The sequence below is a fragment of the Cervus canadensis genome, chromosome 9, assembly GCF_019320065.1.
Source record: "Cervus canadensis isolate Bull #8, Minnesota chromosome 9, ASM1932006v1, whole genome shotgun sequence".
NCBI lineage: Eukaryota > Metazoa > Chordata > Mammalia > Artiodactyla > Cervidae > Cervus > Cervus canadensis.
This window is the reverse complement of record NC_057394.1, coordinates 26625291-26739330: the sequence shown is the minus strand read 5'-3', so window position 1 is coordinate 26739330 and position 114040 is coordinate 26625291. Positions and strand designations below refer to the sequence as shown.

The following is a 114040-nucleotide window of genomic DNA, read 5'->3' as shown; positions in this document are numbered from 1 at the left end:
AACAAAATAAAGCATCCTATAAGTGCATCTATATATTGTGGGCAAATTAGATTACTTATTATCTCTGTTTAATTTTTCTTATTACTCTTGTCATTTTTTATGCTGTTTCTATCAAAATTGAGCATTTCCAAATAGTACACAATCTCACATCATGTCTTAGGGTTTCCACCTCCTTTTTAAAGTAAAAACTGTTTTTCAAATGGGTTTTAATGATAAAATCCTTCATTTTTTAATATGACATTTTAAAATGTTTTATATCAGGCATCACAAATTATGACGGAATAGAATTAAAAATGATACAAAATTATAGAATGTTTTCCCTTACTTTTCATCTGCCGATCCCTTGCATTACTATACCTCTCTCTCTTTTTGATCTGAAAGTCTCTTTTCATAACAAAACACAAACTACACTAAGTCAGACAACGAAACACAGATATTCATCAACATACTTGACTTTTTTTTTTCCAGTTATTTGAAATGCTCTATTGGGGAAGTATAAATTAAAAAAAACAAAGTAGAGGAAGATATCAAGCTCAGCTCTGTCACTATGCATTAGCAAAGGTCAAATTTCCACATATGAGATATTTTAAAGCAAAGAATCAAGGTAGATTTTTAATGAAATTGTTTAATATTCCTTTTATCAATCAAAAGGAATGAAGATAATTTTATCTTTAGTTCATCAGTGATAAGTACTCCCACACACTTCCACAGTTGTAATATAATTCATGACATGCTTTTATTCTAAATACTTGTCAGAGTCTATTAAACATCATTTCTTTCAACTTTACTTTTCAACTAGACATGAACAAATAACTTTTGAATATTTAGCAGTTTCTATTTTCCAAAAGATCCTCGTTAATCCATGTTTAGCTAAAGCTCTTCATGCAATGAATGTCTGTCATTCAGAACTATACGCCCAGCAACAGAATGCTCCATTAATTTCTTGTATTTTTTTCTTCAATAAGCAAATTTTAGCAAAGTTCGTAGCGTTCTAAAATTCTTTAAAATAAAATCTTAAACAATTCATTGTTCACAATAATTTTCATGAGTTATTTTTCACTTACTTTCTTATCTGTATTAATTTATACTTAGATAAGGGCTTCCCTGGTGGCTCAGTTGCTTAGAATGTGCCTGCAGTGCAGGAGATCTAGGTTTGATCTTTGGGTTGGGAGATCCCCTGGAGAAGGAAATGGCAACCCACTCCAGTATTCTGGCCTGGAAATTACATGGACAGAGGAGTCTGGAGGGCTACAGTCCTTGGGATTACAAGTGTCAGACACAACAGAGTGATTTAACATATCTAGATACACTCACATGCAAATAAGATATTATTTATTTTTCAGTATGGTAGAAAAATGACAATATCAAAATCATTAGTATAATTAGAATCAGTTCAGTACTGGATGTTATTGTACTCTATTTTGTTTCTTTTCTTTTGATATTTTTGAAGTAGACAATAACTAAATCTACCCCACATTTCATAGTACATCATTGTCTTTGGTCTGTGAAAGCCTAATCTTTGCTTTGTTGGAGAAGTATGTGTCAGTGGTACTGGGGATAATGTTGGGAACAAAACCTTCATATTCCCTGGCCACACTCTAATGGTGGAGGCAGAAGAATGAAGATAGGTTTTTAATCTGTGTCAGTAATAGGTGCTACAGAGAAAAATAAACAAGATAGGTGATAAAAAATGCTGGAATAGGGCAAAAGTGGACTGTTGTCTGAAAATGATTCCCTGATAAATTAATACATGTAAGAAGAGTGGACAACTCATGAGGATATAAGCATTAAAAATAAGTAATAATAATAATATCAATAGTTTTAAAAAGGAGAAACTGATGTCTAGGAATGATTCCAGTGCAGCTGATGCATTAATGATAGAGTGTTAGAAGATGAAACCATAGAAATGTGGGTGGGAAAATCATATTGAAATATTAGACCAGTTAAGTACTTTGGCTTTCTCTCTCTTTGAAATGGGAAAGCTTGCATGCATTCAAGCAGAGAAGAGACATGAACTGACCTTAGTCTTTCAGTAGATTATTGTGGTTGCATTGCGAAAAACAGACTAAAGGGAGGGAAGGACAGAAACAAGGACACCATTTGGATGCATTTACTAAATTCCAGGTGTTGTATTGTGAAATCTGAACCAGGATTATAGGAATAGAGGAGAAGTTTGGGAGTTATTAAATACATGGATCCTGGCCTCAGAGGACCTGGGTTCTAAACCCAATTTATAAACACAGAGTTAATATATTGTAAAAGTTACAGTCTCTCCTAGTTTCAGGATCCTCATCTATAAATTAAGTTTATATATATAAAAATAAGTTATAGATGTAAAGTATAATACTCAATAGAATTAAGGTAAATAATGTATTACATTTTTTAATAGTCGATATGGATAGGAGACAGGATGGAAAGAATGAGAAAATGAACTATGGTGGATATACTTAAAAGCACTGATTTGTACACTTTTAAATGAATGAATTTTACAGCATGTGAATTATGACTTGATAATAAAATAATAGAAAATAAATGATAATGGTTTTATGAATATATATATTTATATATACAGATCTTTTAGAATCATATTCATGTTTCACATATTGAAAAAAAAAAACCAAAAAGGAAAAGAAAACTAAAAATTGAACTCAAATAGAAGTAAATGAATCATTCAATTATAAGTAAATAACATAACCATAACACATATAAACAGAAAGAGAGACAAACTTAATTAAGTATGGAATAGATCATTCTGATCATCTATGTGAAGCTGAAGCCAGAAAGAACAGTATGCAATTATTGTACTTCCATTAGTATATCTGTTACTCATAACTTGATTTAAGAATTGAAATTATTTTATGTATATTCTGCTGCTGCTGCTGCTGCTGCTAAGTCGCTTCAGTCGTGTCCGACTCTGTGCGACCCCATTGACGGCAGCCCACCAGGCTCTGCCGTCCCTGGGATTCTCCAGGCAAGAACACTGGAGTGGGCTGCCATTTCCTTCTCCATTATATATATTCTAGGGTTTAGCAAATAAGTAAATATATTGTTTCTAAATATTTATCAAATACATTAGAGATATCAGCATGAACTCCTGTTTATACAGCTTTATATATAAAGACAGACAGCCCATGGGGTCACAGAGTCAGACACAACTTAGCCACTGAACAACAACAGAGTGAAAGAGAGGTAGATTTCCGGATGTATGTTAAGAAGATTTTTAAATTAAGTAATAAATATTATTTTATATACACCATTATAATAAAAATATAGTATAATGAGAATATACTCACTAGAGGGGTAGCTCAAATGGTACAGAATCTGCCTGAAATGCAGGAGACCTGGGTTCAATCCCTGCATTGGGAAGATTCCCTGGAGAAGGATATGGCAACCACTCCAGTATTCTTGCCTGGAGAATTCCATATACAGAGGAGCCTGGTGGACCCCAGTCCGTGGGGATGCAATGAGTCGGACACGACTAAGCAACTAACATTCTCACACTTTCATAGCAAATATGAAGTAGATGTTATCTTTATATACAATTTGCAACATCAATAAATTATTATTTTGATGGCCAACAAACATGAAAAAATGTTCAACATCACTCATTATTAGAGAAATATATATCAAAACTACAGTGAGGCATCACCTCACACCAGTCAGAATGGCCATCAAAAGATCTACAAACAATAAATACTGGAGATGATGTGGAGAAAAGAGAACAGTTTTACGCAGTTACTGGAAATGTTAATTGATACAACCACTATGGAATACAATATGGAGATTTCTTTAAAATCTAGGAATAAAACCAGCAATTCCACTACTGGGCATATACCCTGCATGCGTTGAGTGCTAAGTCACTTCAGTCATGTCCAACTCTGTGTGACTCTATGGACTGTAGCCCACCAGGCTTCTCTGTGCTTGGGATTCTCCAGGCAAGAATCCTGGAGTGGATTGCTGTGCCCTCTTCCAGGGGATCTTCCCGGCCCAGGGATCAAATACGAGTCTCTTGTATCTCCTGCATTGGCAAGCAGGTTCTTTACCACCAGCATTACCTGGAAAGCCCACATGCCCTGAGAAAACCATAAATCAAAAAGACACATACACCCCAATGTTCATGGCATCACTATTCACAATAAATAGGACATAGGAGCAACCTAGATGTCCACTGACAGATGAGTGGATAAAGAAGTGTGGTACATTTATACAATGGAATATTACTCAGCCATAAAAAGGAGTGGGTTGGGGTCAGTTCTACTGAGGTGGATGAACCTAGAGCCTGTTATACAGAGTGAAGTAAGTCACAAAGAGAAAAAATATATCGTATAATAACACACATACATGTATATGGAATCTAGTAAAATGACACTGATGAGTCTATCTGCAGGGCAGAAATAGAGAAACAGACACAGAGAGCAGACTTGTGGACACAGTGGGAGGAGAGGGTGGGGTGAATGGAGAGAGTAGCCCTGAAAAATGTCTATTTCCATATGTAAATTAGATAGCTCTTGGGAAGCTGCTGTGCTCAACCCAATACTCTGTTAACAACCTAGAGGGGTGGGATGGGGTGAAAGGGGTGGAAGGGAGATTCAAGAGGGAGGGAGCATATGTATACTTACACTGCTGTATGGCAGAAACTAACACAACCTTGTAAAGCAATTTTCCTCCAATTAATTATGATCTAATGAAAAGCCACAAAATGTTTTCAAAGTAATGTCTATAGAATAGCATTTATTTTTATGGATATGTGGAGATCCAACCAGTCCATCCTAAAGGAAATCAGTCCTGAATATTCATTGGAAGGACTGATACTGAAGCTGAAACTCCAATACTTTGGCCACCTGAGGCAGAGAACTGACTCATTTGAAAAGACCCTGATGCTGGGAAAGATTGAAGGCAGGAGGAGAAGGGGACAACAGAGGATGAGATGGTTGGATGGCATCACAGACTCAATGGACATGAGTTTGAGAAAACTCCGGGAGTTGGTGATGGACAGGGAAGCCTGGTGTGCTGCAATCCATGGGGTTGCAAAGAGTCAGACACAACTGAGCAACTGAACTGAAGTGACTGGAAGAAAAGTGAAAGTGAAAATCACTCAGTTGTGTCCGACTCTTTGCGACCCCATGGACTATGGAGTCCATGGAATTCTCCAGGCCAGATTACTGGAGTGGGTAGCCATTCCCTTCTCCAGGGGATCTTCCCAACCCAGGGATCGAACCCAGGACTCCTCCATTACAGGCAGATTCTTTACCAGCTGAGCCATAAGTGAAGCCCATGAATACTGGAGTGGGTAGCCTATCCCTTCTCCAGAGGATCTTCCCAACCCAGGAATCAAATCAGGGTCTCCTGCATTGCAGGCGGATTCTTAACCAACTGAGCTATCAGGGAAGTCCCTATGTTGACATTGGTTGAAAATATGTTCTTTCCAGTTATTATTTAATTTTTATTACTTTTAAATATTATATAGTCAAATTTAGAATTTTAATTTTTTCCCACTGACTTTAGTTTTAAAGAATCTTCATATATAAAACTTAGAGAAAACTTTGCTTGTTTGTTTCCCTCTAGGACTTGTATAGTTTCATTTTTATATTGGATACTGAGATCTTATTACATTATTACTAATAATTCAGACCTCATGCCATTGGTGATGAGATACTAAATAAATGGAAAAAAGCACAAGGAAAGAAACTGTTAATATCTGAGATCTACAATTGAGCTAAAGGTGTTGTGAAAATGGATGAAGAAAAGTCAAGTGGATAATGTGAGAAGAATTGATATTATTTATTAACCTGAAGCAGGAGAGTATCTGCCTATAAAACTTTTTTCCTTTACTACCATCTATTGAAAGTTATTTTAATCACTGATTTTCTCCAAATTTTTCTTCATTCAGTCTACTCATTCCCACTTGATAGCTGATTTTTCTCTAGAACTTTGAACCATTTGGAGGATAAAAACTTATTTGTTAAACAACCACTTTCTGTACATAAAGTTTAATAGAAAGCAGACTTGTATTATAAGAAAGATGTTTTAAATACTTTGCAATTAGCTATCATATAATCATGGGGAAAAAAGACTATTACTCCAGCTATGATTGAACTCTCTGAAGTTTCAACAAACTATGGCCATTGTGCCAATATTTGTGGTTCTCTTTGAATATATGCAATTACTGGTTTGTTTGATTTTTTTTTTTTTTCAGAAGAGGCTAGTCTTGTTCCCTTAGTCAATGGTTTTCTGGAATGTTTATAGTCCCTTACATTAAATCCAATTACTCCACAATTGTCCTAGTGTTACCAGTGCTAAAAATAATAAAAAAACAAAATAATTACGCAATATGTTCTAAGAAGAATACACTATATTTTATGTATTATGTATTTTATGCTGACCACTGTGCTTCTAATAATTTAGACTAGGAACACATGAGCTATTTGGTGCTTGCATCAAAATATTAGGTCATTTGAGATTTGTGTCAACTAAACTCCCTAAGAATTTTTGATACAATCCGCTTCTTTGGCCATATGATACTTTGAAATCAATTTCATGGTTTTCATTTGCAGTTATTAAAGGTCACTTGTCAATGTGGTCACTGTTCTAGTCTGTCAAAAGCATTTTTGTAACCCAGCTTTGCAGTGTTTCATGTTAACAACAGCAAAAGGTTACAGTATCTAATATGCTATTAGTATGCTAAATCTAAGCCAGTGATTAAAACATTCAGTACACTAAGATCAAGTTTAAAAGTCTAATCAATTTTGACTGCCTTTACAGTTTGAAAATTATCCTCATACTTCTTTTTGATTGCATTACTGCAGACAAAACACCAGGATCACCAGGATGAATTAGGCAACATATCATTGATTTCTCATAAAGTTAAATACTCATTGAGAAAAAAAATATATATATATATATGTTTATACTTTTATGTATAGTTGTTGTTCTATTATCATTTATTGAAATAAATGTATTTTTCTGTATTGCCCCAATATGGTCACAAAACATTACTGGTTTTATTCCATTAATTTCATGGTGGTTGTGATGGTTTAGTTTGCTAAATCGTGTCTGACTCTTGCGACCCCACGGATTGTAGCCCGCCAGACTTTTCTGTACATGGGATTTCCCAGGCAAGAATACTGGAGTGGGTTGCCATTTCCTTTCTCCAGGGGATGTTGGTGACCCAAGGATTGAACACAAGACCCTTGCATCACAGGTGAATTCTTTACCTTTACCAACTGAGCCAGCAGGGAAGACACACTGTTATTACAGTAACTCAAAACCTCATGAAGGTGAATAAAAAGACAGAAAAATTCTACCTAACTAAAATTAAAAACAATACACAAACCAATCAGGAAAGAGAAAGAAATAACCTATGAAAGATAAATTGATATTGAAGATCTTAGATATCCAAATATGTCCATCAGAAATCATAACAGGTAGCAATGTAAAACTGGACACCCTTTCTATATTATATATAATGTATTATTTCATGGATGTTGAAAGCATAACTTTTAAAAAAATAAGTAGCATAATCAACTCAAAAACATAAATTTTGTTGATTATTTTAGTTCATAAATAATACTTTGTACTCAGTCACATCCAACTCTTTGTCACCATATGGACAGTAGCCCGCCAGGCTCCTCTGTCCATGGGATTTTCCCAGCAAGAACACTGGAGTGGGTTACCATGCCCTCCTCCTCCAGGGGATCTTTCCCACCCAGGGATTGAACTCGAGTCTCATGCATTGCAGGCAGAATCTTTACCACTGAACCACTGGGGAAACCCAAAATACTTTATCAGTTCTTTAAAATAACAGTAAAATCAGAAGATGATACATGCAACATAAGTGCATTACAGTTGTGGTAAATCACACTGTGACCAATTTATATGTAATTTGATATGCTGAATCATATAACACCAAGTTAGAACCAACACAGAGAACTAAGATCAAGTATAATAGTTAATAATAAGATAAAATAATAAACCACCAAAAACTGACAAAAATTTCTATAGTGAAACTATAAAATCCAAATACATAGTGTACTTTTATTTTGTGGAAAATAAAATTGTTTTATTTGTGGAAAAAAATCAATAAAGTAGTAATTTCAGTATTAATGTGAACAAAAAGATAATTCAAAGGAGAAGATTTAAATGGAATTATGAGAGTTATAGTGAAGGGCAAAATTTACAATGAATATATGAATTCTAAGCTTTTGTAAATTTGAACAGATGGATCAAAATATATTCAATAAAATATAAATTCTAGGAATAAAGTAAATAAAATGCTAAATCTTTCCTAGATCATTTTAAAAACACAGAACATGATAAAGTTTGAATAATATATTTTAAAACATTGGTTTCATGTATATTATGTAAAATTACACATTTATACATGAACTATATAAAATGTATATATGTAGGGGGGTTGAGGTAGAAATATTGCATTATCTAATTACAATGCAATATTATTAACTAACAACAAAAAAATCAAAATCATCCCCCTAAAATAATACAACTGTACAAGCATTACCTTAAATAACTCTTGCATTAATCAAGAGCCATAGATCCAAAAAAGCAAACAGAATGTTCACAAAGCAGTATTCAGAGGAAAGTGTTTCTCATAAATTATTATTAAATAGAAAGTAAATTTAAATAAGTCTTGAACTATTGAAACATAGTATAACTAATATTAGTTCTTTAGGAAGCAGATACTATATATATAAAGAATAAATTAAGTAAAAATCAGGACGAGCAAAGTAAATTTTAAAATCTAAGAAGTAATTCTATTAAAGTACTTTTATTCTTTTCTTCTTAATTGAAATACAGGTGTTTTCCAACATTATATTTGCTTCAGGCATACAACGTAGTAAGGAAAAAATATACTTCTGATAAGACTGAGCAACGGAAACTAGAGAAATGACAAAACTATCAATATTAGGGACAGAAAATCAGTATAATAAAGTATATTCAAAGAGCAAAATACTGTGTACATCAATATGCCATTATGTGTAGAACCTATACAGCCAGACATACTTTGTAAATAAGTAAATATGTAAGATAAGTAAATAAATCTGCACCAGAGAGATTTAAAACAACTCAAGTTATTACCTCTTGAAAAACCATCCTCTTTTTATTACTTGTTATTACCCCACTACTACATTATATGCCTGAAAGTTAATATTGCCCTCAGAATTTTACTTGCTTCTGCTTTTCTTAGTCACTTTTTCTCATTTTATGTCACAGTCTATACAAATGTTAAGCTTCCTGTTTATTAGTATCAATCCTCTTAGGCTTAGGGATATTCTCTCTGAATCTTTTGTCATATATGATACATTTTATTAATGCCTATTCTATAATGCCTGACAGGTTGCATCCATACTTAATGCATTTTGTAGGTTCTATTTATATTTGAAATCTGATGGAATATCCATCATATATACCAGCACATCTTATGAATTTCATCTATTTGAAAGACTATTTTATCTTCTTCTATAGTATAATTAAACATACTCAAATAACTTAAGTCCACATTACAATGATGGTGAATTAAAATGAGTCATGTTGTATAAGAATGGAAACAGGATGATAGGTGCAAATATATTTAATAATGTAGATTTGATAAATAATATAGTTCTTATAAAATCACTATTCAAAATTGGTGACTGACTATAGACCTTTTTTTTGGGGGGTGGGAAAGTCATCACTTCTAACTAGTGTTTCACGGGAAAATTTTTCATGTATTAAAGATCAGGTTATATAAAAAGAATAAAAATCACCAAGCACACATGACTTTGTTATATTGTGGTTGGAAAAATTAAAACATCCTTTCTTTTCATTTAAAAAATGCTTTGCTAAGACAGTTTGATGACTGTTAAATAAAATTTGAGATTTTTGTTTATAAGCTAAAGTTAGTTAATTGCATTTATCATACTGTTTACAATTCTACTCAAGATATTGAAAAATGTTTGACTAATATGCATTGTAAAAAATGACCTCAGCTAAAGTCAGTCATCCAATTGAGACATTTTTTTCTTGAAATATATATGTACTATTTTATGATCATCACATAAGCAAGCTGGCTGTTTTATCTTCCATAACAGCTTCATTTTGCCCTAGGGAATCCAGCTGCCAGAAAATATGTTATCATTACATGCATGTCAAAAAAGATAGTACACACTTCACTAAAATACACTCATTCAACACATTCATTTGGCAACCTCCAGCTGCTACATATTTAACACAAACTTGAAATTATCTGCTATACTGGGAATTGATAGCAAGATTTACTTCAGTGGAAATACAAAATAATTGGATAACATAGTTTGTAGCTTATTCCTTTAAACTCCTGTAAAAGTAACCCAATTTTCAATGGCTAAATTTTTTTTTTAATGAATTTACGGTACCCAATCAGAATGCTATACTATAACTATAGTGATTTAAAGGCATGTGTAATTGGATTAGGAATAATACAAAAAATATTGATCCTTTCAGTGATACTTTAGGCATGGATTTAGGGGAACTTTTTTCATGTAGAACCAATTTCCTTTTTATTGGTTCTGCTGGCATTCGTAATTCACTCATTTTGACAAAATACTTCTTTGTGAACCTGCTCTAGAAAGCTTTTCCTTTTGTCAAGACATATTCAATTAATTCTGGAAATTATCCTCTAGCCATGAAAATTTCAAGTCCAGTATATCAATAAAATTATATCAACAATAAAATTATATCAACATACTTCTAAGTTCTCCTTGCTGGTCTTAACTTCAAAATAACACTACACATACCTAAAAATCTACCTGAATGGCTGCTTTGTCATAAAATGGACCCTTTACAAATATGAGTGCTTTTTTAATAAAGACTTTACATATATAATATGAACATATACATGTATAAAAACTGTCTTTTATTTTAAAGCTGTTCAAACTATATATATATATGTATAATGTTATAATATTTTTCTAAAAAGATAGTTTTAATTTTAAAAGATTTTAATTTCAAAAGATAACTTTCAATATTGTTTGATCTAGAAATCATCTGAACTCTATTCAGTCAAACTCTATAAATACCTCTAATGTCCAAAAACAATATATGGTTTTAGACCTTGTAGCATGCACATTCAGTTGCTCAGCTGTTTCCATCTCTTTGCAACCCTATGGACAGTAGCCTGCCATGGGATTCTCCAGGCAAGATACTAGAGTGGGTTGCTATTTCCTCCTCCAGGAGATCTTCCTGACCCAGGAACTGAACCCAAATCTGTGTCTCCTTGCCCTGGCAGGTGGATTCCTTACCACTGAGCCACCTTAGAATGTACAAAGAACTTTCATCTTTTTAGGATTTTAACTTTCACAAATATTAGTTACTAGAAACCAAACAACAATTTGGGCTTGCCAGTGGTGCAGTGGTAAAGAATCCTCTTGTCAATACAGGAAACACAAGAGACACAGGTTCCATCCCGGAGTTGAGAAGATCCCCTGGGAGTCTACAAATAAAAACTTACAAAGACTCAAAAGGGAGAAGTTATTTTTCTCCAAAACTGTAACTTCCCAAAAATTAAACAAAGTAGAGAAATATACACAAACAAAAACTTAAAAAGACTCAAAAGGGAGAAGTTATTGTTCTCCAAAAGTGTAACTCCCTGAAAATTAAACAAAGTAGAGAAATATACATATAATCTGAATTTTTCTCTTTACAATCAATATGTACATGATACTACAAATTGCCAATGACCTTGATGTTTTGGTTCAGGCACTCTGGGAGTCATCTTGTGAAATCAGTCTTTATATTCAGAGCACATCACAATATTTGTTAAATAATCTATGTGAACAGATAAGATTATGCATACTCAAAGGCTTTACATCATTTATATACTGCTTTCGTGTTTTTAAAGGCATTAATGCCCGTCCTTTGTTAAGTAAATATATTCATTTATGGTACATCTAAAAATGGGAATTGGACTAAGGAGATAAACTTAACTTGCAATATTTCTAGGTAAACTCAGAAAGGAACGCTATGTATGTTCCTTGGCAATTCTGCTTCCTGGCCCAGCTGATAAAATCCCTCCAGACTACTCTGCAGTGGATGGCTAAGGCTGAAATACTTTTATAGTACCAAACACTGGAAAGGCAGAGGTAAATCTTCATTATGGTAGAACTGAAAACTGAAACAATTTTGGAAAGTCATTTTTCTGTAGGACAGGACGATGATGTAGAAGATCATCACATATGAAGGGTCTCCCCAACATGATGTTCTGAGAAATATCCTAATTGACATTAGTCTCCCTGAGGCAGGAGGTAGATGCCCCACCACACCTGCGGGGTAATATGATTGGAGATTCATTTCCTATGGACCAGACTTCAACAGGAGACTAGCAGGACAATGGAGGAATATATTTCTTATTCTCAAAGTCAGGAGATCTCTCTAAGCACATATACACAGAAAAACTCCTTGGAGGTCAAAGGGGAGTGATGTTAACTAATGCCAGGCTCCCCACAGACTTCTTCAGTAAAATCTATCTTGGCTAAGAGAGGTGTTTGCACACACGGGAGGATCCTGAGATATATCAAATATAGACCATGAACCAAGCAAATGATTGGCTGAAGGAAACACAGAAGAAGTGTCCCATAAAAGTAATTCAAATTGCCATGAGGGAGAGACTCAGCTACTCTGAGTCTGCCTGTGTTTCTATCCACAGGTGCATGCTCAATCACTTCAGTCATGTCCAACTCTTTGTGACCATATGAACTCTAGCCCACCAGGCTCCTCTGTTCATGGAATTTTCCCAGCAGGAATACTGAAGTGGGTTGCCAATTCCTATTCCAGGGGATCTTCCCCACCAGGGATCTAAGACACATCTACTGTGTCTTCGGCATTGCAGGCAGATACTCTTTATACTCTTAATAAATACTTTATTTGCTTCACTACTTTCCATGTTCATGGAAGTTTTTTTCTGCAAAGCTGAAGGGCCAGGGCCATTGTCACTGACCACTGGCCTAGCGGCTAGGATCTGGTGCTTTAACCACTGCAACCTGGCCTTAATCTCTGGCTGGGAACCTAAGACACACTTCAAGCAATTGCAGGCCAAGTCCACCTAAGATGATCCCAGGCATCATTATCCAGCTGTGTGTAAAAACAACGGCAAGATTCACTTTTCAAAGAAGATATACTTGGAACATGTATTTAAAGTGAAAAGAAGAAATATGGAAAATGTAAATTATATTAATTAGATACATTGATAGTACAAAACTTGTGTCTCCTCAGTCAACAGGAAATATTTTCAAGCAAAGTATAAATGAAGTCATATGTTCTTTACTTAATCTATTATTGCAATGACTAGATATCTTGCTACTACTAAAATAATATGGCAATTTATAATACAATGGTGCAATTTGAACTGATGACATTTTTAACATCCTGGAATCACAAATATATACTCACTAAACACTGATACATGATGTTGGACATTACTGGGTGTAAATTAAAAACATCCTCACTACACATTGTTCAAACTTCATTACTTCTACATAAGAGTGGTAATATGGTATATTCATTTTTTTCTGATTTTTAAGCTTTCTACTACCCATGGAATTTAGATAATACAATAAAATCCAAAACACTATAATGTATGTTAATATTTTCTATTATTTTCGCTTCACTGATACTGTCAGTATTGTATAAGCAATTTTCTAAGAAATGATAGGATAAAGTCTCTGTTGTGCTCTGTGGTGCTCAGTCGTGTATGACTCTTTGTGACCCTATGGACTATACCCCACCAGGCTCCTCTGTATATGGGATTCTCCAGGCCAGAATACTGGAGTCGGTTGTTGCTATTTCCTCCTCCAGGGGATCTTCCCAACCAAGGGATCAAACTCGTTTCCTGCATTGGCAGGCAGATTCTTTACCACTAGTGCCTAAAGTCTCACTACAAGTTTCTTAAGTGCTTTCAGAATGGATGAATAAAAAATTTCACTGGGAAATATACTGCATTTATATATTTTTAAAAAATGATAGTGTAAAAGTGAACTTTATGATTTTAAACAGTTTAAATTTAGAAAAGGTAACAATTGCAAAAATTTTATTAAATCCAGTTTTAAATGATGATTTGTCTCATTGAAAAAAATGCACAGCCTAAAAGTTGAGATTTACCTTTCATTTGGCAGATAAAACTGAGGACTTAAGCTGGGACACAACCTCCCAGTTAGCTCTGAGAGACTGGTCTGAAGGGAGGAGCCAGGATAGACAGGAGCTTTTGCAACAAAGACCAGGTAGTTGAAACTTCAAAAGATTACCCTTAAAGAAAGCCAGATTTGTCATGTTAATGAATTTAGCATTTTTGTATGTACCGGAGGATGAAAACGTCTGGGCTCACTGACATCATTCCTTTGATGTGCACCTTCACTATCTGGGGCCCCTCTGGGTGGACAGTCTGGGTTGGCTGCTATGGCTGAGGGCTTGGCTGAGGGCAGCTCTTTTGTCTCCATCCTGAATTCCCTCAGGGCTCACCACGGGGAGTGGGGGAGGGCTGTAGGGACTTGATGGCTGCAGCATCCTTTTTGTTTACTGATAGAGTGCACAACATTTTTCATTCACAGTAGCCTATGACACTAACTAGAACATAATCATTTTTGCATTAACATTTCTTCATGTTATAAAATGTTCTTCACTAAACAATAAAACATATAATTAAGATTTCTCTACATAGAAAGAATAATTTTAAATTGAGCTAGTAATAATTAAGACACTCAAGGACATTTTTCTTTTCTTTTTTCAAAAAGGTAAATTTTGTTCTTCTCTCCCTATCCAGATGTAACCACATCCTCAGGCAGGTATGTTTCTGTATACTAATTAGTTGCCCCAAGGTCTCTGTGAGACTTTTGACTCTATCTGCAGAGCTCTCAGACAAATTAACAACTGGGATTGCATTTTACATATAAAGGGCTGTAACCTACTTTTAAAAACTTAAGCATTCTGGTATTAATGCTGATGAACTACTTTAAAAATAATTTGTAGAAGTATCATTTACTGAAGAAACTTTCAGTTAGCTACTATGTAAAGATTTAAACACACTGGTCTGCATTTTGTTGTTATAAGGACAGTGCAAGCCATTTGGTGAATATGTACATTTATTCTGTACAATCTTCTTTAAATATGCCTGATATTATTATATTTTATATTGATGAATTAGCAGATACAGATGTTTTAAAGAATCAGTTTCCTGGAACAGCATTATGAAGTGGTATAACTGGATGAAATCATTTTATATGGATCTTTACCTTGTCCTAGAATGTTATTAATCCATACTCTGTAAAGGATTCAAATATATTATGTGTAACATTACATAATCCAGGCATTGTAACATACCTTCAGTGTGTGTCCATAATATCTATAACGAAATATTTTGTGAAGCTTTAAAAATTTAACGATTTAGGATTTCCTATACTTTAAAATGTACATTAAATAATTTGAAAAACGTAATTTGGCTCAGAGGGGAGAATCAGTAGTTCTTTATAAAAGTAAATATGTATAGTATAAACAAAAGTACTATGAAGAAAAAGCAGATGTGCACTGCATATTAGACACTATATAAACCTATTTAATGAAAAATTATTTTAGCAGAAATAGTGTTGGAGGTAAAAAAATAGGGCAATAAAAATCAAATAGGATAAACTACATGCTATTGAATTAAGAGTTGGAATCATTACTATATTTGGTTATATTTACTATAAATAAACTATAAATAGTTATATATTTGTTTTCCCCCACTGTCCTAAAAAATCTGTGCTTTGCCTATTTATTCCTCCTTCTCCTCTAACTCCTGAAAACTAATAATCTTTTTTACTGTCTCCATAATTGTGCCTATTTTAGAATACTATATTGGAATACTGTTTGGAATCATACACTGTCTGGCATCAATTTGGGAAGGTTCTCTATCTTTACTGCTTCCATTTTTTTTTTTTTTTTCTGTTTCTCTTTTCCTTCCTGTTGTCTAGTTTCCCATTTTGTGTATGTTACACCTTATTTGGGCTTCCCTGAGAGCTCAGTTGGTAAAGAATCTGCCTGCAATGCAGGAGACCCCATTTCGATTCCTGGGTCGGGAAGATCTGTTGGAGAAGAGATAGGCTGCCCACTCCAGTAGTCTTGGGCTTCCCTTGTGGCCCAGCTGGTAAAGAATCCACTTGCAATGTAGGAGACCTGGATTCGATCCCTGGGTTGGGAAGATCCCCTGGAGAAGGAAAAGGCTACCCACTCCAGTATTCTGGCTTGGAGAATTCCATGGACTATACAGTCCATGGGGTTGCAAAGAATTGGATAGGACTGAGTGAATTTCACTTTCACTTTACACCTTATTTAGGTTTCTCATAGTTCTTTGTTATTCTGTTTTTTTCCAGTCTTTTTTTCTCTTTGCCTTTCATTTTGAAAGTTTCTTTTGCCATATCTTCAAGTCAGTTATTCTTTCTTCAGTCTTGTGGAGTCCCCTAATGAGCACATCAAAGGTATTATTCTGGAGATTCCCTGGTGTTTCAGTGGTTGAGAAACAGGACACAGGTTTGATCCCTGGTCTGGGACGATCTCACATGCGTTGGAGCAACTAACCCCATGCTCTACAACTGAAGAGCCAATGCTCTAGAGCCCACAAGCTCCAACTACATAGCCCACGTACTGCACTACTGAAGTCCATGCACCCTAGCGCCCATGCTCTGCGGCAAGAGAAGCAACCAAAATGAGAAGCCCAGGCACCACAACTACAGAGTAGCCCCACAAGACAGAAACTAGAGAAAGCACATATGCAGCAACAAAGACCAGTACAGCTAAAAATAAATGAATAAATCTTTTTTTAAAAGTATCATTCATATCTCTTGCAGAGATTTTGATTTCAGACATTTATTTTTGATTCTTTTGAAAAAATTTAATCACTTTTTTTACACTGATCATTTGTTCCTACATGCTGTCTGTTTTATCTATTAGACCTGTTACCATATTAATCATATATATTTTAAATTCTGAATCTCTCTTCAAACTGTGTGTTATTGCCTTTTAGTATTGTTGTTCAGTCATTAAGTCCTGTCTGACTCTTTGCAACCCCATGGGCTATAACAGGATAGGCTTTCCTGTCCTTCACTATCTCCCAGAGTTTGCTCAAACTCATGTCCATTGAATCAGTGATGCCATCTAACTGTCTTATCCTCTGCCACCCCCTTTTCCTCCTGTCTTCAATCTTTCCCAGCATCAGGGTCTTTTCCAATGAGTTGGCTCTTCATATCAAGTGGCCAAATTATTGGAGCTTCAGCTTTAGCATCAGTCCTTCTAGTGAATATTCAGGGTTGATTTTCTTGAGGATTGACTGGTTTGATCTCCTTGCTGTCCAAGGGACTCTCAAGAGTCTTCTCCAACATGACATTTCAAAACCATTAATTTTTGGGCACTCAGCTTTCTTTATGCTCCAACTATCACATTCGTAGTTGACTACTAAAAAAACCATAGTTTTGACTATATATACCTTTGTTGACCAAGTGATATCTCTGCTTTTTAATATGCTGTCTAGGTTTATCATAGCTTTTCTTTCTAGGTACAAGTGTCTTTTTTAATTTCATGGATTCAGTCACTGTCTTCAGTGATTTTGGAGTTCAAGAAAATAAAATATACCATTGTTTCCTCTTTTCCCCTATCTATTTGCCATGAAATGATGGGTCAGGATGCCATGATCTTCGTTTTTTGATGTTGAATTTTAAGCCAGCTTTTTCACTCTTCTCTTTCACCCTAATCAAGAGCTTCTTTAGTTCCTCTTCACTTGTTGCCATTTGGAGTGGTATCAACTGCGTATCTGAGGTTGTTGATTTTTTCTCCCAGCAATCTTGATTCCAGTTTGTGATTCATTCAGCCCAGCATTTCACATGATGTACTCTGAATATAAGTTAAATAAGCAGGGTGATGATATATAGCCTTGACATACTTCTTTCCCAATTTTGAACCAGTTTTTTGTTCCAGGTCCAGTTCTAACTGTTGCTTCTTGACCTGCATACAAGTTTCTGAGGAGGCAGGTAAGGTGTTCTGGTAATCCCATCTTGAAGAATTTTCCCCAGTATGTTATGATCCACACAGTCAAAGGCTTTAACGTAGTCAATGAAGTAGATATTTTTCTGGAATGTCCTTGCTTTTTCTATGATCCAGTGGATGTCGACAGTTTGAGCTCTGGTTCCTCTGCCGCTTCTAAATCCAGCTTGTGCATCTACTAGTTGTCTGTTCACATGTTATTAAAGGAGCAGCTTGAAGGGCTGAGCACTACCCAGCCAGCATGTGATATGAGCACAACTGTATGTCTGAACATTCTTCGACATTGCCTTTCCTTGTGATCGGAATGAAAGTTACGTTTTTCCAATCCCATGGCCATTGCTGAGTTTTCCAAATTTACTGTCATACTGCATGCAGCATTTTACCACCATCATCTTTTAGTTTTTGAAATAGGTCAGCTGGAATTCCATCACCTTCACTAGCTTTATTAATAGCAATGCTTCCCAAGGCCCACTTGACTTCACACTCCAGCATGTCTGCTCTAGGTGAGAGACAGGCCATCATGATTATCCAAGTCATTAAGACCTTTTCTGTATAGTTCTTCTGTGTATTCTTGCACTTCTTCTTAATCTCTTCTGTTTCTGTTAAGACCTTGTAGTTTTTGTACTTTATTGTGCCCATCTTTGCATGAAATGTTTCCTTGATATCTCCACTTTTTTTGAAGAGATCGCTAGTCTTTCCCAATCTGTTGTTTTACTCTACTTCTTTGCATTTTTCACTTAAGAAGGCTTTCTTATCTCTCCTTGCTATTCTCTGGAACTCTGTATTCAGTTGAGTATAACTTTCCCTTTCTCATTTGTCTTTTTTTCTCCTATTTTCTCAGCTATTTGTAAGGCCTCCTCTGAAAACCACTTTGCCTTCTTGCATTTACTTTTATTTGGGATAGTTTTTGTCCCTGTCTTCTGTACAATGTTATGAACCTCTGTCCACTGTTCTTCAGGTATCTGCCTATCAGATCTAATCCTTTGAATCTATTTGTCACTTTCACTGTATAATCATAAGTGACTTGATTTTGGTCATACCTGAATGGCCTAGTGGTTTTCCTACTATCTTTAATACCAGAATTGAATTTTGCAATAAGGTGTTAATGATCTAAGTCACATCCAGCTCCATCCAGATCTTGTTTTTACTGACTGTATAGAGCTTCTCTATCTTTGGCTGAAAAAAAATATAATCAATCTGATTTTGGTATTGACCATCTGGTGTCCATGTATAAAGTCATCTCTTGTGTTGTTGGAAGAGGGTATTTGCTATGACCAGTGTATTCTCTTGGCAAAACTCTGTTAGCCTCTGTCCTGCTTCATTTTGTACTCCAAGGCCAAACTTGCCTCTTACTCCAGATAGCTTCTGACTTCCTACTTTTGATTTCCAATCTCCTATGATGAAAATGACATCTTTTTTTGGTGTTCTAGAAGATCTTGCAGGTATTCATAAAACTGTTTGACTTCAGCTTCTTCAGCATTAGTGGTGGGGCACAGACCTGGATTACTGTAATGACAAATAGTTTGCCTTGGAAATGAACCAAGAATGATCTTGGTTCATTTTTGATGTTGTACCCAAATACTTACAGTATTTTGGACTCTTGCTTACTATAAGGGCTACTCCAGTTCTTCTAAGGGATTCTTGCCCACGATAGTAGATATGATGATCATCTGAATTGAATTCACCCATTCATGTCCATTTTAGTTCATTGATTTCTAAGATGTTGATGTTCCCTCTTGCCATCTCCTGCTTGGCCACATCCAATTTACTTTGATTCATGGACCTAACATTCCAGGTTCCTTTGCAGTATTGTTCTTTACAGCATCGGACTTTACTTTCACCACCAGACACATCAATACCTGAGCAAATCATTTCTGCTTTGGCACATCCTCTTCATTCTTTCCGGAGTTATTTCTCCACTCTTCCCCAGTAGCATATTGAACACCTACCAACTTGTTGGTGTCATCTTCCAGTACTGTATCTTTTTGCCTTTTCATACTGTTCATAGGGTTTTGAGGCAAAAATAATGGAGTGGTTTGCCACTCCCTTCTTCAGTGGACAACGTTTTGTTAGAACTTTCCACCATGACCATCTATCTTGAGTGGCCCTGCATGGCATGGCTCATAGTCTCATTGAATTACACAAAGCTGTTATCCATGTGATCACTTTGGTTAGCTTCCTATGATTGTGGTTTTCATTCTGGAGGTTGTGGGATTGTAGTTCTTGCTTCTTCCATCTGCTCTCTGAGGAATAAGAATAAGAGGCTTGTGCAAGCTTTCTGATGGGAGAGACTAGCTGTGGGGAAAACTGGGTCTTGCTCTGGTGGGCAGGGCCATGATCATTAAATCTTTAACCCAACTGTCTGCTGACAGGTGGGGCTGTGCTCCCTTTTTGTTAGTTGTTTGGCCTGAGGCAGCCCACTCATGAAGTGCACAGGCTTTATGGTAGGGCTAAAGGCAACCTCCAAGAGGATGTATGCCAACATGCCCCTCCCAGGACTGCTGTCTCCAGTGACCCTCTTCCTGCATGCAGGCCATTGCTGACCATGCCTCCACATGAGACCCTAAAATACTCACAGGCAGGTCTGGCTCAGGCTCTTGTGAGGTCACTGCTCCTTTTCCCTGGGAACCAGTGCACACAAGGTTTTATCTGTGCCCTCCATTAGTCTCTGTTTCCCCTAGTCTGTGGAAGTGCTACAATCAAATCCCACTTAATTTCAAAGTCAGATTCCCTGGGAATTCCCAGTCCTTTTGCAGGATCCCCAGGTTGGGAAGTCTGATGTGGGGCCTAGAACCTTTGCAAAAGTGTGAGACCTTCTTTGGTGTTACTGTTCTCCAGTTTTTCAGTTAATACCTGGACAGTATGGCATTTTTATCTTAACATGATTGCACCACTCCAGTATTCTTGCCTGGAGAATCCCCATGGACAGAGATGCCTGGCAGGCTATAGCCCATGGGGTCACAAAGAGTCGGACATGACTGAGTGGTTAAGTACGTGCACACATACACCCCTCCTACTGTCTCCTTGTGGCTTCTCCTTTGTCCTTGAATGTGAGATATCTTTTTTATTTTTATTTTTTTCTGATGTTTTCCAACATCCTCCTGTCAATGATTGTTCAGCAGCTAGATGCAATTTTGGTGTTTTAGCAGAAGATGAGCACACTTCCTTCTACTCCACCATCTTGATTTCATCTATAACTGTTCCTCTTTCAATTTGGAAACCCTGGAACTTTGACTCAACTACTCTTAAAATACTGCCAAAATCTTTTCATAATATTCAACTTTAGTCTAACATTATTTTAAAAGCTCTCAGAAAAAACAGTTTGTAATGATTGTAATATATTATAAAATAGCAATTTCTAATTTTAAGATATGCTATTATTTTAGTATTATAGTATTATACTTTCAATTATAAACTGTAATGTGTAGAAATCATGCACCTCTCACAAAAGCTATTTATCTACATAACACATAATTGTGATGTCTTTATTGCCACCATCTCTGTAAAATTTTGAGGTGACTTTGAGTGAATATTTGTAGTTGTACCATCTAAACACATAGCAGTGGAAAATGATTATACAATTAATCTTGGCTTTTGTTGCTAAATGTTTAAGTACCTCATTAAATTCTAAGCTCAAATGAGTCATGAACAAAACAAAAATGTGCTAGAATGTATGCATATCATTAATATGATAGTATTATTTTATCAAGAAATTAACCCCATTTTTCTGAGAATTTATGTGTGTTTCACACATTCTACAACAAAAAAGTTAAATACAATTGACTGAGTTTTTATAACTTGATAGTATAAAATATACTGAAGCATTCAACTTGAGAGTATTTCATAGATCCTTGAGAAAAAGGCAAAGACATTTTATGGAAAAAAAGCTAGTCGTCACTCCTTAGGTACCTATACTGACAATCGGGAATATTATCTTCATAGTGGTAGGAAAAAGATAGCAATGGTAAAAGAAATTAGTGATTAATATTTTGCAGCATGGCTATGTCTACAGTTATTTATAAGATTTTATTTTAAACACTACACATTTATTTTATGATGACAGCATTAAATGTGGCAGCAGAATGCTGGAGCCTACTTTTCATTCCACTTGAACATTGATCTGTGAAAAAGCTGTAGCAGCAATGTTAATCAATGCATAAAGCTAGGACTACCATTCCATAATTCACCAGGATAGAGACAAGAAGTGGTGGACCCAGCGTTAATATGTGGCTGCACTCATCCAGATTGCAGTCAGTTTAATTTAAGCAGAAGCTGAGTAGATCATTTATCAGGATTGAATGTATTACTGTAATTCATTGCTGTGATTGTAGGGAAACAGCAGTAGTATAGATGTGTGGCTGTAACTCATTGTGACACAACCTGGCTGGCTGCTTTCCATAGTTCTACTTTCAGCTAGAGCAGTCTTTCTCTTAAAATTTTCAGTGTACCATTGACTTATTAAAAAAAAAAAAGGTCAGATAAACAAATCAGCATCTTTCAGAACATACTGAGAAGAACGAAAGTCTGTCAATTCCGATGAAAACAAAAAAATCACTTATGAAGTAAATATATTATGCTGATCACCAGTTACCCTCTTTCTTCATAAACCATTGCCATTTTCATTTTAGGATAAAAAATACAAAACAAACTCTGCTCTCATGCGTTCTTTGATATTCCATAGCTTCATGAAAAATTTAAACACTAATCCAGGTGTGCCCATGGTATTTAATACTGAAATCCTGAACTCTAAGAGTTATTTTGCTTACATCACACTGAGTTCCTTCCATTAGTTAAGTGGAAGTGGTTCAAAATTATCAAATGTATATTTTCCTTCTATGCTTACTTGCTTAAATAGAATTAAAACAATGATATGATTTTGAATTGTGGGAGCTAATTTCAGAAACTCATTAGTACTGAATTAGTACATAAATACCCCCTTAAGATCACTATTTTTTAAATCACCTTGGTAATCATATAAATAATAAATACAGGTACTTTGCTAGTTTAACATGCTTTGTATGTTTTTCATATTCTGACTCATATATTCATAAAAGGGCTTATTAAGTTTCTCTCTGCAACCATAATTTTTAACTTGTATTTTAACACAAAATATAAAAATTAGAATCTTAATCATTCTAAGTGTCCAGTATCATTAGTGCAGTCACAGTCTTGTGTAATGGGATGCACATCTGAAAAGATTAAAATCATTTTCAAATCCATTTCATCTTTCTCAGACATTTTAACTATTATCTTCTACATATGGACCCATAACTTTCTATCTCACTGGTCCAGATCCCGAGTCACTGTTAACTTGGATATTTATAATAGATTTCTTACAGTTTCCTCTGATTATAGCTTCACTACTCTTCAGTTCTTCCTGTCAACAGAATATTTTTTTAAAAGAAAATCCAAGCACATACCAATTCTATTTTAAGCTCTCCATCGATAGTTTTACTCTCCACAACCTAGAACATCTGAATTTCACCATGCTGTCTGCCTTTAGAATTCTGAATGATTTTGCAGGCTCATTTCCAACCCTCTCCCATTCACATTTCACTTTCACCCTCACTGGTCTACCTGAGTTAGTGTGCCTTACTGTTTACAATAGTTGTCCTTAAATTTGTACAAGACTTTCACTCTGCTGGAATAGTTATTTACCCTCATTAAAACTATAATGGTTCTCCTAACCTTTTTTTTTTTTTTGAACACTTGACAAATCCTTCTCTCACTTAAGTACAATTTTAATTTTAGGTTATACAAACACATACTAGTGTATCTGCCATGTAAAATATTTGCAATTATGTCTTAGTATGACTTTGGATAGACAATTTTTTTCTCTCATTCATTGGAAAAATACTTATTAGAAACCAGGTCCTGAGAATTCAGTTGTGCACACATTCTACTCATGCAGAGAGTTATTAAATAAACAATGACAAGACAATGACAAATATTCTAATAGAACTTTAGGACAAACCCTGTAAAGATATTGAGGGAGGAAGTAGGTCTCTATGAGACATGTTAGATAATTTCACAGGAAAAGCAATTATATCAGTTAGAAAGATAAGTAAAAACTACGTTGTTGGACAGAAAGGGTGAAAGGAAAAAATGAGTACATTTATAGAAGGTTAAACATATGGGCTTATTTGGGCATATTTGTAAATCTATAGAATGCCTGTTAATTTTGTACTCTACCCTACAAGATGGATTTTGCCATGCATACTCTTCAGAGAAAACCAGAAGTACAAGGACCATGTGAAGCTCCAGGCTCTTTTTAAGTTCAAGCTTATTGTTTCTTTGGACTGTTACTACTATCTGAAAACTTTATTAAGCTTCTTGTATTTGATTTGGTTGCTGTTAATTCCATGTAAAAACAACTGCGTATTTGTCTTGAAGGACTTCTCAGATAGAAACAGGAGGGAAAGGGGCAGGGCACAACCTTTAAAACAATGACACAGACCTTGAGGACACAACATAAAACTGGTTAGAACCAACTAAGCCCAAGATGGCAAAAGATTCCACTTCCAGTAGATTGAGCCTCACTATACTATACTCATTGTAACACAGTAGCATGCTAAATAGCATGTCTACCAGCACCATGACGGTTCCCAGGCTGACTATAAAAGGTCAAAGAGTGGGCAGTGACCCAATTCCTAGAAATCTCCTCCCTGTCTCTAAAACAATTGGAATAATCCTCCCACTCATTAACCTATGAAATTACTCACCCCATAGAAACTAACCACTTCATATTGTGGGGCCACTCACCTTCTGAGATGGCCCATACTCTCTCTGTGAAGTGTGTTCTCCCTTCACGGCTCTTGCCTTTTGAGACATTGCATTCTCTCTATGGAATGCGTATTTAAATAAACTTACTTCTTACCTGTCATTTTTGTCTCTCACTGAATTATTTCTGTGATGAGACAAAAATAATCTGAGTGAGCTTCATTAAATCTTGAGACCAGGTGTGTGATCCCAATGAACAGATAGTGGGTTCAAGTCCTAGTCTGGGTTCTGGCTGGGTTTAAGTCCTGGCCCATGGGAAGTCCCATCTGAGTGTGTAGTTTCAAGATCTGTTATATATTGTTCCTTTGACTCTTTTGAAAATATCTTTAAAATGAATATACATATATTCATTTGAAATGAATATGTGCATATGCTATATATAGAGGATATATGCATATATCCTCTCTCTCTCTCTCTCTCTCTATATATATATATAGGATATGTATCATGATTCTAATTATAACTAACCCTAACTCATATGGACTAGCTTTACAAAAGGAATTCAATAAATGAGAATTTTTAGAGTAGCTGCTTCATCTAAAGAAAAAAGTACTTTTCAAAGTATGTAACCTTAATCTTTTAATAGCTGAAATGTAACTGCTGATTCACATATTGATTCAAAACTGTAATAAATTGTATCAAGTGAAATAATCTAACAGAGACGCAATACACAGATCCTATTCTATTTGTCAGCCTGATGTACTAAATAATACTGAAATTTCAGATAGTGCAGGGAAATTCTATAAATGTGGATATACAGTCATTTTAAATGGAAGCATAAAATGACTATTTGGTGAGACTGAGGGGTTATAGAAGAAGTGTGTGGTAGTCGCTCAGTCATGTCTGACTCTTTGCAAACCCATGGACTGTAGCCCACCAGGCTCGTCAGTCTACAGAATTCTCCAGGCAAGAATACTGAAGTCGGTTGCCATCTCCTTCTCCAGGAGTTGTTCCTGACCCAGGGATCAAACCTGGGTCTCCCACATTGCAGGCAGATTCTTTTATCACCTGAGCCACCAGGCACTATAAAATAATACTGAATGAGAAGAGAAATTAAAAAAAAAAAAAATAACAAAGTGAATGATAAGAACCAGTGATAAATTGAAAGGCATAAATTCTCTCAGACATTAATGCTGGAGGATCAGCATTAATGCTGAGTCCTTGTTTACCAAAGAAACCAAAGCACTGAAAAAGTCTATTTTGTATATTATGAAATGTATAACCAAAAAAAAAAAAAAAGGAAATTGACATCAACTTAATGCCTACTATGTGCCTAAAATGTATGATTTGAAAGAAAGTACTGTAATATATTTGCATGAAACTAAAAAAATTGTAGCATCTTGAAAGAAGATTCTAAAAGATTCTGTAAAACGTGTTTATAATACTTTGCCTCTAAATGAAATCATGAATGGAGCAAAAATGAAAGAAACTCTATATCTGCCACTTTAAATTTATCACTCCAAAATCTGATCATATACAAATTAATGTTTCTAATTACTTTCAAGCCCAGTTGAACTTGAAATATGCTTTTAACAAATTTATTAATCTGCTGAGACCAACTAAAATTCTTTATTGCCTTTACTTCTTAAACAAATTTATATCTTTGCTGTGAAAGTAATAAATAGCCTACAGCAAGAAGAGTTTCACACTGATATCCTTGTTATATAAATTAATAATAATGAATCATCACACTAGAGTTGCTTTTCTTTCTTTTTTTTTTTTTTTTTTTAACACCTGAAGCTGAAGTGTTAACAAATGGAGCAGAACTGATAAACTTGGTGGGGAAAAGGCCCAACAAGTAGGTGTAAGCGTCAGATATTTTCAAATCACCAAGAATATAGCTGGCATCAAAAGGAAATCCAATGGTTACTAAATCTTCTTACCAAGTTTTAAAAAAATGCAGAAAAAGATGAAGTGTTCCAAGTAAAAATTTGCAGAAAATTATCCTGAGCTAACACTCTAAGAAGAAATGGAAAAGGAAGAGTCTAGTTATATGTAAACTAAAACTCCTTGAAATGTTTAAGTATTCACATTACTAAATATTTCAATATTTCACACAGCAGATCCAATAATCTAGAAACAAAATTTCAAATAGAATATATATATTTAAGCCTTTTAGAGTAAAAACAAATGTGTAAAATGGTATATCAAGAAGAAATCTAAAAAAAAAAAAAAAAAAAAGAAATCTCCTTTCATCAGGGATGTCACTTTGGCTTCTCCAGTAGAACAATTCTAGATGCAATACTAATATCCCTGGGCTATGGTAAATGAATTATCCTTAACAACATCAGATAGTATAACTCATTTAATCTATCTTATTCCATCTGACAGCCATTCAGCCTAAATTAATCTTCATGCTAAAGAGACCCTCTGGGGTGGCAAGTTTTGCTCTCCTACAGAACCACCCATCTTCTGTCTTCCATCTAGATTCATGTAGCATTTTGTTAGAGAATGTTCAAAGTTGCTGATCCTTAAGAAAACATAATGCTGTTGGAATATGGAGAAAAAGTCAACCAGAAGATTCAGCCTGCCTACTCACTTTTTCCCATGCTAAGTATAAAAAAATGGATATTTTAGAATGTCACAGAATGAAGAAATTTTGCTAATAATTCCCCTCCCCAGGAAGTCTTCCTGCTTGGCAAAGCACAGAGAAGAGATTATACATGGCAGGAGGTGATTAGACCTAGGAAAGGTAGAGCAGAAACATGTAATAGAAATGAACAATGTGATAGTCACAAGGTAATAAAAATTGTTCTATGTACCCCATGGGTTGTCCATGACTCAAATCATGGTAGTCATAAATCAGAGAAATAGTCATAGCTAACAGGCAACAATTAATTAACAACATCTTCTAGTCATGTAATGAGACCTTATGTTTTTTCTCATCTCTTTTCTTAGTACCACTATTTTAAGAAAGATTTAATTTCTAAGAACCAGATGACAACCCATCTTTTTCTGTCTCCTGGTCACAACTCTAGTTTTGATTAGGGCAAAGAATAATAAGTTTTGAGTTAGATGTGAAATAGACATATTAAAAAGGCAAATAAGTGTATACAAGTGTCATAAAGTAACCAGAAAATTATGGAATCTGGATAAGAAGTGGTAAACAGAACCGCTATCAAGAGGTGAAGTAAACACGTGCATTATAACAACAATCTTTGAAAAAGTTATTTTCTTGTGTACATTATACATCTCAACAATGTCTCAATTTAAATAATACATATGTGTGTGTTCAGTTACGTCCGAATGTTTGCAGTTCTATGGAATGTGGCTCACCAGGCTCCTCCGTCCATGGAATTTTCCTGGCAAGAATACTGGAGTGGGTTGCCATTCCTTACTCCAGGGGATCTTCCTGATCCTGGGATGGAACCCACATCTTATGCATCTCCTGCATTGGCTGGCGAATTCTTTACCACTAGCGCCACCAAATACACGTGTGTGTGTGTGTGTGTGTGTGTGTGTGCATGTGTGTGTGCGTGTGTGTGTGCTTAGTCGCTAGTTTAGCGCTTAGCTTAGTCGCTAAGTGACTCTTTCCCAACCCCATGGACTGTAGCACGGCCAGGCTTCTCTGTCCATGGGATTTTTCAGTCAAGAATATATGTATATACTATCAGTACTGGGAAAGCTCTTCCAGAAGTTTTGTTATGCTATACATACCAGTTTAATGAGCTACTGGGCTTGACTTTTCACTATCCTAAAGAGAACGTAAATTGTAAATAAAACATAGCAACTAATTTGCGCAACATTATTTTTGTGGCAAACATAAAAGTTTTATTTTTAAAATCTCTAATTATTCACGTGAATAATACAAATCAGTAAACCTTTTACTAACTTACAGCACTATTCTTAAAGTGCAGAGATAATGTGGTTGGGGTGAAAGATTTACTTTGTATGCACTGTTTCAGCCTTTTCAAATTCACCAAAACTGCATGCATCTCACAAAGTTTCATTTTGAATCATCTGGCAAATGTTTCTGAACCTCCCATGTAATTGAATGATTCAGAAATTTCTCAGAGATTCTTAGCATGATTCATTATTCCACTTCTAACCTTCTTGGATTTAATATGGAGCTTAAGATAGCCATTTCTATTTTCTTTCCACATTTATTACCACAATAACCAGTGAAGAGGCAAGTATATGCTTTGCCATCTATTCTATCTATAGCAATAACTTACAAAAACATAAAAATGGTTTCTCTCATGATACTCACTCGTGCTTAAATATCTTGGATAAAAGATAAGAGTCAAATTAATGATAACCTGTGCCTTTGTTCACCTTTTTTTTTCCAGTATTTTGGATAGTATAGAGTTTAGAGCAATTCCAAATAGGGATTTTAGACTGATTATAAAATGAGAAATTATGGAGTCTTAAAAATAAGTGATCTATGTAATAACAATCAACATTTTAATGAAGTATTTGGCTTTTAATTTCTCTCTTTTGAGATACTAGGATTGAACATGCCATGAATTTATATCAAACAGTGTAGTGCCGAAGTATGCTAGTTAGCTCTTCCTAGATAATTTGTCATTTTCACTTATACAAAGAATATAAACAAGGATGAAGCACAAGCTGGAATCAAGGTTGCCAGGAGAAATATCAATAACCTCAGATATGCAGATGACACCACCCTTATGGCAGAAAGTGAAGAAGAACTAAAGAACCTCTTGATGAAAGTGAAAGAGGAGAGTGAAAAGTTGGCTTAAAATTCAACATTCAAAAAACTTAAGATCATCACATTCAGTCCCATCACTTCATGGTAAATAGATGGGGAAACGATGGAAACAATGACAGACTATTTTCTTGGGCTCCAAAATCACTGCAGATGGTGACTGCAGCCATGAAATTAAAAGACACTTTCTCTTTGGAAGAAAAGTTATGACCAACCTAGACAGCATTTTAAGGAGCAGACACATTACTTTGAGTAACTAGTGGGCCTAATTTATCACCTTGCTTGAACAGTTTATACAATTTGAAGGACTGCCAAGTACATTATTCTTAACTTCTTCAGCCAATGGAAATAGAAGATATAGTTGGGTACCATTCATTATTGTAAACACAGTGCCTACAGATGAGACATACAAACCATGTAGTCTTCCTCTTTTTATTCTCCTTTCTGGCATAATCAGTATTCTGTACATGCAAATAAGAACCAGAAGCATATACTCTAACTCCAAGATCTGAGCTGCAGTGGCAGCTGCGAGATTGTTCTTCTTATAGAAATACGTCCTAAATAGATTTAGAAGCAGACTGAACCTTAAGATAGGCGTATGACTAATTAAATGAAAATACATAATTCTCTCTCCTTTGAAAACTTACATTAATTAGGAAAGAACTGCAAGATATTAGAAGAAAAACTCCAAATCACTCAAAATACAAACAAGGAATCCTTATAGTATGAAGACTTAAAATTATTTACACAATTGTATTGATTTGAAATCAATAATGATCATGTGAGTTCCACTCTAACAACTGAGAAATTTTCTTGGTTGCATCCCTTGTTAAATAAGATAAAAAGAAATTCAAAATGAAAATAAGTCTTTTCAGTGGTGCAGGATGTACAAGCAAAGTTATGAGGTTTTATTTTAGGAAATATTTGCTCAAAGTAAATCAAGATATGTTAATATTCACTTTTCAACCAAGTAATTCAAATTATTCATATTTATAAATATCTGTGTTTATTGACTTTTTTTCCTTTTCGACTGATGCTTGCTTTTGTGGCTCAAACTTTTAAAAACTGTTTCAATGTTATTCATGATAAATAGCTCAAAATTGTTTACACTTTAACTCTTTGTAATCATTATAGTAAATAAATAATACATTTGTGTTTTGAAGTGAGTCTAATACTGACATAGTTTTGTGTTTATTATAAATAAAATTGAGAATCTAAATATCTAATAAATCATTAAGGAAATGAGAAGTAAATTATCTTAGTATTATTGTTGTTCAATCACTAAACCCTGTCAGACTCTTTGTGACCCTATGGACCTCAGCACACCAGGCTCCTGTGTCCTCCACGATCACTGCGAATTTGCTCAAACTCATGTCCATTGAGTCAGTGATGCTATCTAACCATCTCATCCTCTGTTGCCCCCTTCTTCTCTTGCTTTCAATCTTTCCCAGCATCAAGGTCTTTTCCAATGAGTCAGCTCTTTGCATCAGGTGGCCAGAGTATTGGAGCCTCAGCATCAGTCCTTCCCATGAATATTCAGGGTTGACCTCCTTTAGGATCGACTGATTTGATCTCCTTGCAGTCTAAGGGACTCAAAGTATATATAGTATTAATTTTTACTTAATATTTTGAAATACTTCAATTATATGTAGTGAATAACTTTTCTAAAATACTGATTTTTATGTAAACTTAAGGATAATTTTTTGTAAATGAAAGAAAAATTTGTTGAAACAAACTGAAATACGACAAGAGTATAAAGTTGAATGTTCTTGTAAACTCAATGGTTTTTCTTCTTTGGAATTTCTTTTTCTTGTAATTTGAATTGTTTCTGTCTTCAGACATGCTAAAATGCATCTAAAGAATTAATATATCACCTAACAATTTATTGAACACCTACTGCATTGATTTTGTTTTGTTGCTATAACAAATTGTCAGAATTTTAGTGGCTCAAAGCAGCCACTAAAACAGATTTATTATCTAAAAATTTTGGAAGGAAGTTGCCTGAAAATGGATTTCACTAGGCTTAAATCATGAGTGGGCATGCTATGTTTCTCTCTGGAGCATCTTGGAAAGAAAACACTCCTTCCTTCCCTTTGCTTCTAGAGGAGGGTCCCCTTCCAGCCATAGCAAAATCCGTGCTTCCATCGTCAAATCTTCTCTGCCTGATGATCTGCTTCCCTCTTAAAAGGACCCTTGTGATTACACTGGGCCCATCCACATATTCCCAAATAATTGTTCCAGCTAAAGATCCTAAACTTAGTCAGTGTTTCCCATATTAAAAATTCCTGAAGATTAGGATATAGATATCTTTGGAAAGTCATTAATCTATGCACCTACTGTAAAGAATACTTGATACATAAGTGAAAACAAAAGTGAAGTAGTCCATAGAACTTGAACGCCAGAGAATACTGCAAATATTGAAAATGGAATATTAGTAATGAGAATAAGATACATGGGTTAAATTTCCAAATATATTCAGAATTCAGATCTTGATGTTACTTTAAATCATTTTTAAATATTTTATCTTCAGAGCTATTTGTGATCTTATGAAAGAACCCCAAGATTTGTGAACATTGCCCTCACCATAAAGTGGAGAATGGGGTGAAGACATGGCAGAGCTAATACTGTTACAGCTATAGACGGTTGATTTAGTACATGCAAGTGTTCACTGTAAAATGAACAAGCTTGCTAATTTTTTAGAGAAAAAAAATTCAAGAAATGTTAAAAATGAAAGCTTTATGTAATATACATTTTAGGGAGTGTGAAACTAAATAGCACAAATATCTGAAGAGAGCTGCCAGATATTATTAAGGGCCAGATAGTAGTCAATAAGCATTACCTTGGATCATCACTTGTTATAAAGCTTTCTTGAATAGTATCTATCAACTTGGGTTTAAGACAGGGTCAGGCATTGTCAGACAGCTATGTTAAAAATAATCTTGCAAAGAAATTTATAATGTATACATAAAAATGGTTGAAGTAAATAGACTCTGCAAGCTTAGCTGAGTGCAAGGAAGCAAAGACAGATAGGTTCCTATGGATACAAAAAAAAAAAAAGTAGAGAAGGAAGAGCATCAGTTCCAGTGAGACTTGAGATATTTGCATTAGGAGAAACCACCAAGGAATTTTAATTAGTAGGAGCTGTCTTACAGAACATAGTTTTCAACTTATATTCTGAATGGCATAAGATTGTCAATTTAAACATTATATTATGAGGTCAAAGAATGGGATAGAAAAGAGAGTGTAAAGATTAAATAAAGATATTAAACTAAGAAACTGGATGCTTAAAGTTTCAATATCTAGTGGAGAAATACGTTGCCATTTATATCACCCTCACTAGTTCTAGGCATAATACAATAAATAAAGCTTTTTTTTTTTATTACATCGACTTTTCTGGATTATCCTTTCAATCTCATTCTGAATGCTCACTCAATCCCTTTCCCTGCCCACATTGAAAAATCTATTTTATAATTTGAAATATTTGCGTTTATATTTATTTTTATATCTAAGATTTAAGAAATGCTTGTACTCATAGTTAGATGCCTCCTTTTTCCCCAAGTAGCTAATTTAAGATATCTCTATTAAAGCATATTCAAGGAAGTAGCTGACCTTTTAGTAAAACGTCTAAAACACAATTTGGCCTGTAGGTTCCCCTGCTTTTCTTCGATCTTTCACCCACAGATTTTCTCACTTATCCCCTTTTATTAGGAAAAATGGAAGACAAAAATAATAGGTGGATAAGTAGAAACTATTCAAAAAAATGTCGGTAAATCTAGTTTTTTTACTGACCAGGAACACAGAAGAGGAGTAAGTCTCCTGTAGAGGATAGGGTTATTGGATAAGGGAGAGGATTCATGGAGGTCAGTTAAGAATAGGCAGTAAAACCAAACAGATAGAGTTAAGGAGGTTTCATCAATCAGCATGTATAAAGTAAATGGCAGATAATTTGTTAGCACAATAAAGACTATAGGATATCAGAGGACGATTTGTTATTTCAGTCACAAAAATGTCACAGAGAAATAGGACCTGAGTGCTACCACGGGATTCACTCAGTGCTCCACTGAGTGAGTTTTGTGTGTGGGGAATGGCATGTACCATGATTATATCTTGGTATGCTGCATTATTTTTTATTTTCACTGATTAATACATTACAGAAGGTGAAAGATTAAAAACTTCTCCATCATAGTATATGAATCTACATTTTGAAATTGTTCATTTATTTCAGAATTTTGTGGCTAGTATCTTTGCAAGTTGTTATTTTTACGTGAATTTTGCTTTGTTCCAGAATATGATCTTCCTTACCAAAATCTACCTTACCTTTATATTTTATAAAAAACACTTATTTAAAAATATATTTATATTTCATATAAAAAATGAAATTAAAGACATAAAACCAAAATAATACCAGGTAGGTCAGGTCATTGATGATTAATCATAATAAAATAAGATTAGGAAAGTATTATGATGATAAAGAACTTATCTGATATTTCCTGGGTAGTTAAACCAAGAATAAGTACTAAAATCCTAGATTATTTGAAGTTAATGTGGACATCTTCAGAATTAGAGTCATTTTTTTCCTACATGGGATTATTCTTTTTTTTTTAAACAGTTACTCCTCACTATTGAAAGTATCTCTGAGCCCCAAGTCCCAAAGACTTTAGCTCAAGTTCTAAAGCTGTCATTTAGTAGTTTTCTAAGGTTAAATTAGTTATTTTATCAGAGGCCCATTTTCTTTATTTATAAAAAATCAACATTGATGATTTTTATAACAGTGATGATATTTATAAAAAATCAACAGCAGCCATCATGGAAGTGAAAAGCATACCCATCATACTTCACAATTTATTAAAATATGATTTAAAACATCAAAGAAAATTGATATTCATATCTACACAAAATGCATGCTTTCTCTGGAGGCAAATAACCGGTAATCATAGGACTTGTTAGTGAGCAAAACATAACAAAATTGAAAGCTGGTTATAGAATTTTCTCAGTGTAACATATTTGTCTACAACAAATAGAATCATTTACCACTTTGACCAGATACATTATTTTATTCAGTTTATTTCTTCAGGTATGGCAGATAGTTGATAAAAAACAAATCCATTATTTGGATGAACTTAAATAATCTGTCTCTCTCAATATATATTTATATATATATATACATAAATACATGTACATATATATTTTTTCATTTCCACAGTTACCTGAGGACTTGACAATAATACTTGACACTTTCATATAAAAAAATGTGGGTAATTTTAAAATAGGAAATCCCTAGTTAAATTAATGGAGAGCCATAAAATATTAACAAAGTACACTTGAAAGAAAGGTCCAACCATGAAGTGCTAAATTTAGTACATGGAAAGGGTTATAAAATGTTAGAAGTTTCAATATAAATATTTAGATATAAGACCACACTTAGGAACCAGATTCAGAGACCACCTAGTTCATAAATTCCAATTATAGAACACAGATAATAGCTTCTAGAGCATTATAGTACATTTCAGAACATCTTGATTTCTGAAGGCAGACTATTAATGTGTTTTGAGGAAAGAAGAAATAAAGGAAAAAATGTACATAGTAGCCTTTAGTTGCAAATAAGACAATAATATGAATGCATAGCTTGAGATTAATAACAAGAACTAGACATCATTCAAGTTTGAAATTTGGGTCGACTGAAAAATGCCCAAGGTATGGTTTTTCCCTTATCCAGCTAAGCTATTTCTATAAGCACTCGGCATGTGTTCGTAAGTTGCTTATAAATGATGACCATAAGATATAGTTAGTATGTTCTAAACTGTAAGAGAATGAGGAGCTCCCAAGAGCATGGGGAAAAAATCTGTCTGTGAAAATTGAAGCCATCTCTGCAGCTGCTAAGTCGCTTCAGTCGTGTCCGACTCTGTGCACCCCACAGAAGGCAGTCCACCAGGCTCCTCTGTCCACGGGATTCTCTAGGCAAGAATACTAGAGTGGGTTGTCATTTCCTTCTCCAAAGCATGCGTGCATGCTAAGGAAGCGATCTCTAACCTGTAGAATTGTTACTCTTTCAGCCATTGATTACCATACAGAGTAATAATTCCACATGGGTAATCTGTAAACCATAGATTCATAAAATTGTCATTATTTTCTATCTCCCTTGTCCTAGAAAACTAGGCTTCTTCTGACTGTATCCCTTGGCATCTTTCTGTCAAAATATCATTGTGACATCTGTGAAAATCAATGTGAGAACTAGAAATGAAATAAAATGTAATGAGCAAACAGATTTGCAGAAACATAACAAAAGATTAAAATAAATAGTAGTACCAGAATATATGAAGACAGAACAATGTTTTTTATTGGGCCTTCAGAATTTGGTGTTTGGTGATGGAAGAAGAAATTTTTTCACTGGAGCATTTTTCACTCTGATTTGAGTCACTAATTCCTGATACTAACCTATATGATGTACTGTGAATTATGCAAACTTTGTTTCTCTGGTTATTTTTGTTGGTTCTATGAAAATAACAGGGATACTTACAGTCTTCCAGAAGAAAAAGGAACAGAAAAATTAACATATTATTTCAAAAAAATTGACTATTGGAACATATTCTGCTTGACAATTATGAGTTAAAAATTACAAAGATGCTACTTATTAGTTTTATTATGATTTATGGCACAATTAACTGGCTATCGGAAATCTGGATCATTGGAATCCTGTGATACATGGCATCTGTCTTCAGGCATTGTAAAAATTGGAATTTCACTCCAAATGTTATTGTGGCAAAAGATATAAAATGACAGAAGTCCTCATGTGTCTATCTAATATGTTCTGTGACCAACCTATCCTAGCTCTTAGCTCAAGAGTGTTAAAGCCAGATGGCAAATGCTCTCACAGTTTTTTAAGTACTGGATCTGTGTCCACCAAATGTGCAGCTTTGGTTTCCAGGATTCCCTTTAGCAATAGATTGATAATTCCCTCCACAGATTTCCTTATAACGTGGATGCCCTAGTGGCTTTTCATAGTCTGACCTGTGTCTACTTAAGTTTTTATTTGGATGATTAATATATTTACATTTTTCATCTTAATTTCACCGGGTACCCCATCAGTTTATGCAGCAGACTTATTTTGAGGACGTATGAGTCCCCTAGCTGCTGTCCCTTGTTGTGGGCATTGGAATTCCTTCTTGAGTCCCTAAATGGCTGCCACTCACTGCAGAGTCCCATTATGGCTACTTTGAAAATTCCCTGGGGCCCCAGCACCTTTCTGTGAACAATTTCTTTTAAACAACATTTGCTTGGATCGGAGAGCTGCACACAAAGGAGTGAAACTCAAATCCAACAGTGACTTACCCAGAAAACAGTGAACTGAAAGGGTTCAGAAGGCACCTTGGCTGAGCATGCTCCCGCAGGCCATTAGCAGTTATCTTTGAATCCCATCTTCTTGACCAAAAGCTATTAAGGAATAATTAATAAAGACAATTTAGTTAATGAAAAATTTATTAAATACTTCCTAAACAGTACTGCAAGTTAAGGCAGACGACTTCCCATAGAATTAAGTGTATATAAAAAGGAAGGGAAAAATAGAAAATATCTGATAGGTTAGGACTACATAATCAGCCTTGTTTAAGGTAAGAAACAAGGTTTCTTGGTGTTTGGAGATTGACTGACTGAATATACTGTGTTTCTGGTCTAGCAGAGCATTTATTGAAACACAGAAGTTTAGTTTGCTGATATAGGATCCTGGGCAAGAGAAATTTATTTCAACACTAGTACATTTCATTTGAGAAAAAGTTTCCCATAGGGCATTTACTCTATGTGGAATCAAGCAGGTTATTCCTATGATGTATCCTAGAATCCCAGCCAGGGATTTGCAACAATATCAGGTCAATCCCTGCTCCCAAAGCTAGTTACCTGATTACAGTGTTGGAAAGGTGAGTCTGGGATTATAACATTTATGCATATATGGCTCAGTATATCCTGGCTGACAGGGAACAACACTGGTTCCAAATCAGGGAAGGAGAAGGTCAAGGCTGCATATTGTAACCTTCCTTATTTAACTTATATGTAGAGTACATCACGTGAAATGAGGGGCTGGATGAAGCACAAGCTGGAATCAAGATTGCGAATAAAAATATCCATAACCTCAGATACGCAGATGACAGCACCCTTACTGTACAAAGCGAAGAAGAATTAAACAGCCTTTTAATGAAAGTACAGCGGCCAGGCCTCCCTATCCATCACCAACTTCTGGAGTTTACTCAAACTCATGTCCATTGCGTCGATGATACCATCCAACCATCTCATCCTCTGTCACCCCCTTCTCCTCCTGCCTTCAATCTTTCCCAGCATTAGGGTCTTTTCAAATGAGTCAGTTCTTCGCATCAGGTGGCCAAAGTACTGGAGTTTCAGCTTCAGCATCAGTCCTTCCAATGAATATTCAAGATTGATTTCCTTTAGGATGGACTGACTGGATCTCCTTGCAATCCAAGGGATTCTCAAGAGTCTTCTCCAACACCACAGTTCAAAAGCATTAATTCTTCAGTGCTCAGTTTTCTTTATAGTTTGACCCCAGATAAATAACAGAGGGAACACAGCCCAACCCCTCAACAGAAAATTGGATTAAAGATGTACTGAGCATGACCCCAGCCATCAAGACCCAGTTTCCACCTCAGTCTGTCTCTCCATTCAAGAAGCTTCCATAAACCTCTTATCCTTCTCCATCCAGGGCAGACAGACTGAACCACAATCACAAAAAACTAACCAGTCTGATCACATGAAACACAGCCTTGTCTAATTCAGTGAAATGATGAGTCATGCTGTGTAGGGCCACCAAAGACAGACAGGTCATGGTGACAAAACATGGTCCACTGGAGAAGGGAATGGCAAACCACTTCAGTATTCTTTCCTTGAGAACCCCATGAACAGTATGAAAAGGCAAAAAGATAGAACACTGAAAGATGAACTCCCCAGGTTGGTAGGTGCCCAATATGCTACAGGAGATAGGTGGAGAAATAACTCCAGAAAGAATGAAGAGATGGAGACAAAGCAACAACAACACCCAGGGGTGGATGGGACTGGTGATAGAAGCAAGGTCCGATAATGTAAAGAGCAATATTACATAGGAACCTGGAATGTTAGGTCCATGAATCAAGGCAAATTGGAAGTGGTCAAACAGGAGACGGCGAGAGTAAACATCAATATTTTAGGAATCAGCAAACTAAAATGGAATGGAATGGGTGAATTTAACTCAGATGACCATTATATCTACTACTGTGGCAAGAATCCCTTAGAAGAAATGGAGTAGCCATCATAGTCAACAAAAGGGTCCAAAATGCAATACTTGGATGCAATCTCTGTTCATTTCCAAGGCAAATCATTAGATATCACAGTAATCCAAGTCTATGCCCAAACCAGTAATGCTGAAGAAGCTGAAGTTAAACAGTTCTATGAAGACCTACAAGATCTTCTAGAACTAACACCCAAAAAGATGTCCTTTTCATCATAGTGGGTGGAACGCAAAAGTAGAAGTCGAGAAATGCCTGGAGTAACAGGCAAATTTGGCCTTGGAGTACAGAATGAAGCAGGGCAAAGGCTAATAAAGTTTAGCCAAGAGAATGCACTGGTCACAGCAAACACCCTTTTCAAGCAACACAAGAGAAGACTCTACACATGGACATCACCAGATGGTCAATACTGAAATCAGACTGATTATATTCTGTGCAGTCAAACATGGAGAAGCTCTATATAGTCAACAAAAACAAGACTGGGAATTGACTGTGTGTGGCTGAGATCATGAACTCCTTATTTCAAAATTCAGACTTAAATTGAATAAAGTAGGGAAAACCACTTGACCATCCAGGTATGACCTAAATCAAATCCCTTATGATTATACAGTGGAAGTGACGGATAGATTCAAGGGATTAGATCTGGTAGACAGAGTACCTGATGAACTATGGACAGAAGTTCCTGACATTTTACAGGAAGAAGGGATCAAGACCATCCCCAAGGAAAAGAAATGCTAATGAGAGACATATATATATATATATATATATATATCAGGAGTTTGTAATATCTATAAGATATTCTGCAAAATAAAGTAACTATAAAATTATCATTTGGTCATATATTTTTTCATTTATTTCTAATCTGCTTTCATTTTTGTCCATCCCATCTACATTATTACAAAGGTGTTAAGTTAAAAGATGGTTTGCATCTCCATATTACTTGGGAAGTGATTTCACTGCATGTTTTATTGGATTTAACAAGCAGCTGAAGAACATTCAGTCACTTCTAAGACTAAAGATTATGTTCGAATTGACCCAAAATAACTAGGTCCTTTCCTAAGTAAGCCATCTTCCTTTGTGATTACTTCTCATAATGATTTTGTCTAAATTATTCGTTTACCCTGTTTCTTCAACTATGTTTTTATTTATATGGCTGCATCATGACCCAACAAATCGGAGACTAGTCCTCTGGGTTACTGGTTAGTTCAGATAGCCTGATGTGGTATGATGGATTTTCTGAGAATCTGATGTCTTGGCATTTGACTGTGGTATAGATCAGAAGAATCTAGTGAGTCCTTACATCATCAAGGAAAGTCTCTATGTCTTAAGAAAATTACCTCTGCTGTACTGTAATCTGAATAAAGTTATTGGACAGTGGATGGCAGAGATTGTTGGTTGTGTCTGAGAATGGTTTATAGACTGAACTATATGAGTTTAGCTCATAAAAGTGCAAATCCTAAGGAACAACTCACATGAACTTTGCAGGAACATGAAACATTGCCGTTAAGAGACATACACTGCTAATTATTTGGCTTTATAGATAGGATGAGAGTAATCGCATGCTCCTTCCTATTGTAACTTTGTAAGCATGATAGGGTTATTTATTTATTAGGTTATTTCTGTTTGAAGTCATTATGCACTCAATTTACAGTAAAGAAAAAATTTTTAGGCTATTTAAGGTTTGCCTTGGTCAAATGAGTTTTACTCCTATTTCTAATACTTTGAACAAAATACTAATACTAGTTTGATGAACATGGGGACAGTGTTAGTACTTTCTATATGGAAGACCAACAACATGTTTTACAAAATTTTTAGTAAAATGTCAAACTAGAATTTTATATAAAATAATATTTTCAAAAGTCATGAGCTACTCTTTCAAAGAAGGAGACATTATGTAGATAGACTTATGTGTCAAACAATAACAAAGTTCCAAACCACAAAATATTATAGCTGAAAATATTCACTAGTAAAACTGACAACTTTTGATCAGATACAGAGTGTATAAACACTTATTTCAAATCTGAATTGTGTATCATTGGTTAAAATACTAAGATCCTAGACAAATTCAGAAGAAAAGGGACATGAAGAAAATGAAATCTATTTTGCATAGATTTACTTGCTCTAGTAACTACCAAAAACTCAATTTTGTGACCTGCATTGGACAAAAAGGAATCATTTGGATTTAGAGATATAACTAAAGGTAAATCTTATTCCAATAAACCTTCTAGTGCATTTCCCACAAGATCATTGCTGGATTTTGTAAAGGATATTTTATGAGAATTTCAAAATGCTAAAGATTTCCACAGTCCTTGCTGATGAAAGTAATGATATATTTTGAAACAATTTGAAAACTGGTTATCCTTTTATCAGTTTGATTCGTTTTGCTTCTTTGTTTGATAGTCTCCAGTGTCCTCAGGTGTATGATGCTCTGGTTAATTACTTGAGACAGAATATTGAATTTGAAAGGCCATTAACTTTGATTTTCTCTCTTTCTATTTTGACATAGTGTTTTTCACAGCATGTAGTTATACTTTAGGCTTGATCAGGTAAAATTTCCTAAATAAGTAAAACTTTTAAAATGTTTGAAATTGGATAGAAACACAGCAGTTGAAACACAGAGCCTAGAATAAGACACACCTCAACTAACATTTGCCCTGATAATCAACATCTTAGAATTGTTTTGTGGTGAGCAGGGTAACACTGATCCTCTTACACTTTTAGTACTACAAGATGTAAAATCATGATATTTAAGAGATGACACAAAATATTCCTTCCTTCCCAAAGCTTAAGACACCACAGGCCAGTGGAAAGCTAAAGCTTTCTTTTAATAAGCTTCCAAAATTATTTCTGTTTCTATAAATGTAAAGTTATTACATTAAGTTTAAAAGGTCTTTGAAGAGTATTTAGTCCCATTTAAATATTGAGTTAATTAAATATCTTAAAATATTTAAAAATACATTCACTAACTCAATTCCATTTTAGGTATTTTAGTTTTCTGACTTAATAACAACATTTCCTGAGTACTAAATACTGCTATAAATTTTGATAAAATAACCTTACAAGTAAGAAAATCATTAAGCCTCTTCACATATTTCAATATGTTGAGAATAAACACTAAGATTTAATGTTCAAATGATTTTACAACTATGAATCTACTATAAATTACAAATTACTTGTAATGCTTTTCACTCTAAGCAAGTCTAACTTCATAAACATAGTTTAGGTACATAATATACAAAATATGCACAAGCAATTTCCCCAGACATTACTAATTTTTTTATTATTTAAAAAGCTTCTATGTCTTTAAGCCTCTCAAATTTTCTGTTTTTGGATATTCTACTACCAAAATTTTGACTGAGACATGGAGCTTTACATAGTCAGAGTCATTCTTCTGAACATAAAGGAAGGAGTGCATTAATTATGGTATTTCTAGTAACTTGGTAGACTTCCCTGCTGGGTTAGTGATAAGAATCTGCCAGCCAATGTAGGAGACGCTAGTTTGAAACCTAGGTCAGGAAGATGCTCTGGAGAAGGAAATGGCAATCCACTTCAGTATACTTGCCTGGGAAATACCTTGGACTGAGGAGCCTGGTGGGCTATGGTCCATAGGGTTGCAAAAGAGTCAGACATGACTTAGGAACTAAACAATAACAATAGTAATTTGGCATTACCCTCTCAACTCTCTGCAGGCAAAAGATACCCAACTGGATACCTACTTCAGTCAAGCTCCTGCCAAATAGTTTACCCAAGGCTGTTGATTATATACCAACTAATGTGGCTATTTTGAAGTTTATAGCTTGCTAATACCTGTCATTTCTCAATGCTTAGAATGTGCCAGTTCTCAGTGTCGGGTCTGTCTTGGTGGCAACATTCAGTGACAAATGGATGGCCTTTTCTGACACTCTATTGGAGGCCAGGAAAAAGCTCTAGCAAGTCACTCACCAAACACTATGTATAAGTTTAATTTTTCCTGCACTTACCACTTATAGTAATGTAATGAATAATTATATGTGTAAGATTCATACTAAAATAGAGGCTCAGATGGTAAAGAATCTCCTGCAATCCAGGAGACATGGTTGGATCCCTGGTTAGGAAAGATACCCGGGAGAAGGTAATGGCAACCCAGTCCAGTGTTCTTGCCTGGGAAATCCCTTGGACAGAGGAGCCTGGTAGGCTACAGTCCAAGGGGTCCCAAAGGATCAGATGCTACTAAGTGACTAACACTAACACTTGTATTAGACAAACCAGCCCTGTATTTCATTTAATAGTACTCAGACATTTTTATCAATCCAAATTATTTTGACTTTATTAAATCTTATCTTCCATTGGATTTAGTTTTTTTTTTTTTCCCCAGTTTTCCTAAGGTGGAAGTTTTGGTTACTGACTTAAGACCTGTTTCCTTTTAACAAAGGCATTTTCAGCTATAATTTTCCCTCTGAGCACTGATTTTTCTGCATCCTATAAGTGTTGGTTTATTATTTTTTAATTAATTATAAATTATTGTCTGATTTATATCATGATTTTGTATTAAATTTTAGTTTGAGTTGAATCTTTGACATATATCATTGCAGTAGTAGGAAAGATTCATTTTTCTGGTTACTGTATAAAATCACAGCCTATTGCTAACAGTATATCTCAATCTTTTTTATGCTTCCTTTTGTTCTCTACCTAGTGATATTATGCTCACAGAGCAAAATAATAAAATCTGATTTCAAAATGGCATTCCATTAAACTCATTGTTTCCTTCATGTGTAATAAGTCCTTGACTTTAACTATAAATGTTTGTTGGTTGTTTGATTTTGTTTATAAAGGCAAATGTAATCATTACCATCACACTTAAAAGCAGGAGGAGATATATCTCCCAATAACAACAGTTATATGAACCTCTAGTCTGAATTTTTCTGATCAAGCAAAAATGTCTAATTAAAATTTCATTAGTATATCTTCTAATTTGCCCTTATTAATAGAGCAAAAAATTGAAAGACATCTCAATGAAATTTATACTTTATGTTAATTCAAGATGATGTTTTAAAAGAAATAACTTCCGATTTTAATTTCCAGATGAAGTCTTTTCTTTCATATTATAATAAAAGAAGCCCTTCCAGAAATGTATCCAGACAAAACCTAAAACATTGTAAACATAGTTATAGACTCTAGTGTGTTGTTTAAGGCTTGATTCAATTAGACTCTCAATATAATTTTTAAGTGGGTGATTGAATTCCCTTCAATTGTCCTACATCTAGTATAGTTTTATAATTTTATTTGTCTCTTTTCCCATGCATTATCAGAATAATCCCTTAGAGGGTAGGATCTAATTAATTAGAATCTTCAGGGAGTAATACGAACATTCTGTTTAAATTTTGCTTACTTAAAGACTAATTAGAAAGACCTTTTTTTGTTTTCATGCTCTGGGGGGAAAAAAAAGCAAAACAGTAAGAGAATACTTTAATGGCTACAGAAAATATAATTTATAAATTATGTATAATAATTGATTAAGCTATGTTTTCTTTCTGGGATCATTCTTAACATTACTTTTACAGAATGAATGAGCTTAAAATTCATATATATGAATGCATATAGTCAGTTTATTAATAATTAACAAATCCAATGTGATTGAATAGCATTTTCACACTAAAATAATAGTTGAAGCAAGAGCTGAGTTAGTGAATATTTTCACTTACATAAATATTTAATTTGAATTTTTAACTTTTCAAAAGTAATTATTTTAATGCCTACTATAATTTCTGATATATAACTGGTACTCTGTGAGAAGTGAGCTTTCAAATTTTAATTTTAATAGGTCTAAGGATCTTATGATCTAACATTTCAAATGGAGGTATGTGAAAATGCCAAAACATTTCAATCCCATTGCCACAAATTTGAAGCAAGGTGTTACTTCAGTCAGTATGGACCTATGGTTGTAAATAAATGGGTCAAGTTATAAAATCCATACACAAGAAAATAATTATATTTATTAAAAACATAATGAATGACTGGGTGCTCTGATTATATGTATAGAAAATCATTCATCAATGTCATAAATATTTAGAAGCTTAAGTAATTATCTGCTTCCATGTGTCTATGTAAATTTTGTATCATCACATATTATTAAATTGTCAGCAGTTTTTAATGCACTTAGTTTGTGTAAACCTTTAGCCTCTAAATAAAAGACCCATTTCAGTAACTATTTTTAGTTTATCTGATTAGTCGTAAGTAGTTAACTCCATATTGACTTACAAGATGCAGTTCTCAGTGATAACAACCATATTCTCTAAAAATGACATATTTTTCTTAAACTTAACACATTTTTCAGCTGTTAAGTAACATTACAATTGTCAGGGGAGTGTGTAATTTCCTTGGTTCTGTCTCGTCACAGCAAAAATTTGAAGCAACGGATGTTAAAGCCCTCAGAGAGAACATGTCTCAGTTCTCAGACAGAACGTGTTACAGCTCTCAGCTCTTGGACAGACAGGTTACAGCTCTTGGACAGATCAGTGTTACAGCTCCGTGTTACAGCTCAGTTTTATTTAGAAAATGAAAGGAAAATACATCCTCAAGGCATGCTGAGGGCATGCCAACCCAAAAGACTCAAAGAGAAGAGAGAGCCCCAGCCCTTTGGCTCCTCTTTTTATATGTTTTTTCCTCCCCCTGGGCCTGGCCTATGTAAAATTGGGCTAGCCAGGAGTGCTGTTTGTTCTACGTGAGGTCTTACTCCAGTCCTTGGACTTTTCTTTGTTCTATTTTCGCAGGCTTTTCCCTTCCTTGTCTTTTAGCCACCGCCATTCTACACTCCTTTTTCCTATTCTAACTACCTAACACAACGATATCTCTGGATGTGTAATCAGAGATAAAATTTTTAAAAATTAAGTCAAAAACTAAATAGCAGGGGCAGGGTAATTAATGAAGAGGAGTCTAAAGAACAGAATTTTTCTCTTTGTGCAGCTGACAGGAGGATCTATCGGGTTGCCCTCCAAACTTACGACTACAGTTAGGTATCTTTGTCTTGAATTGGACCTGGGTTTCTCGTTTAAGAAATTATGGTACTGTTTTGATTTTCAATAAATTTTTTTGTGTAATTTACTATGTAACTATTGTACTCTGTTGTTGCTTATGACAGAAGTATAATTTGAGGGTACACATATATTACTTTTATTGCCATCAAATTTTCCCATATTTTATGAATTGGTTATGCTTAATTCTGAATGAAATCACTAGGTAAGTGAAACTGCAAGGTTTTTTTAACAGGTGAATATAAATAAACACACTTGAGACATCTTCTATCTTTTGCGTTAAAAGTAAAGGGATTATACTGGTGACAGCACTGTATTGAGAACAAACGATTAAATTCTCCATTGTAAATTCTCCAGACAGAGCTTAAAGAAATACTATTAGTATGATATCAAAAAGTATATGATCATATCAGACAGTAAGAAAGAACTCTTATGATATGTATAAAGAAATTATGCCATAGAAATGATTCTTTAGCTTTGGCCTCACCATTAAGAAGGAATTTATTGTCAGTTTTTGTCATTCAACTGCATAAAATGGAACTGTGAGAAAGGTGCTGGTGTTTATCATTGGTCTGAAAAATGCTGAAATGTGGAAAAATCAGGAAGACAGAGAACTAAGCTGAGACAGAAAGTCCTAGTGAAGCTGCTTGCATTGTAGATGTTTGGCTGATGAGCAATGTATACTTTTCCTCAGAGTCATATGGACATATACCAGGTCAGGAGAGCCTGAATTCCAAATGGAATGAAAGTGACCAAGCATGTCTCTAAGTATTGTAGCTAAGCTCTGGACATACTTCCTACATTAGTATCTGTTCATGGAGACTTCCTAAGACCCTCCAAGAGTCATCAGTGCATCCTTATGACAGAGCTAGATTTTGTATGCCTGTCACACAAAGAAAACAAATCCCTGACCAGTGTTACATTAATACAAAGAAGCAAAGAAGCAGCAAATCAATAGATGATTATAGGTAGCTGTGTTAGGAAAACAAACAACAATAAAGACTTCTCCCCTCCCCCCAGAACAACTGAGGATGAGAAGACCAAGGAACAATGATGCAGTGCCATATGCTTCTTTTATCACACTCAGAGCTTTTGGGATCATGTATATCAATTCTTTATGGGAAGAATAATAGAGATTAAGATATTATGTTGACATTTTAGAAAACTGGTCAACCATGTGTAAAAGAATGAAACTAGAACACTTTACAACACCATACACAAAAACAAACTCAAAATGGATTAAAGATCTAAATATAAGACCAGAACTATAAAACTCATAGGAAACATAAGCAGAACACTCTCGAACATAAATCACAGCAAGAACTTCTATGACCCACCTCCCAGAGTAATGGAAATAAAAACAAAAATAAACAAATGGGACCTAATTAAACTTAAAAGCTTTTGCACAATGAAGGAAACTATAAGCAAGGTGAAAAGACAGCCCTCAGAATGGGAGAAAATAATATACCTATACACACACACACACACACACACACACATATATATGTGTGTATGTATATATATATATATACACACACATACATATACTATTCATAGGCAGATAAATTTGCTTCAATAACCTCAGATGTGCAGATGACATCACCCTTATGTCAGAAAGCAAAGGGGAACTGAAGAGCCTTTTAATGAAAGTGAAAGAGGAGAGTGAAAAATTTGGCTTAAAACTTAATATTCAAGAAACTAAGATCATGGCATCCAGTCCCACCAGTTCATGGTAAATAGATGGGGAAACAATGGAAATAGTGACAGACTTTATTTTGGAGGGCTCCAAAATCACTGCAAATGATGACTGGAGCCATGAAATTAAAAGACGTTTGCTTCTTTGAAGAAAAGTTATGACCGACCTAGACAGAATATTAAAAAGCAGAGATATTACTCTACCAACAAAGGCCCATATAGTCAAAGCTTTGGTTTTTCCATTAGTCATGTATGGATATGAGAGTTGGACCATAAAGAAAGCTGAGCACCAAAGAATTGATGTTTTTGAACTGTGGTGTTGGAGAAGACTCTTGAGAGTCCCTTGGACTGCAAGGAGATCAAACCAGTCTATCTTAAAGGAAATCAATCCTGAATATTCATTGGAAGGACTGATGCTGAAGCGCCAACACTTTGGGCACCTGATGTGAAGAGCTGACTCATTGGAAAGACCCTGATGCTGGCAAAGATTGAAGGCAGGAGGAGGAGACAACAGCAGATGAGACGGTTAGATGGCACCACCAATCGAAGGATATGAGTTTGAGCAAGATCCAGGAGTTGGTAATCAACAGGGAAGCCTCGCATGCTGCAGTCCATGGAGTTGCAGAGTTGGACATAACTGAGCGGCTGAACTGATGCACATATATGCATATATTTATACATATATTAATATACACACACACATATATATGTGTAAGTTAACCATTTTTCTACCTGTCTACTCCTTAAAAGTTTGCTACAGATATTAGACTATATACAACATTCTAACTGACTTAATACACATAAAATTAATGATTTTATAAACTTTTACCAATATAAATTATATAAATTTACTATATTAAGATTTACATGAGAAATAGTCATAAGAATTGAAATTATGCTATCATTTCATTGTTACTTGGATGAGAATAGCAGAAGCAATGCTCTCTAATGTAGGACGTATTTAATCTTCATTCAAACCACAAGCAGATTTGTCATGGAGACATGCAGCCAGAGCAAGGGTATAAAACTCTAAAAGCTTTAAATCCTTGTAGATTCCGTCTGGTTTATCATCATCTTCAAGGTCATAATTATTCAGAAACTTGAGAAATATATTACCTAAGGGATTGATAGAAATCATATAGTCTACTCGCTTTAATACTAAAAGGTTTACTTTCTTATGAAATTAAAAACTTTCACAAAGACTAAAACCAACAGAAGAGATGTATTCAAGCAAAGTTAATAAAAATGCCCTACAGCTACGATCTGTAAGATTGGATTCCGATGGGAATTGAATGTATCACTTTATACTCTATTGCAGTACTCACATCTTTTGAATTTTTAAAGTTAAAATAAAGGCTAGCCTGAAACTTTACGTTTGAATGTCAGTAGAAGACATTTTAAATCTTTTATAACAATGTGTAATTTCAGATTTCTATCTAAAATGAGAGCTTTTAAATAAAATAATTTTCAGATACTTAATTACAATATTGTCTTAACCACAATTAATGAAGAATGATACACTACTGTCTTACATTAAATTATACTTAATCCTTAAAAAAATCTCCACCATGAATTTTCCCAATTATGATAGCCTAGGAAAAAATAGTAATACAAACGTGTGATTTAGAAGTTGTGTGTTGTTGGCTCACTTATTCAATCTACAAGTATTTTCTGTTTGTCCACTACTTGTAGGACTGCTTAAAGTGTTATGAATGTGGCAACAGAGAAAGAAATATCTTTGGCCTCACAACTGGAGATAATAAATAACATAAATGACACACTATGCCACTAGGGGATGTGAGTCAGACTAAAGTAAGAGGCTAAAAGAAAAACTGGGATGAGGTGAGGGCACAGTCAGTTTCATGGCCATTTAACCTGTGTAGTCACCAGGGCCAGGAATTCAGAAGGGCTGTGTGTTTGGCTTAATGCTCTCCCTTTACTGTCTTGAAATTCTTAACCATTTTAAACAAGGGGCCACATATTACACTTTTACTTAGAGCTCCGCAAATCATGCAGCCAGTTCTAGGTGAGATTATTTTAGACAGAATGGTTCAGGAAAGCATATCTGAGTAGACACTTAATAATTCTGAACTGTTTCATACAGCAGTAACTTCCTTAACATCTTTGAGAACATTCCAGAGGGAATAACAAGTGAAGCATGTTGTGGAAGTTGGAGGAATAACAGAAAGGCTAGTATGGCTGAAGGAGGGAGAACAGTGTGGGAGGGTCTTGGGCGCAGGGAGTGGGGACAGATCATGTAGGGTCTTCTGGTTCAGCGTAAGCATTTTGTGTTTTCCTGTGACTGAAATAAAAGACTTTGAAGCATCTGGAGAATAATAGGATCCATAACACTTTAGGGAAGGATTGGATTAAATGTGTAAAGAGAGTATTGCATGAATCTAGACAGGAGTTGATATGTAAAGATAAACTCTTAACTGGATGAATGTGGAACCAGAAAGATGAGAGACTAACTTCAACCCTAAAAAACATAAAAAGATAGAACAGGGGACAACTCAAAGCCCAGTTTGTGCAGTTAGTTTATGGAAAGTTCTAAAACTGCCCACAACACATCTGTATTTATGACTGTTTTAGCTGTGCTTGGGATGGAATGAAAGATAAAAGATAGTTGAAATAACCCACAAGGCATCTCATACTATTTTGACTAAACCTTAGTTTCTCTCCCTGACTTCCCCCTCCCCCAAAAAGTTTTTTTTTTTTTTTTTTAATGAGTATTCCTGGAAAGTAAAAATGTAAATCTGGGAGCCTTAACTTGGATCTACATATCTAAAATCTTTGGGAGGTAGGTTGCAGATATTCATATATTTATACAAAACATTTCCAGTGCTTTTCTTCATGCAATTACTTCCATGACTTTTTGAAAACCAACAGACCACAGAAGTCAGAGTCTCTTTTTACAGTCCATTCCACTGATACATGTGTCTATTCTTATGCCCATACCACCTGCCTTGATTACTGTAGCTTTATAATATTTCATGAAATCAATATGCATAAGTCCTCAAATTTGATCTTAATTTAAACAATTTTTGACTCTTATAAATCATTTATTAATTTAGATAAATCTTAATCTTTTTCTTCAAAAAAGCCTATTAGGATATTGATGTTATTGTAATACATCTATAGAAAAATTTTCAGAGGATTGTCATAATATCACTACTTGACTTGGCTCCATAACATGTTAACAAAACAAAATACTCCATTCTGCTTTTATTTCTAAATGATTTTTAAGATTACTTCATTTTTTAACAAAAACCTGTCATAAAGGAATGCTACTCACATCATGAGACTTTCATACATGTATACTGTGATACGTGTGTGTTAGTCACTCAGTTGAGTCCGACTCTTTGCAACCCCATGGACTAGAGCCCACCAGGCTCCTCTGTCCATGGAATTCTCCAGGCAAGACTACTGAAGTGGGTTGCAAGTTCCTCCTCCAGGGTATCTTCCTGACCCAGGGATTGAACCCAGGTGTCCTGCATTGCAGGTACATTCTTTACTGTCTGTGCCACCATGAAGCCCATACTATGATATTTTACATATTCATACATAAATATAATTAATTAAAATATGTGATAAATATTATGATTCCAAATATTTTGATTATTTAACAGTCATAACCTTTTTTTAATCAATAACAGAAGCTTTTTATATGCTGCTAAACAGTGGAAATAGTACAGACTTTATTTTCGGGGGCTCCAAAATCACTGAGATGGTGACTGCAGCCAAGAAATTAAAAGACGCTTACTCCTTGGAAGGAAAGTTATGACCAACCTAGACAGCACATTAAAAAGCAGAGACATTACTTTGCCAACAAAGGTCCATCTAGTCAAGGCTACGGGTTTTCCAGTGGTCATGTATGGATGTGAGAGTTGGACTATAAAGAAAGCCGAGGACCGAAGAATTGATGCTTTTGAACTGTGGTGTTGGAGAAGACTTTTGAAAGTCCCTTGGACTGCGGGGAGATCCAACCAGTCCATCCTAAAGGAAATCAGTCCTGAGTGTTCATTGGAAGGACTGATGTTGAAGCTGAAACTCCAATATGTTAGCAACCTGATGCGAAGAACTGACTCATCTGAAAAGACCCTGATGCTGCGGAGGATTGAAGGCAGGAGGAGAAGGAGACGACAGAAGATGAGATGGTTGGATGGCATCACTGACTCAATGGACATGAGTTGGGATAAACTCTGGGAGTTGGTGATGGACAGGGAGGCCTGGCATGCTGTGGTCCATGGGGTTGCAAATAGTTGAACATGACTGAGCAACTGAACTAAAGTGAACTGAAACTAAATTTACTAAAAAGAAACAGGTGAACTTAACAAGCACTTAGTACCTATCCTCACTGAAGCAAATGATCAAAAAAACTGGGTTCCACTCTATAAAGATGCAACTTCGAGGAGATCACCCAGTGAATGGGGAATAATAAAACATCTGTACACTCAAAAGTGTGGAGGGAACACAAACACAATGACAACAGACTCTAAAATAACACTGAACACCCGTCTCATACTTTGGCTCTTATGCTTGTTCACAGGATGACTGTATACTTTACCAGTTAATCTTCTTCAATACAAGCATTCCTCCCGCCCCACCCATTACCCAGAAGGAACCAAGCAATGGTTTTAAAGAACTGCATTCCACAGTAGGTATGGCTTGCCACATACCATGGGAGCAAATACTTAAATATCTTGCCTTGTATATGAGGGGTTGCTTAGACTGGTTATTCCTTTGTCCTCTGAATACCTGGATGTATATTTCTGATTAAAAAAACCTTAGTTCTTATGACTGCATAAGAGATTTTGAAGGGTTATTTCCTTTTATCAGAAAATTACTTTCCGCAAGCCACTTATCAATAGAAAATTACACTGAGAACGTCTAAGCTATGATATCTATAATATAAAGCCCTGTGTTGCAACCCTGAGAACACAAACCAAAATATCCAGGCTTAAGTTTGAATGCTCTGCTGTGATTAGATCTTGAATAGGAGGAACAGGCTTATCCTTTGTGGCTGATCTCATTCTAACTTTACAGTCTCTGACATCTTACCAAATTTTTCTTCACTACAGTCTTTCTGAACTTCAGTTGACCCACAAAGGTCTGTAAAAGCCGTGCATAATATAACCTCAAGCCCTGTCCTTCTCTGGAAGTTTACAGTTTTGTCGAGGTATTTATGGCCTCCTGAGGTGAAAACAAGCTGGAGTAAGATAGAACTAAGAAGAGATTTTACTCCTGCTGGGAGAAGCTGAGAATGGGCGCTCATACTTTAGTCTGAAAAAAAAGCACAGAATTACTTACAATTATTTGTGTGATGTGTTTGTGCTTTGACATTTCAATATTTTCATTCATTCATTCAGTGATGAAGATGTATATATGTCAAAAATTAAACTAGAATGTTAATAAAATTTACTTTTCCTTTATGAACTGTATGGAAAAAGCAAAAGTTGCTCAAGTAATTGGACTTTGAAAGTCTTTTGTTTGTATATAAGACTATAATGAATTGTGCACTGAAAAAAATAATCTTCTTATTAAAATCCAATGAGGTAATTTTCAAATCACAGAAATAATCATTTCTATGGAGTCTATTTGATTTTAAAGATTTTCTATCATTTTATCCAAACAGTTATTTTTCCCTTAGAGGAGTTCGGTAAGTATCTTAAAAAGTTATTTATCTGAATTTGTATTCAAATTAATATACTGTCAGCAATAATTATCCACAGTAAATTATCTTGAAAACCTTTCAAAATAAGTAACATATTGTCTCTACCACTTTACAAACCCAAGCAAACACACTCTCTGTCAACGTATTTAAATTTAGTTAGTAGTTTTGATGATCAACTATGAAAGAAAAGAGAGGAAGGAAAAAGGAACTAATGGATCACCACAAGGCAATCAGTCATGATTTTCAAGACACTGGGTGCGTCAGTTAGTATTACATTATCACTCCATAAAATGTTTAATGAAAACAAGCATATGTTCACCAAAACGGCCTTAATTTCCCCAAGTTTAACTAAACTTCAGACAGATTTCTTTCCTTTTATAGCCTCCTGACTTACCTCTCACACCTGCCCTTACAAAATCCAGATGGCCTGAACCACAGAGGTCCCTCTCCCTTTTTTAAGAGCATTTACCATAGAAAACTTAAAATTATAATTTATTCTCTGTCGTTTTGGGGATATAAATCTTTCTATTTTCCAGCAACATCCAGTTTACTCTAATTTTCTACTTTATAATTTACAGTTAATTCCATGGTCCATGTGTCTTTGACCATCAGTAAGTCCTTCCTTTCACTCTGATTATACAGTAAACATCTTGAGGGCAAGGATCTTGTGTCATGCTTCCTTTTTGTTCTTCCTGGTTTCTTTTACTCTTTAAAATAAAAACTATCTATCTATCTATCTATCTATCTATATATATATATATATATATATATATTTCAAATGTACCACATGATGGTTTGATAGACATGCACATAATGAAATGATTCTTATAGTCATACAGTCAAGTTAATTAACATATTATCTTATCTTTGTGTGTGTGTATGTGTGATGAGAGCACAGGAAATCTATCTTAGCAAATGTCCAGTATATAGTATGGTATTATAAACTGTAGTCATTGTGTTGTACCTTAGGTCTCTGGATTTATTCATCCTGCAAAATTATAACTTTTTACCCTTTTTACTGTGATGACGAACATCTCCCTGATTCCCCCACCTCCCTGTCTTGGTAACCACCATTCCACCCTCTGCTTCTATGTATTCAGCATTTTTAAATTCTGAATATGTGAGATCCTGTAGTTCTTTATTTTTTATGTCTGCCTTGGTTGACTTAGCATACTTTCAGGTTCATCATATTGCTGCAAATGGCAAGATTTCTCTTTTTTTTTTAAGACTGAATAATATCTATAACTATCACAATTTCTTAAATACTGCGTTGGTCAAAAGTTCATTCTGGTTTTTCCATAACATCTTAAGGAAGAACCTGAATAAACTTTTTGGCCAACCCACTATCTCTTAGGTACCTTGCTGGTTTCATAACCCAGGACTATCTTTCTCAAGCACCTGGGAGCCATCTCTTGAAATGTAGTTATTAAGGAAGACTGCTATATTCTTTCCTCTCTAAGAGAGGGTAGAATCCTAATTTCCATGAGTGTCTTGCTTGAAGTTGTATATGTGCTGCCGAAGCGAGCACACTTGTAAAAGTATTTCTTGCCATGAAGATAAGAGAAAGTTCCTTTCTTTTGGTAAGACCAATTAGCAAACACAGATAGCCTGATACCTCGTATCTCAACCTTGCATCTCCTTACCTCAGTATTTCCTTTTTTGCGTTCTTAGACTTCCAATACCTTTTAAAACATTTTCTTAGAGTGTCTATGTTGAAATATCTGGAGTAATTGTTTTCAAAACTGCATTCTGTTTAGTAAAATTATCTGTGATGATTAGAGAATTTTAAAGCAGGGAAATATATATTTATTAGATCTCTAGTTATAGTGCACTTAGTAAGACATAATATTGAAAAAGGCATCCTTAGTGATATCACAAAATCAACAGCTAATAATTTTAAGATCTTGCTACATACCAGACTTAAAGGTAATCACTTTGCACGCACTAACATAAACAATGAAAAACAACGCTAAAGGTGAGAAATACTTTTTCTTGAAGAGAAGTTTGGGAAAATACATACAGTTTTTGTCTTAGATTAAAATCAAATATGTCAAGTAAATGGTTCAAGTCAAATGTAAAATCCTTATGTTAAACTACAACGAAAAAAATTAAGTATTTCTAGGACTGAAGCTAAGGTGATTCTTGTTTTAAGTCTAATCTTTAAATAAACTTTGACTATAGAATCACCTCCTAAAATGTGACTGATATCATATTAAGAAGGATGAATGTATGTCCAGGCAATGGTACAGGCTAATCTTTGTCTTCTATTACTTGCTTCTCTGTTAATGTCTTTTAAAATTTGGAATACAAAATCAACCTTTTACTATGTTTATCAGATATGTAGCTGAGTAACAGACTAATCTAAAACTGGAAATAGAACTGCCATATGACCCAGCAATCCCACTTCTGGGCATACACACTGAGGAAACCAGATCTGAAAGAGACACGTGCACCCCAATGTTCATCGTGGCACTGTTTATAATAGCCAGGACATGGAAGCAACCTAGATGCCCATCAGCAGATGAATGGATAAGGAAGCTGTGGTACATATACACCATGGAATATTACTCAGCCATTAAAAAGAATTCATTTGAACCAGTCCTAATGAGATGGATGAAACTGGAGCCCATTATACAGAGTGAAGTAAGCCAGAAAGATAAAGAACATTACAGCATACTAACACATATATATGGAACTTAGAAAGATGGTAACGATAACCCTATATGCAAAACAGAAAAAGAGACACAGAAATACAGAACAGACTTTTGAACTCTGTGGGAGAAGGTGAGGGTGGGATATTTCAAAAGAACAGCATGTATACTATCTATGGTGAAACAGATCACCAGCCCAGGTGGGATGCATGAGACAAGTGCTCTGGCCTGGTGCACTGGGAAGACCCAGAGGAATCGGGTGGAGAGGGAGATGGGAGGGGGGATCGGGATGGGGAATAAGTGTAAATCTATGGCTGATTCATATCAATGTATGACAAAAAAAAAAAAAAAATTAAAAAAAATAAATAAATAAAACAAGCTTTGTAAGTATTTTTTACTTTAAACGATATGTAAATCGTATCAAATTATTTTTTAAAAACGAGTGATCAGAAATATTTAGTCTATAATTCCTTAAGGAAATGAAGTTATGATGTCTATTGTAAAACTATATATAAAATTGATCATTTAATTTTCAATAAGTAGCAAAAGAATGGAGAATGGATGTTAACTAGAAAGTATCTATAATTTTGAACCTCTCCCTGGTAGCTCAGCTGGTAAAGAATCTGCCTGCAAAAAAAAAAGAAAAGAATCTGTCTGAATGCAGGAGATCCCAGTTGGATTCCTGGGTTGAGAAGATCCCCTGGAGAAGGGATAGGCTACCCACTCCAGTATTCTTGGGCTTCCCTGTGGCTCATATGGTGGTGAATCCATCTGCAATGTAGGAGACCTGGGTTCAATCCCTGGGTTGGGAAGATCCCCTGGAGGACGGCATATGACAACCCACTCCAGTGTTCTTGCCTGGAGAATCCTTGTGGACAGAGGAGCCTGGCAGATTACAGTCCATGGGGTCACAAAGAGTCAGACATGACTGAGCGACCAAGCACAGCACAGCACAACTATTAAATACTAGATAAAAATCCTTTACATGGAATTTAACTGAATTATAAAACTAATATATCTCATAAAAGCAGCATTATATGAAAGGCATTCAATTTTTTCTCAAATATTTATGCTAAATTATACACCATTTTTCATCAGTAAACAGAAAATAGCTGCTGCCGTCTGACATTTGGATGGGTTTATTTTACTTTCTTGACTGTGTTTTTTTTATGGTTCTGCTCTCAATTGCTGCACTGCTCAATTTTATTTAACATGAAATAACCACAGCATGTAATGAATTTTAAAGCAAGATTAAAACATAAAAATCAAATAGGTTTAATGATTGTGGTCATCAAATTACTCAAGTTTTTTTTTTTCATTTCAAAACAAGGTAGCATGTTTTACTCACATACTAAATTTACTGAGGATTATTGTGCTCATGTTTGGAAGAGATAGGTATTACTTTCCATGTAGATTTAATCTTAGCACAAGAAAAATTCCTTGAAATTTACTATCACTTTTCTCATTTAATGGCTAATGATAACAGCTAAGACATTTACTTGTTAATAGTTTTCCTGGTTAATGAGTGTTTGCAACTATTTTTAGTACATTTATCAATCATACCTTGAAAATTCAAGCTTAAACTATCTTCAAAAAATTAATTTGTGAGCACAGTTAAAAAGTGTTGGCCTAGGTGTATGGATAAGAAAAACAAAAAGCTTGACACAATTGAATTGGCTGATAATATGGGTATAAAGTGGTAAAAAGATTCTTGTTCTGATTAATTTCTTGTAAACTCTACATCACCTGATGCTTGATTCATCTGACAGAATAATTCAACTTTCACTCTTCTGTGTGGCCTTATAAAATCATGCCAAACTAAATTCATTTGTTACAATTATGTGCATCACAGCTAACACTAGATAACATAGATAACAATGAAACAGTACTGTCTACAAAGAAATTTTGTGTAACAAATATCATTAACCCAAAGTATGGATGTTATATAAATAATGACTGAGTACAAGTATTATATCTTAACAGGAGTAAATATACCTAATGCCAGATATTTAATAATGAAATGGGATGATGCCATGTCTTAGTGTATATAAGAGTAGTTAGTCAATACTAATAAAGTCTGAACTGATCTTAGTCTGACTAAAAACATATGACCTAATTTTTGTAATTGTGACTTATAAGTAATTTAACCCAATAGAGAGACTATATGTTTGTTTAAAAGTACAAGAATATGAATATAAATATATATTACACATGAAATTTTAAAATATACATATATGTATATGTACATGTATACATGCCTTAGTGTATAGAAGGGTAATTGATCCATACTAAAGTCTAGATATATGGATCCACATATATGGATATAAGTGTATATATACATGTACATATATGTATACCACACATATAATATACACACATATGGATATAAGTGTGTATATACATATATGTGTATGTATATACATATATGTGTGTACATATACATATATGTGTATACACATACATACACACATATAATATGCAAGTATATATATTTATGTATGGGAATATATACAATGCAGTGTATATGGGATGTGTGTAATACAGTGCAAACTATCCACTTGTACATTTTGACTCAAAATTATATAAATTCATGTGAAGGGATTCACATTATGGGCCAGAAAGAGATACATGGTACAAAGTCAGTCTATCTGCATGCTGCTTCAATGAGGGAAATTCCACAAGCCCTGACCTACAGCCTTTTGTAATCAAGTTATTCTGCTGGTTTAAAATGTTAAAACCAATGAGCAGTATGGAAAATAAAATAAATTTACTCAAATTAATTTCCTGAGGTGCCTATTCATTGCTCATAAGTCTTGGGGAAAAAAAAATTCATAATTTACTTAGTTCCCCAGGTCATCTTGAGAGATCAAATGTACAATCATAGTTATCCTTAAATTCTTCTTCTCTTTCATTTACCATGTTTAATTAATTCCAAGTTGACCATCCTTCTTATTAAATATATTTTGCGTTAATTCTTTCCCTCCATGATTTTCTCAAATGATTCCAAGTTTCTGGCAAGCCTCATAAATAAATCCTCCACAGGGCTAAAATATCCAATACACAGATTGTGCTTGAAATTGTGAAAGACATCTCCTTGACTACATGATAGTATTATTTGTTGTGGCATATGAAAAATGAAGGGCTTCCCAGGTGCCACCTAGTGGTAGAGAACCTGCCTGCCAATTCAGGAGAAATGAGAGACACGGCATCAATCCCTGGGTTAGGAAGATTCCCTGGAGGAGGGCATGACAACCCACTCCAGTATTCTTGCCTGGAGAATCCCATAGATAGACGACCCTGGCAGGCTACAGCCCACAGAGTCACAAACAGTCAGACATAACTGAAGCAACTTAGCACACATGCATGAAATATGAAAATTTTCATGGTCTGATCCCTGAATATTCAACTTCAGCTCTGCAGTGTTTCAGGTACTCTATGTTATCTGAACATTTTAAATAACTGTGATTCTTTAAGGTTACCTCTACAGACCTCATTCCACTTTCTAAACACTTTTTTCTCATTACCTGCCAAATAAGAAGTCCTACTTTGTGAAGAGATATTGCAAATGAAACTTATTTATGAAACTCCCCCCAATTTTCTTCACCATTAGATCTATTAGACTATAACCATAATATTTTAGTTACAGTTCAGTGGCATCTTTTAAAATAATGAATTATAATAATTCCTAAATATGGTATTAAGCATCTACTTGTAATAGTCATTTCTTTCTGAGTAAGAACTTGACCTGATTCATCTTTGAATCCTTAAAATAGGACAAGAGTCATTGCAAATTTTCAGTTAAAACTGTACATTTTAGTAAAAGAAGATAGTTAATTCTTGTAAATGTAAACTGCTTCTTAGAATATCTAACTGTATTTATCTATCTAATGAGCATCCCTTTTGCATACACATGTATATATATACATGCCAATATGATTTTATTATAACTTCAAGATTTTTTCTAGTTTTTTTAGCTTTTAGTTTTTTAGTTTTATTTTTTAATAAATACGGTTTCTATGTCAAATATCCTGCAATTTTCTTATGTCTAAGCTTCAGCACTTCTATTTTTCTTTCAACAGTCTTAGATATTAAAATATTAGTACACATTATATCTTCAGAAAGTGTTTTCTGTTTGTCCATTTGACATTTCCTTTTCTTACCCAACACTCCACTGAGAAGCTATAACTTGCTTTCTAGTATTAAACTCATTATCATTTGTCTTAAACAGGTTCTCTGAAATATTTCAAATGTATTTTCACATTGCTAGTAGTTTCCATGTTATCTATCTCTCAATGAGCTTCTAAAATAATGTTATATTAAACTAAATTGACTCTTTTCTGACATAAAAACACAGATTGTATTGTTGAGGATATAATTTTAGAGAAGAAATATCTGTGATGTCATTTCACATATTATGAAAAGATTACCTTGAATAATAAGAAAAAGCCCACCTCTATTACAGAAACTGACATTGTAGATGTTTATTTATTTTTGTTACAAGAGATTTGTAATGCAGTTTCAAAAATGATAGCAAACCTCATCAACTATGGTAAGTGAAAAGATTTGTATTTCATTTCTCAAAAGTTTATCTCATTAGTAAAATATATACATGAAACATGCATTTTATGTATATACAGGAAAGAGAAGAAGAGGGAGACAAAGAGAGCAAAAGCCACTAAAAAGAAGCATTTAGAGGACAAAAAAATATAATTCAAAATTTCAAATATTTCCTTAAGTGAGAATACAATATCTGAACAATATACATTACAATTTAGAAGTTGATTGTTTTAATTGAAAGTTTGTTTTATATCATACTTTGCGGTTAAGTCAAATTGCTTCTTAAGATTAAATAAATTGTCTGTATAGTGAAAACTATCACCTAGGCAATTTTGCCATTTAACTGTTTTAGTAACAGAAATATGAATGCTTTGTTCTCTGTTTGTGCATTCATGATATATTAGTGGTTAGGACTCACTGAAGTATGAAGGTATTCAACATAAAAATTACAGTCTACTTTATAAGATATACTTACAAAGCAGCTCTCCAATAACCTGAGAGTATTGTGCCGTTGCTGTGAAGACCACTCTTACACAAACAGGAATGCTATCATTGACTAGAGTGTGTAGGAAGAGTTATTACCACATCATTTTGTTGTTACTCTCAGCTGCCTTGGGTCACCTATGACCAAATAAGCAAAGAAATAAAATGTATTATCAGAATTACATTCAAAGTGATTACGTTGTTATGGAGATACTGTCACCTATGAATAGTCCTCACTGGATAGCTTAAAATCTCTATTTCATAGTCTAGATGTATATGAATGTGGGTCATCCTTAAAATATGATATGACAAAAATGAGGAATGGACAAAAAACTAGGAATTATCTTAAATTTAGGTTAGCTAAGGTAAACTTTTTAACAACAGAATCTAATAAATGACTTACATGTCACAATACAACTATTTGACAGCATTTATGGCAATCCACTCCAGTATTCTTGCCTGAAGAATCCCATGGACAGGGGAGCCGGGCAGGTTACAGATACAGGGATGCAAAAGAGTCAGACATGACTTAAAACTAAACAACATAAGGCCTGTTTTATTCATCTGATTTCGGCTTTTAACAGTTACAAAACAAATTATTAATATATATATATATATATATATATATATATATATGTATGGTCAGTTGCTTCATTTGCAATTATTTTTTCTCATTCTGAGAATTGTCTTTTCATCTTGTTTATAGTTTTCTTTGCTATTCAAAAGCGTTTAACTAGTTTTCTTTTGTTTATTTTTGGTTTTATTTCCATTACTATGAAGGTGGGTCAAGGAGAATCCTGCTGTGATTTATGTCAAAGAATGTTCTGTCTATGTTTTCCTCTAAGAGCTTTATAGTTTCTGGCCTTACATTTAGGTCTTTAATCCACTCTGAGTTTATTTTTGTGTGTGGTGTGTGTGAATTAGGAAGTATTCTAATTTCATTCTTTTACATGTAGCTTTCCAGTTTTCCCACCACCACTTACTAAAGAGGCTGTCTTTTCTCCATTGTATATTCTTGCCTTCTTTGTCAAAGATAAGGTGCCCATACGTGTGTGGGTTTATCTTTGAGCTTTCTATCTTGTTCCATTGATTTATATTTCTGTTTTAGTACCAGTACTGCTAAATCACTTTAGTCGTGTCCTACTCTGTGCGACCCCATCCCTGGAATTCTCCAGGCAAGAACACTGGAGTGGGTTGCCATTTCCTTCTCCAATGCATAAAAGTGAAAGTGAAGTCGCTCAGTCATGTCTGACTCTTCACGACCCATGGACTGCAGCCTACCAGGCTCCTCTGTCCATGGGATTTTCTAGGCAAGAGTACTGGAGTGGGTGCCATTGCCTTCTCCAGTACAGTACTGTGTTAATTGCTGTTACTTTGTATTATAGTTTGAAATTATAGTCAGGAAAACTGATTTCTCCAGCTACATTTTTCTTTCTCAAGATTGCTTTGGTTGTTAAGAGTCTTTTGTGTTTCCAAATACTGTACATTACTTTTGTTGTTCTAGTTCTGTGAAAAATGCCATTTGTAACTTGACATGGACTGCAATAAATTTGTAGATTGTTTTGGGCAGTATAATCATGTTCATGATATTGATTGTTCCAATCCAAGAACACAATATATCTCTCTGTTTATATTGTCTTTGATTTCCTTCATCAGTGTCATAGTTTTTTACATACAGTGTCTTTTACCTCCTTAGGTAGATTTATTCATGGGTATTTTATTATTTTTGTTGAGATAGTGAATGGGATTGTTTTCTTCTCTTTCTGATTTGTTGTTGTTAGTGTATAGGAATGGAAGGGATTTCTGTGTATTAATTTTGTATCCAGTGATGTTACTATTAATAAATTCATTTCTTAGTTTTAGTAATTTTCTGGTGGTATCTTTAGAGTTTCCTATGTATAGCATCATGTCATCTGCAAAGAGTGAGAGTTTTATTTCTTCTTTTCCAATCTGGATTCCTTTTACTTCTTTTTGTTTTTCTCTGACTGTTGTGGCTAGGCCTTCCAAAACTATGTTCAATAATGATGGTGAGAGTGGGCACCCCTGTCTTGTCCCTGATCTTAGAGGAAATGCTTTCTCTTCAGAATATACAAGCAGCTCATGCAGCTTAACATCAGAAAAACAAACCACCCAATCAAAAATGAGTGGAAGACCTAAGCAGACATTTCTCCCAAGATGACATAATAACAAACACATGAAAAGATGCTCAATATTGTTCATCATTACAGAAATGCAAATCAAAACTACAATGGGGCATCACCTCACACTAGTCATGATGGCTATCACCAAAATATCTACAAACACTACACAATGGAGAGGATACGTAGAAAAAGGAACTCTCTTGCCCTCCTGTGGGAATGTAAATGAGTATAGTCACTATGGAGAACAGTATGGAGATTCCTTTAAAAACTATGAATAAAACTACCATATGACCCAGCAATCACACTACTGGGCATACACCCTGAGAAAACATAATTCAAAATGACACCTGTCCACAATGTTCATGGCAGCACTATTTACAATGGCCAGGACATGGAAGCAACCTAGGTGTCCATCGACAGATGAATGGGTAAAGAAGTGTGTTATATATAAACAATGGAATATTACTCAGCAATAGAAAGGAACAAATTTGAGTCAGCTGAACTGAGGTGGACAAACCTAGAGCCTCTTACACAGAGTGAAGTAAGTCAGAAAGATAAAAATAATATTGTATATTAACACATATATATGGTATCTAGAGAAATGGTACTGATGAACCTATCTGCAGGGAAGGAATTGAGACGCAGATATTGAGAATGGAATTGTGACACAACAGGGGAAGGAGAGGATGGGAAAAACTGAGAGAGCAGCATTAAAATATACACAGCACCATGTATAAAACAGATAGCTAGTGGGCAGCTGCTGTGTAACACAGGGAGCTCAGCCTGGGGCTCTCCGATAATCTGTTGGGAGGTGGGAGGGAAGCGTAAGAGGAAGGGAGTGTATGCATGCTTAGGGTTGATTCACATTGTTGTATGGCAGAAATAAACACAACATTGTAAAGCAATGATCCTCCAATTAAAAATTTTAGAGGAAAACTATTTAATAAAGCCAAAATACATTGAATTTCTTAACTTTAAACTGAAATGGCTTTCTGTGAGCAATATTACCTGAAAGAATTCAATATATTAATATACTAAAATGTTTGTTTTAAACATTCTTTTAATAAATATTTAAAACACATACATGAGTTAGGCATTTTTTTAATACTTTGTAATTATAAGGCAGTAACACTTTTGGTTTCAAGATATTGCCTATCAGGAGGTTGGAAGATACAACACAAGTTATAATATAGTGTGATGTTATAAACTATTAGTATATATAATGTGCCATCAAAGTATTGAGGAAAAGAGTTAACTTGGTTTCTTGGGGGATTCAAGAAGGATTTGGTGTTGCTGAACTGGATTTTGAAGGATGAGAAGTACTTAGTCCAGAGGAATAAAGGGGAAACCAATCTAGGTAGAAAGAAAAATACTATCATTTGTCAAATGAAAGAATAAACTTCTTTAAATACTGACAACTGATTATTTTCTAAATATGTGTCCCACTTACACAATAAAGAAACATAAGTGTCTCCAATATTTAAATCTATTTGAAAACTTAAAATTTTCTAAAGTGTTCATTAAGATTACGTCCAAGATGGTTGGTCCACTAAATGTTCTATATCTATTAAACACAAAACCTATATGCAATGTTACAATGAATAAGAACTAGTAAACTTGCAACATTATTAACTGAATGTAATAATTATTGATTCTAACTCAATAAATATACCAATTTTTGCCTTAAAATTTTTTTTTAACTTTTAGTTTTGCTGTTGTATACCTAGGCCTAGATTCCCACAAATCAAAAATAAAAACAAAACAAAAATAGCAGACAATGCAGAATCTGATATATTCCTCGTAAGATCTTGCTCTAATCACAGGTACTTGCTTATCAGTTCAAGGACATCCTGAGGGCTGTGTATCTTTTGTCACAAAATTTCGTAATATAATGGTATACTTTAATCCTATTATTATCCTACCTAGCTATGAAACTTTAAGATGTACACATTCTTCATTAATAATTTATTGTAATCTGTAGAGCTATTAGAAAATTTCATCTCATAAAATAAGGGGTTCAGTGTGCAAAGCTGTCTTTCTTTCAGGATATTTTAAGGTCCAGTCAGGACCTTAAAACTGACTGGCTTATTCACACATCTTATATAATTATTTTTACTTATGTAATAAAGGAAGAACATATTGAAGCATAAACTACCATATATTTTACAAAGGAAACAAAAATACCTATAGCATTTCACTATTTAATCAAATAAAAAGTACAGGCTTATAATCAAACTCTGCATTATCAGTGCCTTACATCTATATATTGACAATTTTCTGTAGAATATCTCTGTGAAACCATGAGGTTCTTCCAAGTTGACTTCATTTTCATTATTCTTGTTTGATGCTCCCATTATTACATCTTACTGAAAAGAATCTCTTTAGCATTCTACTTGTTCTTTCAATTGCCTGTATTTTCTTCAAAACATCTCTAGTTCTAATGATAACAGCGTATTTCTGATCCATCTTGATTTTTCTTGCTCCAAGACATAAAACCAACAACTGTCCAAGGATTTCTGGTTTCCTTAACAGCTAAATATTTTAGGAACATAATTGGGAAAACCAATGGTGTTCCTGAGTTTGATGGTGGGCAAAACACTTTTGGCAGTTGCCATTTGTTCCCCTTAACATTAACAGAATGAGAGTACATATTTTAAGGTAATGTATTGACAATGAATTTTGAACACCTTTTTTTCCTGTATATAGTTGGATCAGCCCTTAAGATTGCTTCTATTTTCACACCACACGTCTCTGAGGCCTATGGAAGCTGAGATGTGCATAGTAATAGGGAAAAAGGGGGAATTCTATAAGAATAGTTCCTTTGAGAAGGAAATGGCAACCTACCCCAGTATTCTTGCTAGGGAAATCCCATGGACAGAGGAGCCTAGCAGTATACAGTCTACAGGGTCACAAAAGAGTTGGACAGGACTTATCAGCTAAACAAGAACAATAAAGTACATAAAAGTAATATTGTCATTTCATGGGGAAAAAAAAAAACAAAAAACTTCATGAGGTTTTTACAAAGGGATAATGTATGACTTTTTTGTTCATCTCCAAAGCATTTGGTTTTGTTTCCACACATGCATGCACACATTGGTTTGTTAGTATACTATATTTAAAGTTTTGTTTTTTGTTTTTGTTCTTGCACTTTTTTTCCAGGTTCAATGGAAACTGTTTGACGGGAGGATGGCAAAAACAGATATCATTTTAAAATTTTGCTTTAGTTACTGAGATTAGCAGACATGAGATTAACTAGGCAAGGAATGAAACATTAGCACTAGTTAATGAAGCACTAGCCCAGGTAAGGAGTTGTGTTGTTAGACCAGAGTGATGGCAAGGTTAACTAAGAAGCAAATTGATACAAGAGGTATTTAGAGGGAGAATCCAAAGTGATTTTTCATTTAATTGGATAAGCAGTCAGAAAGCAAAAAGGAAAAGTAGGGTACCCTTCAAGTCTGAAAGGTAAATACCACATCTAAACCTTGTTGAACTGGGTTGATTATGGTACATTTACTGCAATAGAAAACACTGGAAGAGGTGAAAGATGTTTGTTTTGTCTTTTTAACATTAATAGCCTTTAGATATGTTTAAATTAGAATCGCCATTTTTTAATATTCACATTAAGATATACTATAATTTAACTCAGGAGGACTTCTTGAAGAAAATGAATCTTTGAAGGATATCAAGCACATAGTTTATCAGAAATGATAGGTTTTGACATTTTAAATGAATAAAAAAGATTGTGAATACAGTTTTGGATATATTAGATTGAGGTAGCAGTGAGATGCTCATTTGAAGGTATCTAAAAAGCAACTGAACTGAACTGAACTGAAAAGGCTATTACACAGCTCTGAATCAGAAACAAAGTCTCAGCAAAAGTTGCATATTTAGATTTATTGGTGATATTATAGGTGATAAGTAACATCTTAGAGGAGCAAATCAGATCACCTACCCATCATTCAGAGAGCAAAGAGGATGGGCATTTAGCATAGACACAACCTAATATTCACAAGTCTAGTAAAGGAGGACAGAGAAGCAAGAGACATTGAGAATGAACAGCCAACAAAGTAGGAAGGAACCTGGAGGTGATTGTGCTCTAGAAGCAAATGGAAAGGTTGTTTCTCAAAATGGAAGGAATGATCAACAGTATTAAATACTATTGCAAACTACCGTAGATGTGGAATTAATTAGATTAATGACAATATGATAGTCATTGGTTATTATGCCAAAAAATGCATTTAGTGAGTTACTGGAGGCAAAGTTGAGTCTAACTTGACTTGATGAATGATTAGAATGTAAAACATTAGATATACACAGAAATTACTTTGGCTGGGAAAAATATGAAATAGTAGTTGCTAAAAGAAAACTAGGATTAAAAGAACAATTCATTCTGTCTTTTCATTATCAACACTGGTAACCTTGAAATATGTTCACATTAGAATTCTCATTTTGAATGCTCACATCAAGATATACTGTAATTCAATTTATGAGGACTTCTTGGGGAAATTAAACAGATAGCAATCATAGAATTTGTCAGAAGTGACAGATTTTGACATTTTAAATGAAGGGAAAATTATAGGCAGAGTGTAAAGTGTGGTGTGTTCATAAAAATAGTAAATATTTGTTTATTAGTAATATATTTTATAAACATAATAGCATAAAAGGGGCATTCATAAAGTACTCAGAATTATGAAAATAAGTTTAAAATTAATAAATTTTAATAACATTTTAGATTATATTATTTCAATGTATACCATTTATTTGTAAACACAGTATATTCAAGTCTGTGTGAGTAACTAGAGAATAAAGGCTTTTTTCAGGAATATTTTATTCATTTCCACAAATATAATGCTGAACTGGATATGTATATTTTAACAAGTGCTGTGCAATGTCTTTTACTGAAGTTGGTTTTATTTCCTTTACCAAGAGAAAGGTGATGAAAGGATGTGCTGCAGGCAAAGGCGATGTCAAGAAAAGACAGATGATCACCAACCACAAGTGGACATTTTCTTGTTGACTTCTGTCTTTTCTGTCAGAAAAATTTCACTGAGGTTTGATACTTTCAAAATATTGAACACAATATTTTCAAAATGGTTAACACTGATACAGAACACAGTTTAAAATATGAAATTTTTTCAAGTTTCCAATTTTTATATCTATTAACTTTGTTCACTCAAAACACAAAGATGATTGCCTGACTTAAATATTCTTCTGAATTGTCATTTTGCTTTAAAAATCAAACATGTTCCTACAATTAAAACATAAATTAAAATAGGAAAAAAATAAAGTTATTTGACCAAGGAACATCAATGTGTGTATTAAGCATAGCAGACGAAAGTGAGGTAGGGAAGAGCATATTTACATACTCTCCAAACACCTTCACACAAATATTTATTAATTACAAAGAAAAAAATAGGAAATTTATGGTGAAGAATCCTAGCAGGCACCATCTTACTCAAAAGATCAATGTTGTCATCTGCAATTTGACTAATAAATATCACGTGCTACCCAGCAGGAGACCATCCATAAAAAGAGCACATCACTAATGTGATATCCCAAATGTGTACATCCCAAATCTGCCCATGAGGAAGAATAGGCAAACCAAAGCTAAGGCACATTCTATAAAATAACTGCCCGGTTTTCTTGATCTTCTTCAGGAAAGTTAAGGGCATCAAACTCAAGCAAAGACTTAGTAGCTGCTCCATGTCAAGGTGGGGAGAAAGTTATGGCAAGTGGGTACAACTTATGATCCCAAATGAGGTCCTTTTGTTACAAAGAACATGTCTGGGGCATTTGGCAAAGTGGTATGGGATACCTGGGGGAAGGGTATGTAGGGATTCTTGCTACTTTTCTGTAAGTTAAATAAAATCTTTTTTTTTTTTAAAGAAAAAAACAGTCAAACATATACCGTTCATTTAGTTCTCTGACAGCATATGTCAGAGATCTTGTTTCAAGATAAAATACATTAGTTTACTCTGTTGTATGAAATATTTTGGATTTTTAAATTTATCTGATGATTACTTAGTTGATCTCATAAAATGAAACTATTTTTTAAAAACTGGTTGATTCTCTAAGAAAGGTCTTTGCTACATTGGTTTCTGTAAAAATAATCAATTCTATTTAAGATATATTTTGATATTTCTTATTTTTTATATTTTCTTGTTAAATGTTTCTATGATTATTTTGGAGACAAATATTTGCCAGTTAATCTCTAATGTAAAAAATGTTTTTTACATGATAAATAGGTGAAAAATTTTTATTAATTTTAATCAGATTAATGAAAACAAATACAACTTAATATTAGGGCATAGAATTATAATTTGCTTAACTTGTAGCCTGTCCTTAGATTACTTAAATGTAACTTTGAAAATACATGTCAAAGACTTGTGCAAAAGTCAACTAATTTTAACATCAACTTTTCTTTTTTTTTTTGGCAGCACTACATGGCACATGGGAACTTAGTTCTCCAACCAGGGATAGAACGCATGTCCCCTACATTGGAAGCATGAAGTCTTAACCACTGCACCACTAGGTAAGTCCCGAGCACCTACTTTTTAAAATTTTAAAGCACTTACCACTCTAAAGTACCATCCATATATCACTTATCCTCTGCATTTATTGTCTGACAATTAGAGCTTTGTCTTTCCTACCAAATCATGAGCTCTTGATCTTCAAATGGGTTCTAATGGAAAATTTTTGATTCAAGGAGGTATAGTTAGCAAGAAAAAAGTCATTTCTGGGCTAACTTTTATTTAAAATCATTCAAAATTAATATATTATATCTAAAGGATTTGGATAACATTGTTAACTAGAATAAAATATTTTAATTTAGTATTTTGAATCACCAAAGGAGTAAAGATTGAGAAAATGTATGAGTGTTTTACAACTAAGGTGTTTTTGGTTTAAAAATGAGTTTGCTAGATTAAAAGGATAAAGTATAAAAATAGTGGTATCTAATTATGGGTCAACATGTAAAGGCAAGTTATGGGTGACTGAATTCCTTGACTTAAATAATTTGGCAGCTATGGAAATTTAGTATAATTTTACTTTGGCTATATTTGTTTTGCAATATTATACTGGTTTCACTTGTATAAGAATTATTGGAATCAGAAAAACAGGTGGTAATAATGCAAGCATGATATGTTGAAGTTCCAAGTCATCGTGAATATATAAAGGTTTCATAAGGTTTGATAACTTTGAATTGAGCAGGGGAATTTTAAAAAAGGAAAATATTGCACGGACAGCCAAAAGTGTTAAAGGTTTTAGTAAAAAGAAAATCCAAGAGTGGTGGTGCCATTATACTATGGAAGAACAAATAGGATCGTTGTTGACTAGAAAGTATGGAAATGATATATTTCTGGATGAAAGGAAACTAAATAATCACTATCTGCTTAACAACTGAAAAGCATTTAATGAGTATCTTCTTAAAATTATAACACTGTGTTGGCTCTATGGAGGACAAACTATATAAAATGCGCTCATTTTAGAGTTAGGATAAGCAGGAGAATTAAAATAGATTTAATTATTCAGTGAAGACTTATTGAGAGCCTATTTTATGTCACACTACTGGCAAGGATCTGAACATTACTGCATATGTTCACTTCCATAAAGTGCATCAAGTTGAGTAAAGAATATAAATAAAGTAAGAATAATTATATAAAAGAGGCACACGGACTATTATATTAGACAAGGTAAGAAGGGCTCTAAAGGACAACATCAGGGCAGAAGTAGGGTATCAAAGTTATTTCACAATTGCTATCAGGAAGAATCTAATTCATTCATTCAAAATGTTTGCCTATTATCTATCAGACATTGCATTAGAATAATATTTAACTCCCTAGTTATCTCAGACTTTATAGAGAGTTTTCATTGTGTTAGTTGCTCCACATTCTTGTCAACATTTGGTGCTTAGTGTTTTGGAGTTTGGTTATTCCAATAGGTATATAGTGGTATCACCTTATAGTTTTAATTTGCAATCTCTAATGACTCATGTGATGCTGAACATGTTTCTATATGCTTATTTGCCATCTGTGTATCTTCAGTGAGTTGTTCGGCCACAACTTTTCACCTCTGCTGTTATGCCAAAAAATTAGCTATAGATAATATATAAGTTTATAAGTGTGCTTGGGTTCCAATAAGACTTTACCTACAAACACTGAAATTTGAATTTCATAAAGTTTCTATGTTTCACTAAGTATAATCCTTCTTCTGATTTTTTTTCCCCCATCATTTAAAAAAAAATGTAAAGACTATTCTCAGCTTTCAAATGGAGCAAAAGGAGAATTGATCTCTGAGTCTTAGTGTGCTGAATTCTGGCCTTAATCATTTATCTAGACAACAACTGGAGGCAGGAAAAAAAAATATTTAAAAGACAGTAGAAAAGACAGTTACTCCAACAAGTGGTTGAAGTAGGTGGAAAAGTAAGAATATTTAAGAACTATAACCAGCTATAACTCTTATTATTCTAGTTTTAAAATATTTTTTACTATGCTCTATCATATGATAGGTCCATTACACACTTGATCGAGAAGTATTAATAGAATAAGCAGAATCTGTAATAGGTTTGGCTATATAAGAGAATAAGCTGGAAAGAGAAAACAAGAAAAAATACAAAGGATCTTTGGAAAACTTAAAGAATAATCAAGTGTTAATTTAGATGGTAGTATTTGTAAGATCCTAGGATATATTATTTAAAAAAATAAGTGAAGAGGAAGAATATACATAAGAAATACAATAGGAAGTCTCAATATTTCATGATTTATGTGATTGTAAAGGATGGTAGAATTTTGTTATACAGTAATAGGGAAAACACTGTAGATAAAGACAATTCCATAAATAATCATGAGAGACTATTAATATGCATGTATGTACGTTAATGTGAATTAATCTTGTTCTTCTGTTACATTACATTTTACAGTCACAGCCCTTATTTATAATTAAGGAAATAGGCTCCCTGAATGGCTGGGCATAAATTATGCTTATATTCTGACCAGGCATAATCCAGTAAATTATTGAGACTTAAGTAAATTCAATTATTTTAATACATTTTTGTGAAGACCCTATTATAAGGCTGGTATGTTTCTCTTTATTAAGTTACAGATAGAAGTTAAGTACACAGTCTTGATTTTGGAAAGTTTGCAAACTATTTATCAGAAGTCAGAAGACCTTAAAGTACAATGTGATTGATACTAAATCAAGAACATGAATAAAATGCAACATGGTCAAAGAAGAAGGAAAGAACAGTTCTGCTCTAAACCGGGCAGGGGAAGGAAGTAGAAAAGTGAACCTGTTGGGCTAGTGATGATACAATGTCTGGAAGTTATTTAATATTAAAAGTAAATGTGGACTCCCCTGGTGGTCCAGTGGTTAAGAATCCACCTGCCAATGAAGCAGACACAGGTTTGAGCCCTGGTCCAGGAAGATTCCACATGGTCCGGAGCAACTGAGCCCGTGTGCCCCAGCTACTGAGGCCTGCACTCTAGAGCCTCATGCTTCAACTACTGAAGCCCAGGCATCCTAGAGCTCTTGCTCTGCAACAAGAGAAGCCACCACAGTGAGAAGACCATGCACCACAACTGGAGAAAGCCCCCATGCAACAACGAAGACCCAGTACAGCCAGAAATAGATAAATAAGAAAGCCACTAGATTTTCCAAAGCATTTTTTCTCAGCTCTACTTTGTAATTACATTCATTACCTAGAGAGGAAAGTCATTTTATGTGTAGGTCAATTAAATGGCATTAAAACTTTAATTTGATACCTCTACTTACAGGATAAGAGATGAATTTCTCCTGATTCTTTAACCCTTAAGTTATCATTTTACTGAAGAAAAATTATTGCCTTTGTGGCAATTCTCTTTCTGTTCACTACATGGGAGAAACATGTGACTCTCCACATAATCAGCTTATGCTATATTTCAGTTCTATAGCTTGTATAATTGCTTCCAATTTTAAACTGCTTAAGGCCAATTAAGTGAATGATTATTACAATTTTATTATTTCAATTAACCTTTTGTAAACTTTCAAATATCTAAATTTCTCTTTATAATGCCTGATGATAGTAGGCCAATGTTAGCTAATTCTAACTTAAGTTATGGGGAGAGTCTAAAAAATGTATTTGTGAAATAATGTGTGTGTGTATACACACACACACACACATATACCTACTTCAATGATAACTAGGATTAAAGTGCTATCATATTGTATTTCATAGATGTTTGTTTTGTTTCTTTTACAAAAATATATATCTCTTCTTGCTATGGTAATGCAAGTAGGCAATTCAAACCTAAATGAAAATATGCATTTGCAGTTAAAGAAAATGAAGTCCATCCAAATTCTACTGCAGTATGAAGTAGGTGGATGAACTGCAAGCTATTTAAACTTTTAAGGTTCTTTCCAATTACTTTGTGTGTGTGTGTGTGTGTGTGTGTGTGTGTGTATGTGTATGTGTGTAGAGGGTGGATAATATTTCCTTAGTGTGTGGTTAAGACTGAAACTGTATATATCAAAGTCATAATCATTTGCTTCTTTAAAAAATTTAAGCCCTGATATTTGGCTCCTGTCCTGTGAATTTGTTGAAACTAATGCTATACCTTCCACAGACTTCATAATACCTTCTGCCTTCTAACTCCATCCAGCTTATATAGTTTTAAACATCTATATTAAGTATAAGTATATATATATACACACAAATATATATATAATACAATGAGTATATTTATACATATATATACTATCTTACAAATCACATGATTTAAATTAAAATTGTTTTTAAAAGTTCTAAACATTTTCAAGAGAAAAGGGGTTAAAATATATATCCACACACACACACACATATATATATATACATATACATCCCTAAAATTGAATGATATTTGAATTTTGACATGTTATATTTGCTTTCTCTCATTTATCCCAAATCACAATCCTAAAAAAACAAATTATGACCATTTCAATTCTTATTAAAAATGCATTTTTTATACTTTTTTCTTGTGAAAAATAAGTTTCTAATGATTAGATACACTTCCCACTAAACAATGGCCAAAAATATAATCTTATACTTCGATTTTTCTCATAATTCATGTTTACAGTCTAAGGTTGAGTGCACAGCTTTCAAAGTAATCAGAAAGATGTAGTTAGATATTTGGAAAAATCTCAGACACAAGTGATCTGTTCACTACCAGAATCTGAGTATTGGAAATGTGAAAATTAAAAACATACTTTTGAACAGAATTGTTGAATAATAAACTCTAAAAATATATAAACTGTATAAGCAGTAAATAGATTAGAATTTTAAAATATGCAAGATTTAAAACTGTAGCAGTTATGTAGTGGCATCACAATAGAAACATCAAAATATATGTGCCTGAAAGTACAAGATAACAGAGTAAATCCAGAGCTAAAGAGTTACTTCTGAGAAAAATTAAGATGAACAAACCATCTTAAAAGTTAGCCAAACCAAAAGTTAGCCAAAAAAAAAAAAGGATAAAAAGTAGCAGAAAAAACAGACTCATCAAATGCAGATAGCTAGCAAATATTTACTAGAATAATGGAGGCTTTGTGCTTTAGTGATGTAGCTCCAGATTCTGTAGTTTATAGAAACATAGGGCTTCCCTGGCAGCTCAGTTGGTAAAGAATCTGCCTGCAATGCAGGAAACCTCGGTTTGATTTCTGGGTGGGGAAGGTCCCCTGGAGAAGGGAAACTACCCAATCCAGTATTCTGGCCTAGAGAATTCCATGGACTGCACAGTCCATGGGGTCGCAGAGAGTCAGAGTCGGACACAACTGAGCGACTTTCACTTTCAAAGGAGGTTCACTGAACAGACTATATCTTGAAAACTTAGTATCATTATCTCAGAATTAAGGAGAATGAGGAAGAGCATCACAGGGAGGAGAGGAACTGATCTAAAAGAAGACCTACTCTAATTACCTCTTGTACCAATACAGATTAGAAGATCAATATTCTGTGTTTGCCAGCATGATAAAACATATAGAATAATGACAGAAGGATCATAAAAGCTCCAAGTTAATTAGATTGTTCAAAGACAGCATTTAACTAAAGTGCCAAACATAAATAGATGGAAGATAGGCAGGTAGATAGGTAAAGGAATGCTGCTGTACACCCTACAAGGTTCAGGACAGCCCCTTCTCAACAAAGATTTATCTGGTCCAGTATATTAACAGTGCTGAGACTGAGAAATCAATCTATATTTCTATGCAATGTTTTTAGTCGTTAGGTTATAATACACATCTTTATTAGTTTGCTGCATAACAAAGAACCATAGTTTAGAGAGTTCTTTTATACACACACACACACACACATTTATTATCTTGTCATTTCTGCAAGTAATGCAGAGACCCGCTTAGGGTCTCAATAGGAGGAAATCAAGTTGTCATGTAGATTACATTCCCATCTTGAGTTTCCAAGCTTGTTCACATTATTGGCAAAATTCAGTTCCAAGAGGCTATAGAACTGAGGTATTTTCTTGCCAGCAGTCATTTTGGGTTTCTCTCAACTACCAACAGCTGCCTTCACTACATAGCCAGATGGCCCTATCACAAGGAAGCTTATTTCTTGTGGGCTAACAGGAGACTCCCATTTCAGTTTGCTATGAAGACATCATATAACATTATTTAATCATGCGAACAACTATCTCATCACTTTTGCTACACCAGGTAAAGAAATGAAGTGAGCCACGGTGCCACCATATTCACAGGTCCTGCCTACCCTCAAGAGAAGGATATCAAACAAGGTGCTAGGAATGTAGGGGCTAGGAATCTTGGGAACCACCTTAGAATTCTGCATACCACAGCTTAATGTGTGGACCCACAGTTGTTCTCTCGGTAAAATGCAAAATACTGTCCTCTTTTTCCAAAGTTCTCAAGAGTAGAATTCTGTATAGCATCAGCCCAAAGCCCCAATAATCTCCTTCTATTGAACCAAATCTCATCAGGTCAGCAGTGCAAAGTCCAAAATCTAAATCAGATCCAGATGTGGGTAAACTCCAGGCTGTAAACTGATAAAGTGTAGTTGATATATTACAAGTTCTCACTCTGTGGAACTGTGAACCTGAAGAAACATTTTATCTACCTGAAGCTGTCCCAGTAAATGGTGGAAAACTGACTTTTTCTTAATCAGGTTTTAAAGCCTGGAAATAATGTTTCATTAGCTCTTGACTCTATCCTCTATGTTGTCTTTACTTGCAAAAGTAAAGTTAGAACGTGTTTCCAATAAACTGGAGTGTCTGACAGGCTTTTGCGTTTTATATTCTTTCACTTCAAGCTAACAGTGTTTCTGTCAATATAATTTTCTCAAGAACCTTGTGTGTCTTGCTTGCATTTTATTGAAATTCTTCACATTAGAGAAAATCCACACCCACAGATAACTTTAAGACAATCATTTCTCAAAAATTAATTGAACTTATATGCCTGGTTTTATTTGGAGACTGTCTATTCTATTCCATTGATCTATGTGTCCATTTTTATGCTCATTCTATGCTGTTTGGATTATTATAGCATTATTATATAAAATGTTGTACACCTTAAATATATACATTTTTACTAAAAACAAATGAAATGGCTGAGATAAAATGTTCTGAAGCTTCCTAGAGCCTTCAGGTTTGGTTGAGAAAACCTTTGAATTTCACCCTTAATCTCCTGAAGGGCCACTTTGATTAAATACTCTGAAGTTGTGAACTAATGTTATATAGCAGCAAAAAAAGCATAATAAAATAAAAAAAATAAAAATAAAATTAAAAAAGGGTTTTTTTCCTCTCTGCCCCTTTTAGCACTATTTCTGCCTTAAAACATCATCTGGGAGGTTGAAAGTTTTCAAAATTACCCAGTCCAGGTTCTATTTTGTTTAATGGTTATTCCATCAGTTTATTTCTCTACTTTCACATTTTATTATAAGCAGCAGGAATAAATCATGCATCTTCAACACTAAACTTGAAAACTCTCTCAACTAATTATCTAAGTCCTTTGTATACAAGTTCTGCTTTCCACATAATCACAGGACATATTTTCACTAAGGTCGCCATCACTACATCACAAGGATCCTATCTTCCTCAAGTCTCTAATAATGGATTGCTCATTTTCATCTCATCCCAAACCAACAGCATCTTTAAAGTTCATATTTCTACCAACAGTAAATACAAGGCAATTTAGATTTAGTCTATTCTGCTTCTCAAATTTCTTTCAGTATGTACCTTCTTCCTGCTTCCAGTTCCACTTGAGACATTGCTAGGTAATCGTTATGGCAGCTTCCTACTTTTATATACCACAAACTTCACTGCTTAAAACAACATCAGTGTATTAGCTTGCACTTTCTGGAGGCTAGAAATCTGGGTGTGGTATAACTGGGTTCTCTTCTTAGGGTCTCAGATGGTATTAGCCAGGCTGAATTCTCCTCTGGAACTCAGGTCCTCTTCAAACTTATTTAGGTTTTTCACAGAATTCAGTTACATTTGGCTCTAAAGCTCTACTTTCTTGCTAGAGCTTGCTAGAGCATCTCCAGATGCTGACCACACTTTGGTCCTAGCCATGATCCTACTTACAACATGGCAGCTTTCTTCTTCAGAGTCAAAGGAGAGTCTTATACCTGTTTAATCAGAGGAGTTATATACTGTATTGCAATCATGGGCATGGCTACTCAATAACCAATTCCACATATGTAGCCCATTCAAGAGAAGACTATCCATCATATTGATAGGTCCTGCCTATACTCAGGAGAAGGCAATGGCACCCCACTCCAGTACTCTTGCCTGGAAAATCCCATGGACAGAGGAGCCTGGTAGGCTGCAGTCCATGGGGTCGCTAAGAGTCAGACACGACTGAGTGATTTCACTTTCATTTTTCACTTTCATGCATTGGAGAAGGAAATGGCAACCCACTCCAGTATGCTTGCCTGGAGAATCCCAGGGACGGGGGAGCCTGGTGGGCTGCTGTCTATGGGGTCGCACAGAGTCAGACAGGACTGAAGTGACTTATCAGTGCGGCAGCAGCCTATACTCAGAAAGAAGAGATTTTATAGAGCACATAAAATGAAGGATAGGAAACTTGGATGCCATCTTGGAATTTTGTCTACCACAACATCTTAAACTTTTTAGTTTACCTTCAATTAATTGTAATACTTAAACTCTAGAGTAAGAACCTTGCACTAGTAATGTGTTTGTATTATTGTATCATTGGTGTAAGCATTTCAGTATTGGCTATATTACAAATTCCACTGCGCACTGTTATCACTTTTGCTTAACTGTCAATTGCATTTTAAAGACATTTAAACAATAAGAACAATAAACAGTTTATATGTTTCCACATATTTCTGACTTTTGCTACACTTCACTTCTTTATCTGCATTAGATGTCTATCTGGTATCTTTTCTCTTCCTAACCTTCCTTGTTGTGCAGGTGTTCACTTCAGTAATTCTTTCAAGATTTGTATGCTGAAGAAGGCTTTCTATTACCTTTGTATTTGAAAGATATCCCTGGTGTGTAGGATACAAGTAGCCCAGTTTTTGTTTTCTATCAACATTTTAAATGTGTTTTCCGCCTTGCACCATTTCTGAGGAGAGTTCTGCTTTGATCCTCGTCTTTGTTCCCTTTGGTGTAATTTGTCTTTATTTTCTGGCTATCTTTAACATATTCTCTTCATCATTCATTTAAGCAATCTGATTTTGAATTACCTTGGTAATAGTTCTCTTCAACATTTTTGTGTTTTTTTATTAATATTCTTGGTTATATAAATTTATAGTTCTTATCTATTTGGAAAATTCTTAAGACAATGTTATTTCAATTTTTTTGTTGTTATCTTTCTTTCTCATTGCAATCTTTCAGGGACTCCAATTATATCTGAAACATTTAAGTACATTTAAGTATTTCAGTCTACTTAAAATTTCCCAAAGTACACTAGAACATTTTTTCAATTCTATTTTTCTATTCCCAGTTCTAAATTTGATAATTTATTTTGTCTTCACATTAACTAATTGGACTTCTTTCCTACAATTGTCTAATCTGCTGCCAATAAATTTCTGTGCATTTGTCATCTTAGAAACTATATATTTCATCCATAGAATTTCAATTTTGTTATTCTGAAAATATCTATTTCACTACTTTGTGTAATAAATTTGTATTTCTCTGCCATTGTTAACATATTTAAAATAGTTATATTAACTTTTAATATCCTTATTTACTAATTCTATTTTCTGTGTTAATTCTGGATCTATTTCTTTTTTTTTAATCCTCATTATGGGTTATATTTTCAAGCTTATTTGCATGTATGTAACATTTTATTAGATGGAAAAAACTGAATTTTCTCTTGTTCGGTTGTGAAATTTATTCCTTTAAATTTTCTTTAGTTTGTTCTGGGACTCAATTAAATTACTTGGAAACAGTTTGAAACTTTGAAGTCATATTCTTAACGATGTTAGGCAGAACCAGAATAGACTTTAATTCAGAGCATGCAGTGAACAGGAAAATGAAACTTAGGTGTGTCCATTGATTCACAGGAGCTCTTTGATGCAGGAGGTTACTTATCTCCTAGACTCTATCACTCAACTGTGTGTGTTTGGGTGAGTGAGGGGATGTATACCATCCCTTTTCCTAGTTCCAAATTCAAGCTGGTCTTCAGACTCAAAGGGATGGTATATGTCGCATTATAGAAGCTGATATCACCCTCTTCTTATCGACTTATGACTGTTTTTATGTATAGAAAAATGAATTGCAAAATTATGCTTCTTCAAGTATATATACATTATTTTAAATTTCCTAAGTCTATAGATACAGAGGTAAATATGTAATAAATAAAATGTAAATTTTTTATATTAATCACATTATAAATTGTCAGATAATAGACCATATTCAGTTCAGTTCAGTTGCTCAGTCATGTCCGACTCTTGGAGACCCTATGGATTGCAGCACGCCAGGCTTCCCTGTCCATCACCAAGTCTCGGAGCCTCTCAAACTTATGTCCATAGAGTAGCTGATGCCATCCAACCATTCTGTAGACCATATTATCACCACAAAATTGTTTCAGTATAAGGCATTAACACAAGAAAGACAGGGGTAAACTGTGCAATTATTCATCAGATTAGTAAAATATTCATATCTAGAGTTTTAATAAGTTAATTAGTTTAGTATGATATTTCAACATTATCATTATTTCTTAGACAGTGGAAATATGAGGCCTAAAATAAAATTTTGAAAAGCTACTTAATATATTCAAAAGGTTAAAACCATTAGTGTAGATGTTAAACATTGCTTGGTTTTCCTAATTTTTACATTTTAAGTAAATTCTCCATTGTTCCTTAGTACCTGTATCAATAATCTTGAATTATAGAGTTTCTACACATTACTTTGATTCCAGTTAGTAACTGGAATATGTGAAGAAACTTATTATTAAAGAGTCCTACTGCTATTAGTAGGTGGTGCTAGTTGTAAAGGACTTGCCTGACAATGCATGAAAAACAAATGATGAGGGTTTGATCCCTGAGTCTGGAAGATCCCCTGGAGAAGGAAACGGCAACCAATCCAGTACTCTTGCCTGGAGAACCCCATGGACAGAGGAACCTGGCAGGCTACAGATCATGGGGCTGCAAAGAGCTGGACAGGACTGAAGTGACTAAGCATGCATGCACTGTCATTAATAAATTTTCAGTCTCTTTAAATGAAACAATGTTCTTGATTTTAGGCATTGCATGCTTTTATCTATGATTTAGACTCAAAATAAAGTGTTTGATTATTTATCTTATCAATGTATATTTACTAAAAGTATTAATGAACATTTTTTAAGATGCTAAACTTTAGACTCTGCTTGAAAAGATATTCATATTTGAAAGCATCTGACTTTCCTTTTATGTAATAATTAATTCTTCAAACTCCATAGAAGAAAATAGTGTCCAGTGAATAATAAAATATCCAGCTTTCAAATAAAGTAGTCTGACAATGTACTTTCATAGAAACAACTGAATATATTCAAAATTTATTACTCTCATGAAAATTAAATGTTTCAATAGCACCAACTATTTTAAGACATTATATAATGTGGAATTTTTCACAGTAAGTTTGACTGCAGGAGATTATGCCTAGTTTATTGCCCTTTTTATACAGTCAATATCTGTGGTGCTCAGTTCATACACACAAATCTTATCTTTTATTCACATTTCTACTCCAAGATCAACTATGTATACTTTTTAATATGTCAATATATGTTTATTTTTGTCCATATTTAATAAGATATGATGCAAATAGCTGAAAATACATATATTTTAATTGATCACACTTTGTTGTAATCAAGAAAATATATTAATGGAAGACTTCTTTAATAACATTTAAAAAATTTGTTCTTACATAGAAAAAATAAATATAATTTATTATACATATTTACTTATTAAATGTGTCAAATAAGTAGAATTTAGAATTCATTGTTTTATGTGATATCAAAGTTATTTCAAATTCTATTTAAAAGTGAGATTTTATCTTTTGTTCTTTTTTTGAGTTTGATTACCTTCCATTTCTTAAGACTCATAAAAATTCTGATATTGAAAATGAGAGAAAGTGAAAATGTTAGGTGCTCAGTCAGGTCCAACTGTTTGCGACCCCATGGACTGTAGCCCACCAGGCTCTCTGTCCGTGGAAATCTCCAGGCAGAAATACTGGAGTGCGTTGCCATTCCCTTCTCCAAGGGATCTTCCCCACCCAGGGATATAACCCAGGTTTTCCTCATTGGAGGCAGATTCTTTAACATCTGAAAGAAAGGGTGCTATACATTTTATGACACCAATCAGTTCGCTTTCCAAACAATGCTTATATAACACACTGACTAAAAATATTTACTTCTACAGTGGCTAAATATAAAAGGTTTTGAATGAATCAGTTTACTCTCTGCTTCCCTTGTGGCTCAGCTGGTAAAGAATTCAGCTGCAATGCAGGAGACCTGAGTTTGATCCCTGGGTTAGGAAGATCCCCTGGAGAAGGGAAAGGCTACCCACTCCACTATTCTGGCCTGGAGAATTCCATGGACTACATAGTCCATGGGGTCGAAAAGAGTTGGACACGACTGGGCGACTTTCACTTAAGCTCACTTAAGCTTATCATTTCCTAAGGACTAAAGATACTTCTACATAGATCAAAGGAATAATTGCACCTGTTTCACTTGTCTGTGAATTATAACAGACCTTATAGAGAGCTGATGTAAACACATTCACTTTCATGCAGTTTAGGTACATGCTAAATTGTAAACTATATTATGATTGGCCATTGTGGAATTTCTAACAATGTAGCTCACTTTAAAAATACTGTATTATGACATAAAAGTTTTTATAAAAGTATATTTTATTTACTTTTGTCATTAACATAGCCTACTTTAATGCAATATCCAGGTATTTATAGCCTGTATAATATTAGAAATGTAATTCTCATTCTAGCAATTAAATTACTCAACTGGTCATTTCAAATATAAAGTTCTACTGTAACTGAAATAAATTTGATGGTAAATCTCAAGCCCTCCTATTGTGAAATATTCATGCAACATATTTATGATCATAGTCACAGCTTAAAGTTATATATTAATGCTTGAAATTATGAATTAGGAGAGTGCATAATTACTTATTACATAAAAATATATTTCTGACTCTTGTACCACTCAGGAAATCTTGATATCATGGAAATACATGTTTACTTATTTATTGTTATTGTTGTTTAGTTGCTAAGTCATGTCTGATCCTTTTGTGACCCACCTCCCGCCCGCCCCACCTCACTCCACTGTAGCTATCCAGGCAGCCCTGTCCATGGGATTTCCCAGGCAAGAATACTGGGGTGGGTTGCCATTTGCTCCTCCAGGGGATCTTCCTGACCCAGGGATTGAATCTGCATCTCCTGTATTGGCAGGCAGATTTTTTTTTTTTTAAATAGCTGAGCCACCTAGGAAACCCTTAAACCCAGTGCAAAACACTATATAGGCATGCAAATACATATTAATATTACACATTTATTTTAACATTATGTAGTAACAATTCATTACCTTTGGCCAAAAGAAGCGACTTAGCAGCAGCAGCCGCAGCAGTGGGTTTCTTAAGGGAACAAAATTATTAGAGTCTTTCTCCTATTCTTTCAAAATTTTAAACCTTTAGGAAATGTAAATGTTTCCCAGGTTACTGTGAAAACCCACCTGTTCTGGCACCCACAAAGCCCCCTGGGGTCCACAGGAAAAACAAGAGAACTTGGGTGATAAGGTCTTACCTCTTCCTCTGCGGTTAGTCTAGTTTCATTTGCCCGTCATGGACAGTGAGCAGAGGCCTCACACCTAACACATGGGATTGGTGTTGCCAGCAAAGCAACCACTTCGAGCAACAGGGCACTTCAGCCAGCAGCCTGGTGGAGATACGCTGCGCAGGGTACCTCAGCTCAAGATGGCGATGCCGACTCCACGCCAACGCTGTGCGCAAGGACTCCGCGCCTCACGTCAGCCTGAAGCTGCGCGCGCAGCGACCTGTGCGCTGACCCCCTGACTCGCGAGAACTCTGCCCTGTCCTCCCTGACAGGAACACGGAAGAGCAGCCAGACCACCGGCACGTCAGGGAGAGCTGTCCTCTAGAGTGGGAGTTGGTACCTCTCCATTCCTTGAGGAAAGAATAGAGCTTCCTTTTGCTTCTGAACTGAACTCCATCACCCGCTACTGGCTCAAAAGACATGGGACACAAGGAGGCTTATTTGGGACTGACTCAGGACGTAACAGTGATAGGTATGGTATTTTATAGATGCTTAAAAGAAAACCATCTTCTAGAAACAGAAAATAATTTTTTTAACCCTCTCGCTAAATTCAGCATTTTATCCACAAATGTTTCTGAATGAAATAGATTTTCTATGACAATCCTGGTTACTCTTCAGCTTGATGAAATTCAAAGGATACCAAATGAAAAAGACTTTGTATAATGATTGAAGCTGTGCTGGTCACTGTTTGTCATTCCGCAGATAAGCCTTCTGGTAAGCTTTTCACTTTAACTCTTAGGGAAAAGTTGTACTGGAAACAAAGAAACTCATGACTTTACAACAGGCTTCCGTGATAGCTCAGTTGGTAAAGAATCCACTTGCAATGCAGGAGACCCCGGTTGGATTCCTGGGTTGGGAAGATCCGGGATAGGCTACCCACTCCAGTATTCTTGGGCTTCCCTTGTAGATCAGCTGGTAAAGAATCTGCATGCATGAGGGAGACCTGGCTTCAATCCCTGGGTTGGGAAGATGCCCCAGAGAAGGGAAAGGCTGCCCACTCCAGTATTCTGGCCTGGACTTACAGTCCTTGGGGTCACTCTGAGTTGGACACGACTGAGCAACTTTCACTTTCACTCCTAGGTAATGGAGTAAAACAGTTGAATCTCTAAGACCAGAATGCCAGATTGCACTGTTTCACTTAACATCAACAACCAGTGATTTTATGTTACCTTGATATATGTATGCCTGATGCTGTGAAAGTGCTACACTCAATATGCCAGCAAATTTGGAAAACTCAGCAGTGGCCACAGGACTGGAAAAGGTCAGTTTTCTTTCCAATCCCAAAGAAAGGCAGTGCCAAAGAATGCTTAAACTACTGCACAATTGCACTCATCTCACACGCTAGTAAAGTAATGCTTAAAATTCTCCAAGCTAGGTTTCAGCAATACATGAACCATTAAGTTCCCGATGTTCAAGCTAGTTTTAGAAAAGGCAGAGGAATCAGAGATCAATACCAACATCCGATGGATCATTGAAAAAGCAAGAGAGTTCCAGAAAAACATCTATTTCTGCTTCATTGACTATGCCAAAGCCTTTGACTGTGTGCATCACAATAAACTGTGGAAAATTCTGAAAGAGATGGGAATACCAGACCACCTGACCTGCCTCTTGAGAAACCTGTATGCAGGTCAGGAAGTAACAGTTAGAACTGGACGTGGAACAACAGACTGGTTCCAAATAGGAAAAGGAGTATGTCAAGGCTGTATATTGTTACCCTGCTTATTTAACTTATATGCAGAGTACATCATGAGAAACGCTGGGCTGGAGGAAGCACAGGCTGGAATCAAGATTGCAGGGAGAAATATCAATAACATCAGATATGCAGATAACGCCACCTTTATGGCCAAAAGTGAAGAAGAACTAAAGAGCCTCTTGATGAAAGTGAAAGAGGAAGAGTGAAAAAGTTGGCTTAAATCTCAACATTCAGAAAACTAAGATCATGGCATCCAGTCCCATCACTTCATAGCAAATAGATGGGGAAACAGTGGCTGACTTTATTTTTCTGGGCTCGAAAATCACTGCAGACGGTGATTGCAGCCATGAAATTAAAAGACACTTACTCCTTGGAAGGAAAGTTATGACCAACCTAGACAGCATATTAAAAAGCAGAGACATTACTTTGTCAGCAAAGGTCCATCTAGTTAAGGCTATGGTTTTTCCAGTAGTCATGTATGGATGTGAGAGTTGGACTATAAAGAAAGCTGAGCACTGAAGAATTGATGCTTTTTAATTGTGGTGTTGGAGAAGACTCTTGAGAGACCCTTGGACTGCAAGGAGATGCAGCCAGTGCATCCTAGAGGAAATCAGTCCTAAATATTCATCAGAAGGTCTGATGCTGAAGCTGAAACTCCAATACTTTGGCCACATCATGCGAAGAGCTGACTCATTGGAAAAGACCCTGATGCTAAGAAAGATTGGGGGCAGGAGGAGAAGGGGACAGTAGAGGATGAGATGGCTGGATGGCATCACCGACTCAATGGACATGGGTTTGGGTGAACTCCAGGAGTTGGTGATGGACAGGGAGGCCTGGCGTGCTGTGGTTCACGGGGTCACAAAGAGTCAGACACCACTGAGCGACTGAACTGAACTGAACTGAATGCAGAATCATGGTGGTCTAGGCTATTACAACAAATTCCATAGGCTTGTCAGTGTTTAGTTCAAGATAGTAAAGAAATGAGGAAAATGCCTAAATTTCAAAAATTTTCTGCAACTTCAACTCTTAAGGTCACCTTGCCATCAGTGTGTATGTGTGTTTCAGTCACTCAGTCCTGTCCAACTCTTTGCAACTTCATGACTGCGAGACTCCTCTGTCTATGGGATTCTCCAGGCAAGAATACTGGAGAGGGTTGTCATTTCTTCCTCCAGGGGTTCTTTCCAACCCAGGAACTACCTCAGCCATTTTCCTATTCCAGACTATCCGAAGGTCTTTCAGTCTTTCCCCCCTTACTTTTCCCTTTGTGTTTATTGTTGCTATCACATTGGTTGCTTGGGTTTTTGTTCCTGGAATCCATGTTTACCTCTACTTTTATGATTTGTCTTTGTTTGTTTAGAACTCTGGAGCCAGAAATCTATCCTAATTCTTAATTTTGGCAGATACTGTTTGGAAATACTACATCGAGTTCTTTAGCATATCTAGTGTGTGATTCTGCTTGAATACCTGACCTAGCAAATCCTTGTTCAGTGTAAATCTCAGTTGTGCCTTGACTTTGCCAACTGCCAGCTCAGTTGGCAACATTTCCTGGGCTGCTAATGCAGTGACTGACCATCTAAGCATTTGCTCTTTGACATCCAAAATTCTCTCTTCCATTTATCCCCTTTTTGTCTTTTTTGCTTGCTTTCAGGTTCACACCTTTAAAAAATCATTTTAGTGAAGTTTTGGGAGAGTGTGATAAAAATGAGTACAGTATGTTTAATCTTATCCTTTAAAATCAGAAGTCAGCAGTGCATTTTATGCATTTATACTGAGGGAGACAACTATTTTTCAGGTAGTATTATAATGGGGAATTTATTTCACCTTAGAAACGAATGCAAATGCATATCTAAAAGGCAGAATAGAAATCCAGCATGCAATAAATAAGATTTTCAAATTAAAAGCAACAGGGGGGTTTAAAAATACTGCAGTACTTACTGAGGTGAGCATGCTTTTTATTGCTCCCTTGAATGTTCATACTTATTAATAGTTTTATCATGGAATTCTTTGGTTCTCATTTAGTTTGCATTATAATTGATTTCTCATTCAAGCAGTACACAATATTCATTCACACCTTGTTATGAATCTGTCAAATTAACACCTATTAAGTGGAGCACAGATTGCTGGATGGTGAGCCATGGTTCAATAACAGACTGCAAGAAAAATTGAAATTTGAAGATTCAAACCATAGGAGTGGAGTTTGGTTAAGCCTCATGGAGGTCTTATTTAATGACACATAAAGGGAAGGTGTTAGGAGACTGGGGAGCTTGTTGATCACAAGGCCTGTTGAGGAAGTCCCATCAGGGATTTATGGTTGCTTATGACTCTGCCACTGGGCTGCTATCTAAAGCATGTGCTTGCATGAGAGAGCTGATGTCAGTTTAGGGTCCCCCAAGCAGTTTGGCCAAACAGAATGGATGCCAGGGCAGCAATGCTGGTGAAACAGCTTAGCTAAATTCTTCATACACCAGCTGGAAGAAAAGGTGACTGCTGTTTTTGTTTAAGGCAGATCCAGGGATTGTCAACCTCTGTGTAAATCCATAGGATCAGTACTGTTGCCCACTTACTCATTTCTTAATCAGAAATATTCAATTTACATGGTTCTTAAAGAAGGTTAATCCCAGTTTTGACTGATAGTTTAATGAAATTGCACTATAAGGATTTTTATTTTATCATTATAATTGCATTATGATTGCATTAGAAGGATTCACATATCTACAAACACAGATATTTGGTTATGTGATTTAAAAAATAATAATATAAATAAAATGATTTTTAGACAATTTATAAAGGATAAATTTTATAAAAGATTATATAATTCAATTAAACCATGTTTGAAGAGTATTTCTAATATTTGAATTTCCTATATTTCCTTTGATTTTTCAAAACATAAGATGTATTCATAGTTGTTTGTGCTTGCAGTATTTTTTCCCTGTGACTTCTTTTCCTCTTAAATTAGGTCAGTGGATGGAAGGAAGAAAGAAGACTTCCATCCCCATCACAAAAATGCAATTATAACAGGGTCAGATGGAAAGTTAGTCGGAGATGTCCCAGTTTCTTGACTAAAAAAATTGGTTCTTTATACAATAGCACAATTTTCCTTAGAGGATTCATCAACAAAGAAGGATAGCTCTCCTTTTTGAGACTTTCTATTTAACATTTGTAAGGTCATATTTTCTATCAACCAACAAGAGATCCAATAGTAATTGTTTTGTCACTCAAAAAATGAAATTTCTATAACTATTTGGCAACACATAGCCACAGGGTTATCGTAGAAAATTAAAGCCATTTCTGTTCAAGTACACCCAGTCATTCAATGACAAATCTGCTTTATATCCAAATGGGACTACTCTTTTTAAAAAGTTTACTTCATATAATCTTGTTTTCATTACAGTGACTGAATCATTTTACTCTACCATCAATTTTCTTAATCAAAAATAGTTCATGAAAACTTATATTTACACAAATTAATATTAAAGTATTCTTAATGCAATTGCTTATTTAACTGATATTAAATATAAATACAATTCACTTAAATAATTCAAATTATAAAATATGAATTCCTAGTAAAATAATGAATGCATTATCCATAGAGATAAAGTTATTAAATTGAATCTAATTTAATACCAACATTGAGACTCAAACTTTCTTAATTGCTTGATAATATACTGTTATTTTTCATGAAAAAAACTTTACTTATCTGAGTATGTAAGGAGCCCATCAAATAAAGGGATCATTCTCTCTAGAGAATATCTTTGATAAAATTTGTCCTGATATTTTATCATAGCAAATTTGCAGACAAAGGAGAGAAGATAAATGATTATAACTTAAAATAGCTGAATTTTAAGATGGTTTGCTCTACAAGATTTTTGTGACAATAGCTGACAGACTAGGCACCAGCACATATTTCAGCCATAGAATCTCCACTTTAATACCTGTGTTTATTAGAATTCCAAAAATTTTCCTCAAAATAGGGCACTGCTCCTTAAGGAAATATAAAACCACTGCTTTATGTTATGCTATCCTTAAATTCACTGCTACATAATGAAAATGTTAACTGTTTATCATGATTACATATTTTATTTTGATCTATATTTGTATAAATGCTATAGAAGCTATAAAAACCAATTCATAATTGGCTAATCAAAATGTTGCATAGATATTTTAGTAGTTTGTACTCTTAAGTATGCCATATCACTAAACTGCAAGAAAAAGCATGAGATTTTTATGAGTACAGAGGTAACTTTGCTAATTGTGTTTCTAAAGCAGTTTATAGGAAATATGTGGAAACTAAAGTATGCATAAAATCATTTTTCATTGATCAAAATGTGTATCGTCATCAACACAAGTAAGCACCAAAGACCAAAACACAGCCATTTCTAAACTACTTTCCATAAAACTATGTGAATAAAGATAGTCTCCTCTTAATTTAGTAACAGGAGGAGACACTTGAAGAAAAAAATTATTTAGAAACTTTTCTGTTCCTTCTTGTTATGGCTAAAATGTTTATTTTTGTGTGTAAGCACAGCATCATAATACTATAACATTAAATAAACACTTAGGTTGAACATGATATAAACAATCTTAATATTCCCCAAATAACCAATTTTTGATATAATGTATTCAACTGTCTACTGAAGAAAACTCCAAAAGTAACCTATCATTGTCTTCTAGCAACTAGTTGACAGAAATATGCATTATTTGCTCTAGGATATGTTTGTACCTGAAAAATCTGTCAAAAGTCTTTCATCCTCTTATTTAAATGTATAAATTATCTTTAGAGTAAAAAGAACAAGTTTCTGCTTTGTCATGACTTGCCTGATATAGTCAAGTTTATGCTTGATTTTAATAATGAATCTCTGAACACTGCTAGCATCCACAATTTGGTTAAATACAAATTAAGAGACCTAGCACTCTGAATTACTGTATATGCTAAATTAATTTGCATTTTTTATGAAACACTTATGTGGCCCTTCTTATGACCCAGGTATTTTTAACTGCTTGCAAATATTGACTTATTTAATTCATTTGCTCTTCTCAACAACCCTATGAGTATTAAGAGTAGAAATAGTTCAATGAATTTCTAAAAGTAAATGATATTAAAAAAACACCAGGAACAATGATAATTTCTGACTCTTACTTGAATCAGTGTCAACAAACTCAGTAAATTCCATAGAAATAAATATTTCCCTGGTGGCTCAGACAGTAAAAAATCTACCTGCAATGCGGGAGACCTGGGTTCAGTCCCTGGGTCGGGAAGATCCCCTGTAGGAGGGCATGGCAATCCACTGCAGTACTCTTGCCTGTAGAATCCCATGGACAGGGGGGCCTGGTGGACTACAGTCCATGGGGTCACAGAGTCAGACACAACTGAGCAAGTAAGCAGACAGCAAGCGGTAGAGTCTTTGTGGCAACTAAACTAAAGTCTGCTTTAGTTACCACACTGCAGACTAAAGCAGCTGTAACAATATGGAAATAGATGGGCATGGCTCCAATAAAACATTTTTAAAAATGAAGTACCAGACTGGATTGATCCAGTAGGTAATAGTTCGGCACTCCTAACTTAGAAGTATTGGATATGATTCAGGTCATATGATTATAAGGGAAACTGGTAATGCTTGGTACTAAACACTCCAAACCTTGTTCCCTTGAGGCATTCTCCTTTTTTGTTGTTGTTCACTCGATAAGTCAGGTCCGGCTCTCAGCAACTCCATGGATTGCAGCAGGCCAGTTTGCCCTGTCCTTCACTATCTCCTGGAGTTTGCTCAAACTCATGTCCATTGAGTCGGTGATGCCATCGAACCACCTTATTCTCTGTCACCCTCTTCTCCTGCTCTCAATCTTTCTCAGCATCAAGGTCTTTTCCAATGAGTTGGCTCTCTGCATCAGGTGCCAGAGTACTGGAGCTACAATTTCAGCATGAATCCTTCCAATGAAAATTCAGGGTTGATTTCTTTTAGGATTGACTGGTTTGATCCCTTTGTAGCCCAAGGGACTCTCAAGCATCTTCCCCAGCACAGTTTGAAAGCATCAATTCGTCAGTGCTCAGCCTTCTTTATGGTCCAACTCTGCTCCTCTTTGGGGAACTATAAAAGCAATCTGTACTCAGTAAAGAAAAAAAAAAAAAAAAGAAATGTGTAAAAGAGAAAACAAAATCATATATGGTGCCACAGCTGAATATAATATTTAAGTCATTTTATTTTTGTAATATGTGAATCTAAAACAAACACTATCTATTTGCAATATATGAAAAAAATGAAAGAAATGAAAGCTCATTTTGAGAAGAAGTGGTAGTTATGTTAACAATAAAGCATTTCCAGAGATCATACCTCTGATTATACACAATTATTTTGTCAGGATGTTTGCTGGGCTAAGACAAAGTCATTGATAAAAGTAAAAATATCACCACAAATCTTTTTCTAATCTTGAATCTTAAAAACATAATAACTCAAAATTGTAACAGCAGGGCTGTAACACTGCTTTTACATATAAAAGAGATCACATTGTCTCCTTATTGATGAGTAATTTATGACTTCTGATATATCTGGCTAGCAGAAAGGAACTGAACAGCATGGCCCTGGTAGAAAGAATTAAATGCATCAGTATACTTATTATGCCAAGCAAATGGAGCAATTTACAGATTGGGAGCAGTGGAAAGTGTTGTCATTCTGGGCAAGAGTAACATCTATCATTTCATACAGAAATAGAACACTCTGTTCAGCTTGTTCCAGCCTTGGCTTTCAATTCCCAAGATAAATCATAACCCAGAACAAGTCAGTGATAGGATACAGCAGAGAACATAGTAGAGAGCTGACAATGCAGTGATTAGTTAATTAACCTGGGTTACTCAGAGACTATTTCATATGAGAGAACATACGAAGAAAAAAAAAAAGAAAACCTAAATATATGTATGCTTCCTATATTAGTAATGATTCAAATTCTGAATATAAAAAATAACTCTGGGAGGTGGGTCATAGAGGATCTTGCTGTGATTTATGTCGGAGAGTGTTTTGCCTATGTTCTCCTCTAGGAGTTTTATAGTTTCTGGTCTTACATTTAGATCTTTAATCCATTTTGAGTTTATTTTTGTGTATGGTGTTAGAAAGTGTTCTAGTTTCATTCTTTTGCAAGTGGTTGACCAGTTTTCCCAGCACCACTTGTTAAAGAGGTTGTCTTTTTTCCATTGTATATCCTTGCCTCCTTTGTCAAAGATAAGGTGTCCATAGGTTCGTGGATTTATCTCTGGGCTTTCTATTCTGTTCCATTGGTCTATATTTCTGTCTTTGTGCCAGTACCACACTGTCTTGATGACTGTGGCTTTGTAGTAGAGTCTGAAGTCAGGCAGGTTGATTCCTCCAGTTCCATTCTTCTTTCTCAAGATTACTTTGGCTATTCGAGGTTTTTTGTATTTCCATACAAATTGTGAAATTATTTGTTCTAGTTCTGTGAAAAATACCGTTGGTAGCTTGATAGGGATTGCATTGAATCTATAGATTGCTTTGGGTAGATAGCCATTTTGACAATATTGATTCTTCCAATCCATGAACACGGTATGTTTCTCCATCTGTTTTGTGTCCTCTTTGATTTCTTTCCATCAGTGTATAGTTTTCTTGTTATAGATTTTTGTTTCTTTAGGTAGATATATTCCTAAGTATTTTATTCTTTTGTTGCAATGGTGAATGGTATTGTTTCCTTAATTTCTCTTTCTGTTTTCTCATTGTTAGTATATAGGAATGCAAGGGATTTTTGTGTGTTAATTTTATATCCTGCAACTTTACTATATTCATTGATTAGCTCTAGTAATTTTCTGGTAGAGTCTTTAGGTTTTCTATGTAGAGGATCATGTCATCTGCAAACAGTGAGAGTTTCACTTCTTCTTTTCCTATCTGGATTCCTTTTACTTCTTTTTCTGCTCTGATTGCTGTGGCCAAAACTTCCAACACTATGTTGAACAGTAGTGGTGAGAGTGGGCACCCTTGTCTTGTTCCTGATTTCAGGGGAAATGCTTTCAATTTTTCACCATTGAGGGTGATGCTTGCTGTGGGTTTGTCATATATAGCTTTTATTATGTTGAGGTATGTTCCTTCTATTCCTGCTTTTTGGAGAGTTTTAATCATAAATGAGTGTTGAATTTTGTCAAAGGCTTTCTCTGCATCTATTGAGATAATCATATGGTTTTTATCTTTCAATAAGCAAAACTAAACAAATGGGATCTAATGAAACTTAAAAGCTTTTGCACTACAAAAGAAACTATAAGTAAGGTGAAAAGACAGCCGTCAGATTGGGAGAAAATAATAGCAAATGAAGAAACAGACAAAGGATTAATCTCAAAAATATACAAGCAACTCCTGCAGCTCAATTCCAGAAAAATAAATGACCCAATCAAAAAATGGGCCAGAGAACTAAACAGACATTTCTCCAAAGAAGACATACAGATGGCTAACAAACACATGAAAAGGTGCTCAACATCACTCATTATTAGAGAAATGCAAATCAAAACCACAATGAGGTACCATTACACGCCAGTCAGGATGGCTGCTATCCAAAAGTCTACAAGCAATAAATGCTGGAGAGGGTGTGGAGAAAAGGGAACCCTCTTACACTGTTGGTGGGAATGCAAACTAGTACAGCCACTATGGAAAACAGTGTGGAGATTCCTTAAAAAACTGGAAATAGAACTGCCATATGACCCAGCAATCCCACTTCTGGGCATACACACTGAGGAAACCAGATCTGAAAGAGACACGTGCACCCCAATGTTCATCGTGGCACTGTTTATAATAGCCAGGACATGGAAGCAACCTAGATGCCCATCAGCAGATGAATGGATAAGGAAGCTGTGGTACATATACACCATGGAATTTTACTCAGCCGTCAAAAAGAATTCATTTGAACCAGTCCTAATGAGATGGATGAAACTGGAGCCCCTTATACAGAGTGAAGTAAGCCAGAAAGATAAAGAACATTACAGCATACTAACACATATATATGGAACTTAGAAAGATGGTAACGATAACCCTATATGCAAAACAGAAAAAGAGACACAGAAATAAAGAACAGACTTTTGAACTCTGTGGGAGAAGGTGAGGGTGGGATGTTTCAAAAGAACAGCATGTATACTATCTATGGTGAAACAGATCCCCAGCCCAGGTGGGATGCATGAGACAAGTGCTCGGGCCTGGTGCACTGGGAAGACCCAGAGGAATCGGGTGGAGAGGGAGATGGGAGGGGGGATCGGGATGGGGAATAAGTGTAAATCTATGGCTGATTCATATCAATGTATGACAAGACCCACTGAAATGTTGTGAAGTAATTAGCCTCCAACTAATAAAAAAAATTAAAACAAACAAACAAACAAACAAACAAACAAACAAAAAAAATAACTCTGGTGAGTTACATCAAGAAAAGTAAAAAATTTATACCATCCCTGAATATGGCATTTTAATTGTGAATACTTTGGGTCAGATTTTTAAAAAGTTACATAATCCAATTTACTTGTGAAAAAAATGAAAAAAAATAGATTGTTCATTTGACTCAATAACTTCTATGTGACCAAGTAATATAAATTCCCCTAGGCTTTAATAAAGCTTTGTTAACTCAGTTAACAAAGATACCCTCAAATTGGTTTGTAATTGTTTACTTGCCTTTGTCCCTTGGAAGAACTTGAGCTATCTGGAGATATAAATTATATGTTTGTATTTGTATACTTCATACCACAGTTGGCATGCACCCAGTATTCAGTAAGTAATTCTTAAATTACCTCAATTGAATATAACTTTTTCTTGTTGTTTTAGGGGTAGTATAGCGGAATATACGGAGAAGGCAATGGCATCCCACTCCAGTACTCTTGCCTGGAAAATCCCATGGATGAAGGAGCCTAGTAGGCTGCGGTCAATGGGGTCACTAAGAGTCGGACACGACTGAGCGACTTCACTTTCACTTTTCGCTTTCACACATTGGAGAAGGAAATGGCAACTCACTCCAGTGTTCTTGCCTGGAGAATCCCAGGGATGGGGGAGCCTGGTGGGCTGCTGTCTATGGGATCACACAGAGTCAGACACAACTGAAGTGACTTAGCAGCAGCAGCAGCAGTGGAATATACACAAATCATTCTTTTCCTTCCCTTTCTAATTCCAACTTATTTTTAAAAGTTTACCAGTCTTGATTATAAGTCCTTGACATTCAGATATGTAAATTATGAAATTTCAGAACCAAGAAAAATTCCTACTATCTGCATGATGAATAACATAAAATAAAAATATTTTATTTAGGCTTTTCCTCAAGGAAAATAGTGTTTTATTTTAAAACATTAAATTCATCTGAAAAAAAAAAGTATCCTAAAAGTCAGAGAGCAAGTATTGTAAGTTTGAGGAAATGATTCACTGAAATAGATGCATGAACCACAAGAATGCATAGTTGACCATTTGTTACAATAGTATAACATTTAGAGATCATTGTGCTGAGTTTAATGTACATCCGAATAAATAAAGGAGCTCATATATTTCTTGTTACTAGCATAAACAGTACAACTGTCTTTTGTTAATTTTAAACATATAGAGGATAATGGAGAAAAGTGACTTTTTAATTGACTGATGAGACCTCAGATAATCATACTTGATGGTGGCATCATTCAAAAATGCCCCCAGCAGAGAACATGAAGAGACATTTTTTCCAAGGAAAATATACAAATAGCTAACAGGTACATGATAAAATGCTCACCATCACTAATCATCAGGGAAATACAAATCCAAATCATATGGCATATCATTTTGCATCACACCCATTAGAATGGCTATAATCAAAATGAAAAGTTACAGCAAGTGTGGGCAAGGATATAGAGGAAAGAAAAAATGTGTGCATTGTTGGTGAGAATGTAAATTGGTGCAACCACCATGAAAAATATAAAAGTTCTTCAAAAAAAATTATTCCAACATAAAATGAAAGAAATGCTGTCATTTGCAGCAACATAGATAAATCTTGAGGGCATTAGACAGTGTTGTCAGTCAGAAAGAGGAAGTGTATGTGATCTCTCTTTTACAGGGAACATAAAAAGTAGCCAGACTCATAGAAACAGTCAATGACTGGTTATCGGGGACTGGAAGGTGAAGGAAATGGAAAAATATTGGTCAAAGAATAGAGGTTTCCAGTTATAAGAAAAATGAAATTTATGGCTTAATCAATAGCATGGTGATTATAATTAATAATACTGTATTATATACTTGAAAGTTGCTGAGAGTATATCTTAAATATTCCTACCACACACACATAAAATTATGTAATTATGTGAGGTGATCTTTAATTAACACTGTTGTGGTAATCATTTCACTATACAAATTTGTATCAAATCACCTTAAACTTATACAATGTTATATGCAATTACTCTCAGCAAAACTGTGGCAGGGGGAGTCACCAGAAACATGTGACACAGAGAAAATGCATAATGCCGTGAAATGATTTCAGTAATTATTTTTTAGTTTTGTTTGATGGTTATCTAATACTCTTGGTTGGCTCACAATCAAGACAGACAAAGGTATATAAATAAATAAATAATATAAACTCACAATGTGTGCTAGAAAAGCCATTAGCAAAAATCAAAATGAATTTTTTGAATATCAGCAAACAAAACATTTTGTGCCTATTTTATGATCTTTTCTGAAAATATTTTCATAGGCAATATGAAGACATGAAATAAGCATAGACCATAGTAATGAATCGGAGTCAACTCTGCTTTCCACTACTTGCTATATATATAAACTTAGGCATATTGTATTATTTAATATCTCTGAGCCTGTGATCCTTAATATGTGAAAATTCAAAATAAAACATTTCCTTTCTTTCTTATGTTGCAATATTTAGGAAATGTATCATAAAACATGTACAAGCTTACTAAAATTGTAGCCACTATTAGTTTTAAAATATTTTATTGATACCTTCATAATCAAAGATAGCAAGCAGATATCATCAAAATCAAACTACTTGGTGTTACAATCCAATTTATGACTCAAAAATTCCTGAAAATACTCTGGTACTAAAGTAAATGTAGGTTATTGGGCCATAAAGGCATAAAAATATGTGAGATAAGGTGCTAAAATATAGTGAATATCAGATATGGATGCCTAATTGATAAAGGAAAAAGAAAGTATAAAAATTTTGTGAACCTGAAGTAGAGGACCAGCTGATGGAAATCTAACTCACAGTTACAACAATTAAGGAAAAATGATGACATAATTGCATAATTACATTTGAGAAATTATGTAAGGGTAGTAGAATTTGTTGGGAACAAGGCATAAGGGATAGGATAACCCCTATATAATGAGCTCCCTGAAAAGGGGATTTTCTTAAGGCAAAAGGGTAAGATATATGGAAAACATAAAGCAAATAAATGAGTTATTAAGTGGGCTTTTTCAGGGTTGGGTCAGATCCATTATACTTTATCTGTTTTTTTTTTTTTTTACTTTATCTGTTTATCTATGTTTCTATCTATCTAAAGCAGTGGATACATTCAGATGCCAAGTTTAGAACTATTCAATAGAATAAAACAGTAAAAAATTAAGTATATTGAATACCATCTCAAGTTTTATTTTCTATGCATTAGTTTTCACTATGTTCAAATGATTGTAATCTAACTTGAGACTTTTATTTGTATCAAATAAAATATATGAAGCACATTTTTGTCTGTATCAACTCTGATAGGATAAAAGCACAAATGTAACAGTTTTGCATCCTCAAAAAATGAAGGGTAGATTTTTGTTTTCTGTTTCTCCATGTGAAAGAGAAAAGAACTGCTAGCGGCTTTTATACCATAGTTTCAGATGACCATTGAACATCCTCTATCACTTAATTTATTCTCATTGCTTCTGGCCTAGTTCTGTCATTGACTTGAAAGACTTTTCATATAAATGCCACTAACGCTCTTTCACACTGAGTGCTGGCAGATCACATAGGAATTTCATCTGGAAAGTTTTTATCAACTTTTGAATTGTTTGTAGATTTGCAAGTGAGTTCACTATGTGCTATCCTTAAAGTCTGAGAGGAAAAAGAGATTAATCGCAGTTGGAATAAAAACCAATATAGTAATATAAATTATTTAAAATGATATTAATATCAATATGATATTAATTAATAATATTAATAAATAATATAAATTATTAAAATAAATAATAAAATTAACATAAAATTTTTCTTGCCTGGAAAATTCCATGAGCAGAGGAGCTTGGTGGGCTACAATCCATGGGGCTGCAGAGGCACTGTGATTGAGCACATACACACACCCAGAGAAAAATATTCAACTTTGAACCTGGAGGACTAGTACAACAATCTCAGTGAATTCCATCATGCGATTCAACTAGATAAAACTTGCCTTCTATAGAAGCTCCAACCATTCACAATCATCTCCATTCAAAATTCATCCACAAATGGGTTATTTCCACGTAACATCAACCATGTAATTGGATCAGCTGTTCTTTTGCTAACTGCCCTCTTAACTAATGACTATTTCTTCTGTTCACTTCATCAGTTCTTTCATAGTTCCACTATGAATCTTGTCATCAAATAAATCAAACTCTCTTTAACAGTATGCTTTGAAATATCTCACTGTTTATACTATTCTTTTTGGGTCACTTTGTCAGCTCTGTTATCAGGTCTCTTTTTTCAGGTCACTTTATCAAAATTGTACCACTAGATCTCACAAGAATCATAACATATATTTTCATTGATTCCAACACCTTTTTTTCCCCCCAAATTAATATTATACTCTTTTTTTTCCTCTATGTCCAGACTAAAATTGGTAACATAACAACAGTTATTTGGCTGCAATTATATGAAGTCACTTGTCTCCCTTTTCCTCAGTCACCACTGAAACTCAGCCTGTAGATAAACTCTATAATTTACTTTGTCTACATGGTCATTAAAATAAAACATCAAAGAAAGCAATCAAATATGTTAAAATTTAAAGTTGTAACTTCAGACTTCAATTTGGACTTTATGCTTTTTTTTTTTTTTGGCCACAATGTATTGCATGTGGAACTTCCCCCACCAGGGATCAAACCTGTGTCCCCCTGCAGTGGAAGTTGCATGGGAGTAGTTATTTCCCCACACTGGGGCTTGCTATTAAGCTTTGTTAGGCAATAACAGAGAAGAATTTAGTCTAGGCTAAGTTTAAATAGTCTACTCAATAAGCCTTGAATTATATACCACTCTACTTTGGCTGAGAGGAATAGGTGCTGTTCATAGTCTTTTGCAAATGCATAAGATGGTTCTTTAATCATTTTAGATGTTCTTCTCTTGGTCTTGGGTGATTTCTTCATATGATTGTATGACAAGTACTTTACTGAATTCTGGAGGGTGACCATATATGGATCTCCAGATTTCTCTCTTTGTACAAATTTCTTCTTTTTATTACTCTGCTTTGTGACTTTATACACCTTAGTCACCCCAGACCTTTATCTACTCTGATTTGGTACTTGGCTGGGCTCATCTAATGTCCCGCCTCCTGTGCCATGGTTAGCAAATTCTCTCAGAGCATCGGTGCCTGTCCAATCATAGGGCTCACCTTGTTTGTTTCATTACTCTTTGTTAACCAGAGACCAATGCCATGAAAAGTGTGTAATCATATATTTTGTCTAGATTTTTGTTCATATCAGTCAGGAGGATATTAATAAATTTAATCCCTTTTATCACATGTTGGCCTGAAGTGGTACTCTAAGTCCTTTAAATCTATCACTTTAGGGTTGCATCACATGTATTTCACTGTTGTTTAAATGACATATGTGTGCAGTGCTTAGTCCCTCGGTTGTGTTCGACTCTTTGTGACCCCACGGACTGTAGCCCACCAGTCTCCTCTGTCCATGGGGATCCCCAGGCAAGAATACTGGAGTGGGTTGCTATGGCCTCCTTTTAAATGATGTATATGCCTTACTAAATTTTAAACTTAGTTAGATAACTTCACTAGATATCTATGGATTCTAATCAATAGTTGACACATATTCGGTGCCTGGAAACAATCTCAACCTGAGCATCTCTTTTGCTTCCAGAATTGAAACAAACTTATGCAACTTATGCATGAGAGAAAAATGAGTAAATATTATTCAGGTTAAAGAACTAAAGAACACAAAATGGTTTCATAAGGACAATTCAAAGTGTAGTTGAAAATATCATTGATGTAACTTTTGGAATTAAGTAGAACTCTGCAAGAGTTGATAAATAATGAGCTCATTTCCATTTCAAAAGAAACAACTCTTAACACAGCCAAATTGTGAAAAGACAGTCTCATGCTGACAAAGATGTTTTACACAGTGCATCTTTCTTGTCATCAGAATCAAATAAGCCCAGTTGGTGTGTGGTACAGTTATTCTTTAATTTCTGAGTTTCCCAGTAGTAATAGTATGAGGGAAGTGCTGAAAGCAAGTGCTCATGGAGTGTTCCCTTCTCAGTTCAGTTCAGTTGCTCAGTCATGTCCAATGCTTTGCGACCCCACGGACTGCAGCACACCAGGCTTCCCTGTCCACCACCAACTCCCAGAGCTTGCTCAAACTCATATCCATTGAGTTGATGATGTCATCCAACCATCTCATCCTTTGTTGTCTCCTCCTCCTGTCTTCAATCTTTCCCAGCATCAGGGTCTTTCCAATGAGTCAATTCTTCGCATCAGGTGGCCAAAGTATTGGAGCTTCAGCTTCAGCATCAGTCCTTCCATTGAATATTCAAGACTGATTTCCTAAATTGGCCATCTTTTTTAAATCCTGGGGCTTCCCTTGTAGCTCAGTTGGTAAAGAATCTGCCTGCAGTGTAGGAGACCTGAGTTCGATCCTTGGGTTGGAAGATACCTGAAGAAGGAAACGGAAACCCACTCCAGTATCCTTGCCTGGAAAATCTCATGGACAGAGGAGCCTGGTCGGCTGCAGTCTATGGGCACGCAAAGAGTCGGGCACGACTTAGTGACTAACACTTACTTACTTACTTTTCAATCTTCAAGTCTATTGCCTGAAATGTACTAAATCAATTTCTTAGTTGACTAATCTACATAAACTCTTTCTCTGAACAGCACTGTTTACTGGGTACTTAATGAAGTAGGTACTGAAGATGCAGAAGCAGATGATAGCTCCAGCCTTGGGGAACACATCATACTTTTGTTGATACAGATGCATAAATAACTGAGACACTCTATAGTAACAGCCATAAGAGACATGTGTGCAGTGGATAATGGGAAAAAGATGAGTGAACAATAAATTCATCCTAGAGTAACAGTGCCTGTTTATCAATACCTAAAACTGCCTTAGACAGTTTCATTTCCTAATATACAAGTTGGTTGAGGTTCAGTGAGTTTGCCCTGGCTAATATTCAGTTCCACAGTGAAAAATAGTAATTTTAGCATCTTTCTGAAGTTTACCTTTCTATCAAAGGTGAAGGCTACACTTATGTAGAGATTTGATCATTGTATGGATACAAAGTTGTACAAAGTTGTCCATTGGTTTCTCTTTGTAGTAGGCTCTTAAAAAGATGTGACTATTAACTTGTGTAAAAAATGGGATTGTTTGGTATAAATATGTTTGTAGCATTTATTTTTATTATTGTAATACATTGGAGCAGTTTATGCCATTAAAAAGCAATTATAATTGAAAACATGTTTACATTATGCCTTCTAAATGAAACTTGGAGCTATTTTATATATGCTAACTCACTTCAGTTTTGTCTGACACTATGCAACCCTTTGGACTGTAGCCTGTCAGGCTCCTCTTTCCATGGGATTCTCCAGGGATCAAACATCTCCTGCATCGGCAAGGAGGTTCTTCACCAGTAGTGCCAAATATTGGGTACTAGGAGAAGGAAACGGCAACCGACTCCAGTGTTCTTGCCTGGAGAATCCCAGGGACAGAGGAGCCTGGTGGGCTGCCTTCTATGGGGTCACACAGAGTCGGACACAACTGAAGTGACTTAGCAGCAGCAGCAGCTAAACCAAGGTACTAAGCTTCTTATCTCTCTCCCTTCCTCTCTATCTACCTTTCTCTCTCTTACACACACACATTATATCCATGCTGATGATGCTAATTTAAGTGACTTAAGCCACTTAAGAGGAGTTAATATGTAAGTCAAAGAACCCGTACTTACAAATGAGCAAGTGACTTGTACTTGAACAACTTGATACTTCTGGTTAATGTTTGAAAATATAAGAAGTTAATTAACTTAGCTAAAAAACAGTGAGTGAGGGAGATAAGGTAGGTATAGTGTACACAGCATATACTTTATAATCCACTCTATATATCACTGGGAAATGAAGACACAAATTGGTCAAGCTGCTGGCCTGACATCTCTGTTCTACTTCTGCCACTTACCTTGGCTTCTTTCCAAGCCAACCCACATTCTGAAACATTCTTCTATATTTTTGCTTTTTTATATTATGCTATGTATGCAAACCCGGGAGCCATAGGCTGCCAGTGAAAGTGATTCCCTCATTATTGTCCTTTCATTCTTTTTATGAGAGTAATCAAGCTTTTCACCTGAAGCAATAACATGTATCAGCTGGAGGTCTCTCTATGCCATGCATTGAATTCAAATAATTTATTCCTTAGATACCCTGCAGGATCAATATATATTTTTTTCTGATTTAAAAGAAATCAAGACAGTAGGGAAAGAGAAAAAGGAGTCGAAAGAAACAAAATGAAGTAAAAACAAAGAGCAAAAATAAAAATACAAGACAAAATCAGCTCCAAGTATCTTCTCAATTTGCTTAAACATAAGCTAAACCTTAATACTAATTTTTTTCAGATTTTGATATTATTATCTATGCAGTTACTTTCATAACATATGCACTACTTTCCTCTCTGCTTATTGTAAAATAAATCTATGTTTCTTAGAATACAATGACAATAACTAATAATTAACTGAAAATTTACTTTTATATTGGGAAAAACACTTTATAAATATTGTCTGATTGAAACTTTGGGGGAAATAGTAAGAAAGAGGAAAATATTATATTATTGATCAAAAACTGGACATAATTTATGGGTAAATCATAAAAATTATGCAATGTAGGCCATGGGTGTAACCCAGTGCTACAGAATCCCAAGTTATTTGAACAACCATGTTGCATGGTAAAGAATCCATCTGCTAGTGCAGGAGATGGAACAGACGCGAGTTCAATCCCTGGGTCAGAAAGATTCCCTGAAATACGAAATGGCAATCCACTCCAATATTCTTGCCTGAAAAATTCCATGAACACAGGAGCCTATATTTAAACATCACATTCATGTCATCTATATGGTTTCCAATTAATTATCTGTCATGTATTAAGAATTTATAATGGTCACACATATTGTTGAGAATAGTTATTTGTCCCTACTGTATATTAAGTGCTTTTGTAACTTTGTAACCTCAAAGAAAGACAATGTAGATGTCATGTTGATCTCAATGAGCATATGGTTTAGCAAGAGAAAAAAAAATCACAAATGCTTTAATTTGTCAAGAGTCAAGTAGTGTAAAGTATAATGACTGTTTATGGATTTGGTATAATTAGTAAAGGGATGCCTGAATTAGTAAAGCTTCAAGTGAAGTTAAATAGGGAGTATAAGTAAATTGGTGAAAAGAAAATTAAAAGCATTTCAAAGTGGGGAAATACGCAGTTATCAGAGCTGGGCAGAGCTTAACATGTAAGGAATCAGAGGTCCAACTGAGAAATTGTCCTGCCAGATGATACTAAGTACGCATTTTATTAAAACAAACTGGTTTACAGCTTAGTACAGGATACATTGAAAAGTCTTTAAGAAGCAATAAAAAAATTTTAAAGATATTATTTTAATGCAAAATATTTTACATTTAGGCAATAATGTACTTTTTAACTGGATCTCATGGGAAGAGATTCACAGCAAAACAGCAAAGATTTCACCTAGGTGAAATTAAAAAAAGTAACCAAGATGTGTGTGATTTTACTTTCAATAAATTTCTATCATCAGAAGGGAAAACATTGAGTAAATAGAAATTACTATGTGTATGTGCAAAGTCAGTATAGATAAACATCATCATTTTGTCATGAACAATGCCACTCTGTTTTTAAGTGTTCTGTCAGGTAGAGAGTGATTCAACCGTTTTTGCCTGGGTAGGAAAGGGTTGAATTTTAATTTCACACTTGTAGTTTCCTTCTCTGAATGACTCTGGCACCTCACTATAAATACATTTTGTCTCTAAGTATCAAAATTCATTTACAGAATATCACAGATCTTTGTATCCATGAAATTGTGAAACACTAGCCAAAATTATATTAAAGAAAAAGGGAGACTTCTTAATCATGAGGCTTATGTTTAAAATGGAGATACATGAATTTATAAAACATTTTAATAAAGTTGGTTTTAAGCAATTTACTTAATATCGCTAAGCATTAGTTACTTTGCCTGTAAAATCAGGTGCTAACAATACCCACTCCATATGTATTCTACAAGAATTAATGATGCTATATGCAAAAGCACATCAGTTCAGTTCAGTCACTCAGTCATGTCAGACTCTTTGTGACCCCATGAATCGCAGCACGCCAGGCCTCCCTGTCCATCACCAACTCCTGGAGTTTATTCAAACTCATGCCAATCAAGTTGGTGATGCCATCCAGCCATCTCATCCTCTGTCGTCCCCTTCTCCTCCTGCCCCAATCCCTCCTGGCATCAGGGTCTTTTCCAATGAGTCAACTCTTCGCATGAGGTGGCCAAAGTATTGGAGTTTCAGCTTCAGCATCAGTCCTTCCAATGAACACCCAGGACTGATCTCCTTTAGGATGGACTGGCTGGGTCTCCTTGCAGTCCAAGGGACTCTCAAGAGTCTTCTCCAACACCACAGTTCAAAAGCATCAATTTTTTGGTGCTCAGCTTTCTTCACAGTCCAACTCTCACATCCATACATGACCTCTGGAAAAACCATAGCCTTGACTAGATGGACTTTTCTTGGCCAAGTAATGTCTCTGCTTTTTAAAATTCTGTCTATGTTGGTCATAACTTTCCTTCCAAGGAGTAAGTGTCTTTTAATTTCATGGCTGCAATCACCATCTGCAGTGATTTTGGAGCCCAAAAAAATTAAGTCTGACACTGTTTCCACTGTTTCCCCATCTATTTGCCATGAAGTGATGGGACCAGATGCCATGATCTTAGTTTTCTGAATGTTGAGCTTTAAGCCAACTTTTTCACTCTCCTCTTTCACTTTCATCAAGAGGCTTTTTAGTACCTCTTCACTTTCTGCCACAAGGGTGGTGTTATCTGCGTATCTGAGGTTATTGATATTTCTCCCAGCAATCTTGATTCTAGCTTGTGCTTCTTCCAGTCCAGCATTTCTCATGATGTACTCTGCGTATAAGTTAAATAAGCAGGGTGACAATATACAGCCTTGACATACTCCTTTTCCTATTTGGAACCAGTCTGTTCTTCCATGTCCAGTTCTAACTATTGCTTCCTGACCTGCATACAGATTTCTCAGGAGGTAGGTCAGGTGATCTGGTATTCCCATCTCTTTCAGAATTTTCCACAGTTTATTGTGATGCACACAGTCAAAGGCTTTGGCATAGTCAATAAAGCAGAAATAGATGTTTTTCTGGAGCTCTCTTGCTTTTTCCATGATCCAGTGGATGTTGGCAATTTGATCTCTGGTTCCTCTGCCTTTTGTAAAACCAGCTTGAACATCGGGAAGTTCATGGTTCACGTATTGCTGAAGCCTGGCTTGGAGAACTTTGAGCATTATTTTACTAGCATGTGAGATGAGTGCAATTGTGTGGTAGTCTGAGCATTCTTTGGTATTGCCTTTCTTTGGGATTGGAATGAAAACTGACCTTTTCCAGTCCTATGGCCACTGCTGAGTTTTCCAAATTTGCTGGCATATTGAGTGCAGCACCTTCACAGCATCATCTTTCAGGATTTGAAATAGCTCAACTGGAATTCCATCACCTCCACTAGCTTTGTTTGTAGTGATGCTTCCTAAGTCCCACTTGACTTCACATTCCAGGATGTCTGACTCTAGGTGAGTGATCACACTATCATGATTATCTGGGTCGTGAAGTTCTATTTTATATAGTTCTTCTGTGTATAGGCATGCCTAAATCATATTGCCAGATAGGCAAATCCAAATCTGACTTAAAACTTTTTCTTAGAAAATGTTAAAAAACAATATCAGAAAAATATATTTGAGGAATGAGTAAACAATCTTCAGAATTATTTTTAAACTACTTTAGTATGTTATAAATAAAGTCAATAATTGATTTAAGAAAGTTGTTTAGTCGCTAAGTCGTGTACTGTTTTGCAACCCCATAGACTATATCTAGCCTGCCATGCTCCTCTGTCCATGGGATTTCCCAGGCAAGAATACTGGAGTGGGTTGCCACTTCCTTCTCCAGGGGATCTTCCTCACCCCGGGATCAAAACCACATGTCCTGCATTAGCAGGTGTGTTCTATACCACTGAGCCATCAGGGAAGCCCAAGAAAGATATAGATAATTTTATTTGATGTAACCTGTGGATTATAGCCCAGACACAGTCTTTCAGAAATCTCTGGAAAAAAAAAAAAGAAAAAAAAGGAGGAAAAAAAAAAAAAAGAATAAAATAAAATCTTATACTCTAGAACTACAAAAAAAAAAAAAAGAAATCTCTGAAGACTGTTTCACTTATTACAGGTAGAATTACAGTGACATATGTTTTTGAGACAAAGTATTATATATCAAGTGACGTACTTCCAGTTTACACAATCCAGATCTTCTTGTGTAAAATGAGTAGTGGGTAATCATGACCCTTTGTAAGATTGCAAAGGAGTGCTATTCCTACAGAAATCTAGTTAATGGAGGTGCAGAATGCACAGTAAAGGGAAAAAGGAGGCCCAAATGGGTAGAGAAAAATTGAGGTTTATATTTTTTCTTATTTTGCCATAAATTATGAATCCTATTTCATCAGTTAGATAGCCATTTTTTTTTTTTTCTTTCATGCAGTGAAATAATGAGCTCTGACTCCAGGGAGCTACAGTCAAAGACAGACAGAGGTGTAAACTCTCTTGGATGAGGTAAAAAGTGATTATAGTCATTTCTCTTTTCCAAGGAACTAACAGTAGAATTCATGAGACTGCTCCTGGAGTTATGTCAGCATTTCTGATCCAGTACTGATGCAGGACTCCTCTGTTCCATCTTATTTTTCAAACCCTTACCTACACGCAAGTCATCTCATCTGCTGTGCCTCTGCACCTATTCTCCGATAAGTCATGTTCTTTATAAAACACACGGAATAAGTGAAGAGGTATTGCTTGTTTTCTGGAGAAGAGTGACTGTTTTCCCAACTGTGATAACCCATGGTTGGTTGGTTGATTTAGTCGCTCAGTCGTGTCCGACTCTTTGTGACCCCATGGACTGTGGCCTGCCAGAAATGAGTAAACAATCTTCAGAATTATTTTTAAACTACTTTAGTATGTTATAAATAGTCAATAATTGATTTAAGAAAGTTGTTTAGTCGCTAAGTCGTGTACTGTTTTGCAACCCATAGACTATATCTAGCCTGCCAGGCTCCTCTGTCCATGGGATTCTCCAGGCAAGAATACTGGAGTGGGTTGCCATGTCCTCGTCCAGGTGATCTCGACCTAGGGATTGAACCTGCCTCTCCTGCATCTCTTGCATTAGCAGGCAGATTCTTTACTTCTGAGCCACCAGGGAAGCACTGCAATACCACCAATCCCCTGAAAAAGAGAAAAAATCAAGGTAAGTTTGTATTACATAATTTGCTTTTCACAAAGACTCTTGTTTATAAAAAGCCTCCCTTTTTGAAGGGCAATGTAATACCTGACTTTAAAGCTCAAATGCTCAAATTATTCTTTTAATACAATTAATAATTAAAATTTATAAATAGATCTATATAAAGTTTTTTTTTTTTACAGATTTTGTTTACATAAAGTTCTAATTCTGTGACTAACTTTTCTGATAATGTTTTAGAAAATCCTCAGAATTTTTTTTTCTAAAAGACAAAGCAAGTGACTGAAGTTTATTACAAAATATTGACCTGCCTTAGGTTAGAAAATACATACAAACTTAAAATCATCCTTTATAATTTTTATTACAGTGGATTCTGAAGGCATTCATGTAAAAACTGCTTTAGCTGTACTGAACAATATTTATTGAATTGTGAATAGCTTGTTTCTTTTCCTTCTGAACGTCATTTAACTCTTTCCCACTCGATCCTAAATCTAGGCAGAGAGAGGTTTGGCATACACCTTCGAATTAAGGAGATTGTAGTTAATAAACTGCTTAACCAAATGGAAGCTACATCATCAGCCATGGCATTAAAGTTAAATTGACTGAACGTTCCAGGCAGTAATATACCACACAATGCCTATTTTCAAGGTTTATTTCAAAATATATATTCCCAATTAGAAATTCAGAGACCAAAGCCACTATAATTACAGCAATTAAGTTATAAATCACATTTGCAAAGATTCATTCGCTTGCTTAGGTATTTATTCATTCATTCTTCAAACATTTGTGCATAATGCAAAAAAAAATTACAGTACAATTTATTGTAATAAATAATGTGTGTGGTGTAAGAGGGGCAATAGACCATTTATAACAAAAGTGAGGGACTTGGGTTTTTTTTTCATTTAAATTATATATTATAGCTTTACTTCTAAGAAAAGAAAGAGAACATATATATACACTTACACGTATATGAAAATTGCATTCTAAAGTCTAAGTCTATGAACAGATTAATTATTTTATAATTATTGTATCTATCAACATATGAAGTAAATATAGATGTTGACAGTTGCAGGGAGAGGAGATGGTTGTTATTCAGGGCTTAATATATTGGAATATATTAGAATTAAAAGGTCGTATAGTCATTATACAGCCTATGGTATTATCCCTTCATCGCTCTATGGACATTAACCTGACTCTAATAACAATCATACAATATTTTAATACATTTTAATACATACATATGTTTTCAATACATCTTACTTTTGGTTTGTTTAAAGTAAATTTTCCCCATGGACACCAATTCAATTGGGAAGGAGTTCAGTGTGTTGACGCTGTGTGAATTTTAAAAAAATGCCAAACATGCTATGGAAAATATGTGTAGACTTGCTTTAGCCATTGCCAAAGGCTTTCTGTGCCTGCCTCCCTCCTAACCTCACTGAAACACTCTCCTTCTTCTGCTCCTTTTCTCTTTACTTCTAGTTAGCATACTTGCTGTAACTTTTAGGGCCTGCAGTTACTAAGGAACACTTCAGCCAATTCTTTCAACTGTTGACTCACTTCCTCACCTGAAAATAAATGCAGTTGTTTTCCTTTTCCTTCAGAAGCAGCTTTATAAACTCAAATTTTTGTTTTTCTGATTCTCAACATGCCATTCATGCTTTTCAAGCTTCTTCATTTTTTTCTCCATCTTCTACTCGATGGTTTCCCTTGTGCTACACACAGCCTATAATCTACTCCCTTGCTTTTTGTTTTTAAATAAAAAAATTGTATTACACCACTGGAAATTAGAATTTATGGTTATTAAAATTTAATTTTTCATTGTCATTATTTTTTATTGTTTCATCCAACTTTCCTCATTTAAGTCTTTTTCAATCAACCTTTTCCTAAAAGCCATCTCAGTTTGAAGCACTTGTAATACAAATTCTAAATAGTTCACCACATAGACGGCGGTTCTCCTTGCTTCCCAATGCAACTCCCAAGTCTTTGCCCTCCCCACTTCTGGTAAATATCCCTGCCGTCCAGAAGTTCAGTTCACCTGCAGTGTTAACTTCTCTCCCTCCAGCTTTGTCATCTTCTCCTATACTGGTTACTTCCCACATCCACTGAGGAGTATTTGGATCACTCATTTCTTTACTGTACCAACTGTTGATGTTACCAAGAAACATCAGTTATTTATCACACAAAACACAGTGGGATATGGATTTCTTTATCTCTTTTCCAGTAATACCTTTATTAATTAGCCCACCTCAATTTAGAAATACAATGGATCTCACCATTACTTACATTAAACATAAACTCTCAAGGGATCATACTCTGTTATTACTTCTTTTCATATATTTATGTATTATCTGCTTATAAATATTTTCCCAAAATTTGGTATGGCCTGCATCTATATAAATATATTTTTAACAGCATTTTCCAAACTTGAACATGTTCAGAACTACCTAGAAAACTTCTGAACAGACTGATGGGCTTAATCCTCAAGTTTTTAATTGAATGAAAGTGTGTTGCGTGCCTGCGTGCTAAGTCGCTTCAGTCATGTCGGACTCTTCGCGACCCCATGGACTGTAGCCCGCGAGGCACTTCTGTCCATCGGATTCTCCAGGCAAGAATACTGGAGAGGGTTGTCATTTCCTTCTCCAGGATATCTTACCGACTCAGAGATTGAAGGTGGGTGTCTCACGTTCCATGTGTGTTCTTTACCCCGAGTCACCAGAAGGCCCTTTAATAGAGTGAAAGCATGAAGGCATTAGTCACTCAGTCGTGTCCGACTCTTTGTGACCCCATGGGCTGTAGCCCGCCAGGCTCCTCTGTCCATGGGATTCTCCAGGCGAGAATACTGGAGTGGGTTGCCATCCCCTTCTCCAAGGGATCTTCCCGACCCAGGGATGGAACCCAGGCCTCCTGCATTGCAGGCAGATTCTTTACCATCTGAGCCACCAGGGAAGCACCTTTAATAGAGTAAGTACAGTCAAATGTCTCTAGGAAAGCTTTCTTCTCTCCTCTTCAATGTACTCTGTATTAGCACCCATGCCCAACACTGTTGTGAAGGGACTCTTGCTAACGTTGATATTGACTGCATAATGTTGAGTCTAATCATACTTCTCTTCTTGGTTCTCAATTACTTGAAATCTCTTTACCTTTCTAAAGAATTGAGAACGTCCACATCAGAAGGTCATCTTTTTCACTGACTTCAATGACAATATCCTTTTCAGCCACTTTCATTTTTAAATATCATTTGCAGTTATAGTTGACCCTTGAATAACACAGGTTTGTGTGGGTGTACTTACACAAAGGTTTTATTCAATAAATATATACTATAGTACTACATGATCCACTGTTGGTTGAATCTGTGAATACTGAATAAAGGGTATGGGAGGCAAGCTATAAAGTTGTAATGCAATTTTTCACTGCCTGAAGTGATGGCACCCCACCTCCAGTATTGTTCAAGAGTCAACTGTAATTGTATGTGAGGTGAAGTTTACTTTTGAAATTGTTCTAGCCTGTCACTTGAGTGTTTCTCTTATATGATTACTCTGGGGAAATACCTTCTGTAGACTATATTCTTAAATAAGATAAAAATTTAGAAAATGTAGAGAAAGAAACTGGGAATTCTTATGAAAGGTGAAAGTAATTATATGCTTTGAGATTATAAAATTTTAAATGGACCTACCACACTGAAATGGTGCATCATTTAGTAGGTGCACATTTTAACATTATTCATATGTTTAAATTAAGAAACAATGGTAATTAAAGCATGTTGTCAAGACGCCCTAGTACTTCAACTATTTCCCAATTATAACCATTGTTCTATAAGTACAATCATAAAAATATATATATAGCCAGGACATGGAAGCAACCTAGATGCCCATCAGCAGATGAATGGATAAGGAAGCTGTGGTACATATACACCATGGAATTTTACTCAGCCGTCAAAAAGAATTCATTTGAACCAGTCCTAATGAGATGGATGAAACTGGAGCCCCTTATACAGAGTGAAGTAAGCCAGAAAGAGAAAGAACATTACAGCATACTAACACATATATATGGAATTTAGAAAGATGGTAACGATAACCCTATATGCAAAACAGAAAAAGAGACACAGAAATACAGAACAGACTTTTGAACTCTGTGGGAGAAGGTGAGGGTGGGATGTTTCAAAAGAACAGCATGTATACTATCTATGGTGAAACAGATCACCAGCCCAGGTGGGATGCATGAGACAAGTGCTCGGGCCTGGTGCACTGGGAAGACCCAGAGGAATCGGGTGGAGAGGGAGATGGGAGGGGGGATCGGGATGGGGAATACGTGTAAATCTATGGCTGATTCATATCAATGTATGACAAAACCCACTGAAATGTTGTGAAGCAATTAGCCTCCAACTAATAAAAAAATTAAAAAAAAAATATATATATATATATTTGCATTTTAAATATGCAGTTCTAAAAATAAATGATATATATTTTATATGGTTCAGATATACTATAAATATCAAATTCCATAGACCTAGAAGCAAATTCCTTACTCCACTGAAAATATTGTTGTTGTTGTTCAGTCTCAAAATCATGTCTGACTCTTTGCAACACTAGGGACTGCAGCATACCAGGCATTCCTGTCCTTCACCATCTTCTGGAGTTAGCTCAAACTCATGTCCATTGAGTTGGTGATGCCATCCAACCATCTCATCCTCTGTCGTCCCCTTCTCCTCCTGCCCTCAATCTTTTCCAGCATCAGGGTCTTTTTGAAAGAGTCCGCTCTTCGCATCAGGTGGCCAAAGTATTGGAGCTTCAGCTTCAGTCCTTCCAATTAATATTCAGGGTTGATTTCCTTTAGGATTGACCGGTTTGAACTTCTTGCAGTACAACAGACTCTCAAGAGTCTTCTCCAACACCACAGTTCAAAAGAATCAATTCTTCAGTGCTCAGCTTTCTTTATAGTTCAACTCTCACACTCATAAATAACTAATGGAAAAACAATAGCTTTACCGAGACGTACCTTTGTTGGCAAAGTAATGTCTCTGCTTTTTAGTATGCTGTCTAGGTTGGTGATAGCTTTTCTTCCAAAGAACAAGCATCTTTTAATTTCATGACTGCAGTCACCATCTGGAGTGATTTTGGAGCCCCAAAATACAGTCTTTAACTGTTTCCATTGCTTCCCCATCTATTTGCCATGAAGTGATGGGACTAGATGTCATGTTCTTAGTTTTATGAATGTTGTGTTTTAAGCCAGTTTTTTTCACTCTCTTCTTTCACTTTCATCAAGAGGCTCTTTAGTTCTTCGCTTTCTGCCATAAGGGTGGTGTCATCTACATATCTGAAGTTATTGATATTTCTCCCAGCAATCTTGATTCCAGCTTGTGCTTCATCCAGCCCCGCATTTCATGTGATATACTCTGCATAAATTAAATAAGCAGGGTGACAATATACAGCCTTGATGTACTCCTTTCCCAATTTGGAACCAGTCTGTTGTTCCACATCTGGTTCTAACTGTTGCTTCCTGACCTGCCTACAGGTTTCTCAAGAGGCAAGTCAGGTGGTCTAGTATTCCCATCTCTTTTAGAATTTTCCACAGTTTATTGTGATCCACACAATCAAAGGCTTTGGCTTAGTCAATAAAGCAGAAGTAGATGCTTTTCTGGAACTCTCTTGCTTTTGTGATGACCCAGTAGATGTTGACAATTTGACCTCTGGTTCTTCTGCCTTTTCTAAATCCAGCTTGAATGTCTGGAAGTTCATGGTTCACGTACTGTTGAAGCCTGGCTTGGAGAATTTTGAGCATTTCTTTGCTAGGGTGTGAAATTATTGCTATTGTGTGGTAGTTTGAACATTCTTTGGGATTGCCTTTCTTTGGCATTGGAATGAAAACTTACCTCTTTCCGTCCTGTGGCCACTGCCGAGTTTTCCAAATTTGCTGGCAAATTGAGTGCAGCACTTTCACAGCATCCTCTTTTAGGATTTGAAATAGCTCAACTGGAATTCCATCACCTCCACTAGCTTTGTTTGTAGTGATGCTTTCTAAGGCCCACTTGGCTTTGCATTCCAAGATGTCTGGCTCTAGGTGAGTGATCACACCATCGTGGTTTTCTGGGTCATGAAGATCTTTTTTTGTATAGTTCTTCTGTGTATTCTTGCCACCTCTTTTTAATATCTTCTGCTTCTGTTAGGTCCATACCATACCATTTCTTTGCTATCAAATAATCTTTATTCATACTTAGCCTTATGTTTACATTCACTTCACTTATTGCATAGTACTGCATTGTGTTCATAATCTACAGCTTTTCTACCCTCCAATGAGGAATTCTTAGGTTTTTTTCTGCCCTGGGATGATAGATGTTGTGCTGTAGTCTATATTTCTTCATATATATCCTAGTTCATGGATTCCTTAAAGGTAAACCCACATAGAATTGGGATTGTTGGAACAGAGTATTTGTTCTCTCACTT

At 35.0% G+C, this 114040-nt stretch overlaps 1 long non-coding RNA gene across 2 annotated transcripts; it reads right to left on the bottom strand.

Annotated features, from left to right (window-relative positions):
• Positions 1 to 36810: 36810 nt before the first annotated feature.
• On the bottom strand, positions 36811 to 83368 carry LOC122447560. 2 transcript variants are annotated; one of them, XR_006271278.1, is made up of 3 exons: positions 83191 to 83368; positions 60811 to 60956; positions 36811 to 36916 (listed from the first exon to the last, which is right to left on the bottom strand). It is a non-coding gene; the product is annotated as an uncharacterized LOC122447560 (long non-coding RNA). The 2 variants fall into 2 exon arrangements; XR_006271277.1 differs by lacking the exon at positions 60811 to 60956.
• Between the last annotated feature and the right edge of the window lie 30672 nt (positions 83369 to 114040).